Source organism: Schistocerca piceifrons, chromosome 4 (assembly GCF_021461385.2).
Source record: "Schistocerca piceifrons isolate TAMUIC-IGC-003096 chromosome 4, iqSchPice1.1, whole genome shotgun sequence".
Taxonomy (NCBI): domain Eukaryota; kingdom Metazoa; phylum Arthropoda; class Insecta; order Orthoptera; family Acrididae; genus Schistocerca; species Schistocerca piceifrons.
In genome coordinates, this window is record NC_060141.1 from 445,392,581 (window position 1) to 445,536,759 (window position 144,179).

Sequence of the window (144,179 nt, forward strand, 5' to 3'; positions counted from 1 at the left end):
CAGTACTCTCATTTAGAAACTGATGAAAGCATTCTCATCAAAATGTACTATTGAACTACTTGTTCGGTTTTTTTTTTTCACTTTGTCTACAGTCTTAAATGCAACATTTAGAGCTGTACATACTTATCTCCAGGTATTCCCTGCGTCATACTGAACTCTGGGTACTTCGGTAGTCTTGTCTCATAACACAGACATGCCCTGTGTCAATGTATCCATTTCTTCTGTGTTGAGTTCTATATCCATTTTCCCGAAAACACCATACACACGGTATAAAACTAAAGTAATAGTGCAGTGGTTTGCGGGACCACTGGCCGCTGTCCGACGTTGGCTGCATTTTACATCTACATTTACATTTACAACATGTACATGATTACTGTATAATTCCCAATAAAGTGTCTGGCAGAAAGTTCATATAATCGCCTTCAACCAATTTTTCTACGGCTATACTCTCGAACAGCGCGCGGATAAAAACGAAACTGAAATCTTTTCATGCGAGGTCCAGCTGCAGGTCGGGGTGGCCGTGCGGTTCTAGGCGCTACAGTCTGGAGCCGAACGACCGCTACGGTCGCAGGTTCGAATCCTGCCTCGGGCATGGATGTGTGTGATGTCCTTAGGTTAGTTAGGTTTAATTAGTTACTTCTAAGTTCTAGGCGACTGATGGCCTCAGAAGTTAAGTCACATAGTGCTCAGAGCCATTTGAACCATTTTTTTGAGGTCCAGTTTCTCTTATTATGATGATCATTTCTCCTAATGCAGGTGGGCACCAAAATAGATTTTCACACTGTGAGGAGAAATTTGGTAACTCAGATTTCATGATAAGATCCTGTCTCAACGAAAATCGCTTTTGCTTTTATGACTGCCACTTCAATTCGCTTGTCATAACCGCGGCATATCCCCCCTCCCCTCCCCCACCAACCCCACAGTATTTTGTGACAGTACAAAACAAGCTACTCTTCTTTGAACTTTTTCGACGTCCTCTGTTAATACCGCCTGCGGCGGATTCCACACCGCACAGGAATACTCCAGAAGAGGGAAGACAAGCGTAGAGTAACCAGTCTCTTTCATAGATCTATTGCATTTTGAGGCATTTTCTGTGTGTTCTGCCAATGAATCGCTCTGTTTGATTTTCTTTCCCCACAATATTATCTAAGTGATCAATCCGATTTAAATTAGTCGTAATTTTACTTCCTAAATATTAGGTTGAATTTACAGCTTTAGATATGTGTGACTTGTCGTGCAATAGAAATTTTTTGGAGTCCTTTAATTGCTCATGTGGATGACTTCAGACTTTTCATTATTTAGAACCAGTTGTCACTTTCTGCAGTGTGCAGCTGTCTTAACTCTATCAGGGTCCCTTAAAAAACTGAAACGTTTTAGGATAGTTTCGCTGTTTGTCCGTGCGACTGTTGAGAACCATTTTTATCAGGAACGGATAGACATATCACGCTCAAAGTCGTGTCACATATTGCGGTCTACAAGCCCTTGGCGGTGTAAAAATTCGAGCAGTACCTAAGAATATGTCGTACGTGGTTTTTGTATGTTGTCTCCTTTATACATGAGCCACATTTTCCCAAAATTCTCGACCGTTCACCTTGCCTTCCACAAGCATCACATTGTCGTTCTGTTTCATATCGTTTTGCAACGTTACGCTCAGGTATTTAATGGAGGCAACAGCATTAAGCGGTACACTACTAATTCTGCATTTGAACATTACGGGTTTGTTTTTCCTACTCGTTCTCATTAAGTTATATCTTTGTACATTTAGACCTATATGCCCTTCATTACAACATGAAATTTTGTGTAAGTCATCTTGTATCGACCTATAGTCGCTCAAATTAAACACCTTCCCCTGTATTACAGCATCATCAGTAAACAATCGCAGATTACTGCTCACACTAATGAAGTATATAGAAAATAATAGAGGTCCTGTCATATTTCCCAGGGGCACTCCCGACGATAGTTTTGTATCTACTGAAAGCTGGGCGACGAGAACAGCGTACTAAGTTCCATTACGTAAGAATTCTTAGAGCCACTCACATATCTGGAAATGTATTCCACAAGCTCACATCTACCTCCAAGTTCTGCACTGGGGCGCCGTGTCGAACTATCTTGGGAATGGCCTAGCGGTTCTAGGCGCTACAGTCTGGAACCGCACTACTGCTACGGTCGCAGGTTCGAATCCTGCCTCGGGTATGGATGTGTGTGATGTCCTTAGGTTAGTTAGGTTCTAAGTTCTAGGGGACTGATGACCTCAGAAGTTAGGTCCCATAGTGCTCAGAGCTATTTGAACCATTCTTTTTATCTTGGGAAATCTATAAATATGGACTCTACGTGTTGGCCGTTATCCATACTTCGCAATGTATCACTTGAGAAAAGGGCAAATTTGCTTTCGCTCAGGCGATAGTTGATAAAATAATCACTCTGAAGGCAGCGAACTTGCATGAGTCAGCGTTATCAGCAGCTGGCATATTTTGAGAGAGGCCTAACTGCGGGTCAACATTCTGTGTTACCCCACACCATTGTTCAAATGGTTCAAATGGCTCTGAGCGCTATGGGACTTAACTTCTGAGGTCATCCGTCCCCTAGAACTTAGAACTACTTAAACCTAACTAACCTAAGGACATCACACACATCCATGCCCGAGGCAGGATTCGAACCTGCGACTGTAGTAGTCGCGTGGTTCCAGACTGTAGCGCTTAGAACCGCTCGGCCACTCTGGTCGGCCCACACCATTGTTCGGGGGCTAGCAGCAGCCGGGCGTTGGTTGTGTAAACACCACAACACCGACGGGTGCGTTTGGGTCGTCGTCGTGATCGGGAGGAGTGGACTACCGATGAGTGACACTGCGTTATATTAAGCGGTACCTCCGGCTTCTGCACTATCATGGAGGACCATCTTCGGCAAGAATGGCGGTCACCTAAGGAGAGATCGCGTTCTTCCAATGATTTGTAGAGGCACAGCGGCGTTACTCCTGACTTCGTGGTGTGGGCAGCCATCGAATATGAGTCCAGGACACAGCTGTTACTGATAGAAGAAACTCTGACTTCACAACGGCATGTCACGAGGAGCCTGTTTCCTCATGTATCGTGGTATCATGGTGCCATTTTTTAACAGGACAATGCACGTCCACGCATTTCATTTGTCTCTATAAACTGTCTGCATGATGTTGAGGTACTTACTTGATCAGCAGGATCCCCATACACAACATGTGTGGGACCAGCTTGCACATCACGGTCTTAGTGCCAATAACCAGGATAGCAGCGCCTAGTTACATCTGTTGTGGGGCAGCTCGTCTCAGGAGATGCTGCAATGGCTTGATGTCACCTTTGCAAAGCGAATCACTGCATGCATCCAAGTCAGAGGTTCTGCAACATCGTTCTGTTAAACAGCAAAAGTTGTTTATAAATTTATGTTCATTTTTCAGGGACTTAAGTTACACCGCCCGTGAAGTTTCGTTTTGTTTCCTCCTCCTCCAACATTTTTGCAAGACAGGGTGATGTCTTCGGTTTTAAACATAAGTAATCAAAGAAAAACAGAGCTAATACTCTAGAAATGGTGCATGAAATACTGCAGTCATATACTCCTTTACAAGGCAATCGGCGTAGAACGTAAAAGAAATATTACTTGTGGTGGGATAGTACTGTGCGATTGTTGCTCGCCCTTGAACTCTATCCTGGCGTTAAGCCCAGTTTCAACTTTATTCTTGTGCCCTCTCTCGGAATAAAGAAAATAACGTAACTACTGCTCAAACTTGAGAACCACACTTGCAGAAATGTTTTATAGTGGAAGCAACGATTTCAAACATGTGTGAACTACTTTGAGACGATGACGTAGATCACCACTACATTATCGTGACTGTTAAGAGCACAAATATGTAGCATTAGCCCCATCAACTATGTGCTGTGACTCTTTCATGAATGTTTTCGGTCGATTACAAGAATACCACGTTAGTAAAATTTTCATCCACTGATACTGAGTCTATTGATTTAGATGCAAGCTGTCCCACAGAAAAGACATAGTTGTAGGTACAAAACCAGTCACGCTGTAAAACCATACGACAAATCTGTAGTAATGAGAGCGGTAATTTTGTATCGGGTGGAACGGTAAGTCAGTGTATACGTTAAACATAGAGTAAAACAATCAGCTTTTAATTAATACATGACACTCGTAGTGTTAAAATTACAAAATTATAAATAATGTAGCAACCAGTCGAGGAAACAAATCTTGTTGCAACAAGATAAATAAATTATGTTTCCGCGACTGGTTGCTACATTATTTATTATTTTATATTCCACGGTCGCTGCACAGAAAGGGAACCTTATGGAGCCCAACATTCAAAATGTTAAAATTACCTTGCATTTTCACATTCTCAATAGTAAAGGTATACAAGCATGCCTGTGCCATAGGGAACAAATTATGTCACGCAACCCAAATAGAGAACGTAACCAGTAGAAAATTGATTTGTTTTCTCTGCTGTACAAATGGTCGAAGTATGTTGACTACAGCAATGTGTAGCACCACAGAGATGTCAAAGTACTCTTTCCGAGCGTTGAGAGCGGTAGTTTACGGTGTTTTCGTTAAGATACAAACAGATGGAGCAGTTCACGTGATAAAGGGTAACGCTAATAAAAATTGTATTTGCGTATTATCTTCTCTCCAACGATGAGTAAAGAAGAAATACGTCTCGTCCATTCTGTAATTCAGATTGTTCCAAAATGCACCATTTTCTGTCTGTACATTTGTCTGTTTACCCGGCAAGCCACCGCTGAGTGCATAGCGCAGGTTATTATGCATTAATATTAGCCCCTGCCCGTACTTTTCATTCACACGTTGGGCTTGAGACTAGTTACAGTGTGTATGCTTCCGTAGGCGTTCCAATTTCTCTCATACAGGAGACATCCGTTGAAGGCAGAAGAGTTTTGCTTTACACCCTTCCACAAATGCAAGGCATCTTAATTGTAGTAGCTTCCGTTAGAAAGACGTAGTTATCCTATCAAGGACTCCAGTTTAAGTTATCCGGTAATCCATGTTATTCTTCGTATGAATTTTACCCATCACGTTCTTAAATTCTTCAGATGTCTGTTTTCAAGTCTACTGCAACAGTACTCTAAAACTTCTCGCACCGACGTCTTAGGACGGGATTACCTTACAGCGTGTATTTCGCTTCCCCCGATTCGTTCCAACAAATTCAGATTTTCCACTTGCCCTCCTTACTACTAATTTCAAGTTTGTTCGATTTCAAATCGCTCTGTGTAAATGTTTAAATGAGGTCACACGATTCTACAATTAGGCACAAATCGTCAAATAATTATCGTGATGTTGTAGTTATACTCGTTTAAAAAGAGATACCACTCAGTAGACAATACGGTGATACTATCTTACATGTTTTCCATTTCCCTGCGATCATTCAGTCGCCATGTCGTCCTGTAAATGAAGGACATGATTAGCAAACTATTTGAGAGTTCTGTTATTGCTAAGAAAATTAATCTTTCATGTGATGTGAGGCTATAACGTACTGCGTTCTATGGAAAATCCTTAAAACGTATCGTGTATCTGAGAAGGTAATCCCGGATTATTGTTTATTGGGTACCAGGGTATGGTGAAGTACAGCGTCGAACGCCTTTTGTGAGTCTATGAAACTAGAAATCTGCTAGATCACCATAGTCTGTCAATGATATCTTCTGCAAAGATAGTGATCTGTGATTCAAACTTGAAGAAAACATAGTCTAACAATGCCAAGATAAAGTACCTTGTCTCTAAAAGCGATCTGTGTTTCAAACGCGTGGTGTTTCCTGAAGCCAAGCAGAATCCTTTCGTGCTCATTTTGTTGATTAACGATGTATTTGGGCTTAAAGTGTTCTCTAGCATCCTGCAACAGACTGATGTCTCTGATATTGGCATTCATTTATTTGCGTTCGTTATTCTATTCCTTTATAATGAGAAGTGACGTGCGCTCTTTTCCAGACCCTCGACAATATTCGTTTCGCGGTAGTTTCTCAATAAATATACTTAAGAAACGGCCATTTTTGCTGCAGATTTAATATAAAAGATGTCAGAAATTACGCGAGGGCCTATCGATTTTGCATAGGAGCTCTATGATCCACTCCTATGTTTACATTGTTCTCAATATTAATAGAATGCATCAACAGGAAATATTTTGAAACACCAACAGCACCTTAAGGATGACCAACAAAATCAAGTTTACGACCTTCCAGTGAAATTCAACACTAACTGATGCTGGACCCACAAAGCAACACCACCACTTGTGGACATATTTTCATTATTTTACGTATACCTAAACAGCGTTCGAATAACGCGAGTGCTACCCTAATAAGAGCCAGAGCACGAAGATATCAACTAGGTACTAGGCGTACGTTTTAATATGAACTACTTAAGAATGTAGTAATGAACAACAGCAATTTACATAGCCTTGTACCCACCCGGATAGGGGTGCGTGTTAATGCGACCTCTTCCTGGCTATGCTGGCAGATTAGCGACAATGGGTCGGGGTGCCGGGCAGCATGGAAGTGGTTTTTAGGCGTTCCACACATCCCACTCTGTGAAAGTCGGGCTGGTTCGCAGATACACGCTACATTTGGAACACTTTTTCATACTTGCACACAGAATTTACTCTATAATCAAACTAAGGGTACACTGATTATGTCCTGTTCTGGTGTGTGTGTGTTTGTGTGTGTGTGGGGGGGGGGGGGGGGGTCGGGGTGTAAGGGGAAGGGAGGCGCAGTGAGCGATGTGAATAGGTGACTGATGCCGTTCGCTGTCTGGTCTCATTAAACACTGTCAGGATCAGTTAGCCTTCTCCGATGCTAAGTAGTGGAATTTGAAATCTCCTTCACTGGCAGAGAAATCAGTAGGCAATTCGGAAGGACAATCGCCAGGTTGAAATTCAACACAGCTGCTACAGTCGAAAAGTGTGTAGAATCTACGCCACGCTATTAGCATAATGCAGAATTAGGGAGATCCAGGACGTCAACCAGATTATTTTGACTGCCCTCGACACAGAGGAGAAAGAGGGTGCCTGCTTAAGGAGCTGATCCACTTGAATGAATCGGTTCCCTCCTACGTGTAAACATTCATGACAGCGTCGAATATATTCTCCGATGCAAGGAGTTCGTAGCCAGAGACGTTTACAATGAGATGATGTCATGGGAACCTCCTAATATTTTGTCGGACCTCCTCTGGCCCGGCATAGTGCAGAAGCTGCACGTTGCCTGGACTCAACAACCCTACAACCACCTCCTACCAGCAGAAAACGGGACTCATCTCACCAGAACAACTTTGTCCAGTTTTCTAGGGTCCCACCACTATGGTCAAGAGCCGAGGAGATATCGTTCTGGTAGCAAAGGTACTGGCATAGGTAGTTTGCTGAGATAACCCATTAAAGCCAAATTTCGCCGCACTGTCCTGATGGATACGTATGTCCCATACTTATGTCACGCAGTGTTGCTTGTTTGTTAGCGCTGACAACTATACGAAACGCCACTGCTCTCGGTCGTTAAACTGAGGCCGTAAGCCATGATGAGAGGCACAATGAGAGGCAATGCCACAAATTTTATATTCCCGACACACTGTTGACGCTGTGAATCACGAAATACTGAATTCCCTAACGATTCCCAAAATGGAATGTACCATATGTCTAGCTCCAACTACCATTCCACGTCCGACGTCTGTTAATTCCTGTCAGGCTCGCATTAGCACGATAATCACGTCGGAAACTTTTCCACGTGGATCAGCTGAGGGACAATGCTTGAAACCAAGTTACCCGCGCCTTCACGTGGAAGAGACCTCCAGATGCGTTGGATATGTGTTGGCAGCTGTTTCAGAGTGAAGATATTTTTTCCTGGCAATTTCTTTCTGATGTCACGAACCGAGTCGTATGCAGTGGGGCTAAAATTAACTGTATTCCGTGTCTTCGTAGCAGTGACATGTCAGACGACAACTGGAACTCCAAGGGACAGTTAATTCTGGCCCCACTGCATACAACTCTTTTCGTTGCACATGCTGGCGGACATGCTTAATATCTGTTCCCATTTGAAGATTCTGTTGGTCTTTGCTATGCGGTTGTGACTAGCAGGTTACGCATGTGGTCTGAAGATGACACTATTTGGCGTCGACACTGGTAGCATATGTCGAATAAATGACGTTGGATTCCAATACAGCTGCTGATTTTGGTATCACAATTCAAGTACTTCATGACCGGCTGGTATCCCACTTTCTTTGATGGATTACCAGAGACTTAACTTCCTTTTATTTTGGATGAAACGACGTTTGGTACTCGGCATCAAAAGTCAAGAATTCAAAGTTAACTAATGCTTTATGGACATTGCATGAAGGATTGTAACCATTCAGTGTGTGTGTGTGTGTGTTTGTGTGTGTGTGTGTGTGTGTGTGTGTGTGTGTGTGTGTGTGTGTGTGTGTATGAAGAATTTTTTTTTCGATTTACTAGGAACCACTCACTTAATCGATGAGGCCACTGTATTAAATTTTGTTTTATTAATCACGTCAATGAAATTTATATTATAATTTCTTTAGAAATCGCGGAGAAGATAGATTGGTACCCGTAAAAGAATAGGCAACCCTGCAGACTTTCACACCTACTGTTCAATCTCTACATGGAAGAAGCAATGACAGATATAAAAAAAGGGTTCAAGAGTAGAATATCAGTGATAAGACTGGCTGATGACTCTGATGTTCTCAGTGAAAGCAAAGAGGAATTACAGGATTTGATGAACTGAATGAACAGTCTAATCAGTATAACATATGAATTGAGACTAAATCGAAGAAAGACAACAGTAATAGTAACTAGCAGTAATAAGAACTGCCGATTGCGAAGTACATGAATTAAGAAATTTTGCTACCTATGTTGTTGTTGTTGTTGTTGTTGTGGTATTCAGTCCTGAGACTGGTTTGATGCAGCTCTCCATGCTACTCTATCCTGTGCAAGCTTCTTCATCTCCCAGTACCTACTGCAACCTACATCCTTCTGAATCTGTTTAGTGTATTCATCTCTTGGTCTCCCTCTACGATTTTTACCCTCCACGCTGCCCTCCAATGCTAAATTTGTGATCCCTTGATGCCTCAAAACATGTCCTACCAACCGATCCCTTCTTCTAGTCAAGTTGTGCCACAAACTTCTCTTCTTCCCAATACTATTCAATACCTCCTCATTAGTTACGTGATCTACCCACCTTATCTTCAGCATTCTTCTGTAGCACCACATTTCGAAAGCTTCTATTCTCTTCTATACAGAAAAATAACCAATGATGGATGGAGCAAGGAAAAGATAAATAACAGACTGGCACTGTCAAGACGGGCATTCCTGACCAAGAAAAGTCTTCTGGTATCGAACGTAGGCATTAATTCGAGGAAGAAATTTCTGAGAATGTACGCCTGGAGCACAGCACTGTATGGAAATGAAACATAGACTGTGGAAATGTAGGAGAGAAGAGAATCGAAGCATTTGAGGTGTGGTGCTACAGAAGAATGTTGAAAATTAGATGTTAAAGAATAAGGAAATGAACGTACACGGTGTTGCGAAATTCCCATTACAAACTTCTAATACTTGTAGTGGGGAGTGAGTACGTAATATTTTGAATAGGGACCCATGTCCGGAATAATCATCCAACGACGCTAAGTAGCGTCAAAGTTTTAGGCGGAGGCGGCTGTGAATGTATGTATATAAAGGGTGATTCCGTAGTGATGTTACTTTTCAAGGATGATAACTGTATCAATTTGAGGGAAATGCCCTGGTTCAGAAAAGCGTTAGTCGAAAGCTGCAAGCGGAAACCGTTCTGATACTTCTGACAATGGAATACATGTATGGTACTGTTGTTGCTAGGATTGTAGGGTAGGCAATTTTCAGAGGTTGTCGTATGGACCAAGCAAGAAAAAATGTCCAGGAAACATGAACTCTAAAGTGCATAGCTCAGGAGCTGTGAGCACTTGTTCATCTTCCCTAGTGTGAAACGTCTCCGCTCTATTGAACAAGAGATCATAACTCTTACATATGCACTTTTACTTGACTTTTTTTCTTGTTGTGATCCATACTACCACCCCTGAATGTTGCCTACCCTACAATCTTAGCGACAACTACACCGGTACATTTATTCCACTGGTAGACGTATCAAAACGGTTTTCGTTTACTACTTTTGAGCTGTACAGGAACCCTTACCACAAACTGATACATTTATCCTTCTCCTTCATCCCTAAAAGTTTGTAACATTATTTGTATACATGCACTAACAGTAGCCGGCGCTTATAACTACGACGCTCTGTAGCGTCGTTGGATGATGTTTCCGGACATTTGTTCCCCTTCAAAATATTTTGTACTCACTCCACGTTACAAGTCCTAGAAGTTTGTAAGGGGAAGCTGCGAACCTGTATGGAATATACCGACAGGAATAAGGGACAGAATGGTATGACATCTGTCAAGACATCAAGGAATAACTTCTATTATACTAGAGGGAGCTGTAGAGGATAAAAACTGTAGAAGAAGACAGATATTGGAATACTCGAGCAAATAACAGGACGTAGGTTGCAGTAGCTATTCTGAGATGAAGAAGTTCGCACATGAGAAGAATTCGTGGAGGGCCGCGTAAAACCAGCAAGAACATTGATGACTCAAAAAGACTGTACGTATTAGAGTCTAACCGTACGACTAATCTGAGAACGTGATATTTTCGTGCTATGCGAGTTTGGTTGTCGTAGAATAATTACGAATGATATGAACCTGGATGTTCACCAGAACCAACTTACGATTAATTACCTTACGTATGCTGTTCATACAATATCGATTTCGCTTTTTAACTCGCTAAACGTAATTTTGGTGGTTATTGCATGAAATCGTCTTTTAGAGAGAGAGGTAAGATTTTTAAAACATAGTCAGGCACCTTAAGAGTAGTTAAAATCGAAATTTAAAATAGTCTTCATCGCAATCTTGTTAAAATATAATTTTTTGGAGTGAGTGACCGGTTTCGATTCTATGAAAGAATCAACTTCAGACTCCGGAGCGGTGGATGGGACTGCTAGATGAGTTCCGTCTACCCTCGACGCTCGTGTAACTGCTGAGCATGGGATTTACCGTTATTCTTTCTATGACAGACATTAGTGGAAAGCGTATTATGAAGATAGAGAAATTAAGGTTTAATGCTCCGTTGACAGCGACGTTGTAACACGCTGGTCGTAAGCTCAATTAGAAGGAAGAATAGTTGCGGAATTTGGCCATTCCTGCATAGAACCTAGCCGGATTTGGATTTAAAGTGCAGGACTCTCTAACTCGAGTTCATTTTGTGATAAGCATTTTGTCACCTCGCTGCTTTTAGGCAGAAACGTACAGCGGTAAGGACGGTGGAGCCACAGTGTAACAATAGTGGGCAGGCCGGTGGCTTCGAGTATCGGCGGTCGTGGCCAAAGCAAATGTCAACCGCATTAGCGGAATGGTGACCCGTGGCGAGTGCGGGGGAGGGAAGGGCCACATAGGCCACGCGAGGCGTGACACCAGCTGACGGCGGGATCGCGTGACCACTGTGCGATGTGGGGAGGGGCTGCCTCGCCTTAAAGTGGCCGTGCTCCACCGTGTGTGGTCGTCTGTCGCGAGCGACCGTCACGGAGGGGTTCCCAGAAGCCCTGTCCCTCTCCTCTTTCAACGTGATCACGCTCGCGTTATTGTGTTATTGTGTGTGTGTGTGTGTGTGTGTGTGTGCTCCCGAGAGACGCTGACGTTAGCAACAATGCCCTATGCAAATGAACCTGCTGGCCATGAATCGTACATTTCATTCCGCTCCGGTGCCGTCTCGTGTGGTCAGCTCTTCCAAGAACTGCTCAAGGCAGAGATTTCTGTATTGAGTGAGGAAGATGAAGCGAACGGAATAACACCAAGGTGACTAAGTTGTTACAGGTGTACCAACTTCGACAGACATCCGAACAATCTCAAAGCAAGAAAAGAAGGTAACGCCGGGTTTCGGGAGTTACTGTTTCTTATTACCTGATCCCATATCTTCACGCGATCAGCATTGTGTTCCGCATTTGGCACCGCTGCCGGACGAAATTCGTGTACGCCATCAGATCAGTCTGTCGAAAACTGTGAGAGACGTTTTCGAAACGTTTACGAATCGTGAAACTAAAGGCGGCATGGGTCGCGGATACCAAACCGGATGTCGGAAACAACCGAAAAGCCACATATACGCTAGCCGGCACAACGATTGTTGGAACACTGGGTTGCAGAAATAGGACGAAGCTTCAAGCCGACAGATGAATATCAGCGACATTTTGCAATCTCTGAGGTTTCAATGACGACACTTCTAAGACGTTGCCGAATTACCTGAGCAGGATTTCACATAGGAGGTGAAATTCTTGCAGTGAACAAACTTATAACGCGGTCCTTCTATCGAACACCAGACCTCCCTCCAAATTTAGCTGAAAACATTAGAGAATTTTTAACTCGCTAGTATTCATATTCTCCAAGTTTCTAGGATTAGTGGAGGAGAGTAACTGCTCAACAATAGTTTGAAATATATAGGCCACTACAGTTTTATAAGTGATCTGTGCAACATGGGATTCTGCGGAATAATGTGAAGTGTTTTCTATGAAAAAGAAAGTGGAGCAAGCTGTTCGGAGGCCCACTCGTTATAGAAACATGTTAGATCTAATAGCAATAAATAGATTTCACCTCTTGAGGATGTCCATTTATAACTGGTGCCGGTGACCACGAGAGAACAGTGAAAATGAGGACGAAGGGCAGCTAAAACCAGCTGTAAGATTTACGTGTTCAGTAAGCCACATAAGAAGACTATAGTGTCATTTCTCGAAGTGAATACTCGAAACATTTGTCCTTCGGCGGAACATGTAGGGAAACCAGGCGAATTTTAAACGAATAATCGACCATTCACTTGATAGCTATCTAACTAGTATTTAAGTTCATTCCATCAAGAACATCACTCATCTTACGGAGCGGAATTATCGAATAATTTCTCACAAAACCCAAATAAATTCTTGTCACATGTAAATGCTCTCAGTAGCCTCCAAGTTCGTGTCCAGACACTCATGGATGACGCATGAACAGAAATTGAAGGTAGGAAAGCAAAAATTCTGAACTTAGTTTTCAAGTGTTCCGTGACTAAGTAAGATACGAAAATATTTCCCGAACTTAATTTGTCGCACTTCTGCAAATACGGGAATTGTAGCCAGTGATGTTAAGGAACAGCTAATGCCGTTGAAACGTAAAACGGTACTATGATCCGATGTATTCCGTGTCAGATTCTATACAGAATTTTCAATAGAGTTAGTTCTCGTTTTAACCACAAGAACCGAAGATTCCTTGACGAAAAACTGTGATCAGTTATTGTAAGAAGGTGTACAGCACACCCTACTACGAGAAGGGTAGCAAAAATGACCCGACGAACTATCGTTATATCTTAATGATATCCGCCTGTTACAGAATTTTAGAACATATTCTGAGCTCAAACACAACGTACCTCGGAAAGAACGTTTCCATTATGCCAATCAACATGGCTTTGAAAAAGATCTTCATGTAAAACAAAGCTTGCTCCTGGCCTACACACTGTAATCCACTGACCGACATAATCATGTGGAAACAGTAAAGTGTTTAATGTACTGAAAACCCACAAAATCAAACATTGTTATAAAGTAATGAATAGATTTTTCCCAAAGTTGTTTGTTTTTCTTACAATCAATGAACACACTTTTTTCAATATATGGAAGGGTCTCTCAATATTTTAATAGTATAGACGCTGACATGCTTTTATTTTTATTGCTTCCTTTCGATCCAGAGTTGTTTAATGACGGGATCGTCAGAGACATAGCAAGTGAACAGACAGGACAAGGATACTGCAGGAACTCGACCATTGTCAAAGTTTCTTTCTGGTAACTGTGTTAAGCGATGAGGGACACTACAGGAACAGGCGGATGGCGAGAAAGAGGATTGTTTGGTATTTGTCAGGCATCTAAAGTTCTAAGTATTGAAGCATTTTCAATTCTGAGTGGTCAGCCACTTACCTTGCCAGTTAGTTAACCCTTTATTATTGCAGATACTAAACCTTCAACAACTTACAAATGCTGATTTACTTTTGCTACGGGTGGTTAGCTGTATGTAAACAATGACTTACAGACATTCTTTGAAGTTGCAAATACACTACTCTATATATATAAGTAACAAATGCTGATTTACTTTCGCTACGGGTGGTTAGCTGTATGTAAACAATGACCTACAGACATTCTTTTAAGCTGCAAATACACTACTCTATATATATAAGTAACGTTTAAGATTAATAAGCAGTCTACTATAAACATTAAAGTTGTCAAAGCTATTGCACTTATTTCATACATCATACATGAATTTCGCTAGTTATATTTAATTCACGAACCGTGTTTAGGACTTTGTACACGTTTCTTAACTAGTCATCCACTGTATCAAAAGTATACAACGATGACAAGTTTTCCTTTCTCGTATAGTTAATTCGGACCCTCCGTTTTAGCTATTGACTAGGAACTGTTTTTCCATTTACTCCGCTTATTGCTTATCCCCTCTTGATGAATCTCGCATACTGTTTGCACTGCCGAATTTTCTGCTTCCATGGTTTTGACATCTCTACACCAGTTCATCGATGTTTTCTACAACTTACAGTACCATAAAAATTGTATAAAAGCTGCGATATACAATTTTTTTTTTTTTGCGACCTGTAAATAGGCCTGTACTAGTTGTTTCACAATAATATAATTGTACCCACGCTACTTTTCCTCTGTAGTCACTTTCCTATACTTAATATTAGCTAATCATTGAGAATAGTCCCTCCACGTACTCCAGTTACTGATTCTAGCCCCATGATGCGTTTCGCACATCGTTTTTGTTGACGTGTTACCTACTAGCATACTACTGACCTCACTACAGCGGTTTGAAGATCATTTCCGAAATTTCCTACCCATAGTTCTACTTGTCGTTGATATTAACTTATTTTATTCATCATTAGGTTTTTATATTATGAATTACTCTGCTTATCTTTAATTTTTTAAATATTTAAACTTTTCGTTATTATCTAACTTTTGTTTATTTGTGGTATATTTCCTGTACAACCTTCTCAAGGAGAACATTAAATGCATGAAGCGGGTAAAGAAATAATTTTTTTTCTGCGGCTAGTTGCTGGTCATTTTGAAATACGATAAGATCTCTATTCCACTACCCACTAGTGCAAGTGCGTTCCTAATGTGGCATTGAAATATGCTGCTTGCAGTTAAAACTCCAACGCTATGAACATGACATTCAGCATACGTCCAATTAGCATAAAGTGTACTACATAAGATGAAAAAGTACGCAGCCGATTTATCATTCACGTGATAGTTGATTGTTTTTGGTGAAATCGTGTTACGCCTCTCGTAAGAAGGAGAAACATTTACCAACATGTGTCGAATTCAGCGGCAGCAGTATGATAGTCTGCCGAGACCGCAGTTCATTGCCCTGTGGTATTACAGCTCGCTTCCGTCGGGCTTCCACAACTATCATCTCACGACTTTCATGCCAATATGGAATCGATGGGTTCAGGAGCGCAATACTCAGTGTCATGGAACGTCAATTGCCCCACCAAACTAGCGCCCAAGAGGACAAACGCTCGAAGGTTTCGTCTGTAAATTGGTTTTTTGACCACTAGATTTGTATCCACTATGACGACGTGACACTTGTGGAACAGTGAAACTGTTGCCACGGCGACCATTGTTGAGGTTTCTCTTGACACAGTAGTAGAGCGAGGCGCACCAACAGCTTTCTACCAAGCGACAATACTGGACACAAGAGTGGCACCAGTTCGTCCCTTCTGTATACAGCGCCACGATGAACGTCCCCATGTGTCACAGTTTCGAGGAGAATGAACATTCCCGTTTGCTTTCGTCACTATCATATGGGCACAGCATCTGGCGTGATAGTATTCAGTGCCATTTGGTACACATCACAATCACTCCTGGTCCACTAGTTTGCTATTAATTTTGGCATATACTCTTGCGCTTCAGATGTAGTAATGGTGGTGAGTTTGCCTGTGCTGACCTCACCCACCTCGATACAGGGAGAATTCGGCTGTTGACCTGGCGGGCATGTTCCCCAGATCTCTCGTCCATTGAAAATATTTCGTCATTGGTTGTTGCGAGGCCGGTACGCTTCCACGGCAGCTGAACTCTGGCGTAGAGTTAAGCCAAGATGTAATGCTGTATCCGTCCATGCCACCCGAGCTCTGTTCCACTCTGTTAAGTACAATTTCGTATGTGGCACTTAGGAGAGGTGGGCTACGGAGCGTTGCGGCAACTGTCGTCGAAGTCCACCTCTCACAGTGCCAAACAGGATGGGACTCAGTGCACAAGGCACGATCGACGGTGTAATCACGAAGTGGCTCTGAGCGCAAGTGGACTGAGACGGCACCGCCAGCCGTCCTATAATGTTCCAGTAAGGGGGATAGTGGGTACCGAGGCGCTAAAGGCGTGTCCGCGTGGGCGTGGTGTTGGGCCCGCGAGATCTCGCACGACCGCTGTAGGCGTCTTACGGAAACTTGTAATTCCGTTGCTGTGATGCCCGTGGAGTGGTAACGACAATTGACCGAACACTGTATGTCCACCCTGGTTTGTGACATTTTTGCTGCAACATCTACGCAGACGATCTTGTAATACAGGTATCTGACAACTATAGGACCAAATTATTGAAAAATAGTAGAGTAGTTCTTCAAAGACTAAATACAAGCGTCTAGAAAACAAATTAGCGATAGTAGCACACTCAGAATAAATGACCATCCCCCCCCCCCCCCAAAGAGAGGAAGTATATAGGTACTTTGGTATAGCAGGGAAGCAAAATAAAACGTTCATTAACATGCTCAAATAGTCTGCCAGAGAGGCATTAAAATCCTGAACAAAACAGAAACAACTGGCCAAAAATATTTTCAGCTGCCAGTAAGTGCAGTAAGAACGTAACACAACGCAATTTTACTCGCTGTAGTGGGAGGCAGGTGGAGATTTTGGGTGCTTAGAGCCAGAAAGGTAAGGGCAACACAGGCTCTACCGCGAGCATAGAGAGGTGTACAATTGTGCATAAGAGGCAATTATAGAACAACACTAAGACGCTGGTGGTGGTACTTTGCTTGCTACCTCTAGACCTACACTATGTCATCAAAAGTATCTGGACGCCCCAGAAACATACGTTTTCATATTAAGTGCAATGTGCTGCCACCTATCGCCAGCGACCTCAGCGGTCATTAGACATCTTGAGAGAGCAGAATGGGGCGCTTCGCCGAACTCATGGAATTCGAACGTGGTCAGGTCATTGGGCGTCACTTATGTCATACGCCTGTGCGCGAGATTTCCACACTCCTAAACATCCCTGGGTCCACTGTTTCCGATGTGATAGTGAAGTGGAAAGGTGACGGGACACGCACAGGACAAAATCGTACAGGCCGACTTCGTCTGTTGAGTTCATAGGGTTGGTAATGTGTAATAGGCAGACATCTATCGAGACCATCACACAGGAATTCCAGACAGCAACAGGATCCACTGCAAGTACTATGAAAGTTAGGTGGGAGATGAGAAAACTTGGCTTTCAAGGTCGAGCGGCTGCTCATAAGCCACACATCACGCCGGTAAATGACAAACGACGCCTCGCTTGGTGTAAGGACCGTAAACATTGGACTATTGAACAGTGGAAAAACGTTGTGTGGAGTACGATTCACGGTTAACAACGTGGCCATCCGATGGCAGGGTGTGGGTATGGCGAATGCCCGGTGAACGTCATCTGCCAGTGTGTGCAGAGCCAACAGTAAAAGTCGGAGGCGGTGGTGTCATGGTGTGGTAGTGTTTTTCATGTAGCGTTTTTACGTGGCACTATCACAGCACAGGCCTAAACCGATGTTATAGGCTCCTTCTAGCTTCTCACTGTTGAAGAGCTATTCTGAGATGGCGACTGCATCTTTCAAGACGATCGAGCACGTGTTCATAATGCACGGCTTGTGGCGGAGTGGTTACACGACAGTAACATCCCTGTATTGGACTGGCCTGCACAGAGTCCTGACCTGAATCCTATAGGTCACCTTTGGAACGCCGACTTCGTGCCAGGCCTCACCGATCGACATCGATACCTCTCCTCAGTGCAGCACTCAGTGAAGAATGGGCTGCCATTCCCAAAGAAACCTTCCAGCACCTGATTGAAAGTATGCTCGCGAGAGTGGAAGCTGTCATCAAGATTAAGGGTGGGCCACCACCATACTGAATTCCAGCATTACCGATGGAGGGCGCCATGAACTTTTAAGTCATATTGAGCCAGATGCCCGGATACTATTGATCTGATAGTGTAGCGGTAAGAAAGAGAAGTGCGTAATATTGGCTTAAAACTGGCCAATATGTTAAGATATGCTGGGGAAAACGAGCGAATATGTTAAGATATGCTGGGCACAAGTGCCACATAGAATAAACAAGTAAAAACTTATCTTGATAGAGAACTGCTAGAAATCTAGGACTGGGCAGAAATATGGAGAACTTAATTGTTCCTTCCTAACATAAAGGGGAGATCAAGAACGTCACAGCCTCCTCTGACCAAGGGAGCTATATACGGCCTCTTGGGGCATGGTCCATATCCTATTGGTTATTGAAAATAGAACAACGTATCACAGACACTTGTGAATGTTGAGCAACCAGCACCCCGACCTAAAGCATTAGACAACCTGTTACAGACTATCACAGGAACATCTTCGCTAATATAACATAATGAATGAAAAACTGTGCCATAGGCAGAACTCGTTGACAGGTGAAATATCCTCATATGAACTGCAAGCCTACATGGCTGATAGACCAGGACAGAACATCCACCTGCAACAACCTTCCGGAAGCAGTAAGGAGAAGAGCCTCGGGGAGGACAGGAAAGGATTTTCAGAGATTCTGACAGCTATCACCCGATCTCTACACCTCAGTTGACGGAGCTCCACAGCCCCTGTGAATCCTGAGCGCGTCAGGGGCTAACCATCTAGACAAAGGAGGAAAACAGTCTAGTACTAATACCAAGTACCATAGTGCAGTGCAGTGCTGTGTAGTGTACTGATATGTAACATTGTAGTTCAGGATTATAAACATACAAATTTGTGATCTAGAAACGCAGCATAATGTAGCAGACCAGCAGCATGTGCGTCGTGCATGCCAAGATGTGCACCACATGGCAAAACTTCTTTTCTTTTTTTTCTTTCTTGTAGATATTGAAACGTCCCCTTTCAACAATTCTTACACGACTGTGCTTAAACTGACATAAAATATTTTTAGCGCAACGCAATCTGACTTTCAAAATTCCCTACAAAAGAATGGCCCTGACTAACATTAAACTATACCTTTCACAAATCACTTACCTCACAAAAATCTTCGCTGCTCAAGCTACTGCAATACAGCGAGCGCCACTACTGCCAGCTAAATAAAAGATTCAAACTATGGAAGGCACTAACTACTGATAGGGATAGTTAGCAAATGAAAGGTATTAATAGAGAACGAACAATGTATTTACCTTGATATCATCACAAGTCATAATATATATATCAGTTCATGACAAATTACAAACCTCCGCCATCTCTCTCCCCACATCCACCACTGCTGGCGGCTCACCTCCAACTGCGCAACGCTACGCGCTGTTCACAGCCAGCTGCCTAACACTACAATGGCGAGTATTACAACAATGCAAAGCAGCCACAGACTGCACACAGCACAGCCAGTGATTGTCATACAGAGGTGGCGTTACCAATAAAAAACCTAAACAGCCTACTTACATAGACAAAACTTAAACAGCCTACTTACATAGCCCCCATGCTCCCCACAAAAATTTTTACAAATGGTGTTGGGCACTGGCCAATACAGATTTGTCAAAAATTTTTCACAATTACAGTAACAAAGATATAAAATGCACACACTTATTAATATTATGTTGGTCAAAAGATCAAAATTTCTCACAGTCCATAAAGACAGTCCACATTGTTCATCACATTAGAATAGCAGTGTTTTTTCTCAAAGTCTGAGCAGTAAAAGAAAATGCACACGGAAGTTGTGGATTTCCATGCAGTCTTGAAGAAGTAGTGTTGTCCTTCCAATGGAAAGACAGTGCTGACTCTTGATATGCATACAGGTAATGGGCCACAACAGAGCAAACCCACAGCAGAGTCATTCGAAGTTCTGACGAATATTGGTAGGTAGGTCATCACAGAGCAGACCCACTGGAGTCCTGGTAGAGATTGTGGTATTGGTGGGCCACCAGAGGTGCAGACTCACTGCAGTCCTTGTAGATATAATGGCATGGTGGGTCATCAAAGATGTAGACCCACTGTAGTCCTTGTAGAGATGGCCAGCAGCCATCTGTTGCGATTGTGCAGGTGCACAATCACCATCAAAGAGTCTTGCAGACAATATAGCAAGTCCATAACCACCACTTGTGCGCTCACAAAGTTTTTGGAATTGTCCTTAGAACCAGCAATGCTGTTATCCAGTCCCTTGCTGAATCATTAACACACGTGCAAACACTATCAGTCCCTACTTCTCACATATTGTCCACATACTATGACCAACAGAAACGTGTGCAGTGAAATGTAACTAACAAGTTAATAATGTCATGAACTGGTGACAATTACAATTTTATAACATAAGAATACAATAACAAAGTACAAAATACATCATTAAAACATAATAATACAGATAACATTTGTAGTACAGGCTTTACAAAAGAATAGAAATAAACATATACATCAGTGTTACAAAAATAGTGACATAAGTACATACATAAAATAATGAGAATAGTTTTCTAAACATTAATTTCACACATGAACATTGAAACAGAACAGAATTGTAAACAACTTTACAAAGAAAATAACATATTATTAATGCAACTTATATTTGAGGACAACAGTATTCCTCCTCATAGTGAATATAGCTTAGTATTAGAAGAGAAAAAAATTCTATGAAACAGTACACAGAGACAGGAAGAAAACAAATACACAAGGGTACACAAACACATAGTGGGATAACACCAATAGGAAAGGACAGGGTTCGTTTTCAGTGTAACATTTGGTACTGCAGTCCAACCCAAAACTTCATATATCTTTCCTCTTATTTCATCCTTTGTTTCCATCAAAAAAATTCTATCTAAGCATGCTTTCTGTATTTATATGTTCACACATTTCTTACCTCAACATTTATTTCCAAGAAAATTCTACCTAAACCTGTTTTCTCAATGCATTTCTTCCAATTCATCGCAACTCATTCTCTTAGAGGCTACCCCCTCTTAAGCTAACTTAAATCTACTGAGCTCAGATGCTAAACTAAGGGACGAGGCAATGCAGCATCACATAACAAATCAACACAAACAGCAATGCAAAAAAAAAATGCAAATTGGCAAAGCTAGCAGCATAAATGAGCAAAAGTCAAATTCAATAACACTATGCCTGGCAAACAGCAGCAACTTATACCTAAACATGACATAGCGCAAGCAGAAAAAATATTACAGTAAAAACAACAATGCAGATAAGGGAAATGTATATTCACATCTTAATGTCTATGTAATTAAAGTGGTGCACCACAACAACTTATTGTAAAAAAAATATTACCATCTAATTGAAAAGAAAATTATGTTTTACTGTTACTAGTTCCTTCTTATTGTTCTTTCCTTTCCAAGTGCTCCTTTTTTAAAGAATGTGGATCATAAAATAATTATTTAATAGATCTGTTGACAGAAAGTGTTCACATTAGCAAATGCATTTTATTTTATAAAAGCAATGCTGCAACACAGCTGGAAAACAGATGTCAAATGAAATAAGCAACTATGAAAAGCAAAGCATAAAAATATCATTCAGTAGTCATGTGACATTTCATAAGTTAGTAGAAATTCTCTCAACTCTCATAGAAAGACGCTTGTCGTTATCAGGGTTGCAGATGTAAGAATATTTCTTGTCATTTTATTAGGCATTTCAGTAAATATCGTAAATTAAGAGCTAGTGTAATCATATGTTTTCAAGTTCGACCGTGTCGTTTTTGCGATGCTTTCTCTAAAGGAATGACAATGGCCAGGATAATGGCCTTCCCTTTCCTTTTTTTTTTTTCTTCCTTTGCTCTGAAAGGCACGCGCTAATGACTTTTTCTCCAGGCGTCTGACACAGCTGGGTGCCCGCGACGCATTATGTGCAGGTGGTCACTTAACTTTCGTACGGAAATATTTACGACAGCAATTTTCGCTAAAGTGACAGTCTCACATAAAAATACTTCACAGGTCAAGAATTAGCGTTGCAAATCTGTAGAAACAAAATCCTATGAATATAACAGTGTCCAAAAAATGTTCAGTGGCATTGTGATACATTCACACATGATTCACACATGTCATAACTCTTAATGTACGATTCTTGGTTTCCAACATCCTTTTTCACAAGTCAAGAGTCCCTACCCACTATTCATTACTCCTTACCTTATTACACATATACGTATCCATCGACACTCGTCAATATTTCGTCATTATAAATATGAAGCATAATCAAATAACTCATATAGTAGCCTCAGCCTATTAATCGTAAACATACCTCAGCAGCATAATACACATCGTCGTCGTAAAAATAACATCATAACACCTCGGTCAAATCTCAAAATCGTCGTAGCTTCCTCCAATAATTAAAAAAATTCTCTGCTCATGTCAAAAGTGTCATCTGCCTCAAAAGTACTTTAAAAATCATGAATCCATACCAAATACATCATTCAAAGCTCTCATAGTATCACAATGGTTCCGAAAAAATATGAACAGATCACACAGTACAGACAAAATACAGTTTCATAAGTGTGAAGTTACCCAACTGTGTATTGCGTAAACATGTGTCACTGATGTAGAAAAAAAAATGTTTATCTCTCAGTTAAATGATCAGATAGCTGTGTAATTTGTGTGTTAGAGAAATATGGTACCGATGTGTAAAGTTGTATAAGCAAATACCATATTAGCTAGGGTTCCTTGTGGTTGCCACACACATGGTACACAAAGTAAGCGTGTACCCCCCTGAGGATAAGTGTAATTATACCCTCAGGTGTTACAGATTACAGCAATGGAATGTAATGTATCACGGAAAACTTTCTTTGTAATTAAAAAAACCTTTAAAAATAAATGTTTTAAGTACAAAATCTCTCAAATGCGTGTCCTGTAGCGCCAAATGTGCGTCTTGCTGTAAGATAATTCTGTGGAAGTGTCGTAATTATCGTCCTCCGAAAGCTAAGTTCTGCAGAAGTCAATGTACTTACCCCATCAGAAACAAAAGTAAAATGCTTTGCGTATAGATATCTTAGTTATTACGCTTATTGTTGTGATGATGAAAGTACTGTGCTGTAACGTATTGTTGTGCTATGGAAAAGGCTGTCTCCTTGTAGCTATACCACAAAAGTTACTAATAAAACATGTTTTGATTTCCAGAAGAATTCAGAAAACTGTGCAGATATAAAACAGATACACTGCAAAAGCAACATTGTAAATTGTCACTCATTAGTAGCGTCGTGATAAAATCGTGTAGCTGTCACATAAACTAACTATTGTCTCATCTGGTATCTCACAGAAAGTACTTTAAATCCGGAATGTATTTTCAAGTAAACCAAAATGTTGCATTAAAATCTCATTAGCAGTACTGGTAAATGTTCTAATCGTGCAACTAACAAGCAAGAATGTACACACACAATTACACTGTGTCGTCTGTTCGCAATAACAATGCATTCGTAATTTCTGTTTAAATAATTTCTCTTGGTTCTTGGCTGGATATTTAACTTCAAACATTGTTGCATGGTAACAGTTTCTAAGTCTGACAAAGCATATTAGTAATGTGAAGCGAAAAATTTTATGACAAAGACTAAGTTAAAAAGCAGATTATCTTTCAATAAACGGTTTTACATGTGAAATGTGGTGTAAACCTTTACTCTTCCTAGTACGCAGAGTTTCAACTTCAACGCAATTATCATGTGGTATACGTCAGATTCTGTAAGGTCCATTGTAAACTAGAAAGAATTTGTGACTCAAGTGTTTCTTCTTATGTGACAATGAATGAGCTTTAATGAGAACTTTCTGACCAATATACAACTTCTTTGCATTTGCTTTACCGTTTAGTTTTCTCCGTTTGTCTGCTGCAGATTTTATATTTTTAAGAGCCAAATCAATTATGTCTTTGTGTCGAAGTTTACGTGTATTTGGGAAAGGTACAAGCTCTCTGATTCTGTTCGGTGGTTCTTCATTCTTTAGTACAAGAGTGGGTGGTAAAGCAGTGGAATCATGAGGCATTTCATTCAGGACATTTTGAAATAAGTGTAAATATCTGTCCCAATGCTGATGCTTTCTGTGACAATAAAGTCTGCAAAGCTTATTGATTTCTTTCATAATCCGTTCAGACGGGTTACAATGTGGTGAGTACAATGAAATAAAAACAGGTTTGATTTTATGGTTGCGAAGCATGCGTGACCAAACAGCAGATCTGAATTGCGGTCCGTTATCTGAAATGACTTTACTAACGTGTCCAACTTCACGTAAGAAATTTTTAACAAAGGCGTTGGATACAGACCGTCCAGTGGCTTTACGTAACGGAGTGAAAGAAACAAATTTTGAAGTAAGTTCAACAGCGACTAGAACGTACGAAAATCCATTGGATGTTCTGACAAGCGGTCCCAAGAGATCAACAGCCGCAAATTCTTTTAATTTAGAAGGAATAATAGGAAACAACGGAGCACGATGTGAGACAGTAGATGGTTTCGCCTTTTGACAAAGTTTACAAATAGACAAGACTCTTCGAATTCTTTTTTCCATATTGTTAAAATAACAAGTCGTTCGAAGAATATGATAACATTTTCGTGGGCCAAAATGTGCGTAGCTGAAATGAATGTACCAAATGAGCTTATTAACAAAATCGTCTGGAATGCAAAGTACCCATAGCTTGTCATCAACAGTGCAGCGTTTGAAGAGTATGTTGTTTCTAACCAGGTAATAATGCCGAATCTGTGTGTGTGTCTTTTCATGCCATTTGCTCTTGATGTCTTTCCTAATCGGGTCTTTATCTTGTTCATGAGCAATATCCTTTAAAGATGTGGTGATGAAGTTTTCAAAGGCGACTTTCTGAATGTAAAGAATACTGAAATTTTTCTGGAGGTTGCCTTCTGTGGTACTTTTCTCAAGCCCAGCTGGTGCGCGTGACAGTGCGTCCGCAACAATGTTCTCCTTGCCGGGAATGTAGACTATTGTAAAGCGGAATTCTTGCAGAAACAATGCCCAACGTTTTAACCTGTCATGATTTAATTTTGAAGACATAAGAAATTGTAATGCACGATGATCACTGTATACTTTTACGTGCTTACCAGAAAGAAAGAAACGGAATTTGTTAAATGCCCAAACGATAGCTAAAGCTTCTAATTCAGTAACGGAATAATTTTTTTCAGATTTTGTTAGCACTCGGCTAGCAAAAGCAATGGTTTTCTGAACAGTAGTGTCATTTTCTGTGGCTTCTTGAAATAAATGAGCACCAAGACCGACTTTAGAAGAATCCGTGCTAAGGCAGAAATCTTGTGACAGATCTGGATGAGCTAAGATTGGCGCGTGAAGTAACGCTTCTTTCAAAGAATTGAATTCCAACTGTGCTTGTTCGTCCCAGTTCCAAATAGTATTTTTTCCAGTGAGAGAACAAAGTTTTGGTGTAGCTAGAATTTGCATATTCAGAAAACGACGGTAAAAATTTACGAGACCTAGAAAACTGCGGACTTGTCTTTTTGTGGATGGAACTGGAATGGCTCTGATTGCTTCTAACTTTTCAGGATCCGGCTGAATGCCTTCAGAAGAAATAATATGTCCCAAAAACTTCACCTTTGTCCTACCGAATTCAGACTTTTCCAAGTTAACTGTAATTCCAGATTCTGCAAAAATATGTAACACGCTGTTGAGGATGCGATTGTGTTGTTCCCATGAGGCTTCTGCTATCAGAATATCGTCTACATATAAGGTGATGTGACGTTTTAAGAACTCAGGTAATATGGAATTTAGCCCGCGAATGAATGCTGCCGAAGAAATGTTCAAACCAAAGGGAAGTTTCCGAAACTGATAACAAACGCCGAAACAAAGGAAAGCTGTGTATTTTCTACATTCTGGATGAAGTTCGATCTGATAAAAGCTGGATCTGAGATCAATGGAAGACAACACTTTTACACCATTAAAATTTTGAAGAAGTTCTTCTAACGTTTGCGGCCTGTCTGTTTCAGGAATAATGATCGTATTGATTTGTCTCGAATCTAAGACAAGCCTGATCGATCCATTTTTCTTCTCAACAACATGTAATGGATTGTTGTATGAGCTTACTGCAGGCTCAATAATGCCCTCATTAAGCATAGATTGTATTTCTGTTCTAACACGGTCCCTATAATGTGCTGGAATTACGTATGGTCTAACACAAAATTTAGTATGCTCACGAACACGAAATTGGTATTGAAATCCCTTGATTGTTCCTGTTTTGTGAGTAAAAACTGTGGAATGTGCTTGTAAAATCTCAAAAAGGTCCTGCCTATCAGTGTCATTACAATTCTCAATTGTTTGAATTTTATTCTGAATTAACTCATTAATTTCAAATATGCCGTCGATGTCATCCCTGTCAGTACTTGCAGAGTGATTGTTAGTGTCTAGTTCCGTAGAAAAGTCCGAACTGTTGTCTAACAGAAGGTAAAGCCGATTAATTTCCTCATCATGGTTTGAGAGCCAGTCTTCAAATTTTAAAGCTATTGACTTACCTTCTTTCTCTAAACTTATTTCAGCATCGTGAAAGCTTAAGACTGCTTTGTATTCATTCAAAAAGTCTACTCCCAGTATAATTTCCGTCGACAATAGTGGAACAATAAGAAAGTTCATAGAGAAGCTGTGGCTTTGACAAAAGAATTCTAAATTGGTTTGTTGGCGTACATCTACACTTTTTCCAAAGATTGCACCTTGTAATTTAATCTTACGTAACGGAAGTGTGGGGCAATCGTTCGATTTGTTGCATTTGCTAAAGGCTGTTTCACTGATTACTGAAATGGGACTGCCAGAGTCAAGTACTGCCGTAAATTTTACGTCATTTACTGTAATGTGAATCACAGGATATGCAATGTTGTTATGTTTTACGTCGTGTTCTTGGAGTAAAATGTCCCTAATGTCTTCCATTTTTACGTAATTACTAGCTACGGCAGCTGCGTCGTTAGTTTCATACGTGCGTTTTGTGGCTGCCTGCGGTATGAGTCATTGCCTATTGTCTCTTTGTTGGCGCGCGTCGTTATTGGGATTTGGAGACCTAACTTCTACAAATTCACCGTGACGAGAGGGCCCTGCTCTGTTTGAATCCCTCCAGTTCTGATGCAGTTCAGGTCTGTCGTTACGATCATATCGTCTGTCGTCATGTCGGTAGATTCCATAGTTTCTTTCCTGTCGGTCACATGGTGGAGAATTTCTCCCTGAATCGTAACTGCGCGCTGGTCCGTTGCGTCTAAAGTTATTCTGTCTCCCTTGATAGTATTTATTTTGGTTCCCATATTGTCTGTTTCTCTTATTGTCTCTGTGATAGTCATTACCACGGAGAGGTGATCTTTCCCTGTAGTTATTACTACTCTGCCAACGGTTGTCATACGGGTGGTGTCTGTTTTGGTCACGATTTGTGTTGTGAGAATAGCCTTGTCGTGTAAAGTTATTACTTCTTTCATCGCGGAATTGCGACGGATGTGACCTGTAATTGCTGTGTTCCTGGTTTCGCGTTCCGCGATTGTCAGTGTCAATTTCTAATTCTTGTAAGAGTCCCTGAAATGCTTCAATGTCGTCTTTGCAACGTCCTGCCAAAATAATATGTCGTAAATGTTCAGGCAGTTTGATTAAGCAAATGCGGATGAGTTCTGAGGGGCTGTATGGGTTTGAAAGATACTGATTCTTATGCAACATGTCTTCAAAATATTTCATAAGACTGGAAAATTCAGATTGTTCGAAACGTTTCATCATTATGATGCTATGTTTTACACGGTCTTGTGTGGCTTGAGACCAATATGCTGAGAGGAAGGCATGGTAAAACTCTCCTTCACTGTGGCAATCGTGAATTACCGATCGCATTCTTACAGCTGGTTCATTCTCTAAGTAGCCACACATAAATTCTAATCTGTGTTCCAACGACCAGTTGGGAGGAAAACAATGAGAGAATTGATGGAGCCATGCTTGTGGATGAATGTCGTTGCCAGAATTCTTAAATGTTTTGAATTTACGTGTAGTAATGGAACAGCTTATAGTCAAAATCATCATGTCGGCGAGTCGCATATCGGTCATTGTTAGGTCGTGTCGGCCGTTCCCTCTCAAAATTCGCTGCACATTCCCAATTTCTTTCATTACTTCCGAAATGCCCTGTGTTATTTTGTGTCTGTTCCGTATTTGTATGTCCCTCTTCCCGTATTGGGGCGCGAGTGTCCTCTGAAATACGTAATTCTTGTACTACTTGTGCCAACTGATCTTGCACTTCCCGGATTTCTCTTTTGTACTGTGTATTGATTTGATTTTGATTTTGTTTGAATTTTCTAATTTGTTCATACTCTTCTGTGTCAGTGAAGGCTACAGGTGTTGTGTCATTCAGATCATCATCTACCTTTGTAGATAAGTCAGTGAACTGATCTGATAGTTCGGCTACTTTATCCGATAGTGAAATCATTTCCTCTGTATGTTTTTCTGAACCAAGTTTCAGAGTGTCCATTTGTGTTGCAATCGTGTCTACTGTGTCTTTTAAGTTTTCTTGACTTTTTGCAAGTTGCGTAACCGAATCGGTAGATGCAACTGCGTCAATTTTAGCTTGCAAGGTGTTGTGATTTTCATGAACAATAGTTTGCAGTTCTTTTATGGCTGCTTCGTGATTCTGTAATGCATTTTCATGACGCGAAAAAATAGGTTGGAAATGCTCACAAATTTGTGTTTTTACGTCGTTACAGACTTTTTGACATTTCGATTCAACGTGATGTAACTCAGCAGTTAAACCCTCACGTGTTCGTTCAAGAGTTTGCTCCAATGAGTCTAACTTTTTAAGATTTTGTTCCATTGTGTCTAACTTTTGAAGCTTTTGCTGTGTTTGTCTCTGATTTTGTTCCATTGTGTCTAACTTTTCAAGCTTTTGCTGTGTTTGTCTCTGATTTTGTTCCATTTGTTGCATTAATTGCAATAATAATGTATTAGTGTCTGGAATCTGTTTCTCTACGCTTTTCGGCAGTGCATTTGCACCGACAACATTCACATTTTGACAAGCAGAAAATGTGTCTTGACTTATTTGAGAAAACGGTGATGACCCAAAACCTGAATCTACAGTATTTGCGAAATTGTGTCCTGTCATTTCGGATTCCTGAGGCGAGCTGTTGCCGACCGATCGATCGATAATGCTTCCCTCTTCACTAATTGTTTCACTGTCCGTGCCATTGTTTGCCGCCCGCTCCATTTCCCTATGCACGATTACCAAATTACTACTTTGAACATCAGTTAATTCATTACTCTGCGGCGCTAACACACTGCCTTCGTCTTCACTGTCATTTCTCAGTTTACTTTGGAGCCTAGTATTACGTTTTTCACACGCCATTATTGTCACAGTATTTCACACGACAACACAGAAAAACACAATTTGAAGAGCAAAATAAAATAACGTAGCAATGGAAATAATGTCTAGTTAATTGCAGCTGCGAAATACTTGGTGCAAATCTACATGCATGCCACAACTGTTTTACTCTACAACAATGAAAACTACAACTACAAAGGAGATTCTCTCTACAATTACGCGCTAGCAATAAACAAAAGCTACACTAAATACACAAACTACAAGAAAAAATCAGAAGATTCCAGTGAGGTATCCTAGGCTAAGGGTCGACATATGAAACGTCCCCTTTCAACAATTCTTACACGACTGTGCTTAAACTGACATAAAATATTTTTAGCGCAACGCAATCTGACTTTCAAAATTCCCTACAAAAGAATGGCCCTGACTAACATTAAACTATACCTTTCACAAATCACTTACCTCACAAAAATCTTCGCTGCTCAAGCTACTGCAATACAGCGAGCGCCACTACTGCCAGCTAAATAAAAGATTCAAACTATGGAAGGCACTAACTACTGATAGGGATAGTTAGCAAATGAAAGATATTAATAGAGAACGAACAATGTATTTACCTTGATATCATCACAAGTCATAATATATATATATCAGTTCATGACAAATTACAAACCTCCGCCATCTCTCTCCCCACATCCACCACTGCTGGCGGCTCACCTCCAACTGCGCAACGCTACGCGCTGTTCACAGCCAGCTGCCTAACACTACAACGGCGAGTATTACAACAATGCAAAGCAGCCACAGACTGCACACAGCACAGCCAGTGATTGTCATACAGAGGTGGCGTTACCAATAAAAAACCTAAACAGCCTACTTACATAGAGAAAACATAAACAGCCTACTTACAATATTTTATGTAGCTTTTTTCTATTGGACATCAAAATGGTTGCACACAAGGCTGACAAATGTCATGGGATAGCAATATGCACTTATACAGGTGCCGGTAGTTCGCATACATCAGGTACAATAGGACAGTACATTGGCGGAGTTGTCATTTGTAATCAGTTGATTCATGTGAGAAGGTTTCCGAAGTGATTATGGCCGCAAGATGCGAAGTAACAGACTTTGACTACGGAGTGGAAGTTGGAGTTAGACTCACGCGACATTCCATTTCGAAAATCGTTAGGGAATTCAATATTCGGAAATCTACAGTTGTCATGAATGTGCCGAGAACGACAAGCTTTAGTCGCTAACTCTCACAACGCTCAACGCACTGGCGGACGCTCTTCGCTTAACGACGAGGAGCAGCGGCCTTTATGTAGAGTTGCTAGTGCTGATAGACAAGGCACACTCCTTAAAATAATCAGAGAAATCACTGTGGCAGTACGACGAACTTACGTTAGGTTGTTTGGTGAAATTCGACGTTAATGAGCCATGGCAACAGACGACGGACGCGAGTGCCCTTGCCAGCAGCGGTGCCCTTTCCTGGGGTCGTGACCATATTCGTTGGACCCTACACGAATGGAAACCCATGGCCGGATCAGATGGTAAGAGTTGGTGGCAGGGCTCGAGTGTGACACAGTCACCTTGAAGGCATGGACCCAAGTTGCCAACAAGGCTCCGAACAAGTTGGTGGTGGCTCCGTAATTGTGTGGTCTGGGTCTTCCGGTCAAACTGAACCGATTATTGACTGGAAATGCTTGTATCCGGCTACTTATTCCCAAAAAACGATGGAATTTTTATGCATGGCAGTACGTCGCGTCACCAGGCCACAGTTATTGGCGATTGGTTTGAAGAACGTGAAAGACGTGCACTTCACTCACCATTCAGTGCTCGTATTTCATATTTCTAACCCCAGCATTCTGATACTCAATAAATAATAATTCAGATTCTATTAATAATTTCTATTGGTTGCCTGATTTATTTGACGATTTTTACAGTTTGTTTCACAATGATCTGTGAGGGGAGCTTGGCGCCAGGAATTTTCTTTATTTATGGGCGAGGGCACCAGTCTTCCTAGCAGCCATAATGGCTTCCCGTTTCCCATCCCTTTTCCGATCGCCAGGGTAGCACGTGGTGTCGTTTGAACATTCTGTAGTGACCAAAGTTTCTCCTGTTCTCAGTTCCTCAACCTGCCTTTCCATCCTTGTAACCGCTATTTCTGCTCAATTTTAACGTCGCGAGGTCGCCTCCGTGTAAAATTCCGGCCCTGTGATTGCCCAGTTCAGGTGCGCGCCCGTTTTTCGCTGGCGGGCGCCAACCGCCCTCCGCGGATGAGATAGTGGACAAAAGGGGCAGTAGCTCAGTTCTAGTGTGACCGTGCCGGAGACCGGAGGTGCCGCTTCCAGGAGATGAAAGTTCGGTAAGCATGAGCGCCGACGTGCACTGTAGATCCGCGCCCTGCGGCCCAGAGGGAACCTTATAGGTCATTGTGAATAGTTTCGCGTCTTGCGGGTTTTATTCCTTCAGTACGGGAGGCTACCTAGCGATTCACACACAGTAGCATCTTCTTGGTCTTTGGCTGATTCATGGTGCTGGTCGTTGCATGCCTGCAACCCCTTCCTTTACTAAATGGGATTCTATTTGATAATACGGTGATCGTTCCAAAAATTCCTTTTCTCCTGCTATCGTGGCTTGTTATGAACGTACGTTGGGGCAGGCTGCTGAACTCGAATCTCTCCTCCCCCCACCGACATTTGGTTGAATTATTGTTCGATTCTCAACTGTTTAATAAATGAGTCCGTTAATCTTACATTCTCTCTCTTTCATTACGTGAAATCTCCCCTAGTGTCACAGAATAATGCAGAACTATAACGGTTGCTATAAGGTCGTGCAAGTCTCGCACCATTAACGACTGGATAAAGATTTAATATCGCGCACCTGCCACGACCATTGTAAGCATGGCACCGATAACAGTAGTAATCTTGTCCAATTATTCCCCATAGGTAAACTGGGAAGTGTTCACGTCTCAGTGTGAGTACGTGAGCACTAAAACCACCTGATGTGGTGGAAGTAGTGGCCTCTGTTTTACGTTGCTGGTTTAGACAAAAATATCAAAAAATCACAGCCCCTACAGCAAGGAATAGTAACCTGTAAAATAAAAACGAGCCACCGCTTTCAAACGTTCTGGACAGTTCGGGCGAATGATTAGGCTACCCAGATCACCAGACATGAAGCCGTCGAACATTTATCGGTCATAACTAAGAGGTCAGTTCGTGCACAACCATCTTCACCGGCAACGGACGGCTATAGAGGCGGCATGGCTCAGTATTACTGCAAGAGACTTCCAACGACTTCTTGAGTTCATCCCACGTACAGTTTTTGCACTACGACCGGTAAAAGGAAGTCCGACACGACGTTAGGAGCTATCCCACGATATTTTGTCACCACAGTGTATTAACACATTTGAAATCATAGTAAAAAATTTTTGCTATGTCCATGCCAATTCATGTCACATTTGGTCTGCTCTCGTATCTAGATTACAGATTAAAGAAAATAACAAATAAAAAAATTAGTAAACTTACGTTGCTGCTAGAGGTGGCAACACTTTGCACTTCATATCGTACGTTGTGTACCCCAATGTTACCTACAAAATTAAGCTCTATTCCTCTTACCATAAAAAATATGCAGAATATGTAAAACATCAACACATGCCATCCTTCTTTGTGTGACAGCAGTATACAATTGTATTTTGTGTTAACGTTTTCATGTAAGAAATAAACGTCAAATAACGGGTGAAATGACCTATAATGGGACCATCCCGTATTCAAATGTTTCATGAGGCGGACCTTTCGTTGGTTAAAGCATTCCTTCTCCTTTCACATAAATCCGTTTGCTGTATGACGATTTCTCTGAGAAATAAAACTGTCTTCAGTCGCTCGAGTTTTTCACCTCTGCCGGTATTAGCTCGTAAATACATCTCATTGACAAAATACAGGTACCCATAGCAGAGTTGTGTCGCATTGTGGTACGATATTTGTCTGTCTACTGCCGAAGTTAAGCTAAAATTACAGGAAAAAAAATGAATAAATCGCCGAGAATTTAGTTGATACATGTTCATTTCTTTTGGTGCCGAAAAATACAAATTACGTGATGCATATAAGCTTAAAGTATGTGCATAAATATGGTGAATCAGCTAATGGAGCTGACACAAAAGAAACTATACTTCCTCTTTGTATATATAAATGCTCATGAATTAAGCATTCTGTGAAAATATCATTAAAGCTACCACCATCAAAGCAATCGCTGCGAATAACTGTCTGTAGAGCAAGCCTGTTTTCTCGGGCCGCTGCACTCCCTTCTAAACAGACTTGTTATTTCTGGAAAGAACAATAGCCCCCTTTAGTGAACTGCTTTGTGAACAAACAATGACGCGGAGCAGACGCAAGTGAGGGAGACATTCATTGTTCCCGGATATGAGTGATTTCCTGTCAAACATCGTGGAGCGAATCCACAACATTAAAAAAAATGTAGTTCTACATTATTACTACATCTACAATTTGCTATGTATTGTAAAAAACGTACCAAAGTATAAGTTTTCTTAAGAATGCTGAAAAGACATCAACGTTGTTAACTCCAGTACTTTCGAAGCGGTAAGAGAGATCCTTTTCCCTGTTCGTATAGAGCTCAGTTGCTAGACAGTTCTCACTGTATAACTTGGAAACTCGTCTCATAGCTTTGCTACAGAGACAGCGATATCAAGTTCCATTGTCTAAAATGAAATATTGTAATTTCTCCTGCTAATATGATCAATCTGAACGATCTTCAGTCAGTTGTATGTGGTGCAAATTAGCTGTTACTACCCATCTGGACTCTTTTCTTAATTAAAAAATTATTATGTACTGATAATACTGAAATATCGCATCCTAAGAACCTCATAAATAATGAGAGCGGGCTCTAAATATAAAAAAGTATTGTTAAGTGCGTGATAAGGTCTGTGATCAGTAACAAGATTCAAATAATTAGGAATATCCGCTCGCACCGATTTATCCAAAGAAAAGTGCACTTCTTCTTTGAAACCTTTCTATCTCTTCCGTTAGTTTAACTTCCAGCGGTCTCAGAACAACGTGAATACTGGACAACTGGTTGAACAAGGGTATCTGGAAGTGAACTGTTTTGTGCGTGAATTACGATTCCATAGAATTCTTCCAATAAATCTAGCATCTGCTTTCCGCTTCGTTATATTTATGTGGCCTAGTGTGTGGTTACGGGAGATTGTCGGGAAAATAAGTTCCTTTACGCTAACACAATTTGGGTTTGTTTCTCTATGACTGTAAGTTTGTGACGCATACACATCGATATTGTGTCGCTGTTTCCCCACGCGAAACTATCACTATCCACTTGTCCATTAATACCGCATGCTGATGTGAGGCGGAGACGAAATACGTTTGTTACCTAGTTATAGTAATTTTGTCGTTAACAGTGAGGCACTACTCCTATCTTACGAATGACGATAGATTTTGATAGTAGAGGTGTATATAGATGATATTCCTTGTCAACAATGGCCACTTCGGTTCGAACCGATTCATTCAAAAATCCCTTTCCTTTTTTATTTGTGTCATCAGTCTTTTGACATATTTCATGCGGCCCGCCACGAATTCCTCGCCTGTGTCAACCTCTTCGTCTCAGAGTAACATTTGCATTCTATCTCATAAGTTATTTGCTGGATGTATACTAATCTCTGTCTTCTTCTGCAGTTTTTTCCCTCTACAGTACCATGGAAATTATTCCCTGATGTCTTAACAGGTGTCCTCTCATCCTGCCCCTTCTTCTTGTCAGCGTTTCCCACATATTCCTTTCCTCTCTTATTCTCGCGCACACCCTCCTCATTTCTTACCTTACCAGGTCGTCTGATTTTCAACATTCGTCTGTAGCAACACATCTCAAATGCTTCGATGCTCTTACGTCTCAGTTTTCCGACAGTCCATAATTCATTATCATACGATGCTCCTCAAATTAAGGCCTATGTCTGATACTAGTCGACTTCTCTTGGTCGGGAATGCCCTTTTTTGTGCCGATGCTGGTCTACTTTCTTTGTCGCCTACGCAACTTAACTTCATCTACTTTGTGAGCATCAGTCATGATGTCAAATTTCTCGCTATTTTCAATTCTGGTACTTTTCATTACTTCCGTCTTTCTTCGATTTCCTCTCGACCCATATTCCATACCCGTTAGACAGCTCATTCCGTTCACCGGATCATGTTATTCTTCTTCACTTTCACTGAAGACGGCATTGTCAAAGAATCGTATCAATCTTCTCACCTTGAATTTTAGTTCCACTCCTGGACCTCTGTTTTATTTCCATTTTTGCTTCTTCGATACTTAGCGTTAACAGTAAAGGCGAAAGGCTAAACCGCTGTCTTACACCGTCTCTAATCCGAGCCTTTACTTTGCCTAAAGCCAAACTGATTGTTATCTAATACTCTTCAGTTTTCTTTTCAGTTCTTCTGTATATTAATACTTGTTTTGCTAATAAAACAGCCTTTTCCTGCAGCCACTTCATTTATTTATACCAGACGCGTTTCGCCATTTTTGTGTGACATCATGGGTGGGATCTATAACGATACAGTTTTGTTATTTTTAGATTAATAAGTGGCAGCAGGAAGAAATTTATCTATTCATTCTGCCTTACATGATTTTAAGTCTTCCAAAGCTTATCCTAATACTGGATTCTCTATCTCTTCTCCTGTTTCTTCTTCTATCACATCAGACAAATGTCCTTCAGTGTACACCTTCCACCTATCTACTTTCTCATCTGAATTTAACAGCGGAATTCCCGTTGCATTGTTAACGTTACGGCATTTGCTTTAATTTTACCAAAGGTTATTTTGACTTTCCCATAAGTTGAGTCAGTCCTTCCTACAATCATTTCTTTTCCGATTTCTTCACATTTTTCACGCAGCCACTTCGTCTTAGCTTCCCTGCACTTCCTGTTTATTTCATTCCTCAGCGACTTGTCTTTCTTTGTTCCCGAGTTTTCCTGAACAATTTTGTACTTACATTTTTCATCGATTAATTGAAGTGTTTCTTCTGTTAGCCATGGTTTCTTCTTTGTACTTACGTGTTACCTTCTTTGTACTTACGTTTTTCTTACTAACTTCCGTGATTACACTTTTTAGAGATGTCCATTCGTCTTCAACTGTGCTACCTACTGAGCTATTTCTTATTACTGTATCTTAGTGATCTTCAAGCGTGTCTCGTCATTCCTTAGTACTTCCGTATCACACTTCTTTGCGTAATGATCCTCTCTGACTAGTCTCGCAAACTTTAGCCTACTCTTTATCTCAGCTACATTGTGATCTGCCACTATATCCGCTCCTGAGAACGCCTGACAATACAATATCTGATTTCTGAATCTCTATCTGACCACGATGTAAACTAACTGAAATCATTCCGTAGCTCTCGGCCCTTTCGAAGTATATCTGCTCCTCTTGTGATTCTTGAATAGAGTATTCGCTATTACCAGTTGAAATTATTCCAGTACTCAATTAGTTCTTCTCTTCCCTCGTTCCTAGTAGCAAGCCCATATTGTCCAATAGCCGCATCTACTATTCCTTCCTTTACAATCACATTCGAGTCCCCCATGACCCTCTCCCTTTTCGTACTGTATTACTCATTCATTGTCCTCACATACCTTCTCGATACCTCTGCCTTAGCTTGCGACGTTGTCGAGGTTAGTTTGCTGTCGATTCTGATAAGAACAACCTTGTAACTGAACTGTTCACACACTCTCTGCCCTACCTTCCAATTCATAACGAAACGTACTCCATTTACACTGTTTTCTTCTGCTGTAGGTACCACAATATACTCATCTGACAATAAATCCTTGCCTTCTTTCCAATTTAGTTCATTGACTCCCACTTTATCTGGATTGAGTCGCAGCATTTCCATTTTCAGATTTTCTAGCTTCCCTACCACTTTCAAGCTTCTTACATCCCACGCCACGACTCGTAGAACGTTATTTTTTCGTTGGTTATTCAGTCTCTTTTTTTCTTCTCAGGGTCACCTCGTCCTGGGTAGTCATGTCCCGAAGGTCTGTGTTGGAGCTACTTCGGAATATTTTGTCAAAGGACAGAGGAATTGGTATAGTTTAGAACTGTTTAAGTTTCAGGTTGTATGTGACATATTCTACGTAGCAGAAATGGAAGTAGTACAGCCTGGTATGGCAGTAAATTGGAGGTATCGGCCCTCAGTAGCGGTAATGGATTTGCTTGGTCGTCGTTCACAAATGAGACGGGATGCGTAGCGGGGAACCTTAACGACATCTGAGAACGCATGATCCGAAACAAGCTTCCTCCAATATGCAAGGGACACATAAGTCTATTAACATTTGAAAATCCACAAATTCCACGAATAACGTAGGTAGAGAGGTAAAAACTGATACATTTACTTGACATGACATGAGGTTTCAGTGAAACTAAAAATGAATCCAAAAACTGACCAACAGATGATGCTGGAGCTGCAGAGAAGGAGTCAGATGCGCCAGTAATCGCAGCATGTTGACTTCACCAGAAAAGGCACTGTTAGTGAAGCTTTACTATCGGAATGGAGGATACACTACTTCAGCTTTACTATCCCACTCCGTAAGAAGGGTGTGTGAACTGGTAAATTTCCTGTGACAAGTGTCTTTGAGAAGAAGGTGATGACGAAGTTCGAAGACACGGGTTGTTCAGGCGATCAGATAACTACTAATGTTGCTGTGACAGTCTAACGGGTTCATCTCCGTATGGTGAAGTCAGCGCTCATGAAGTTGAATGTCACACCTGTATTCCTCGCGCTACTGTTTGGACAGCAATGTTTTCCGTACAAAATCAAGTGACATCATGTATTGCTAGTCAGCGTTTTTGTAACGCGGACAGCATTTTCGATGCCGGTTCTTCCAAATCGATGACGGTTGTTTGATGACTTGTTGTTGACCGACGAAGATCTTTTCACACTCGAGGATCTGTCAACACCCACACCTGCTCAAACGGAGCTAACGAACTGCCGTGGAAACCTCATTGCGTGACGAGAAAGCCACGGTTTGGTTTTAATTTACCACATCAGTCGTGATCTGATAATGTTTCTGGAAATAAATAAGAGTTTCAACTTTTCAGATTGTCAGCGTTATGAGTGCGATATACCTTGATATGACTCGCATTATCCCCAGCCCGGGTAATAAACGCCTGGTGGGAGGTAAGACTTTTATGTAGGTTGGCGCTCCACCCAATATTGCTTCATGTGTAAATGATCTCATTTGCACTTCGTTTGGAGAGGATCGCGTGCTCAACCGCAACTTTCGCTATGCTTGGGCTTCCAAATCTCAAGACCTCAAACCGTCTGGTTACTGGTTGTGGGGTTTCCTGAAGTCGCACGTCTTCGCGATCATTCGACATCATAAGGGATGCTAAAAGAACATCCGACGGCAATTTGTCACCGCACCTCTAATATGCTGTACAGCGTTGTTTACAACAGTGCCCTTCGACTACATGTATTGTCGCTGAATGACGGCCGACATGTTAAGCACTTGTTATGAAGAACATCATATGAAGCGCCATCTGTTGGTCATTTTACGCACGTTCTTGTTTCAATTAAACATTATGTCATTTCAAGCATGTGTATCACTTTTTACCTCTCTAACTACTGTTCCGTGAAGTATTGGATTTTCAAATGTTAACAGTTCGCCGATGACATTGTAATTCGGTCAGAGACAGCAAAGGACTTGGGAGAGCTGTTGAACGGAATCGACAGTGTCTAGAAAGGAGGATATAAGATGAACATCAACAAAAGCAAAACGAGGATACTGGAAAGTAGTCGAATAAGGTCGGGTGATGCTACGGGGATTAGATTAGGAAATGAGACGCTTAAAGTAGTAATGGAGTTTTGCTATTTGGGTAGCAAAATAACTAATGATGGTCGAAGTAGAGAGGATCTAAAATGTAGACTGACAATGGCAAGGAAAGCGTTTCAGAAGAAAAGAAATTTGTTAACACAGAGTATAGATTTAAGTGTCAGGAAGCCGTTTCTGAAAGTATTTATGTGGAGTGTAGCCATGTATGGAAGTTAAACATGGACGAAAAATAGTTTGGACAAGAAGAGAATAGAAGCTTATGAAATGAGGTGCTGCAGAAGAATGCTGAAGATTAGATGGGTAGATCATGTAACTAATGAGGAGGTATTGAATAGAGTTGGGGAGAAGAGAAATTTGTGGCACAACTTGACTAGAAGAAGGGATCGGTTGGTAGGAAATGTTCTGAGACATCAAGGGATCACCAATTTAGTATTGGAGAGCAGCGTGGAGGGTAAAAATCGTAGAGGGAGACCAAGAGATGAATACACTAAGCTGATCTAGAAGGATGTAGGTTGCAGTAGGTACTGGGAGATGAAGAAGCTTGCACAGGATAGAGTAGCAGGGGGAGCTGTATCAAACCAGTGTCTGGACTGAAGACCACAACCACAGAAACAACAGTCTTTTGCGTCACCCTGTCCGTCTTGGAGTAGTAACTTCAGACTGGTACCGAGAGTCTTTTCTTCACACGTGCGACTAGCATATGAAACAGAAAAATGTGAATTTGAGGGTTTGGAGGAGGAAGGTCATACTATTTTACTGAGAGTACGTAACGTGTAACAAGCACGTGTAAATTACAGATGTAGATGCAGATGTGGATAAGGTATATTGCAATACAGCGACAGATGCCCACAGTTGTTTTACTGAATTAAGTGCTACTTGTGTTCTATGCGTATTAGTACATTAAGACTGCATTGCGTATAGCACCCACCGTAGTGTTACCTCTGAAGTACAGACGTAGATGCAGACGTAGATAAAGTATATTACAGCCCAGTGGCGTACGAACACAATTGTTTACTGAATTAGCTGCTACGCTTGTTCCAAGCGTTTAGCAGCCTCACGGTACACAAGACAAAAAGACTGAATAAAAAAAGTACCAACATACATTGAAGAGGTAGCGTCTTAATAACGTCACGTAACTGTGAAATGGAAGCGCATTTGGCTCGCTGACTTGGGAAAGGACGGAGTGGAGAATACTGTGAGCACTCTCGAGATAGTTGAGATCTCTGTTTCTAGCCCTTTCCGACATGATGATGGGCCATTTGTGAAGGAGTTAGTTTCCTGGCTCTCGAAATCGCGATCGACTGCGCGACCACGAAAGACTTTTACAGAGGAACTTCACCAAAATAAGTTAAATATCTTTTGCAATGGTACAGAATCATACGAAGACTCCGAACGAGAAAAACGATATCTCTCGTGATTCCTTAAACAGCTCTGTGCTGCAAGAAAGCAGCAAACTATCAGCAATAAAACACAGTTTTCGTGAAAAAGTTACATGGTATCCACTTTTCACCCGGATAGTTGTGGATTTTGCTATGATCTGTTTTCTCAGCAGCAATGAATCTCATGATAAAAGGTGTGTTTGGGTAGTAGCAAGAAGGACGCACCGAAGACCATTTGCATATGGTTTTAACATAGATAACGAGATGAATTAATTTAGTGATGTAAATGACACTGGAAGAGAACTGGGTAGATGTTAGACAATTTCTTGTCTTACTCTGCCCTCGGTCTCAAAACTTAGTCATATTTTCAAATCCAGCATAATCTTCAAAATTAATTTTATTCGGAACTTGACTAGCAGTTTAGTGGTATGGGGCCAACTATCACGCAGAATATTCCTACTAAGCCAGTCGTGTTCCATTTCGCTTATTTATGGTGTGATATTACAAGAACAATAACAACAGACATAAAATAAAACGTTTAACTTCATATGGATGACCCGACAAGGACTCCACATTCGATATTGACTCTGGAAACTATTTATTTTCGCTATTGGAATGTCGCCCTCCCCCCCCCCGCCCCCCCACACCCCCCATGAACAATGGACCTTACAGTTGGTGGGGAGGCTTGTGTACCTCAGCGATACAGGTAGCCGTGCCATAGATGCAACCACAGCGGAGGGATATCCGTTGAGAGACAAGACGAACTGTGCTTCCTGAAGAGGGCCAGCAGCCTTTTCAGGAGTCAATAGTTCAAATGTCGGCGTTAAGACCATTTTCAGCCCTACAAAATCAAAAAGTTAAAGAACAGAGTGTGTACATAGACTGGCACTAACGTTTTATGGATACGGTGGTCGCACATGAAATGCCAGAAATAAGACATCACTTACACTGAGCTTTAGCATTTATCAAACTTTAAAAATCCTGTGACATGTACACACTTCATCGTCGTATTTGAGCCCTTTAACCGCGGTAATACAGCAACATTAATCCAGTGCGAGGCTAATTGCACTGTGAAATAGGTAAAAATTACAGAACCTGGTATCAGTGTTGCTGTCTATAACATAAATTCTAATAAACCACCGGTCTTGCGCACTGTTTACATGACTGCTGAGGCAGTTGGCGTGAAAGTGGTGACAGGTTCTGTCCTAAGACAGATTTATGCTAGAATGCGATCGAATTACTCGCTATCAACATCAGTACAAATTTTCAGCTCCTTATAGAAGAACAACTGAACGTCTGAAGAGTTTCCGTTTATCTCATTGAATATACTGCGATAATGTTTGTGATAATCAACTTTATCAGACGTATTGTGGACGTTACCTTCAGGCATAAATTACCCAAAACGTGCACTCATAAACAGGCAGTGTTTCTGTTAATTGGCCGCGCGGGATAGCCTTGACGTCCACGGGTGTCTAGCCACGGTTCGCGCGGCTCCCCCCGTCGGAGGTTGGAGTCCTCCCTTGGGCATGGGTGTGTATGTGTTGTCCTTGGCGTAAGTTACTTTCAGTTAGATTACGTAGTATGTAAGCCTATGGACCGATGACCTCAGCAGTTTGGTCCCATAGAACTTACCACAAATTTCCGTTTCCATTTTTGTTTACTAGACCGCACTCAATCCAGAGGTAGTATGAACTTCAGTCTATTCCCTGAATAAAAGATTTTGTACGGAATCTTGTAACGTAATTTTAATTGCCACTGAATTTAGGCACCTGATTTATAAAGTGCGCGTGGAAAAAGTTTCCAGTTAGGGTAAGAGAAAAGCCAATCGGAATCAGAATTTCATATGCTTTTAGTTATTATTTCGTCTGATTACGAATGACCGCTCTATCGTTCAATATCACTGACTTCGATCCGGCGTAGAATCTTAGAACATGGACTACGCTCGAACGTAATGAGGTACTTGGGACAGAATGATCTTTATACCAACGAGCATGGATTCCAGTATCATCGACCTCAACCACTCGCTATCCCGAAAGTGTGGGTCAAGACGATCAGCAAGATGCTATTTTTATTCATTCCCGCAAACCATTTTACTCTATACCAACCAAGGCATTAGATATAGTTCCTCAAATGAAACGAGCTGACCTAGTATTCTACTAGGTTTGTGGCTTGAATCTTGACTTCCTAGTAGACAGAAGTCAATTCGTTGGTCTTAACGCAACGAAATAAACAGATGTACAGGTAATTTTTAACTCAATGAAACCGACAAATGTACAGGTAATTTCCCCAAGTTGTTGATGGCCAGTACTGTTTACAACACCGAAGCTGTGAGAAAGGAAGACAGGCGCTCCAAGGCGCGGAAGCAGAGACGATGCTGAGGGCAGACGAAACTAGGAGAGATATTGTTAGATGAAGTACCCCGTAAGGAGAGAGCCTTGCAAAAATGCAGGCGCCCCCAGACGCGGTCCCAGGGCGCTAGTAACTCCTCAAGGAATTAACATGTACCTTCATATGTCGTCTAGACGCTGAGGTAGGTTGCCGCCATAGAACTTTGTAACCAACAGGCACGTATTAACGTATAAAGCCAGCTTGATACCAGCTCTGATAACAGCAACGCAAGTAGGCTCACAAGGGTTAGAAAGAGAGCCAAAACCCCAAAAAACTGTTGATTTAGCGGTCCCTACTCCGAGGAGCTCAAGGGGCGGGACTAAACAACGTATAACAATAATGTTGCAAGCCTTATTTGGCAGAGCAGTTACGTTTAGCTTTCAGCTGAACAATGTTGATACCAAGTACTAACGTAGTTAGTGCAACTGCTTTTACATCCCCGACTTAGGAGCAGTGGAGGGGACCTAACTAAACCGTGATTAGCAGGCGCGTGCAAGAAACCTACGGGATTGGCTGGGTGGCTTTAAGTGGGAAAAACAGTGCCCCCACGCGACTCTTTAAGACCGCTAGATTCCGCATTTTGACGTAGTTCTCGGTCAGACGACCTGGGGGCCGAATCTGCGTCCGTCGACTCCAGAGTCGGTCCAGCTCCACGTAAGTCTGCTTTCTCACTTGGAGCGCCTCAGTGAACAGTGTCACATTCGGTATGTTTTGTTTTGCAACTAAGTCGTGGCCTTAAGATGTTGCTAGTGTTTACTTCTGTGGTTAGAATCCACTCCTGGGACTGCTGCACTGGCTTCTGTTATAACAGTGTTATTCGTTACTAAAATGTAAACTTTCACGGCCGGAAATATCATGTCCATTATAATTATCCGGGCTGTTATGCCGTGGTCAGTTGATGAATTCTGTGGTGATTCCCAACGTTTCGTCTCCGACTGCGGGAGACATCTTCAAGGGGGTTCGTAGCTTGATGGAAGGTCCAACACACACACTGGCTCGCTACTCAGTAGCGAGCCAGTCTGTGTGTTGGACCTTCCATCAAGCTACGGACCCCCTTGAAGATGTCTCCCGCAGTTGGAGACGAAACGTTGGGAATCACCACAGAATTCATCAACCGACCACGGCATAACAGCCCGGATAATTATAATGGACAGTGTTATTCGTGCTTTTTGTAACCCTAGAAATAGCCTCCAGGGTATTAGTTACTCCTGTCTGGAATAAACAACTATTTCAAAACCCTGTGTGTCCAAAAGTCTCCACAATGAGTTCCCTACCAAATCTCACCACCTGCATTTCTACTAAATGCCTGTACCAGTGTTGGCTCAGATAGAAGAAAACAATCAAATGCCTTCACTGTGAATTGTCCTTCTGCCTTCTGCTCGTAGCGCTCGGGAGTGCAGACTGACCAGTAACCCCTTTTCTCCCTCCCCAACCTACGTCAGGACACGACAAAATATTCTAGTTTGCAGCATGTAGCCGAAACAAATACTGCTCGTCGCGTCCTTCATACGACGGCCAGTGTTCCCGGGAAGCGTCTGTGATTCCCCGTTAAGGACAAACTGATTTTTTAAAGCGGAATTTTGCGTGCGCATTTGGTAGAGTGGTTCCAGATTATTCTAGTGCGATATTCGTTCTATCAGTATGTATTAAAGGCAACAATAAAACGCGAATAATAAGTAGTACAGTAGAGGCGACCGAGCAATACCCTGGCCTCCAGTGTCTGTTTGGGCGCTGCTGAAGTAGTGTTTACGCTTCCTATTTCAATATCCAAAAAATGCTTCAAATGGCTCTGAGCACTATGGGACTTAACTGCTGAGGTCATCAGTCCCCTAGAACTTAGAACTACTTAAACCTAAGTAACCTAACGACATCACACACATCCATGCCCAAGGCAGGATTCGAACCTGCGACCGTAGCGGTTGCGCGGTTCCAGACTGTAGCGCCTAGAACCGCTCGGCCACTCCGGCCGACCAATATCCACTAAACTAATATCGCAGTAGGCTAATTTGGGGAGGCTATAGTGAATGGGAGTGTAAAATTTCACTTTAAAAATAGCTGTGCTTTTAACAGAAAACAAACCGATGCTTCCCGTCGACAATGGGCGTCACATGAAGGACTTGATGAGCAGCATTTGTTTGGCCTGGATTCAGTTACATGTCGCAAAAACGAAACTGCAAATATCTGTCGAAACCCTAGAATAAAATGTAGCTGACGAACCTTAGGAAGAACACACTGATTAACATCGGAACCACCAAGAAGCTTTATTCACAAGCGTTGTTGCCGGAGTCTGCAGTGCTATAAAACTGTTCCGAAATGCATAAGACTTGTGGATGATCGATAACTGGACAGAGACTAGCAATTTACTCTCGACGTAAATAAATATAACGTATTGCGCATGACTTGACAGTAAAATGAACTAGTGTTCTACTACAGTACAGCCAATAAAACTGTAAACAGCGATAACAGTAAAATACTTGAGAGGAGTTGTTCAGGGTGACCTAAGGTGCAATGACCATTTAAAATAAAACGTAGCAGAATCAGATGTCGGACTGAGAGAAAGTGGTAAAACCTCAAGGAAATTTAACTCATCCACATAGATAACACTTGGAAGAGTAATTCTTCAATACTTTTCATCAATCTGGTTCTCTTACGCCACTGGATAGTAACAATTTCGTATTGTTCAATGGTCTGGTGCTAGCCTTTTAATTGGATGCCCCTTCGGCGACTTGCGTGTCCCTAACCTATCCCCGTTCTCCATCTGGGGAAAGGGGACCCGTAGTTTAAGGTATAACACGGACAGGCTGTCATTTTTGGCGACTCCTTCCCATCGCTGAGAGGTGAGTGCTAAGTTATGAGACCGAAAGTTAAATCCATGGTCTAAACGGAACTCGATCCCCCGATCTCTCGATTTCCTGGCAAACACTTTGCCGAAAGACCACCGGGCCCGAGTACCAGTTTGGTTTAGGAGAACAGATTGGGAAGGTACAACGAAACCAAGCGCGTTTCATTGCAGGGTGATTTAGCAAGCGCGAGAGCGTTATAGAGATGCTCAACAACAAGAAACAGTGACAGTACATTGGTGTACCACGGGGAGGTAAGCTATTGATACCCTGACAGCGTACGCCTCAAGGACGTTCATGTAACGTATAAACTCTTCCAGGTATGTCTCACGAAGTGACCTCGACGAGAAAATCAGAAAATGTAGAGGCTGTACGGAGGTTTATTGAGAGCCGTTTTTGCACGTAAAATTTGCGAATGGATAAGGGAAGGGAAGAGGTTATAGTGGAAAAGGAAGAACCCTTCGCCACACACCTTAAGGATGCTTGCTAGGTATGGATGTCCCACGCCTTATGTGTCCCACTACAAGGGGATACTGCACAGCTGGAACATCGGGACCCTGACGCGTTAAGACAGGCTCCAGCCCATTCCTCTCACGAAGTGGCGTGTTGTGCGGGATGCCACCATCAGGCAAGAGTAGGGAAAGCCCTCGTCACCGCCACCAACAGCGACACGCGTCCGTCCCACCCTGCCTCGTCTCACCTCCACCGGCCTCATGCATATTCACGGCGCGTAATTTCCCGACAAGCAATGTCGCCTGGGCTTACGACAGATCGCTCTCGCAAGGCGACTGCCGCGGTGCGCTGACGGTCTGTTTAACGAACGACGTCGACCAGAAGTCTCGCCATCTCGGCATTCGACCTGCCTCGGCCTTAAATGTCTGAGGACTAGTGGCAGTGCACTGTAAGGAAATTAGGAATAACACTAAACCTGCCATATTTATTATATATCGAAAGAAGCACTGTTGAGGAATTATTCAGATCAAATATTTGTACACTCCAACACCCTGTTAGCATATTTTAAAAGGGTGTCGGTCCAAATTTCGTTAGTTTAGGTTTGCTATTGCTTCACTAACTGATATAAGAAGGGTATCAACCAGTTAGTGTACATTCTATAGGACTCTGATTCTGCTATTATTGTAGCGGCACTACCGTTTAGGATAGGGAAAGTTAGTATAGTGCGATGTTCTGGGCACAAGCTACAGCCAGGTGCGGTCCGGATTGCAGTAAGTTACGCTGAACAGCAGTTGCGAAGTGGCATCGCGGCCACAGGGGTCATCGAACCGTTGAAAAGCGTAAACGCAGCGGTTCGCATGTCGCAAGATATAGGCAGAAGGTGCCTACTGACACAACCGGGGCGTGAGGCGTACGTGACTCGGGACAATGTGTTAGCGAAACAGTGCCACGAAGCCGAGTATAAATAGGTGTGGCTTTCTAACGAGATTAATTCAAGTGTGGCAACTCTCCTGGATGGCGGGGCCTGTCACACTACCGGCGACACACGGCAACAGATGGGGCGACAGCGTCCCAGTCCACAGCGCGTCGTTAGTTCGACCCTCTGAGGCTGGCGCAGGGTCCGAAGCCAGCCAGGACGAGCCATTCTTCGGGTCGTCTCGGCTCCCGACACACGCTGGAGACCTACAGGGCGAGGGCCGCAGATTCGGAAGCCGGAACGGGAGCGGTCATTGGCGCCGCGTTCCCAGCTACACCTGCTGAGGAAGAAGTAGCAGCGCGGCCGGCCTACGGCTCCTGGCGGAACAGTGCGGAGTCAACCATGAGGATGGTGGCTGCTGAGTTAGCTGTAAGCGCAGCCATCCTGACGTAATTGGAACTCTGCAGCTGGCATACAAGGCTGGCTCGACACAGTGTGTTGCACAGGTCGCTGGGGTGCTACCTCAGCAATGCGGGGCCTGTGATGCAAACCGAGGTCAACAAAGCTCTGTGGTGGAAAAAATAAATCATTTGAAAAGTTTGGACTAGTTTTTATACCGCACCTCCTTGCACCCATCCACTAGATTATTATTATATGATTATATAATTGACTCACGCTGTATTAAAATAAAAGATGCATCAATTGTGACTCATGTGCCTTTGAAAAGAGAGCCTGGCGCAGTGGAACGTGCATTCTATTATAGGCTGACGGTAGTTAGTATTCACAGTGGCTCATGGGATGCATTGCCCGAGTTCACACGTGTCGTCGTGACATGTCACCCTCTTTCACATGTTCTGGCCTCCCTCTGAACAGCGTCACAGGTGTCATGAACACCCTGCAGAAGATTCTGCACATCAGAAACTGGTTCAGCATATGTATCGATGCATCCAGAGGTAAAACTCCGGCGGGTACAAGTCCGGTGATCTAGCAGGCCATGATACAAGGACTCCATTTCCTATCCAGCGTCTGGGAAAGATGTTGTTGAGGTGTCGGCAAACTGTAATGCGAAAGTGGGATGGTGTTCCGTCATGGATAAATCATGTCATATTGCCAAATGCACATTCTCAAGCGGCCCAGGCAGAGTATTGAGCAGGTTGTTCAGGTGCGCTCCTCTGTCGAAGCGTACTGGTATAATAACCAGTCTAAGGTCGCCAAGAATCCGTACCCATACATTGATGCTGAATCGATGCCTTAATCATTCCCCGAGGTTAGTCCGTAGCCCACAGATGACAGTTATACAGACTGACGATGTCAGTTTTGCTAAAGGCTGCTTCGTTCCTTAAGAGGACCGGTGACAGAAATCCCATGACTTGTATGGTCTTGTGCAAAAACTATAGATAAAATTCTTGCTGTAGAGGGAAATCCGCTGCTGATAATTCTTGCACTCGTTTCAGGTGATGGTAGTAGTAGCGGTTGTCATGCAGGATAGGCATAATCATACTCTGACTTATAGACAATGTTGGCGGGCCAATTGCCTGGAGCTTGTACTCGGGTTCGTGTCAATATCCTGTAGAACTCGGCCTTCCAGATCTGGTGTATGCGCAGTCCGCAGCTTCCCTCCAAGTTCGTCTGTCTGAAAGAACCCATGATCACACATACGCTCATAAAGGGCTTGAAATGTTGTGTGATGCGCTTGGTGTCTGTGAGAGTATGTCTGTTAGGGTACTTGTTTTCTTGTAGCCGTGCTGCCTTTCGACTGTTTCCATCTGCTTGGCCGTAGAGAAACACCGTCTCTGCTTGTTCCTGACGAGAATACCAGACCATTACGCCGCTTACTGTACGCTGCGTCAGTCACTCAGCCTGCAACACAAAGGAACACAGGGTACGTGGACAGAGAAGCTTCCATTCGTCAGCGTCATCCACTGAGGCAACGATACATTTCCAGACACATGTTCACATGATCTTTTTCCCTCAATTTCGAGTGAGGAATCTTTCCCTGCAGTTTGCCGGTTTTATTAATGTTCACCCTGTATATTAAGCCGGAACTGGACATTTCGCAGCATTAAAAAAAATTGAGGTGAACTTACTTCCTATAAGCTGCAGTTAATCAGCTGTTTGCTACTGGACCTCCTATTGTAGGCTACTACACAGCAGCAGAAAATGGGTATAAGGTGGAGGAATATTGCTCATCGAATTCAGGGACATTGCTGCGGCAAAAAGAGTATTTGGAACCATCGCCGAACACGGCGTATTGATCCGAGGGCTACATCCCATCAATCATTGCATCTGTGGTTGTTGGCGGCATTAAAATTGTCAGCAGCGCGATTTATTGTCACGCAAAAAAAGGCGGCGACGCCTTATTAATGCAACAGCGGCAGCAGAACAGCGCGCGGCAATAACCGGAGGGGGCGTGGCCGTCCAAATGACAACGGTGCCGAGAGGTAGCAGCATTCAACGAGTTCTGCCACAGATTCAAACGAGCACGCAATGTATTATATGCGAAATCTATTGAAGGTAGACCACACAGAAAGTATTAGATGAAAATCGTGTAAAAACCGAACTACGAATGTCGGATGTAATAAGGGATATGGGAAGGTTGAAATGAAAGTGAAAGGACACAGTAAAGGTAAAAGTAACTACAACAAAATGGTAGAATATGTGTTTATACTCGTATGGCAAACAGTATTGACAATGATGTAGAACACTATAGCCTAAAAATATAAATATCTATTGGCATCTCCTAAATTGCGCATACGCAGTATGTACTTACACAGGTGGCGGTAGCAGCGCGTACACAACTTATAAAAGGGCAGCACATTGACGGAGATGACATTTGTTTTAAAGTGATTCATGTGAAAAGTTCTCCGACGTGATTAGGCTGCTCGAGGAGATTTACAGCCGGCCGGAGTGGCCAAGCGGTTCTAGGCGCTTCAGTTTGGAACCGCGTGACCGCTACGGTGTGCCTCGGGCATGGATGTGTGTGACGTCCTTAGGTTACTTAGGTTTAAGTAGTTCTAAGTTCTAGGGGACTGATGACCTTAGAAGTTAAGTCCCATAGTGCTCAGAGCCATTTGAACGTTTTTTGAAATTTACAGACTTTCAACGCGGATTTGTTGTCGTAGCTAGATGCATGGGACATACCATTTCGGAAATTGTTAGGGAATTCAATATTCCTATATCCACAGTGTCAAGATTGTGCCGAGAATACCAAATTTCGGGCATTACCTCTCACCAATGACAACGCAGTGGCTGACGGTCTGCACTTAACAGCCGAGAGCAGCGGCATTTGCTAGAGTTGTCCCTGCTAACAGACAAGCGCCTTTCCTGGGCTCGTGACCATATCAGTTCGACACCAGGCGACAGGAAAGCAGTGGTCTGGTCAGATGAGTCCAGATTTCAGTTGGTAAGAGCTCATGGTAGGGCTTGAGAACGGCAAAACCCACGAAACTATAAACGCAAGCTGTCAACAGGGCACTGTGCAAGCTGGTGGTGGCACCATAACAGTGTGGCCAGTCTCTGCATGGAATGGACTGAGTCATAAGCATGTTCGGCTACTTGGAGACAATCTAGAGCTGTTCACGGACGTTATGTTCCCAAAAAAAGATGGAATTTTTATGGATGACATTTCCCCATGTCACCGGCAGCAAATGCTCGCGATTGTTTTGAAGGCCGTGCACAAAATCCTGCTCGGGCAACACTTTCGCAGTTACGGGCGGCTACAGAGGCAGCATGCCTCGATACAAGGTGTTTATAAATGAATATCAGGGTTTTAACGCTTTTTAGTATTTATTAAATTAAACTTACAGTTATAAATGATACGTCAAATAAAAGAACAACTCAAACAGTTTTGCCAAGAACCTTATAAATGTTCAATGTGAGCACCATTTGTCACACGGCACACATCAAGTCTATAGCCGAGTTCTTCCCAAACCTTGATAAGTGTGTCTTCAGTGATTGTAGCAAAAACTGCTTCAATCCGATTTCTTAATTCAGGGGGGTCTGCTGTTAGCGGAGGCACGTACACACGATCCTTGATGAAGCCCCAAAGGAAAAAATCGCATGGTGTTAGGTCGGGTGAACGTGGAGGCCATGCAAAGCAAGTCCTGTCAATGTTTGCCATGTGACAGATGGCGCTCTCATTGAACATTTATAAGGTTCTTGTTAAAACTATTTGAGTTTCTCTTTCATTTGACATATCATTTATAACTGTAAGTTTAATGTAATAAATATTACAACGCGTTAAAACCCTGATATTCATTTATAAACACCCTGTATTTCTGCAGGGAACTTCCAAGGACTTGTTGAGTCCTTGCCCAGTCGAGTTGCTGCACTACGCTATGGGTTAAAGCAGTTCCAAAAATGTTTGCTGTTGCCGACGGATAGTGCCTATTGACGCGTCTATTCGGGAGAAGCAAGCCTTCGCCCACAAATTTTTTTTCTTCAGGGTTCCAAAAATATGGAAATTGCATAAGGAGACATTGGAGCTGTATGGAGGATGCGTAAGGGTTTTCTAGCGAAACTTTTGCAGCGTAGTCGACATGGCCTTGGCTACACGTGGGCCCGCCTTAGGCATCCTTCACACAATCTTGATCTCTTACCACGGGATATCCATAATATTGCTGCTCTGAGGAAAGACATTCGTTGCCGTCGGTCACAATTGTGGTTCCGTTGGCAAAGGTAAGATTTTTGGATGAAGATATTGGCCGCCTTGTCTCACAATGGGATAAATGTATTCAAATTTGTGGCGAATAATTTTGTAACAGTGAACAGTTTGCTTACTTCTTCTCCATCTGTCTCGTTTCCATTTGAATTCTACTTATAGGCCTACTTGTTAAGTGCATTCGAAAATCATAATGATACGAAAACCGCGAACATTACCGTAGAATATTTTCCAGAAACATCCGAGAAATGTTTTTAATTAAAGGTGAGGCAGTCGGAAGCGACAAACGGAGAATCACCATTAGATGGGGCTCCCAAGGACCCTTGAAAGGCGCGTCCATCAGGATACGTAAATGTGGGAGGAAAATTACCGTCTTTGAAGGGACACTCTGGACCTTGTAAATACCGCACATGTGTTTGCACTACCTCAATCCCCTCTATGTGCGAAAATTTCCCCGAACAACCACTATTAATGGATAAATGCTCTTTCTGAAAGGTGTTAAACATAAAGGGGCTAGATTTTGAATGCGTTCGGTATAAGCGTCCTGTATCTTATGTGCTTGGACGCCTTGCTACTTATATGCCTGTATAGGCAGCACGCCAACAGAATTGGCACAGATTGTGGCTCCCGCGAGTGCCCAAAACATCGACGCATTTGCATTTGTAGTTGCTTCTCTGCTCTCGCTGTTATACGCTGTAACCGATCAGTACTGAGTTTAAAAAATAAGTGTCCAGAGAAGATATGATTTGCCACTAAAATAATATAACTGAAACTCTAATCGACATTATAATTCATATAGAAGTAAGTAGTCCTGTCCTATTCTCCAGCCCAAGTACACAAGGAATTAGTAATTACATCGTATCTGGTGCTTCCAAACTGGTCAGACCACAATAAGGACGTATATTTATCGTGGACGCCTTCTATTAAGTGCCTTTGTGAGACGTCCGTGAACCAAGATCTTACATGAAAAATCTTGAACTAAGTATTTACCATGCTACGAAAGGTCTACATACACAAAAAACATTTGCTACAGAGGGTATATCTACCTTATCGAGTACTCACGCTATTTTCGAGCACTAGTATCAGCGAAGGCTTGCCACCCTTTTGCACCTTCTCTACTTGATGTTTCGTATGCACCTGCACAACGTCAGTTCCTGTTCTCTTTGCTGTTATTACTATTGAAATTCAATCCAAATACGTGTTTATAAATAAATAATTTCATGAGGAATCCTATGAATGGCATGATTGTTTTGTATTAAATTTAACTGAAGTATTTAATTTAATTAGTTCTCTCTATTGTAGTCGAAATCAATTTAGTTGAACCAGGCTCGTTAAATGTACAAAAGGGGACATTTGTATAATACTACAACCTAGTTGCTACGCTACTCTGTTCGGTTACTTGTTTTGAGTGGTCTCTGTTCGTTAGCGAAATTTATCTCTTGCAACCGACAGTAATTTTTTAACGAAAATTATGGTAACTATATGGCGCCCCGATTCAGAGAGAGTAGAGGGAATCAGTTTTTCACCCATTTTGCTATGTAAAGGTTGGGCTTAGCTCGGCTATTGTTTTTCTGCAATCATCATTCGTACTAGTTTCCTTTGATAATTCTCATGCCACTCTTTACAAATTTGTGATTGCCTTGCGTTCATGTCGCTCCTTGATGTATCTTACTGTATAACTTGCAGTATAAATATAACAAGTACGCAAGTACGTAATAAATATTGGTATACGCACACCACCTGTCTGCCAAGCTCTCAGTGCCTTCAGCTATCCATGAGACATGGTTTCATTTCGTAGTTCTTTCTGATCTTGGGTATGACATGCAAATGAAGTTCAGCACAGGTATGTAAGTAGGACGGGACTGATTTCTGCAAGTATTAATAGTAACTGCAGAAATACACATAAATGTTCCACTGTGAAGTTGTTGGAGACAGGTCTGTCATTAAATACTACCAGAAGATAGTCTAACTGTGAATAATGTGAGTAAATTTATTAACACTATACTTTTATTAGTATAATCAACTGGTGGTAACCATTCTTGAAACTCACAGAAACCGGCAGGATTGCTGCTGAAGGGGTAGTTGTAATAATCAACTGAATAAGCTCCACCTACTATAATAGAGTATGATTACTCTCAGCTATGGTTCTCAGAAATCTGTACTTAAATGGCGCAACGTAATTTATGTTCGATACCTGCATTAATTTAATACTGCCTAATGATTAACATTCCTTATACTGATACCAGATAGAATCTTCTTAACGTCTAGCTTTTTTCTGATCGATAAGATGTGGGTCCTAGTTCGTGCGTTCGCATGTAAAATGATTATTTCTCTCTGTGGTGAGCTTGTAATACCATCTTATCACAAAACAAGTAATCAGAATGTGACGCAGCTGTCCTCTTAACGTTCTAAAGGTGATTTACATCGTGTGACCTGAAAGTAGCTTAATACAAGGAGTGTCTTATTTCTGAACACCTCCTACGAGAAAAAATGGTGCTTAATGAAGTATAAATTAAATTGACAACTAATTTATTTAGTTTGTTACTTCCATTCGAAAGATTGATGCTAGTCCTTATAGTTGCTCGTATATATTATCTGAAAAGAACTTATATCATTTAATTGAATATATGATAGATATGTATTTGAAAGCAAAAGTATAACACTTACGTTAAAGATGATTGTTATTGTGAGTAGTAAATACAAAATCTGCGCAGCCCACATCCATTACGGTGATATGAACACCCATACAATGATCAGTTCTTCAACATGTATTAGAAAATCACATAGACATGGCCTACTTGGTGAATAAAATGTCGACTTGCTATAGCAGATCACAAGCGAAATGCAGTTTAAGAAATAGAATAGAAAATAGCACACTGAATCATATTTGTGAGAGCCACTCTGCAATAACATTTAATACTTTTGAGATAGATTTCGACAAGCGAACAGGGCTCACCCGCATTTAGTAATGCCAAATTGTATATCTATGGTCAGTGTCGTCCAAAGACCTTTTTCAGAAGCATTTTATCCCCACCACACCATTTCATCCCCAACACAGTCACAAACGGAATAAAAAGAAGCCGCAGTTATATATTCCTTCGAAGTTTCCAAAAGCATAGCCAGAGACTGCGCACCAAAGCAAATCTTTGGCTAGGCCATTCAGACTCTAAGGAACGTTGGCAGGTACACTACCGTAGCAGATTCTGTGATGAAACTTAATCAAACTTATCAAACTTAATCAAACTTAATCAAACTTATCAAAAATATGAGTGAAAGTCACTGAAGGATAATCATCTTGGGACAAACATAATGTAACGAAGTTTCCTAGCATTCAAATATAACAGACAACTTTTAAACTATATCATGTAACAAAGAGTTACCGTATTTTAACTGCACAAAACTATCAGAATTAGTGTTTACTGATGTGAGGTTAAATTTTTAACATATCGGTGCTACTTTCGGCTAAACAAGGTTGGAACATTAAAGTAAAATTACGTGTAACTGAGGCATATTTCATTTTGTTTCGTAGTTAATGTTAAATGCTTGAACACTGATGCAAGATTTTCTCATTCGTTTAAATATATTTAGTGAATTTTTACAGAAAACGAAGAAATAAAATAATGTGTGGAGAAGTGTCTAAGATATCCAAATATAACTGGGACAGCCCGATCAGTTTCTGTAATTCTTGATAGTTTACAGGTTTTGTAGATCAAATGCTACTTCAGAATAATTCTTAACACAATGTGGGCATCAAATAATGTTTGTAAAACACGTATTTTGTGTAGGAAGTTAAGAAACAAAATACACGACGATTCAGGTACACTGCACTCGAGAAATGAAAATGTTCACTGTTAACTAACAAACAAGGATAATGGGGATTCTTCATGCTTGTGTAATAAATCTGTACAAAGGACATTGTTCTACTGCGTACTCATTGTCCTTACATTTTGCACAACGAGATGCTTCAGTAAAATTCTTTGCCAAGAACGCAACAACATCAGCTCAAATACAGTATATTTGTGTGTAAATACATTGGAGGAAGGAGGGGAAAAAGACGCCCTATCGACAGTGAGGTCATTGGAGTGGTGTAAATACAAGGTGTTTCAAATACAGTATACGTATCGATCGCAGCTCCACTGCTCGGTTATTCGACACCCGAATACATTGTCTAGTTTATATTTGTTGCCCCTTGATGTCGGTTGTCTTACTTTTGCTAGGTTACTGTCCCATGTTGAAAAATGGCTACTCTTCAACCAGAAATCAACTGGTGTTCTCGAAGTGTAAGTGCATGATTGCAGTGCAAAGACGTTTCAGATTGATGTACCAAACTGATCCTTCGAATGGGTGGGAGATTCGACTCTTCAACCAGAAATCAACTGGTGTTCTCGAAGTGTAAGTGCATGATTGCAGTGGAAAGACGTTTCAGATTGATGTACCAAACTGATCCTTCGAATGGGTGGGAGATTCGCAGATACTATCGACAGATCGCAGACACATGATGTGTATGTACAGGAAAAGCCCTGACCACCCTCGTGTTTAAGACGAAAATATAGCACGAATTCAAACCGCCTTCCTACACAGTCCTACAAAATCAACTTGTCATGCCAGTCGTGAGTTGCAAGTGCTTACAACAACACTTTGAAGTATTTTGAGAAGTCGGTTGGTTATGAAACCGTACAAGTTACAACTGTTACCGGCTTTACGTTATGACGGCAGACGCAAACCTGTGGTATTTTCTGATGAGCATACGAATCCTATTGACAATTATAACACTTTCGCATCGCATCGTGTTCAGTGATGAAGCGACTTTTCACCTTACTGGGAAAGTAAACAAAATAGCTTTCGAATCTGGGGCCTACAGACCCACAATCACACATTGTCCATGTATGCGATTTATCTAAAGTCTATGTGTTTTGTGCGATCTAGCACTCACCTGCTTGCTGCCCTCCCACTAGAGTCACCAAGTGCGTGAATATTAAATGAAACTAACAGGCCGTTGTATTGGTCACCAAACAGCCGGCGACTTAGCACTTCTCAGCTGACCTCCACCGTCGCCGATTTTGACTCTCTGTGACTTCTTGCTACGGGGTCTCATTAAGGACAAGATTTATGCACCGATACTACCACAGAACCTAGTAGAGTTGAAGAACCGGAACCGAACTACCATAACATCAGTGACGATGTACATGATTGCCCGAGTAGGGGAGAAATTCGAATATCAGTGTGATACTTTTCGTGTCGTTGGTGGAGGACACGCTGAAGGTCTGCATTCTAAACTTCAGATGTATATGAATCAGGTTTCATAGTTGTATGTCTTACAGTTTAACAAATATGCGCATTCGAAATATTTATATTCTTTTTTAAACACCCCGTATGATGATTCTGCCTTCGTACTAAATGAGAACTTGCGACAGCATTGCAGTAAAAGGCCTTGCATGATAAAACTTTTAATCTGAACTCGTAAATAAATCTTACTGTCGGAGGAGCATATTTATTGCACTAATATTTTTTTGTTTTTATTAGTTCTTTGAAATTAATAAACGAAAACTGCTCCTGAACGCTACAGCTTCGGTTTTTTCTCCTGCTGCGATTTACGTCACATTGTACTTCCATAAGAGGTAGTCTAAAGCGCAACGGTGAATCGCAAGCATCATGTGGAGCTGTGAAGAGTTTCAGTGGAGGTGAGCAACTGAAATGAGAGTCAGGTGGACAAGACGGAACGGCAAGTTCATGTGGTCGCATGCTAACAAGATCCTAGCAGATATTTGCGGTGGTGTGTGTTCTTAGACGGTGGTGCACAGGAGCGTAGCGCAGGTTGTGTCAGGCGGAAAACTTGGGTTGCGCATACGCATAAGTCTGGCCTCGTTTCAGCTTAGGGTGAGCTAGTTATTATATTGCCATAACGACGGGACTGCTGCAACATCTAATGTTGGTAAATTGGAAAATTGTGGTAAGTCCTATGGGACCAAACCGCTGAAGTCATCGATCCCTGAGCTTACACACTACTTAATCTAACTAACTTACGCTGAAGACAACACACACACCCATGCCCGAGGGAGAACTTCGAACCTCCGACGGGGGCCTAATGTTGGTATCTGAAATAAGTTTCAACAGGAGAAGATTCAGCGCAAATAAAATCCTAAGGATGAACTTTACATTTTTATCAATTATTTACAGTTGTGCCAAGCTGTTTATCTCACTGACTTCGATGTTGCTGGTCTTGGTTGGACTACAGGTCTAATTTATTTGGTCCTGTCGCTAGCATTGTGTAGCCTGATTCGGTGTTCCTTAATTATCTACAAGGCTTTTTTTGGTTTGAACGATCGTTCGTGTCATGTACTTTAGTGCTGGTCATTCCTTCTGGGACACCCGATGTATACTAATCATTTCCTGCGTCCTCTTCCATGTACTTGTTCGATAACATATAGTGAACACACCTTCTCCTACCCTCTCTGTGTGACCTATCTCTTCTTCCGTCTGTTCACCTCATCCCTCGCACCATCTTTGTTCATTTCCTCTGTCCCTTCAGTGTGAACACATATTCTTCCCTCTCCTTCTGACCATGTCCTGAACCCCTCTTCATCCTTGCCTTCCCCTTTCCTCTCCCATTTTGACTTGTCCACTACCCCTCTAAACCTTCCACCTACCACAACCTCTGTGCACCTTCCAATTGTCTCGCACATCTTCTCCTCCTTTCTTCTCCCTGTCCATTTCCTCCTCCCCCTCACTCTGTCCGTCCACTCCTCTATCTGTCTCAACCTGTCAAGAGCCATACTCATCACTCATCGACATACGTGATCCCTTGAATACAGGTCAAAAAACAGGCGAATGTTACTCCCATAACATGCCTGTCATGAGTGTCATGAAGGGTGTGAAAATCAATTATTTGCCCCTGATATGTAGGCCACCAAGGAAACTAGGTCGGTGAAGCAGGCTGATACAGCTGCAAAACAACAAGCCTGTCATGCAGGGCAGTGTAGATGTTGGGGCTAAATATCCATTTCTTGTCTCTGATACGTAGGCTGCCCAGAAAAGCAGGTTGATATGGCAGGCTGATATTGTTCACACACAATATGCCTGTCGTTCAGGCCAGTCTGTATGCTAGAGGCCGTTGACAGACACTTTCCTATCTGGATTTCCACTCCTACTGGGGCCAGGAGGTTACAAACCCCACAGATACTCGTGAAGCCTGCTGTTTCCATGCCAAATGTAGTTTGAAAGGAGATCCCAGACATACACACATACAGTTTACTATGTAGCATATTTTCTTTTTCTCTTGTTCATTAGTTGTATTTGTATTAGTTTTGGGGCTTGGTGTGTTAACTCTAGTTGATTTAATTTTCAATATCGTGGTCAAAGCTGAAACCTTGATATTTTATATTTCTAGTCATTCCTTCCCACTGGGTCCTTGTTAGGTAAAGCTAAAAATTATTATGAAGGGCAGGAATTTCGCCAAATGGCATGTTATGCTAAATTTTGAGTTACTACATATTTGTGGCTTGACTGCTGGTAATTTTCCTTGTGATTTACTTTCACTTGTGGATTCTGGTTTATTCAGTTCTGCTGCTGATAAATATGTTTAAAAATAGTTATGTATTTACATCCATCCACAACACACATCCACTTTTCACTCTCACCATTTCCTACGCCACATGGTTGCCAAAACGATGTTTACCGCTATAATGCTGGCAAACTCTTTCTAATGATGTCGTTGGGGCTTCAAAGTGAGAAGCGGTACGACAACAACTATTTCAGCTCGCTATCATAACAGCAAATGTATAATTCCATCGCTGTCGCTCTTAATAAGCGACAGCAGCTAGAGAACTGGCTTTTGTCAACACAACAAATATCTTTCGACAATATTTGCTTACTTCTTTTTGTTGCTGTGTATTTGAGACGTTCAGATTCAGGCTAGTGCTATAGATCAGAAATACATTACATAATTTAGTTCACTTGTTTAATAGAAACAGTTAAATATGAAGAAACAGCTATTGTATGAGCAACACCATTGGGCAAAAAGGGCTCCTGCGGGAAAATTGACATTACTTGAAGCTTCCTGGTACTTTAAACTATATGTCAGACAGAAAATCGTAGTCGTAACCTTAGCTCCCTTTCAGCAGTGCTAGATACCCAATGTATGCAGTAGAATTTCTGTGAAGCTTATATCTCTTCTACCTTCCAGTGTCGGGAGTACACCCGCGAGCGTCGATCTGCAACTGTGACTGGATCATTCTGTTGGTCAGAGCACCGCCCACAAAAGGCAAAGGTCCGGGTTTGAGTCTCCATCGAGCACACAGTTTTTAATCTTCCAGGAAGTTTCAGTACAGCACACACTCTGCTGCAGATGAAAGATAAATATACAGAACTTTCATTGGACGTGCCGGAAGTGTGCGCCTGGTTATGGGATATCACAACGCCTTTTCACGATCTACCTCAGACTATGGTTGGGTAAGAAATCACGTATCTGTTGTAAATCATTTGATTTTAATAATCCTGTATCGCACGCCACGAACGTATAACGTAAGTATGGTCGAAAAAATGAACCACGAAGATAATCTGCTGTGAGAAAATTTTTACAATTGGTCTTTTAGGTGGCAGCAGCAATTGTATTTTTTCGGACACTGCAATACACAGGTAAATTTGTCTACATGTATCTTCGAGTACTGCACTATAACTACACTGAGGTGACAAAAGTCATGGGTTGCCTATCAACATCATGTCGAATTAAAAGGAACATCAGCGTTGGCCGTAATATTGACGTTTTATTGATAGCAGAATCGATTTTAGATCAAATAGTGATCATCTTCGGTGCTGTACAAATTAAACTCAGACACTGGTACCGAAGCAGACCACTAAGTGATCGAAAATCGATTCTGCTATCAATAAAACATCAATATTACGGCCAATGCTGACCTTCCTTTTAATTTAACATATATGGTCGTTGTGCACACAGCACTCCATGGAGTCGCCAATCAACATCATGTCGGATAACATTTGCACGGCCTAGTACAGCAACTCAACGTGGCAAGGACTCTACAAGTCGTTGCAATTCACCTGAAGAAATACTGAGTCATGCTGTGTCTGTAGCCATATATAATTGTGAAAGTATTCCTGTTACAGGGTTTTATGAACGAAACGACCTCTTGATTATGTCCCATAAATGTTGGCTCGGATTCATGTCGGACGATCTGCGTCCCCAAATCGTTCGCTCGATCTCTTCACAATGCTCTTCAAACCAATCGTGAACAGTTGTGGCCCAGAGACATGGGTATTGTCATCGATAAGAGTTCAATCGTTGTTTAGCGACATGAAGTCCACGAATGGATGAAAATTATCTACAAGTAGCCGAACATAACCATTTCCAGTCAATAATCGGTTCCTTTGGACCTGAGGACCCAGCCTATTCCATGTAAACACCGCCCACACCATTGTGGAGCCACCACCAGCCTGCACAGTGCATTGTTGATAACTTAGGTCCATGGTCGCACCACACTCGAACTCTACAGTCAGCTCTTCCAATTAAAATCGGGGCTCATCTGACCAGGGCACAGATTTCCAGTCGTCTAGGGCCCAACTGATACGGTCGAAAGCCAAGGAGAGACGCTGCCGGCGATGTTGTACTGTCAGCAAAGGTACTCACGTCGTTCGTTTGCTGCCATGGCCCATTAACGCCAAATCTCGCAGCACTGTCCTAACGGATACGTTCGTCGTACGTCCCACATTGACCTCTGCGTTTATTAAACGCAGTGTTGTTTATCTCGTAGCATTGACAGCTCTGCGCACTCGCTGCTGCTCGTCGACCATTTTGTTGTCCGTTGTCGGAGTAATGCCTGCAATTTGGTATTCTCGTTACACTTCCGAGATTGTGGATATCGGAATATTGAATTCCCTAACTATTTCCGAAAGGAAATATTCCATTCGCCTAGCTTCAGCCACCATTCCGTGTTCAAAGTCTGTTAATTCCTCTCATGCGGCCTTAGACACATTGGACACCTTTCCACCTGATTCACCTGATTGCAAATGACAGCTCCGCCAATGCACTGACCTCCTTAAGCCTGTTTACGTGATACTGCCGCTATATGCATATAGGTATCCCATGACTTTTGTCACCTCAATGTATTCCAGATGCCTCTTTTAACTTGAAGATCTGTACTTCCCATTGCTTTCACTTGCATGTCATCACCTTCAAAACAGGCACCCAAGTCTCTTTCAGTAACGACACAGTAGAAAATTTAAGGGTATGGCACAGCTTTAACAATGTTAGAGTGAAATTTTTATTATTCATTCACAATGTATTTCACATTCACTTATCGTCCCTTTTCGAAACGCATAAAGTCTTCAATGATACACTCTTGCAATAATCAACTTGCATACTTTCCAGGGAGAGCATATCACTTTCCTTGCATCGACACAGTTTACCTGATCGGTGCGTCATATATTGACGTGACAAGTCATAGGTTAACGCTATACAGTATACACCCACAGATGGCTGTAGGATTACGTACACAAGCTAGAAAAGGGCAATGCATTGGTCGTGCTGTCATTTGTACTCATGTGTTTCATGTGAAAATGTTTCCACATGATTACGGTTGCATAATGGGAATTAAATACTTTTAACGCGGAACAGTGGTTGAACTAGAAGCATGGGACATAGCATTTTGCAAATTATTAGGAGATTTAATATTCCGAGATGCACAATGTCAAGAAGTGTGCCGAAAATACCATATTTCAGGCATTACCTCTCACCACAGAAAATGAAGTGCCCACGGCCTTCACTTAACGATATTTGTGGAGAGTTGTCTGTACTGACAGGCAAGAAACTCTGAGTGAAATAGCTCCAGAATCAATCTCGGACCTACGACGAACGTATTCGTTACGGCAGTGCGGCGAAATTTGGCGTTAATGGTCTAGCAGAAGACGACCGAGCGAGTGTCTTGGCTACCAGCACATTTACTGCAGTGCCTCTCCTGCGCTCGTTACTATATCAGCTGGACAACTCAGGACTGGAAACCTGTGGCCTGATCTTAGAAATCCTGATTTCCCTTGGTAATAGCTGATGGTAGGTTTCGGGAGTATCGCAGACCACTCGAAGCCATGGACACAAGATTTCAACGGGGTACTGTGCGAGCTGGTAGCGGCTCCGTAATGGTGTGGACCGTATGTACATGGAATGGACTGGTTCCTCTAATCCAAGGGAACCGATCACTCACTGGAAATGGTTATGTTCGGCTAATTGTAGACCATATGCAGCTAATCGTTGACTTAGTGTTCCCAAACAACGACATAATTTTTGTGGATGACATCCCGGCATATCTGAGCATTCTGGAGAGTTCGAGTGAATAATTTGGCCACCCAGATCGTCCGACTTAAATCGCATCGAATATTTATGGGATATGATCGATAGGTCAGTTCTTGCACAACATCCTGCACCGGCAACATTTTCGCAATTATGGACGGCTATAGAGACAGAATGGGGCTTCTAACGCCTTGATGAATCCATGACACATCGCGTTACAGCACATTCGCAAAGCAAAAGGAGGTCCGACGTGAAACACATATCAAAAACGTTTTGCGTCACCCCGGTTCCCTGAACTCCTGAAGATAATATTTGACTGTGGACATCGTATCACAGACAGTCCCTTTGACTGTTCAGAGATGTCGCTAAACGTGCCCAAAGCTGTAAATAACCATTCATGAGCAGCGCCTATTACACGGAGGGGGGTCCGACAGCCCACCGGTTCAAGTCATTCTAACAGGAATAAGGCACACGGCTCGTGTTGTTTATAGTTCAACCTTGCCTAGATGGTAAATACCACGATTCGTTCACGTCCGAATTGTTACTATGTGCCAGGAAAGGCCCTCAACAACGGAAATGTCCAGGCGTATCGGAGTGAACAAAAGCGATGTTGTTCGGATGTGGAGAAGATACAGAGAAACAGGAACTGTCGATGACATGCCTCGCTCAGGCCGCCCAGGAGATACTACTGCAGTGCACCCACAGGACGTCGTGTTAAGACTCAAACTGTGCACAATTGGCTGCATGATGCGCAGCTTCATTCCTGACGTCCATGGCGAGGTCCATCTTTGCAACCAAGACACTACGCAGCGCGGTACATAAGGACCCAACAACTTGCTGAATGGTTGCTCAAGATTGGCATCACGTTATCTTCACCGCTGAGTATCGCATATGCCTTCAACTAGACAATCGTCGGAGACGTGTTTGGAGGCAACCTGGTCAGGCTGAACGCCTTAGACACACTGTCCAGCGAGTGCAGATAGGTGCAGCAAAGTTCCCCGCTGTTTTGAGGTGGCATTATGTGGGGCCGACGTACGGCGATTGTGAATACCATCCTCAGAGCCGGCCGAAGTGGCCAAGCGGTTATAGGCGCTTCAGTCTGGATCCGTGCGATCGCTACGGTCGCAGGTTGGAATCCTGCCTCGGACATGGATGTGTGTGATGTCCTTAGGTTAGGTAGGTTTAAGTAGTTCTAAGTTCTAGGGGACTGATCACCTCAGATGTTAAGTCCCATAGTGCTCAGAGCAATTTGAACCATTTTGAACCATCCTCCGACCAATAGTGCAAACAAATCGGCAGCATATTGGTGAGGCATTCGTCTTCATGGACGACAATTCGCGGCCACATCTTGTGAATGACTTCCTTCAGGATAACGACATCGCTCGACTAGAATGGCCAGCATGTTCTCCAGATGTGAACCCTATCGAATCATGCCTGGGATCGATCGAAAAGAGGTTATTATGGACAACGTGACTCACCAACCACTCTGAGAGAACTACACCGAATCGCCACTGAGGAATGGGAAAATCTGGACCAAGAGTACCTTGATGAACTTGTGGGTAGTATGCCACGATGAGAACAGGAATGCAGCAATGCGAGAGGACGTGCTAGTGGGTATTAGAGGTAACGATGTGGACAGCAATCTGCACCACCACCTCTGAAGGTCACGCTGTGTGGTTGTGCAACATGCACTATGTGGTTTTTGTGAGAAATAAAAAGGTCGGAAATGACGTTTATGTTGATCTCTATTCCAATTTTCTGTACAGGTTCCGGAACCCTCGGAACTGAGGTGATGCAAAACTTTTTTGATATGTATATTCGCATGTATCCCACGACTTTTATCACCTCAGTGTACGATTTAGCATGTGTACTTGACATTGCGCGCCAGTTGCTACATGTGACCAGTGTGTAACATGTGTAGTGATAAATCGCAGATATCGAGTTTTAATGTTATGGAGGTATGCAAGCTTTTTCATAAACATCGATTTTAAATGGTGAAAAATCTCTACTGAAAGTAGCATTCTCAGAAATCCCAGATATCGGAAAGTCACAGCTGAGCCCATCCCTACCTCAGAGGTATACGTGACCTTGAGAGTGTCGGCCGGTATTTACCCACAGCGGTGCGCCGCGTCCCAGTCCCGAGCGCCGTGCCTCGGCTAGCACCGCTCTCCCCCCCCTCCCCCCCCCGCCCCCACAGCGGCGTCCTTGCCCGTTCTCCCCCAAACGCGACCACTCACCACCGGCTCGGATAAACAGAAACACGTCGCCAGTCCTTTGTACTGGCATGCCGGCTAAGACAGAGGGTAAACAACCGCCTCTTCTGCCCCCCTGCTCCCGCCGGCCTGTGACGCCGGCTCGCCCGGGGGAAAATAAACCTGCCTTTGCGAGGGAAACGGGAGTGGCGGAGGCGCGTGAAGGCACGCACCTGAACGCGGCTGCGGGGACGACGACGACGACGACGCCGAGTCTCGGTTAACGCCACGCCCACTGTGAGGAGGCCGCCGACTTAATGCAGTTATTCTCACGTCACTCCAGTGACAAAATGCAATTCCAGACTGGAAAATTACTCTCTGTCAAGTTTCTTTCGGTATGAGAACACAGTGACATCAACGTAATCAGTGTGTTGTTCTAAATCTAGTTCTAAATGAGAGCATCTTCTTTAGGAATCATGTTTTGCCTGTTACGGCTACCTTCAGAGTTTAGACTCATTCCATATACTTTTGGGTCTTCCAGGTATTATTTATTCTGTTTATTACATATGCTTCTGTATTCATGTAATTTTTCATTTCGAGATATTACTCCTGATTTTGTTAATTCTGCTCCAAGTTCAGAAATCCACTTTCAGTCTTGTGTATCCCGCTACATATCTAAAAATCTCATAACTACACTTACGAGTCTAAGTATTTTTTTCTACACAGTTTTACTTTCCATACAGTAACTAGCAGTGACAGTGTGTTACAAATTTCGAAGTGTCGTTTACTTTACTCTCCTTTGTAAGGTTCGTCTAGTAGTACCATTTATTATATTTTATTTCTCTGTCTTATTATGAAGATCAATAATATGTCCATGTATTTATTTCATTCTACTTAAAAAATGTCGCCTTCTCTCTTATCTACATCTACGTGATTACTCTGCTATTCACAATGAAGTGCCTGGCAGATGGTTCAATGAACCACCTTCAAGCTGTCTCTCTACCTTTCCACTCTCGAAGGGCGCGCGGGATAAAAGATCACTAAAATTTTTCTGTTCGATGCCAAATTTCTTTTATTTTACCTTGACCATCATTTCTCCCTATGTAGATGGATGCCTACAGAATGTTTTCGCAATCGGAGGAGAAAACTGGTGATTGAAATTTCATGAGAAGATCCTGTCGCAAGGAAAAAGTTTTTGATTTAGTGATTACCACTCCAATTCACGTATCTCCCCTATTTCGCGATAATACAGAATGAGCTGCCCTTCTTTGTACTTATTCGATGTCATCCGTCAGTCCCACCTGAAGCGGATCCCACACCGCACAGCAATACTCCAGAACAGAGCGGACAAGCGTGGTGTAAGCAGTCTGTTTAGTAGACATGTTGTACCTAAGCGTTCTGCCAATGAATCACAGTCTTTGGTTGCCTCTACCCACAACATTACCTATGTGTCAGTTACAATTTAGGTTATTTGTAATTGTAATCCCTAAGAGTTTAGTTGAATTTACAGCCTTCATATTTGTATGACTTATCGCATAATCGAAATTTAGCGAATTTATTTTAGTACTCATGTGAATAACTTCACACTTTTCTTATTCAGGGTCAATTGGCGCTTGTCACATCTTACAGATGCCTTATATAAATGATTTTGCAATTCGTTTTGGTCATCCGATCATTACAAGCCATTAAATAAGAGCGTCATCTGCAAACAGTCTAAGACGGCTACTCAGATTGTCTCCTATCTCGTTAATATAGATCAGGAACAATAGAGGGTTTATAAAACTCCTTGGGAACGCCGTATGTTACTTCTGTTTTACTTGATGACTCTCCGTCTATTATGACGAACAGAGACCTTTCTGACAGGAAATCATGAATCCAGTGGCACAACTGAGGTGATATTCCATAGGCACGCAGTTTGGTTAGAAGACGCTTGTGAGGAACGGTGGCGAAAGCCTTCTGGAAATCTAAAAATATGGAATCAATTTGTCATCCCCTGTCGATAGCACTCATTACTTCATGAGTATAAAGAGCCATTAGTGTTTCACAAGAACGATGTTTCCTGAATCCGTGCAATGTGTCAATAAATAGTTTTCTTCGACATACTTCATAATGTTGCAATACAGTATATGTTCCAAAACTCTGCTGCAAATCGACGTTAGTGATATGGGCCTGTAATTCAGCGGATTACTCCTCCTTCCCTTTTTGGGTACTGGTGTGACTTGAGCAATTTTCCAGTCTTTAGGTATGGATCTTTCTGTGAGCGAGCGGTTGTATATAATGGCTAAATATGGAGCTATTACATCAGCATATTCTGAGAGGAACTTGAGTGCTGTGTAATCTGGACCGGAGGCCTTGGCTTTTTTAAGTGATTTAAGCTGCTTTGCTGCACCGAGGATAAGTACTTCTATATTTCTCACCTTGGAAGTTCTTCTTGATCGGAAATCAGGAATATTTACTTCGTCTTCTTTGATGAAGGAGTTTCGAAAACCGTGTTTAATAACTCTGCTTTAGTGGCACTGTCATCAGTGATTTCCAGTGACTTCACCGTTGTCATCGCGCAGTAAAGGTATTGATTGCGCTGTGCCACTGGTGTGCTTTATATATGACCAGAATCTCTTTGGGTTTTCTGCTTGATTTCGAGACAGAATTTCGTTGTGAAACTTATTAAAAGAATCTCGCATTGAAATACGCGCCATATTTAGAACTTCTGTAAAACTTTGCCAATCTTGGGGATTTTACGTTCTTTTAAATTTGGCATGCTTTTTTCGCTGCTTCTGCAACAGCGATATGACCCGTTTTGTGTAGTGTGCTCCTGACCTATTAAGCGGAACCCGATGGCGCAAGTCAAGGAATCTGCAGCCTACAAGGTCACGGAACTGCCTGAGCCTGATACAAACACTCCAATCGGCTCTATCGACGATGCTGCAGATGGTGAGCTCCGCCTCAATCTTGGAAGCAAGACTGGCAGTCTTTACCATACCCGCTAGCCGCCCGAAACCAGAGAGAATCTCCTCCGATCCAAAGTGACGCACGTCATTGGTACCGACATGAGTCACCACCTGCAGTTGGCTGCACCCTGTACTCTTCATGGTGTCCGGAAGCACCCTTTCCACATCCGGAATGACTCTCCCTGGTATGCACACGGAGTGCACACTGGCTTCCTTACCCTCCTTGACAGCCATTTTCTGAAGGGGCACCATTACGCGCCTAACGTTGGAGCTCCCAACTACCAGCAAACCCACCCTCTGTGAATGCCCAGACCTTGCGGACCGAGAAGCTTCCTCTGGAACAGGGTGGACGACTGCATCCGGCTTGAATACATCGTCAGCGACAGGTAACGCCCGAAAACTGTTCGTTAAACGAACCGGGGATGCCCTACGATGGGCCCCTCGGAAAATGTTTCGCTGCCTGCCGGACTTTGGAATGATCTCCCACTCGACCACAGGTGAGAGGTCAACCTAAGTGCAGGCAGTACCTGGAGCAGCCACAGCAATGGACCGATCGGGGGACACATGGGACATATCTCACATCTCCGCATGTGACCCCCCCACAGTGATGACCATTGGCAGCAGCCTCAAGCTGTATGACGGAAGCCAACGCAGCCTGGAGCTGTGAGCGAAGGGTCACCAACTCAGCTCACATCTGTATGCAGCAGTCACAGTTCCTATCTATTAGTGCAGTTGCTCCTGTTTGAAGCTCGTAAAAGTATGTAGCAAACGAACAGTGTACTCAGCTGATTAGTAGCAGGAGTTCGAAGTGCTCTCTCAGTGACGGTCTAACGGACACTGAGCTACACAAACCAAAACAAACAAAAGCCTACACGATACGAGGGTTGATAACAATGGTGGTACTGTATGCTACCCTGTTTTTAAAATTAAAATAATTATATTGCTATTTATGGCTACGAGGGGCCAAATTTTGATATTCCCATGAAGTGAAATCGGCTTTGTTTTGTCATCATATGTCTGCAACTAGTATGAAGCACAAATTACTTGAAGTTGATATATTACTGTTTGTAGATTATCCTCCTTGTTAGCACTAATTACTTGGTTATATAGAAGTAGTGTCGTGAATACAGAGTGAACATTAATAAAACCGACAAACTGCAGGAACGAATTCCTGACTTGAAATGAAGGAAAAAAGGTCCTATGACCATGTGTCCGTAAGTGCCTCGTTGCCCGGTAGATGGCGCTGACGACTGACGGTTCCTCCGCCCACGTGCCTTGTGTGCCTTGTACGTTGCATGCAATGTGATTGACGCAGCGTACTGTAATCAGCAGAACGGTTCAGTATTCATGTCGGAAACAAGCCGGGGTGGTGTTTGTATACTGCTACGCAGATGGAAACCGTCGTGAGGCAGCACGGCTATACCAAAACAGGTACCCTCACCAACACCTGCCACAACACACAACGGTTCAAAACCTTTTTGGGCGTTTAAGTGATCATGGGCAGCTTCAGATGACAGACAAACGCGCAGGGAGGAGACGGACTGTGTCTACGCCAGATGTGGAGGATCGGGTTCTACAGGATGTGCTGCTTCCCTACGGTTCCCATCTGCTTGGCCGTACACAAACACCATCTCCGCTTGCTCCCGACATGAATATCGGATCGTCACGCTGTGTCAATCACACAGCCTGCAACACACAAGGAACGCGCGGCACCGACGCATTTCCGGATACATGTCCAGAGAACCTTTTCTCCTTCATTTCTAGTAAGGAATCCATTCCTGCAGTTCGACGGTTTTATTAATGCTCAGCCTGCATACATTGTAGAGGTTCCTGATAAAAATAGTAGTAGTTCATTTCTCTATTCCAAATTAAGTTCTTGTCTTAAGACGCTTCTTCTTTCATCAACCATCACATCATTATCGTTCGTTATAGCTTCGATTCCCTATCCACTGAATCCGTGTCTTATTTCATCCACTCATAAATGATGGAAAGGCTACATAATTTTACATAATGGTTGTACATATGCTGTAATCTGAAATATTTATCCGAGTCTTTAAGATATTGTAATTGTGCTTCCAGACAAATGAATTCTGCTAAGGTCTTTACTTTATTACAAGTCGTATCGGTGTTGTAATAATAAGTACAGTGATGTAGATCCTAACATCAGTTCTTATTTGAAATTTAACTATTGCATTGTCAGGTGCTAGTATTTTAGACTTGGAAAAGACTCACATGTTACAAATTTCAAAATCACACGAGTAGACTGCCCTCATTAAGATAGCAACACCACAAAAACACATGCAACGAACGTCCAATTGACGTTAAGTGCATCACAAGCTTCGATATGACCATCAACACTGCCCGCTCCGAGACTGGTTTTATTCCTGGGGTATAAAGAACGTCAGTGCGATAACTACGGTGGCAGATTCAACTGACAACTGTAAAGAGCAAATATGTATTCGACCAGTGACTTGCGAGTGGGCGTTAGTGTGTCAACTTTATTGTGTCACAAATCACTATGGATTAAGACTTAAAAAGTCAGTATTCAAGACATTTACCAAGACGTTTTGAAGAAGGAAAAGCATGTACAGTCTGTCCAGTACCCCTCGAGTGCAGGGGAAAAAAATACAGGTGGACGCCTGCCACCAACTGACTATTTTCCCATAGAAAAATTATGAGTGGTGATGTGAATTGCTGTTCTCAATACGACCTTACTGCCAAACGACAAAGTGCAGAAATTCTTGTGGAGGGCCAACGCTTTGACGATGTAGTCGACGTTCAAGCAAATGTTAGGCGTGAGTTGAACAACACCCCAAAGAAGGGCATTGATGACTGTTTCACACGGCTGTATTAACGCTTTGTGCATTGTACTCAAGTGAAGGGAGATTATGTAAAACACCTGAAGTATAACAACCACTGCCTTAACTTTCCTGTGGTTTTTAATAACCGAGGTAGCAAAAATTTAGGAACGGACAAGGAACAATCTGTATGTACGGAAGGATTTCTCATTCGTCAGTCAGCACATATCTAAGTTCTGCAATCTCTCGAAACGAGTTTTGTCGTTCCACTATATTGTTGCTGGCGTTGGTCGGCATCCCACAACTGCAAACGACAATGAATTTAATAAGTTTAGGGGAGCAGTACTCAACTCCAAGAAGGATCTCAACGAACCACGCAGCTAACGCCCGAGAGAAAAGACGTATTGTTCGCGTGGCTGTTCATGATTGTACAGCCGCGCCGCTGCTTTGCAGCCAGGAAAGTACCCACACGACTGCGCGACGATGTCTTGTGCCCCACAAATCATTGTTGCGGCTTCGCTTGACACAGCAGCATGGACACCTACAGTTGTTCCTCCAACGACAGCTCTGAACACAGGAGTTGCAGCACGTTGTCTTTACAAACGCGTCCTGCTTATCGTACAGCCCCATGATAGATATATACTATGTGATCAAAAGTATCCGGACACCCCCAAAACGTACCTTCTTAATATTAGGTGCATTGTGTTGCCACCTACTGCCAGGTACTCCATACGGACAAACTCAGTAGTCACTAGATATAGTGAGAGAGCAGAATGGGGCGTTGCGCGGAACTCACAGACTTCGAACGTGGTCAGGTGACTGGATGTTACTTATGTCATACGTTTGTACGCGAGATTCCCACAGTCCCACATCCCTAGGTCCACTGATGTAATAGAGAAGTGGAAAATTAAAGGGACACATACAGCACCAAAGGTTTCAGGCCGACCTCGTCTGTTGACCGACAGAGACCACCGACAGTTGAGGAGGGTCGTAATGTGTAATAGGCAGACATCTAACCGGAGTATCACACAGAAATTATAGCTCCATCAGGATCCACTGCAAGGACTATGATATTTAGGCGGGAGGTGAGAAAACTTGGATTTAATGGTCGAGCGGCTGCTCATAAGACACTCATCACGCCGGTAAATGCCAAACTACGCGTCGTTTGGTGTAAGGAGCGTAAACACTGGACGACCGCACAGTGGAAAAATGTTGTGAGGAGTGACGAATCACGGTACACAGTGTGGCGATCCGATGACGGGGTGTGGATATAGCGAATGTCAAGTGAACGTCATCTGAAAGCGTGTCAACAGTAAAATTTGGAGGCGGTGGTGTTATGGTGCGGTTGTGTTCTTCATGTAGCCGGCTCGAACCCCTTGTTGTTTTGCTTGGAACTATCACAGCACTGGCCTAAATTGACCTTTTAAGCACCTTCTTGCTTCCCACTGTTGAAGAGCAATTTGGGGATGGCGATTGCATCTAACAACACGATCGAGCCTGTAGCGGAGTGGTTACACGACAGTAACATCCCTGTAATGGATTGGCCTGCAAGGGGTCCTGACCTCAATTCGGTAGAACACCTTGGGGATGTTTTGGAACGCCGACTGTGTGCCAGGCCTCACCGACCGACATCGATACCTCTCCTCACTGCAGCACTCAGTGAAGAATCGGGTGCCATTCCTCAAGAAACCTTCCAGCACCTGATTGAACGTGAGAGTGGAAGCTGTCACCAAGGCTAAGGGGGGGGGGGGGGGGAGCCAACAGCATATTGAATTCCATTATCAATGGAGAGAGGGCGCCATGAAGTTGTAAGTCATTTTCAGCCAGGTGTCCGTATACTTTTGATAGTGTATTCGTACTCATGCCCGGAGGCTCAGTGGAAAACGAAGTTTGTCACACTGCCTTTGCCAGCTTCTCTTAGGTTCATCACCTGGCGTGATTTTATCGTGTACCTCTGTGTACACATCATTATCACCTGTTATTCGCATTTCGGCAGCAGCCGTTATATTTCTGACATGTTAAGCTTGCACTACAAGTAACGTTTTCTCGTCTGTCTTGCATGATCATGCCAGATTTGTCAAATAAAACGTTATGTGCGGGCGTTTGACAGTTTTGCGTGAACTCAATGAAATTCGGCAAAGAATGATGGGCTTGAGCTTTATGTACATGTAAGACCGGCGGCAAGACTGTACAAATAGAGGCACGTACTTTTAATCTTTCGAGCTTAGCTCTGCTGCCAGTCTACCCTTAGTGACAGTAGACGGCCCAACTGTTATAGTTGCGGCACTGGACTAACGAATTTTTCACGGAGTTCATAGGGCTCTGCCAAAGTTTTCCTTCCCTCTGGCAAGTAAAATCTAAGGAATACAGAAATAGGGTCGAGATAAACCAGACGCGACGGTTTGGTTAATAAGTACAAAGAAGTGCGTCGAGAAGCAATAAAAGAGATCGTCACCAAAAAGATCAAATCATTTCAAATAGTTTACCGCAAAGAGAAGGCTAAAGTAAACGGGTCCCTGCCATATGGAGCTGCCACAGAAGACACTTATAAAGTTTCTTTATGTTACTTTGATTACATTCCTTCTTGAATGTCGAAGACCAACACCCGAGGATATCAGGGTCGAACGTAGAAGATTCTGAAAAGAATCAATAAAAATCAGTTTTAATATTCGAAGTCAACAGCCATTATTTGTTGCGTCCTTCTTACAAAATTAGGGAAACTGGGTTTCTATGACTACTATTGCGAGTATTGTATATTCTGTTCAAAATGGTTCAAATGGCTACTATGGGACTTAACTACTGTGGTCATGAGTCCCCTAGAACTTAGAACTACTAGAACCTAACTAACCTAAGGACATCACACACATCCATGCCCGAGGCAGGATTCGAACCTGCGACCGTAGCGGTCATGCGGTTCCAGACTGAAGCGCCTAGAGCCGCATGGCCACCACGGCCGGCATTATATATACTGTAATTTTTTGCGTGTTATTATGAGGTTTACTTATTTTTAACAAAAGAAAAAATGTTCAAAGTAGTTAGTAAATAACACAATGGAGACGAAATAATGTCAGCAGCGTCTTTTTTTCTAATTAGTGTGAACAGTTCTTCCTCCATAATGAGTGACCGGAAGTCTCAATAATGTAACGACGCGATTTGCGTCAGTCTTGTAGTCGCTCGTGCATGAACATGCACGACTGACGACGAAGCATTACGTGTAGGCCAGGCTTTAAGGCCAATGTCTGTGCCCTGTCATCCACGCCTTCTTGATGGTACCTTTAAGTAAGAATACGCAAGACCCCTTGTTTGTGATGTTTGTGTCTGACAGGTTCCATGGACAGCACTTTCTCGAAACCTGTCATCAACTGACAATACCTGCCTATGGACTGCTGAGGGGCTGGTTCACCACTTATCCGCACTAACTAGCATTGATGAACTCTGCCGTAGAATTGAAGTAGCGGGTATGACGTAAACCTCATCTGTCATCTACGCTCAGTTCGACTCAGTGCCCAACCAGGTAAGAGCCGTTGCTGCTGCCACAGATGGCATTTCTGTGTACTGCATTTCGCACACTGTATACCCGCAAACCATTTACAATTTTAACCAAGTGTACTTCCTCTCGTACTACAAAGCTTTGTGGACGCTGATACGTAAAATACCTTTATTTGGTATATTTCCTTGCGTTGCAAATTTGGTGACCAGCAGCGCGGTTTTGGAGAAGTTAAGAGATGAAGAACATTAATTTTCTTTACTTTTAATATTAAACGCACTGCTGTCTGGTAGGAAAGAGTGTCATTTGAAAGCCGGCCGTTGTGGCCGAGCGGTTCTAGGCACTTCAGTCCGGAACCGAGCGCCTGCTACGGTGGCAGGTTCGAATCCTGGCTCGGGCATGGATGTGTGTGATGTCCTTTGGTTAGTTAGGTTTAAGTAGTTTCTAAGTCTAGGGGACTGATGACCTCAGATGTTAATTCCTATAGTGCTTAGAGCCATTGCAACCAATTTTTTGTAATTTGAAACCTAAATAACGAGAATAGTCGCTTTGGGTACCGTCACAGCTAGAAAGCCTTACCTTCATTACGTTTGATTCCATTGGAATGATTGTACTACATGACCGTGATGTAACCCAGGACATAAAGAAGGATAGCATCCGTCGTAATATCATCTGTATTTTATTACAGGCATAAATTTCAGCTAATAGTTCAGCTATGATCAGTGCGTTGTAGGTAGTCATGTAGAATCAACATAGTGATAATGACGCATATTACAAGTTAGGCATGCACAAGCATCAATTGATGCTCTTCTTGTACTATGTGACGTTATAACTGTGCTTAAGCTGCATGACTACCTACAACGGACTGATTTTATCTTCGCTGTTAGCTGAAACGTAGCTCTGCTATAAAATACAGATGATATTACGACCAATGCTGAACATTCTGTCCTAGAGTATTTTCAGATGTGAAATCGATCGTAAATGAATATTTCACATGATAGAAAGCCTTCTACGAGTAGGGCATACGGAACGAGTGTATTTGTATTACTTATGCTACAAAACCAACAACTGTCAGTCACATCCAAGGTGCTGGCGCTACCTAGAAAAACAGAACGTTATGTGCCCACGGTGTTATTTACCACTGTTTTCTGCTGAGACTGTACTGGGTAGCAGGAAGAAATGATAGGACCGACAGAAGGTGTTGGGTTACGAATGTGAGAGCCGTTGCATCCATTTAACAGGAAATTTAAACTACACAACCTGCTACTACAAGTCTACAGATCGCTCCTTACAGCTTCTCAGCAGAACGTGTAACTTGAGCTCAAGTCAGTAACAAGCTAAACAGGAGCAAACAAACAGCGGTAAACCCAGGCTCACAAAGAATGTTACTCAATCTCTGAAGGATATAATGCAACTTAATAAGAGTTTATACATCAAGCTTAAAACTAGAGCTATTTTAAAATACAGCATAATAGCTTTAAAAGAACGTAATTTCAAAATCATGAATGGAGCTCTGAATTATGCGCCGCTTAGTCATCAAGGATTTTAGAAACGTAGCTTCCCTTTCAGAAAAATTTTCGTTGGTTCCTGGTTTCGGTATCAGAAAATGTTCCTCAAACTTAGCTGCGGTTAAACGCCCACCTTGGTTCTACACTCCTGGAAATTGAAATAAGAACACCGTGAATTCATTGTCCCAGAAAGGGGAAACTTTATTGACACATTCCTGGGGTCAGATGCATCACATGATCACACTGACAGAACCACAGGCACATAGACACAGGCAACAGAGCATGCACAATGTTGGCACTAGTACAGTGTATATCCACCTTTCGCAGCAATGCAGGCTGCTATTCTCCCATGGAGACGATCGTAGAGATGCTGGATGTAGTCCTGTGGAACGGCTTGCCATGCCATTTCCACCTGGCGCCTCAGTTGGACCAGCGTTCGTGCTGGACGTGCAGACCGCGTGAGACGACGCTTCATCCAGTCCCAAACATGCTCAATGGGGGACAGATCCGGAGATCTTGCTGGCCAGGGTAGTTGACTTACACCTTCTAGAGCACGTTGGGTGGCACGGGATACATGCGGACGTGCATTGTCCTGTTGGAACAGCAAGTTCCCTTGCCGGTATAGGAATGGTAGCACGATGGGTTCGATGACGGTTTGGATGTACCGTGCACTATTCAGTGTCCCCTCGACGATCACCAGTGGTGTACGGCCAGTGTAGGAGATCGCTCCCCACACCATGATGCCGGGTGTTGGCCCTGTGTGCCTCGGTCGTATGCAGTCCTGATTGTGGCGCTCACCTGCACGGCGCCAAACACGCATACGACCATCATTGGCACCAAGGCAGAAGCGACTCTCATCGCTGAAGACGACACGTCTCCATTCGTCCCTCCATTCACGCCTGTCGCGACACCACTGGAGGCGGGCTGCACGATGTTGGGGCGTGAGCGGAAGACGGCCTAACGGTGTGCGGGACCGTAGCCCAGCTTCATGGAGACGGTTTCGAATGGTCCTCGCCGATACCCCAGGAGCAACAGAGTCCCTAATTTGCTGGGAAGTGGCGGTGCGGTCCCCTACGGCACTGCGTAGGATCCTACGGTCTTGGCGTGCCTCCGTGCGTCGCTGCGGTCCGGTCCCAGGTCGACGGGCCCGTGCACCTTCCGCCGACCACTGGCGACAACATCGATGTACTGTGGAGACCTCACGCCCCACGTGTTGAGCAATTAGGCGGTACGTCCACCCGGCCTCCCGCATGCCCACTATACGCCCTCGCTCAAAGTCCGTCAACTGCACATACGGTTCACGTCCACGCTGTCGCGGCATGCTACCAGTGTTAAAGACTGCGATGGAGCTCCCTATGCCACGGCAAACTGGCTGACACTGACGGCGGCGGTGCATAAATGCTGCGCAGCTAGCGCCATTCGACGGCCAACACCGCGGTTCCTGGTGTGTCCGCTGTGCCGTGCGTGTGATCATTGCTTGTACAGCCCTCTCGCAATGTCCGGAGCAAGTATGGTGGGTCTGACACACCAGTGTCAATGTGTTCTTTTTTCCATTTCCAAGAGTGTATTATACATACGCACTGGTAACACAATTCTTGGCTAAAAAAAAATCCATCATCATCCAAGCATATAGCGTATATCAAACGTTAACCCCCGCGAAAAGCTTTACCTGAAACGGTTTACTATTAAATGAAAGACACAACAACATCCTGACAACATCAATGAACTACGGCATGTAACCTGACTACCAACAGTCAGTTTCTTAAACACGTTATAACCGTTTCCAGCGATACAGAACGGTGACTAAGCGAGAACATAATTAGCTAACCATCTGCGTACAGTTTCCGATAGAAGCACTATTGCTCTAGGCACGTGCTTATCACCTTTAATTGCGAATCAAGCAGTAATGTGCCGTATTCAACGTGACAGAAATCACAGCCTCAGCGGCACATTCAACTCCAGAGAGGTACACGTCCCAAAACGCCAAGTGTGTCCCCTGTCGCCTCCAGCACACCGTTAGTCAACAGGTCAGAAACTCTGTTCGCAGCGAATTCCCTGCCGCGGCTCCGGCCCGCCTGATATCACTGTCACCATCAGAGGCAGCACACACAATGTCTACGCAGAGCTTATCGAACCAGAGTGGTGTCGACCTTGTTACCTAAGCCAAAGCGATGCCACCCTTGCACGCTATTGATATTTGATCGTTAAGAATGTATCATTATTCCTGTAAGTTAGTATGGGCGGAGGTCATGCTTGGCAACTGGAATAAAATAATAAATGTATCCTTTTACCGGCCTCCTAATTCAGATGATACAATTGCTGAAAGGTTCATAGAAAACTTGAGTTTAATTTCAAAGATGTGCCGGAATCTTACAGTTATATTTGGTGGTAACTTTAATTTACCCTCAATATATTGGCGAAAATAAGTGTTGGATTCCGGATATAGGCTCTACGCATTAAAAATCATCCGAAATAGTGCCATACGCATTCTCTGAAAATTTTTTCGTGCAGTTAGTTCATGAGCCCCCCGCGAATAGTAAACGTTTGTGAAAACACACTTCACTTCTTAGCAACAATTAAACTTGAGTTAGGAGAGACCATCGAAAGGGATACAGGGATTAGTGAAAACAGGGTTGTCGTAGCGATATTCAATATTATAATCCCCAAATTCTCCAGAAATAAACGAAAAATATACCTATACAAAAAAAGCAGATAAAACATCCACTTGACGCCTTCCTGAAAGGCAATTTCCACTCCTTCCAAATTCACAATGTAAGTGTAGACCAGATGTGGCTTGAATTCAAAGAAATAGTATCAGCGGAAATTAAGAGATTTATACCAAATAAATAAACAAACAACGGAGCTGATCCTCCTTGGAGCACAAAACGTATCAAAACACTGTTGCAGAAGCAACGAAATAAGAATGCCAAATTTAAACAGACGCAAAATCTCCAAGATTGGCAATCTTTAACAGAAGCTCGAAATTTAGCGCTGGCTTCAATGTGAAATGCCTATAATAGTTTCCACAACGAAACTTTCTCTCGGACCTTACAGAAAATCCAAAGAGATTCTGGTCGTATGTGAAATATAGCAGTGATAGCAGTGGATATATTATCGTAGACAGTGCTGCCAAAGCAGAGTTACTAAACATAATCTTCCGAAATTCCTTCACCGAAGAAGAGAATGTAAATATTCCTGATTTCGAATCAAGAACAGCCGCCAACATGAGTAGAGTAGAACTAGGTATCTTCCGAGTAGTGAAGAAATTTAAATCACTTAACAAAAGCAAGTCTTCCGGTCCAGATTGTAAACCAGTTAGGTTCCTTTCGAAGTATGCTGATACTAATCATATACAACCGTTCACTCGACGAGAGGTCCGTACCCTTAGACTGAGAAGTTGTATAGGTCACCAGTATTTAAGAAAGGTATTATGTGTAATCCACTAAATTACAGGCTCATATCATTAGAAGCCGACCTTGGGGAAGATCAGTTTGGATTCCGTAGAAATGTTGGAACACGTGAGGCAATATGGACCCTACGACTTATCTTAGAAGATAGATTAAGGTAAGGCAAACCTACGTTTCGAGCATTTGTAGATTAGAGAAATGCTTTTGACAATGTTGCCTGGAATACTCTCTTTCAAATTCTGAAGGTGCCAGGGTGAAATATAGGGAGCGAAAGGCTATTTACAATTTGTACACAGACCAGATGGCAGTTATAAGAGTCGAGGGGCTCGAAAGGAAAGCAGTGGTTGGAAAGGGAGTGAGACAGGGTTGTAGCCTATCACCAATGTTATTCAATCTATATTTTGAGCAAGCAGTAAAGGAAACAAAAGAAAAATTTGGAGTCGGAATTAAAATCCATAGAGAAGAAATAAATACTCTGAGGATCGCCGATGACATTGTAATTCTGTCAGAGAAAGCAAAGGACTTGGAAGAGCAGTTGAACGGAATGGATAGTGTCTTGAAAGGAGGATATAAGATGAACATCAACAAAAGCAAAACGAGGATAATGGAATGTAGTCGAATTAAGGCGGGTGATCCTGAGGGAATTAGATTAGGAAATGAGTCACTTAAAGTAGTAAAGGAGGTTTGCTATTTGGGGAGCAAAACAAGTGATGATGGTCGAGGTAAGGAGGATATAAAATGTAGACGGGCAATGGCAAGAAAAGCGTTTGTGAAGAGAGATTTGTTAACATCGAGTATTGATTTAAGTGTCAGGAAGTCTTTTCTCGAAGTATTTGTATGGAGAGTAGCCATGTATGTACGTGAAACGTGGACGATAAATAGTTTAGACAAGAAGAGAATAGAAGCTTTTGAAATGTGGTGCTATAGAAGAATGTTGAAGATTAGATTGTTAGATCACGTAATTAATGAGGACGTACTGAAAGGAACTGGGGAGAAGAGGAATATGCAGCACAACCTGTCTAGAAAAATGGGTCGGTTGGTAGGACATATTCTGATGCATCAAGGCATCACCAGTTTATTATTGGAGGGCAGCGTGGAGGGTAAAAATCGTAGAGGGAGATGGCTCTGAGCACTATGGGACCTAACATCTATGGTCATCAGTCCCCTAGAACTTAGAACTACTTAAACCTAACTAACGTAAGGACAGCACACAACACCCAGTCATCACGAGGCATAGAAAAGCCTCGACCCCGCCGGGAATCGAACCCGGGAACCCGGGCGCGGGAAGCGAGAACGCTACCGCACGACCACGAGCTGCGGACTCGTAGAGGGAGACCAACAGGTAAATGCACTAAGCAGATTCAGAAGGATGTAGGCTGCAGTAGTTAGCTGGAAATGAAGAAGCTTGTAGAGGATAGAGTAGCATGGAGAGCTGCATCAAATCAGTCTCTGAACTGAAGACCACAACAACAACAACAACATTAACGTCCATATGCATCAGGATTATGGAACATATATTGTGTTCGAGCATTACGAATTACCTCGAAGAATACCGTCTATTGACACACTGTCAACACGGATTTAGAAAAACGATCGCTCAATCTTGGCCACGCAACGCGCTATCAGACCCCATTTCACTGTTGCGCCCTGTGGTCGTGTTCCTGAAAGACAGTCGATTTTTTCGTTGGCAAATAACTTCGCAGAAACCGGTGATGTAAACGAAGGGATAACTGGGCTTCCAGGTACACCAAGGACACCGTGAAACATAGCTATGGTAAGCCTTTCTGCTTTCCAAATCCCTTAGCGCTCTGCTGCAACACTTGCAACTGCCGGATTGTCTGCTTGTTCTGTGAGGCGACCCTTCATGAAGAACAAAAATTTCATCCCTACAATTTGGCTGTGGTACACGAACTTCCTTGCACTGGCCAGCACGTTGGCGTGATTAAGCCTCCTGCGAGTATATTTTGCGGAGCTATGTAAAATCAGTTATTTACAACGATCATTCAGTACCCTGGCACACCTGAACATTCAAGAACTGTAGCCAACATACCCATCAATAAGCAGAAATGTGTTGAAAGTAACTTCCGAGCTCGATTAATGCAGTATCTTCAGAATAATGGACGCCATATGCCAGATCATCTTTAAAACTGTATAAACATAAAATTTAAATGTTGTTTGACGCTGTTCAGTGAATAAAATATGAGGGTTGCCCAGAAAGTAATGCACCGCATTTTTTTCTCAGCCACAAACTATGCTACGAAAGCGAATTGTTACGTATGTACTTACATTATTTGAAGTCTCCTGAATGAGAGCGCCAAGTTTCCGTCACTTTCGACAGAGAGCGTAGCTGGAGAACTGCAGGGTAGTTTCAAAATGGCGTCTATAGGTGACGCACGTCACAAGCAACGTGCCGTCATTGAATTTCTCACTGCAGAGAAAGGAACTGAGGTGAATATTGACAAACACTTGTGCAAAGTCAACGGAGCATCTGCTGTCGACAGAAGTACAGTAAGTCGCTGTCACGGAGGCTGAGGTCATCAGAAGGCGGTTCGGCGTAGATCCGCGATTTGTAGAGGTCGGGGAGACCAACCATGGCTATCACCCTTGACACACCTGACCTAGCCCCCTCGGACTTCCACTTGTCTGGCCCATTAAGGGATGCCTTTCGTGGAAGATATTTTGAGGATGATGAGGTGATACACAAAGCACTGGCTCCATCACCGGGACAGGGATTGATACCAGCAGGCCTATACGCCCATGTTTCGCGGTGGAGGAAGGTTGCAGAACTGGATGGAGTGTGTAGATAAAACACCATTCTTTCATGTTTGTAATTCTCATTATGTTGAATAAAGAACTGTTAAAGAAAAACAAGCGGGGTGCATTACTTTCAGGGCAACCCTCGTATATATCTGTACTACATAACCGGCCCCTGATTCGCTCGCGTAGGCTGTATTGCTTGCAGAGGTCGAATTTTTATGTTGTTCACAAATAATAACACTTTCTAAACTTTATGCTGATTAAGACGATAGAAGTATGGTCTTTTCCGAATGTACTTCTGATCAAGAAGTGATTCTGGTAGCTGGAATCAAAATATTTTGTTAATCAGGCCTTTTGCGTTCTTGTGATGGTATTTCCGTAGAAACATTCATCCCAAACAAATGTATCTTTATATCCAACCGAGAGATGAAATACTAATTTTCATAGATCTAGCTTTACATTTTTTAAAATAACGATTTTGTTTTCTTAAAACTTTCACCTCCATTTCACCAGCTTACGGGCTGGATTTCCAAAAACAGTGAACTGCGGATTTTTAATTTCTAACAGAGAAGCTAGATACAGATTTTTATAGATTTAGCTTAAAGATGCTTGCGTAATGAAATATGTCCAAAAGATTGTTCCTTCTCTATTTCACTCCCTTTATGGGTTGAACTTCCAAAAACAATGAACACGTGTTTTCTTTACTTGTAACCTAAAAGTCAAATACCAGTTGTCATAGATGTAGTTTTAAATGTACTTTAGTAGTTCTTTAAAGATTTATCTAAAATTAATTCAGTCACTATATAAATATCATAGAGGTTTAATTTAATGCTGAATCATATATTTCTGATAGAGAAGCCAAATACCATTATCCGTAGGTCTACGTTCAAAATTGCCTTAATAACAACATACTCGTATTTTCAAAATACCTTTCTTCCCCTACTTCACTCCCTCTGATATGAAGTTTTGAGAAAATCCCTTCTTAAACCACGCCTAGAGTATAAGATGAACAGCCTCTCCAACTCTCAAGTTTTTATCCGTAGTGGTAATGACTGAACGATGAAGAATTAGCCAGGGCACTGCCTTTTATGTATATACATTACTTTTATTCAACTGAATTTCTAAATCAGCAAGTTTCTCTGCCCCATCCTGTACAAATCTTTGTAAAGAATCTCCCAAAAGCATGTCAAAAAAGGAAACAACCTATTTTTCCACTAAAAATCACGCTGGCTCACTATTTTCCAGATGCAAATAATGTGGAAACCAGGGAAAGCGCGTACCGTTTCATCTCCTTCAGATCAGTCGTAGACAGATACAACTGTACTAGCACAGGCATCATTATCTGGATGGGTGCTACTTCATGTTGCATGCTACACTTAGGAAACTTCGTCTCCTACTATTGTTGTTATAACTGTACCACTTTCTTTTCCGCGTGACCATAAGGTGCTCTTAAAATCACTACAGATCACAAAAATTACCTCAGATGCTCCATTTTGTTCCATAGTTGGAAGTGTATGGTCTGAGTGCTTTATCTGGTATTGTTATCAGTTCTGTAGACTACCACGCACGGAAGATTTCGCATACTGGCAACTATTATTAATATACAGGCAATAAAGCGGCTTCCATCAATTTTATTCTATTTCGAGTTTTTTGTAGTTGTGACACAGCACCACGCAGTACTATATGTTCCAAATACATACTGGCAGAAAATTAAAATTTATTAAATTTGTGCTACAAGAGGAAAACTCAAAAGATTATGCGACTGCGATACGAAGACTTCTTTTCCCATAATGGCTTCTTACTCTTCGCGCTGATTTGAAACTTCTTGGCAGATTGAAAGAGTCTGCTTTATTTCAGTACATTTTTCTGTTAGTATCATCTCCACATAACCAACTTTTCACAACGTGTTTTGATCTGTTTCTTCAAAATATTTCTAAAATCTGTTTTTTAATAATCTTCCATGGAGGAAGTCACCGTAGGCACTGCATTTACATCTCTAGAATTTAGAAATGAAGTCAAATTCTCTGTCATGTGAGTTCAAACAATTGCTTGGATACAACAATATTAGTTGGTTGGCCTTGATGCCAGCATTGAGGGATTTTTCAGCCTTATGGACCACTCAAATCATATTTTTTGGATAAAGAAAAATGCCACACAACAGTAAACACAATTTTTGAAAACCCATGTTACTCAGTTCTCCTTACGTTGTTACATAAGCAGCATCAACTTCTCGTGAAGAAGTAGTGAAGGTAGAAGGACAGCATTTGATGATAAGGCTGGAAAAGCACCTCGTGATTTAAGAATGAATGTGACAAGAAAACGGAAAACCGAATTCATGCCACACGTTATAAGAAGTGCTTGAAGTAAACTTGAATCTTAATGGTGTATAAATATTATTAAGATCACTGTAACAATGTGTGAAGTTTGTGATTACAGTACACAATACAGTGAGCAGTGAAAGGATCGTTTTAATGCCTTTTCACACAGCAGATGCGGTGTTTTGAACTGTGTACCTACATGGTATGAGGTAAAAAATGCTACGAATCTCTTACAAATGTGCTAGCAAGCTGCAAAATTAATGATAATGGCTTACTCCAAGAGTACATTGACATACAGCAGTTTGTCATACCTCAGTAAAGACTGAAAGGGAGCATAGAAAAAAAACTGTCGTTGATGTGCGTCGGGTACATATGTTCCAGCACTACACATCCAAACATATATTTTACGAAAATATTCCTAAGGAAGTGGAATTTGTGCTGTATCAGGCGTGTCTTTTCTTTGACGAATAAGATATGAACATCCGAGAAAACTCAAGTGCCAGCAGAGACGTTGAAGATAATACTAATGATGAAAGTTAATTTGTTACACAGTTGCTTGGATTTCAGTGAGTTCTTAAACTTAAAGGGAAGCAAACATCTGCTGAGTCAAATTCATTCATCGCAGAAGTAAGGGAACACGAACAACTGAGTGTTAAAACATGTGTGTAATTACTTAGGCATGTGTTTTGTCCCGTTTACTAACTTTTAAGATTCTTATCGTTGTAAGCTTTAATAATGCACAACTATTGCAAAGCATTATTACATTCCAGAGCATTGATCCCAGCTTCGACTACCAGAAACATGGTCACCAAAGGCAGATTAACACCATTTAAGCATCTGGAATTTCTGTGAGTAATTTCACAGCCAATTCGTTTCAATAACACTGGCCCAAGGCTATTTGGTGGCAAGTTTAGTAGTAGCTCCTATACTGTAATGCTTAGAATGTAGTCCAGCGGTCAGAGCATTCATTTCGTTTTAAGGGCCCATTGTCCTCCGTCAGCCTAAAAAGCAAACAATTTTTTCGTGCTGGAAACACCAATGAAGCAATCAACGTAATCTTTTTTCACTCTGTTTATTGTTCTTAGACAACATCTTCTGATTTTTTTAAAGAAATTCAGTTATCGTTAAGCACCCCTCCCTCAAAGGAGCTAAAATTGATCTGTGCAAAATGAAGTATGTCCATAACGGAAGTCATGCAGTCTGCAAATCTTATCTGAAATAAAAAACCAAAAGTTTACTTATAGGATATTGCGCACAGAGTAATAGCGCAGGTTTTTTTAAATCTGAAAACTAATAAAATGACGGAAGTTTGAAACAAAGATGTAATTTTGTCTTGTGATTTTGGTCATTCTTTCTTGCAATAAACAGTGAATAACTTAAAATAAAAAATTTGTCTATTGCTCCTTGTGGACATTCCCACTGAGTAACTCAGACAAATTATAGAAAGATATCTTTATTAGCGTGCCTACAAAACATTTAGTCGGTCTGACGCATAATGTATTTCAAGCTGACGGAATGGACTGCAGACGCACTAATAAAATATCTTTCTGAACTTTGGCTCAGTCCGCCAGGAGTAATAAGCGAATTTTTATAGGCTGATTTTTCCATAGGTTAATTTTTAAAATTTAAATTTAATTACTTGTAATTGCAAAACTCGCGACCAAAAACACAAGGCAAAATACGTCTTTGTTTCAAATGTTGGCCACTTTATTTTTTTTTCAAATTTTACAAACCTATTCTATTACTCGGAGCGCAATATCCCACATGTTAGGAAAATTGCTTATTTTTTTATTTCAGATAAGATTTGCAGACTGCTGGACTCCCGTCGTGGAAACACCTCATTTTGGACGGAGTAATTTGAACTCCTCACGTATGGGGGGGGGGGGGGATGGGGTTGGAGAGGGAGCTCATAAATGATTGGATTTCCTTTACAAATCAAAAAATATTGTCCAAGAATCAATAAATAATCTGCGAAAAGACTTACATTGATTGCTTCATTAGTTGTTCCCAAAAAACAGTAAACATCGCTTATATTATAAGCTAACTGAGGAGAATACATCCTTTATCTAGCCTTCACATCTGAACTAGGTGAGAAATCCCCGGTAACCACACATGGCTCGGATACCACGTTAAACTGTATGTCTCCATTCCCTGGTTGAGTAACTGGTGTGGGTTAAGGTCACGCTAGTCGCCGAAGCGGCGTCCAGTCGAAGGACTTACACCAGACCATTCAGCAGCACGGAATTATGGGTTTTACGTATCTCTCTGCTTGCTGCAATTCAAACACAACAACACAGTGCCTAATTATTTTCTGCTCATATCCATGATGTAACTGTGTAACCATAATGTAAATGTGATGTCATTAGATGAACTAATAAGGAATAAACTACGGCCTATCACGTGGTTGTAATTGGGCGCAGTGCATTTTCATGAAGAGAGATTAATATTCAAGAAGGGTACTCTGGGCTCGAACCCGATACATGGAACGACGAAAAAGAGAACCTGTGGCCATACATTGTTGACGAATAATACCTCACATCACACCTTTATCAGCTCATAAAAGTAAGATCCGACCGGTTTCATCTTTAGATTGTGCAAGGCTAGCCAGCGTAGTAGTTGTTCTTAATTGACTAACAGAATGTTTAACACAGCAAGTGTTAATACTGTAAATGAACTTTTCCCCAATAACACTGTTCTACAAAAAAAAACTTTTTTTCTATTTCTGATAAAAATAGTGTGATCCTAGTTGTATTTTGAGTGCTGAATTGAAAACTGTTTTTGGTTTTTTCTGTCAGGGATAGTTTATGAGTAATCGCAATTTTATTTCTCTTTTCAGTTTCTGATATAGCGCAGCAAACGTGAGGTGAAATTCGACAAACAAATGCACATCTTTATGATGTTATAAGTTCATCACATTAATGGAGTGTGGGATCTAACATATAACACAGTAACCTTTGTGTATACAATTTGAAGCATTTATTTGACATGAGAATTTACAGAAAATTGACAAACAATGAGCCACTGCCTTGTAATGCACATCACTTTTTTCTCTTGTATTGTGAATCTTTCTCCTCTCGAATGATATTCCAGCAATAATCTGCTAACATAGAAGGTACCCACTTCCTTTCATAGCGCCTTTCTATGGTAGAAATGTCTTTATGGAATCTTTCCCCATGTTCATCCGATACGTCACTACAACTCTCTGTGAAGTAGTCCAGATGAGAGTCCATCATATGTACCTTCAAAGACATATTGCACCCCAAATCCTGATATGCTTTGATCATATCCTTCACCATTGCTTTGTAGTTAGTAGCTCTTCTTCTTCCGAGGAAGCTCCCTGATTTGTGGGCCCACAAAAACATCTTCCTTTATTTTTGCAGCTGAAAGACGGGGGAATTTGGTAGCTAGATATGCAAACCCACAGCCTGTTGGATCCATGGCGTTCACGAATTGTTTCATCAGGCCAAGTTTGATGTGAAGCGGTGGAAATAGTATATATTCAGGAGCTACCAGACTTTCACGTTGTACATTCTTTTCGCCAACTTCCCATCTTCGCCTAGGCCATTTCTTTTTCACGTAGTGAGAATTTCGGTCTCGACTATCCCACACGCAAAGGAAACAGGCATACTTTGTGTAGCCTTATTGCATTCCCAGTACCATAGCAATTACCTTGAAATCTGCACATATTTTCCATTTGTGTTCATTGTATTTTAATGAATTTAGCATCCTTTGTATGAATTCGTAATTCTCTTTTGTCAAACTAGCGTAGGCTACTGGAACAGAGGGTATTTTGTTTCCGTTATGGAGCAAAACACCCTTCAGACTTGTTTTCGATGCATCTATGAAAAGTCTCCACTCCTGTGAAATATAAGGGAAGTTCAGCACTTTCATCAGGCCAGCAACAACATTGCAAACTGTCAATGCTTCGTCAGTTGAAAAATAAGAAATAAAGGCATGTTCTCTGGGCCTGAACACACTGATTTTAGTACTTCGGTGCAGTAGATTACACTCTTATAATCTTGAACCAAGCAGCTGCGCCATTTGTTTACTTAGTCCTAGATCACGTACTAAATCATTCAAATCTGCCTGTGTTAACAAATGTGGGGGGGGGGGGGGGGGACGTTGGTCAGATGAACTACCAAGCACCAAGCAACGAATTGCTTCCCGGTACTGCGCTTGAAATTCAGGAAGGCGTACAGCTATTTAGTGACAGCATCAAGCTTCAAGTGACTGCGTTTTAAACTGAATTCTGATCCGTAATCAAATTGCGTTGTGAAATCTCTTGTTCAAATTGGATTCACTCGCCCAAGATGTGGCTTGCAGATGGTCCGAATTTACAATAAAAGCTCCTTACGGTAAGCGATAAATTTTGTAATTAAAAACCAATCTTGCTTGTGGATTTCACTTTACGTGATCTCCTTATACACTGAAAGTGCTTCTGCGAACTTATTATCAGAATATGTGATGGCAAAAAAAATAATTACAGTAGATTACACTCTTATAATCTTGAACCAAGCAGCTGCGCCATTTGTTTACTTAGTCCTAGATCACGTACTAAATCATTCAAATCTGCCTGTGTTAACAAATGTGGCGATGACTCACTTGTGCGGTGATATAAAGAATCATCATCTGTGATTTCTTCAGTACTGCTTATTTCGCTGTCACTCGGAATTTGACCTCGAGCTCTTGAGAAGGTGCTGGAAGGTTGTCAGAATGCTGCACTGGCATTCTCGCTGAAGGCAGATCTGGGTAAACAATGTGCCTCTTCGACTCTTTGTTTGTAAAACCCTGAATTTTTGGTAGACAGAAATAACAATCAGTAACATGGTCCTTAGGCTCTCTCACACCATGGGAACAGCAAACAACGCCACATTCTCATTCTCTTTATTTTTCCACCACTGAATTAGTCTGCAGTAACATGTAGCACAACAGAAATGTGGTGCCTATTCTTTATCTTGGTCCCCTACCTCTACTCCAAAGTAATGTTTGATTGCTTTCTTTATGACTGAAGAAATTTTCTTCTTATTTCTGGCAAAAGTGAACTTCCCACAGATGTAGCAGAAGTTGTCCGGCTTATATAGACATCCACGACGACGTGGCATTTCTGCAAATTTAAAAATACCACTTTGGTAATACACCTGTATTAAATTAATAGTAGGGAACTAGAGGAACACTGATGTGTAAAAATAAGTAGTCGTTTTACCTTCAGCACCAGGCTCAATTAGTTTACACACAGGAACTAAAAAAGTCAACCGTGCTCGGAAATATAACAGACAGTTACTTGTCAGCCAAAACACCCACTCGTTAATACTGACACAATTGCGGCTAACACCACTGTTGTAAACTCGATGCACCTGCCCCTAGGAGGCGTGGAGCTTTACTGCCGAAGCAGCGACCGGCTGTCGCCGTTCGAGTTAATGAGATGTTTCAGGTGGTCTTAATGACATAGGTGTGGCGGGGGATAACCTAATGATGTCTGATTCTTCCCACCTGCTGTTGCACAAGAAATTATCACATTATATCACTACTGGATGTGGCAACATACCCGTATTTCTCTATAACGTCTCTGTGTTTGCCATGAATTGTGAATATACATATATATACATTTATATACATATTACATAAAAAGTATCCCTAACAACGATATTTTGTTTACATATTTGAATTTCCCACGGTAAAATGGACTAGAAGCACATACTTTAATATCAGAAATAGAACCCATGTCGAACAGTGTAATTTACCTAATAGGGTCGTATCCTATCACCATTATTGATTCCAAGAATACCACCAGAGAAAGGATAGTAAAATATTGAGAGCTTATGTAGTTTCGGTATCTGAGATAAAGAAGTGTAATCTAAAAGGCAGAACTATCAAAAACTTTCGTTTAACAGCAGTGAACTTTGTTGCTTGGTAGAATAACTAGTTAAAGAATAGTGTCTACCAGTTAAAGTGTTAATCATAATTTAAATAACTGTTGACAAAATATTACTTCATAATGATACTGCAATTCTCCCCAAGTGTTAGCGGATTTCGTGAATGTGTGTTTTCTCGTAGTAACGCTGAGACCATTTCATCGCTGCTTGATAGACACTACGATTACAATAAAACCTCTCTGTAAATTCATTATCTATCTAATTTCAAATGAACAGGACCGGCAACCTTTTGTTCGCTCTCTTCCTGTTCAACCATTGTACGGTACGGTCGCAATAATCTGTCTTACGTAGAGATTCCGTTTTTTGTGCTCATTTTGCGTAATAATTATTATTTAATTTCATTGTGTTTATCATTACGACTAATCATGCCTTTTTTCCTCAGCTTTTTTAATGAATTTGATAAGTAAATATGTGTGGGGCTATCTGTTGGTGAATGACCGCATATTAACGTCACCACTCAGTGTAATACGTTTGGTTTGCTTTCAAAATAGAACCCGCAACTGAAATTTCTCTTTTTGCAAAATGAAGTCCGATAGCTTCTAGGCGTAAATCGAGCCCCAAAATCATACTCGCAAACAGAGAATCCTGGTAGAGAAGCCTAGAAAAAAAATCAAACATTACCTATGATGATAATAATTGCGTTCCAATTTCAATGTTTAAAAAAATATTTTTACATGATTTTTCAAGCACGTAATTTTTCTTGATTTAATTGACGACACATTTAGCCAAAGTTAATTTTAATTTGATTCAGATTTGCATTTCAGTTCAAACTTTTTAAAAGCCAAAATACTATAAAAACAAATAATAAGTTCAAAACAAAATAACAATAACAGTTTAAAACCACCACTAAAATACATTTTACCTGTTTTTTGTGAATTGCAATCTGCTCACATTTGCAAATTACGTAACAGTGTAGTGTAAAGTTATTTATTATTCCCTAAATAACACTTTATGAACTTTCCATACAAAATACTATGATAGAAAACAGTTACTTGTGAAAATTAGTATTTCTAAAATCAATAATAGCAATACGGAGAGTAAAGCAAAGCTATTCATTACACGAACCGTTTTGCAAACAATTAACTTCTAAGTCCACATGTTCAGTGCCAATTATTGCACTAGTTATGTAACTAAGTTTAGTTCACTGTGTTAACTGTATTTTTATATCTGAGTTCAAGTCAGTGCCTTTGGTTCCATTCTCGCCTGATTACAATTAAATGATTACTTCGTAATTGCAGTTTATGAACAATTAACCTCTTAATGCTGAGATTCGAGAATTCGTCACATACCAAAGCGACGTTAGTAAATGAGATTGACGCTGGTTGTAGATTCTATACGAAGCTACCAAAGCCTCTGATTTGTATTTCCGTCTCCTGTTTCGGGCACTTCCAGAGCAACTTCGGGCATTTGGGCATTTGTTAACGACACACACACGATAAGTTATAGACGTTGTTTGGACCACTACAGCTACACTCAAAGGGAAATGCAGTTCTGAAAATTATTTGTTTCTTCTATAGTAAACGAGACGTGATGCAGATCACGTTTCGATGTAATAAACTGGTTGTACGTTCAGTTGAATTCGAATATACTGTTTGTGTAAAATACGTGCCATTAAGCGTGTGCGTACCTATGTGGGCGCACGCAAGAGATGAAATCAACTGAAGTGGAAGCAAATATTTCAGTTGATATGTGGCACGAGAATACTTCAATTACCAATTGTGTTAATTATTTACGTACGTAAAATGTACTGCAAGTATTCAATAATTACGTGGACATCCCGCTTCATTTCATTTTTATTAATACGTATAAATTGTTATGACCTTCTAATACGTTGAAGCTTTTATTCTATTAACGAGGTTTTATGCTCCACGAAATGCATAAGGAGATTCCAAAGCACGTGTACCACCTGCGGCGAGATACTGCGACAGTTTCGAAATTCTCGTAATAAACAAAGCGATCTACTCGAATTCACATCCAGAACAGAAGAGACACTCTGCGAGCAGGGAGAAGACATAACAAATAAACAGTGGGATAGGTCTTCAGCTCGTAAAGCAGCAAAACAGTTATGCAAGAGGCATCACGCCTCAACAAAAGAGGTTCCAGCAAAGTCTCCTTTAGCTGATATAGCAGGTCATTGGTCTCATGTTATAGACACAAGGCAAAGATCAAAAATACCAAATTATAAGGGACAGATAGTATTCAGGTTTACTGAATGTAACGATCGTGTGTGTCTAAAGGAAAGAGTAAACTGTTTCCGAGAGTTTCACGAGTAAGGCTATGTTGTGTTATATATAATTATTTAAAATATATACCACCTCATATTTTTCGTTGGTAAGCATAGAGATCCTACCAATACATCGCCAAAATTATAAAAAAGAACTTTTAGTAAATGGAGTGTTACAAGTGTTCATTTCCTCATATGGCTCTGAGCACTATGGGACTTGACTTCTGAGGTCAGCAGTCCCCTAGAACTTAAAACTACTTAAACCTAACTAACCTAAGGACGTCACATACATCCATGCCCTAGGCAGGATTCGAACCTGCGACCGTAGCGGTCGCGCGGTTCCAGACTGTAGCGCCTAGAACCGCTCGGCCGTCCCGGCCGGCTTCATTTTCTCAAATGCCTGTTGTCGGAAATATGCTACCTACCCAGTTATAACTGACAGATATAATATAGCTCAGATTTGACCTTACGAACTGCATAAAACTTAATTACTGGTTACAAATTACGAATTTTGATTTTTTAAGTAGAAATATATTCTGGTATTAAAGGTTTAGTTGCCGGCCGGTGTGGCCGAGCGGTTCTATGCGCTTCATTCTGGAACCGCGCGACCACTGCGGTAGCAGGTTCGAATCGTGCCTCGGGCATGGATGTGTGTGATATCCTTAGGTTAGTTAGGTTTAAGTAGTTCTAAGTTCTAGGGGACTGATGACCTCAGATGTTAAGTCCCATAGTGCTCAGAGCCATTTGAACCATTGAAGGCTTAGTTATCATACAGTAATTTTTGCTCTCACTGTGAGCTGCCGACAGTTCTTAAGTAATTTGCTGTCTAAAATTATAACAGATTGGGTTTATTTTTTCAAAACTATTCTAACTATTTCTTATTTTTTAACTTTTTTGTTAAATTTTCTTTCGAAAGTAGTCGTTCGGTAATTATTCGGTTATAACTGTAAATGCTCTTATCCGGATTTTCATTGTTCTTCAAAACAGACGCCTTTCAAAAAGAACAGCGAATATTAGGTGCACGTGTCATTTAAAAATCTTGATTAAACGGATGTGTAGGTCTATTAGACATTGATACCAAATTATGTGGAAGTGTAGGTCCGGTATGCACTTATAGCAGGGATTCAGTCATTCAAAAAGATGGCGCCACCTCCGCATTTCAACAGTTGTGTACAGGATTATGTGCACGAGACTATTCCGCATTGCTAGATAGGCCGTGTTGCGACCGCTGATTGAACACTACTCGAGTGGCCACCTCGGTCCTCGTCTTAAAGACTTGCAATCATATTTTTCCCTTGTGGGGTTACGTCAAGGATAGCTTTTATTTTGCACCTTTAACGCAGAACCTTGAAGACTTGGAACACTTCATTGCAGCAGCTGCTGTTACTGTTCTTCATGATATGCTAGGTAGGTATGGGCATAATTCTAACATTCATAAACATCGGAAAAAACTTTGACCGTTTGTCCCACCCATACTGTATGATTTTGTACGCTGATCTCGCTATTTATTTTTTTTACCGTCGCTCGTGATAGTCTTGGCTAGTATGATTAGAAATTTACAACCAATCACATGTGTGCCTTGTGACGAAGGGTGGACACACAGGACATTTATTAATATCATATAAAACTGAGATTGTATCTTACACGTACTGTCTCATTTGTTATCTGTACCGATTATTTTGAAACGTATCACGGACTTTGTAATTAGTATCACCGACAACCTTGCCACAGTGGTAACACCGGTTTCCTTCACATGACTAGCACTTGGATGGGTGACCGTTCGGACGGGTGACCGTTCGGATCTAGCGAGCACTGTTGGCAAAGCAGCGTGCACTCAGCGCTTGTGAGGCATATTGAGGAAGTTGCGACCTCACTCTCGTAAACTGAGAACAGCGTGCTGACCACATTCCCTCCCATATCCGCTACCGATGACGCCTATGGGCTTAGGATGACACGGCGGTCGGTCGGTGCTTTTAAGCCTCCAAACATGTTTGCATTGAGTTTATTATTTCTTACATAAATCAGTATCACTTAATAGACGAGGATTGGGGATGCCCCCGAGACGTCTGTTCCGACTCATTACTTCACTGTTTCCAAACCTCAGCCGGGCCTTACGTCCGGCTGTGCGTGCAGACGTGTCAGATGGCGCGGCCGCCATAAAAAGCGGAGTGCGCTCCTGGCGAACCGCGGCCAAGTGTCAGGCTCCTTCGCGAGGTGGGCGCTCGTAAAACCCATTACCACGTGCGCGCTCCCGAAAATTATTGCACTTTTTATGTCTGATACGTCTCCGTCCTTTTAACGTTTATGTGCGAGACCCTAATCTCAAAGAGGGGTTGTAAACTGATAACGGAGTACTCGTCATACCACGAGTTCATTGAACTTCTTTTTTCCCTTTGTGAGGGAACAGGAACTTGGGGGCATAAACGCGGGACTGTGACGAGCTCCCGCGAGTTATGTGCTGTTCCTTCTTGATGGTTTTGTGTTGAGGCTGTGATTTTGAGACTCAGACGAACGCGGCAATCAAACAGGGATTGGCGTTTTCGGAAATCACATGTAAACTTGCGAATATTTTCGGCAGCTGCAAGGAGAAAGTGAATAATACTAAGGACTATTTGGCATCGGTTTAAAACCACCTACGGGGATGAAAATCAGTTCTCCAAAAAGGGCTTCATTTCAACCGGAACGCGGCGAAACGGCATTCCGATACTTGCCAGGGAATGTTTTTTGAATTCACTGGAATAGGTCGGCACAGGAAATTTAAAATAGTACACTTATATTAAATCGCAACGTATGTATAAACTTTGCGCTTCCGTCCTTAGTTATAATCGGTACATTGGGTAAACTTCGTGGCGACCGCCTTTTGTTTATGTCTGCCAGGAATTTCACGGTTGTACTCTTTTGATTACAAGAAATTATTTTTTAAGAACCTAGATTTCCGAATGGTATTTTCTACAAAATAATATCTCATTGTAAGTTTCACCATAAATTTAAAAAGTAAATCTAAACTTTCAACTTTTATGGCTGAGAGGGAGGCGGGGGAGGTGGGGATGGAGGGGAGAGGGGGGTTTTAATGTTTGAACAGGTGCGCTCTTGCACCTAAAATATTATACATTAAACACTGCTTGCAATGTGTCTGATGCACAACCTAAACATGTCACTTAACATATCTACTTCCATTCTGCGTATTATAATCATGATTCTCGAGAGACGCAGTTGAAATTCGGGGAAATGTGATTTAGGGGGAAATACAATTTCACAAGCTGCGGCATAGCCGTGGATTAACAGCTATACAAGTATTGTAGAGCAAAGTTCTTTTGCTTCCGCCAATGGTCACAACGGTTTTGCTCCTTAGACAACCGGTGTCGGTCTATAATGACCATCTTCAAATCTGAAGCAAAACATGGGAAATGAAATAAATACAACCAGTGGACAGATTACGTCTTAAAACAATAAAATAAATCATAACTAGACCTTTTAGCTTCATGGATATAGAAACATGCGCTTAAAATATGACGGGGCATACCTGTACTATAACTTGTCCTAGTATAATAAAGCCATACTGGTATCTTCACGAAATATGCGCAAAACCAGCTTTGAAGAGTTGCACATATTTGTGATATAGTTACAGAAGGTAGTGTAGGGAATTACTGGATTGAATAAATTATACTGAACTTGTCTGTAGGAGGGGTGGGGGGAGGGGGGAGGGGGGGAGGGGGGGGGGGAACGTTGGTCAGATGAACTACCAAGCACCAAGCAACGAATTGCTTCCCGGTACTGCGCTTGAAATTCAGGAAGGCGTACAAATATTTAGTGACAGCATCAAGCTTCAAGTGACAGCGTTTTAAACTGAATTCTGATCCGTAATCAAATTGCGTTGTGAAATCTCTTGTTCAAATTGGATTCACTCGCCCAAGCTGTGGCTTGCAGATGGTCCGAATGTACAATAAAAGCTCCTTACGGTCAGCGATAAATTTTGTAATTAAAAACCAATCTTGCTTGTGGATTTCACTTTACGTGATTTCCTTATACACTGAAAGTGCTTCTGCGAACTCATTATCAGAATATGTGATGGCAGAAAAAATAATTACAGTGTCAATACGATTACTAAATATACAAGAAATAAAACAAGAAATGCAGGGTACCGCTTCCGGAATAGCACCTTAAATCGTCATCAATAAATGCAACTGACTATTATCTGTAATTATCAGTGTAAAGAAAACAAAGTTCCCTATCACATGGCGATGGAAGCACCATGATATACATCTCCTAGAATTAAAATAAATAGCAAGGAAACTGCTCTGAACCTCATAACTCCATAAGAAAATTGAGTTTTTTATTTTACGCCATTAAAGATCTATTTGTTATTTTTATCATTTCTATGCTTTATATAAATTTTGAATTACAACGTCGTACTTGAGACGTAAGAGGAGGCATAATCTCAATTTCGGCATCTTCGATTGGAAACGAAAATTGTAATACCCAACAACTACTTTATGTGTGGCGGATGGGCAGCCGTCTTGCAAGAGCCCAAGTACAACTTAGGCAGCGTTAAAAGGGCACATATAAGTAAGCCCTGCAGAAATCTACCAGGGGTTGGGGCAGGACTGCCACACTGCTGCCACATATGAACCATTGTGTCGGTATCACAAATATTGTATTCAATCGAAGCCGCGGAAATCTAACTTATGCCTCTCTAACTCTCAGACTGGGATTAAAAAATTTGATAATAGTAAGCAAATTTAACTACAACGAAGTAGGAAGATACGTGACTAAAGTACGTTATGGAGTGGAAAACTGATATGTCCGCAAGATAAAAATTATTATTTAAAACAAAACTGGGGACTCAATTGCCGAGGCTGTTAGTTCGTCATAAGCAGCAAGATCACTATTTACATACTGTACCATAACAAAGGGAGACATTGAATGTAGTATTAACAGATGGAAAGTCGTAATAATAAAATAAACAAAACTTTTATGGGACGTCAAAGTAATAATGCCGACATGTTCCAACGTGTGAATGCATGTGGATACATATTATGTGATTTTAATCTAGTGGTTAAATTGCATTGTAATGGTGTTGATCACTACTGATTCTTCCGTCTTTTAGCAGCAATTTTCCACCCGAACGCCATGAGAGTGCCTTGAACCTCTGTCCGCTCCTCCGCACTGTTTTGGAAATTCGTTGGCGGAACGGGGGAATCTGTGTATCGAGAGTCTTCGGCCATCATTGCTGATGATTTTTATTCAAGATTTAAGCAGTGGATAGGTTTGAACCTGGGATCAAGGACGATTTGTTTACTAGTCAAGGATGCTCTATATGAATTGTAAACTTTACGATTAAGCACCCATCTAATTGGTTTAAAATTTCATGTGTGGCCCACGTTTATAAGATATACATTACTGCTTTAGCACGTTCGATATAATATACTCGAGCTGGTAAAGATATTGCGAGGTGCCGGGGCTAGCAGTGTTTTTTAACACTCAATTCTTAGAGAAATTACATATTTACATGATGCTCTAAGCCCCCCCTATTCTAACTCCAACTTTTCCTGTTGCACTGAGGAGCAAGGTAGTGAGTCAATCGCCCAAGAACAATCTCGCAAACTGGCTGCACATGCCGCACTCTATAAAGAAAATAACTGCAACTGAAAAATGCAGCTCTTAGAGGGAGGATTATTTATGATGTAGCCAACTTCACCTTCTTAATATGGAACACTAACACTCACATCACACATCCATACCCAGGGAGCCCCTTCCAAACACCGATTCACACAGACATTCACTCTCTAAATATGGCCCGGGCATGTGAGCCAAATATGGAGCAATTTATTCTTTACAATCAGAGTTGGAGTGCTCCGCAATTAAATGCCCAAGATGTTACAACAATTTTAATCATTAAACTAACCTGAACTCACTCACACATGATACTATTTAAGTTAACAATCTCTTTGTGAGCTTTCAGAATCTAATTACAACCTCCGATTCATTCTGTCTCCCTGCAGCAAGAATAATCTTTACAAAATGTTCCCTGACCTGATGGTCCATTCACAATGACAGTGGTGGTATCTGCTTCAGTTTATGGGGACTTCAGGCACACTGTTTCCATACACTCAACAATAAATACAAGATACAAAAAAAAACATGGTGTGGAGAACAATACAGTAATTTGTAATAAGAATTACAGTGTAAAACAAACACATACAAGGTATCACATACATTACAAAAACAACACTAGAGAAAGAAATTTAAAAAAACAAGGTTCATGGGACATTAAGTTGTGTGTGCACATTGCACACTGTTCACGACTGTGCTGAGAATGAGGCACTAAATCACATTGTTAGAAATGTTCGAAGCACTTCACAAATTCATTAGTTTCTCTGAGGGGGTTGGCATGTTGAGTCATATGCATTGATGCACGTGGTTCCATGTCTTGAGCATTGGAGGGGGGCTTTTGGGATGGGGCCACAGTACTGACATCACATAGGGCTAAACGTCGGGTGTTGTTGCTACGTTGTTGCAACAGCAATAGGGAGTGCTGGAGCGTCTGCAGTACGCTGTTGAGATTGTAGTCAGACCCACGCATATGATCACGGCAGTACGGTAGGAAAACACAGTGATATGCTCTCCTCATGTCGATTAATTGTCTCTGAGGTCTACGTGTTGGGATACATCACTAGTCTAGGTCTCTTCTCTCGCTGGACAGTACTTTACGTTTCCCAATATTGCAGTTCGACGAGGGATGATGGCACGTGGAGTGACTCCACAAGTGTGTGAGGTCATCCATACAGGATCGAACTAGGAGCGACGATTGCTAAAACTGCTCTCTAATAGAGAGGAGAAGTTAGTAATGAGACCATACATTTGTTAGTGTGGCACGATACTGCTTTGTGTATGCAGATCGGCCAATGCTAGTGAGTTGTAAAAGCCCAAACAGGTGAGTATATAGCGTCCCTTTCTGTCCTGAGGCACATGAGGCGCAGGTTCTGACACGATATGTGATCTTCTTCGTGTACTCACGACAACGTGGCCTGCCGCAGGGAATCCCTCCAAACGGCCGCCGCGACCGGAGAGCTAGCGGGCTGTCGCGCGTGGGTCGCGTGTCAGTGTCAACGGCCAGCCTCACTTTCGCTTGTGGCCCGGCGAGGATCCCGCCTAATCCCTCAGGTACACGGCCCGGTGACTGTCAGCTTGTAGGACCGGACGCCCTCGCGCCCCTCACGTCAGGTAGCGCGCCATCCTCCTGCAGGTAGCCGATGACCTCCGGCTGGCCTCTGGATTGCCACGATCCTCGTCATCTGCACAATTCTTACAAAAATCCTATGCCTAACTTCCCCCCCATGAACCATGGACCTTGCCGTTGGTGGGGAGGCTTGCGTGCCTCAGCGATACAGATAGCCGTACCGCAGGTGCAACCACAACGGAGGGGTATCTGTTGAGAGGCCAGACAAACGTGTGGTTCCTGAAGAGGGGCAGCAGCCTTTTCAGTAGTTGCAAGGGCAACAGTCTGGATGATTGACTGATCTGGCCTTGTAACGATAACCAAAACGGCCATGCTGTGCTGGTACTGCGAACGGCTGAAAGCAAGGGGAAACTACAGCCGTAATTTTTCCCGAGGGCATGCAGCTTTACTGTATGATTACATGATGATGGCGTCCTCTTCGGTAAAATATTCCGGAGGTAAAATAGTCCCCCATTCGGATCTCCGGGCGGGGACTACTCAAGAGGATGTCGTTATCAGGAGAAAGAAAACTGGCGTTCTACGGATCGGAGTGTGGAATGTCAGATCCCTTAATCGGGCAGGTAGGTTAGAAAATTTAAAAAGGGAAATGGATAGGTTGATGTTAGATATAGTGGGAATTAGTGAAGTTCGGTGGCAGGAGGAACAAGACTTCTGGTCAGGCGACTACAGGGTTATAAACACAAAATCAAATAGGGGTAATGCAGGAGTAGGTTTAGTAATGAATAGGAAAATAGGAATGCGGGTAAGCTACTACAAACAGCATAGTGAACGCATTATTGTGGCCAAGATAGATACGAAGCCCACGCCTACTACAGTAGTACAAGTTTATATGCCAACTAGCTCTGCAGATGACGAAGAAATTGAAGAAATGTATGATGAAATAAAAGAAATTATTCAGATTGTGAAGGGAGACGAAAATTTAATAGTCATGGGTGACTGGAATTCGAGTGTAGGAAAAGGGAGAGAAGGAAACATAGTAGGTGAATATGGATTGGGGGACAGAAATGAAAGAGGAAGCCGCCTGGTCGAATTTTGCACAGAGCACAACATAATCATAACTAACACTTGGTTTAAGAATCATGAAAGAAGGTTGTATACATGGAAGAACCCTGGAGATACTAAAAGGTATCAGATAGATTATTTAATGGTAAGACAGAGATTTAGGAACCAGGTTTTAAATTGTAAGACATTTCCAGGGGCAGATGTGGACTCTGACCACAATCTATTGGTTATGACCTGTAGATTAAAACTGAAGAAACTGCAAAAAGGTGGGAATTTAAGGAGATGGGACCTGGATAAACTAAAAGAACCAGAGGTTGTACAGAGATTCAGGGAGAGCATAAGGGAGCGATTGACAGGAATGGGGGAAATAAATACAGTAGAAGAAGAATGGGTAGCTTTGAGGGATGAAGTAGTGAAGGCAGCAGAGGATCAAGTAGGTAAAAAGACGAGGGCTAGTAGAAATCCTTGGGTAACAGAAGAAATATTGAATTTAATTGATGAAAGGAGAAAATATAAAAATGCAGTAAGTGAAACAGGCAAAAAGGAATACAAACGTCTCAAAAATGAGATCGACAGGAAGTGCAAAATGGCTAAGCAGGGATGGCTAGAGGACAAATGTAAGGATGTAGAGGCCTATCTCACTAGGGGTAAGATAGATACCGCCTACAGGAAAATTAAAGAGACCTTTGGAGATAAGAGAACGACTTGTATGAATATCAAGAGCTCAGATGGAAACCCAGTTCTAAGCAAAGAAGGGAAAGCAGAAAGGTGGAAGGAGTATATAGAGGGTCTATACAAGGGCGATGTACTTGAGGACAATATTATGGAAATGGAAGAGGATATAGATGAAGATGAAATGGGAGATATGATACTGCGTGAAGAGTTTGACAGAGCACTGAAAGACCTGAGTCGAAACAAGGCCCCCGGAGTAGACAATATTCCATTGGAACTACTGACGGCCGTGGGAGAGCCAGTCCTGACAAAACTCTACCATCTGGTGAGCAAGATGTATGAAACAGGCGAAATACCCTCAGACTTCAAGAAGAATATAATAATTCCAATCCCAAAGAAAGCAGGTGTTGACAGATGTGAAAATTACCGAACTATCAGCTTAATAAGTCACAGCTGCAAAATACTAACACGAATTCTTTACAGACGAATGGAAAAACTAGTAGAAGCCGACCTCGGGGAAGATCAGTTTGGATTCCGTAGAAACACTGGAACACGTGAGGCAATACTGACCTTACGACTTATCTTAGAAGAAAGATTAAGGAAAGGCAAACCTACGTTTCTAGCATTTGTAGACTTAGAGAAAGCTTTTGACAATGTTGACTGGAATACTCTCTTTCAAATTCTAAAGGTGGCAGGGGTAAAATACAGGGAGCGAAAGGCTATTTACAATTTGTACAGAAACCAGATGGCAGTTATAAGAGTCGAGGGACATGAAAGGGAAGCAGTGGTTGGGAAGGGAGTAAGACAGGGTTGTAGCCTCTCCCCGATGTTGTTCAATCTGTATATTGAGCAAGCAGTAAAGGAAACAAAAGAAAAATTCGGAGTAGGTATTAAAATTCATGGAGAAGAAATAAAAACTTTGAGGTTCGCCGATGACATTGTAATTCTGTCAGAGACAGCAAAGGACTTGCAAGAGCAGTTGAACGGAATGGATGGTGTCTTGAAGGGAGGATATAAGATGAACATCAACAAAAGCAAAACGAGGATAATGGAATGTAGTCGAGTTACGTCGGGTGATGCTGAGGGCATTAGATTAGGAAATGAGACACTTAAAGTAGTAAAGGAGTTTTGCTATTTGGTGAGCAAAATAACTGATGATGGACGCAGTAGAGAGGATATAAAATGTAGACTGGCAATGGCAAGGAAAGCGTTTCTGAAGAAGAGAAATTTGTTAACATCGAGTATAGATTTAAGTGTCAGGAAGTTATTTCTGAAAGTATTTGTGTGGAGTGTAGCCATGTATGGAAGTGAAACATGGACGGTAAATATTTTGGACAAGAAGAGAATAGAAGCTTTTGAAATGTGGTGCTACAGAAGAATGCTGAAGATTAGATGGGTAGATCACATAACTAATGAGGAAGTATTGAATAGGATTGGGGAGAAGAGAAGTTTGTGGCACGACTTGACCAGAAGAAGGGATCGGTTGGTAGGACATGTTCTGAGGCATCAAGGGATCACCAATTTAGTATTGGAGGGCAGTGTGGAGGGTAAAAATCATAGGGGGAGACCAAGAGATGAATACACTAAGCAGATTCAGAAGGATGTAGGTTGCAGTAGGTACTGGGAGATGAAAACGCTTGCACAGGTTAGAGTAGCATGGAGAGCTGCATCAAACCAGTCTCAGGACTGAAGACCACAACAACAACAACAACATGCCTAACTTTTCCCCATGACCTTCTATTTTATAATAAATTTACATAAGGATACATTGATGGTCTGTCATTTCAGACACTGTAATTTTAATTTTATAGTTACTTATCTGTAGCTATCATAACAAAAAATGGAAATAATTTATCTTGATATTTGTGTAGAGACCGATCTCAGTATTGTACATGGTGTGTGATAACTGATGCTATGTAATGGATGAACAACTAAATGTGCGGGCCCGCACTAATATTACTATTAATTATATAGATCGACAGTAGACATGCTCAAGAATTAACTACCATTTGCCAACGATCTACATTCAATGTCTTTTAATTAAATTATGTTGTTACGCAGGTCTAACTTTTACTGAGCTATAAAGAACATGCAACTATGCTACTTTCGCTCGCCAGTCTTCCCTCCATCTCGGGTGTGTGGTTTGATGACCTGAAAAACAGCATCCCAACAGGCGCGCGCCACACTTGTGGTAGAAAACCCCCACAATATTAATCTAGTTATTGTTAAATCCTACAGTTTAACTTATCCTAGTATAACAAACTTTCCCTTTTATTTATTTATTCATTTATTTTATTTATTTATATTTTTTTTGTTTACCTTATACAATACTCTTACATAATTCCTGTTACGTTGAGATGTCTCGCTACTCTCCGCTATTGACGACAGTGATGTGCGCGCCGTACGACATGACATCCAAGTTTTCATTACGCCTCACTGAAACTCCGGAGACTGGGTTAGCCATGGCTATACAAGACAATAAATTTATAGTTGAACTTAATTTTGTATGTGATGCAGTCTTAGCAATGAAAGCGCACCTTTCCAGAGGCAATGTAATTTGACCCAGCCAAGTCTGGTTCCTGTTGAGGATTCAGTCGCCCACCACACGCCAGCTACACAGTATGTCACGAATATCCTAGTATGAGTCACTGGTTATTCATCTGTGACAGTCGCAAGCAGCATGCTAAATCCCCAACCAGCACATTGGCATGGTAGGCTTTATGCCCGCATTTCTACCGTCTAGGGCACCATTGGAGTCAAACGCTCACAGGTTCGCCCCGACTTGCAAGACAACGATGCTGGCGCAGCTCTGCAAAAACTATACTGCCAATAATCATCCTCGAAATCACACAATATACCACAATCTTGCAGTGCACTGACGCGTGCCTGCAAGCATTGGTATGAACGTCTCACGAACTGGCTGTGGCCGCTATGGAGCGTATCACGACTTCTCAGAACGCTTCTAAGAGCACGTTCTTGTATGCGCCCGTTTGTGCGACGTCTCGTCACTCATCTTTATCCCTTAACATGGACACCAGATAGGAAAGGACAAAAACATTGCTCATGGAAAGGTAGTGCCTCTTATCGCAACGACAGAGGAGATCCCGAACATAGACAAAAATTAACAGCAGTACAATCTTATGCGAGAAAACGCAGCGTGTTATTACTTTAATTAACAATCTTAATCTATTAATGCGACGAGTATTGTTCCCCGAAGAAAAGTTCATATCTTTGCCTATTCTACTATGTACACCACTTACACTACTACTATAGCAAGGTTCATGTATTTGCCCATTCTACTATGTACACCACTTACACTACTACTATTCCACGAACTCCTTTATGTGAGAGATGTGGTGGAGTCCTATAGACTTCTTTCCTTTCAGCGTCTCCAATTCATAAGCATTGTGATGAGCTGCTCTCCTTATACGGTACGGGCCGTTGTAAACAGAATAGAATTTTTGGCATTTCATTTTTTGTTTGTTCGAAAGTCGGAAAGACTTAACGAGCACCTTTTGTCCAATTTGGAAGTGTCGTAGACGAGCTCCCCTGTCGGCACGTCTCTTCCTGACCTCTGCTGCAGCCCGTATCCTCTTGAGAGCCAAATCCACTATGGCTTGGTGCTGCGTTCGCGATCTTGGTGGGAAGTTTACGACCTTGGTTATCAAGTCCTTAGGAATCCGGTTTTTCAGTACTGTAATGGGTGCCAATTTTGTTATCCCATGGGGTGCCTCATTGATCACCTCCTGGAAGTCTTTAAGGAAAACGTCCCATGTCGTGTGCTGTTTGTTACAGTACAACGGGCACAAGTTTCCGAGTTCTTTAATAACCCGTTCTGCAGCATTCGAGCTCGGATGGTGCGAAGATATAAAAATGGGATCAATTTTACATCGACGCAACGTCTCCTTCCAAGTTTTTGACTTAAACTGTGGCCCGTTATCAGAAATAATTTTACTCACATGACCAACCTGTTGTAGGAAATCCCGGATTAGGGCTCGTGATACAGTTCGTCCTGTCGCCCTCTTCAGTGGCGTAAAGGTAACGTATTTGGACGTTAGTTCAACAAACACTAATACGTAAGTATATCCTCTTCTTGTTCTTGGCAAAGGTCCCATCAAATCTGTTGCTGCTAATTGTCTTAATTTTGTCGGTACGATTGGGTATAATGGTGCCTGCATGCTCACAGTGGTGTGCTTAGCCTTTTGGCAGTCTTTACACACCGACAGTACCCTCCGTATTCGACGCTCCATGTTTCGAAAGTAACACATGGTCCTTAGCTTGAGATTGCACTTGCGTGGTCCGAAGTGTCCATAGCTGAGGTGAGTATGCCATATAACCTTGTTTATTAGGTGTTCAGGGATGCATACCCCCCATTCAGTGTCATTGGCATAATTTCGGTGGAAAATTATGCCTTTCCGCAAGAGGTAGAACTGCCTGATGCTTCCACTTTTTCTCCTATTTTATCCTTTATTTCTCCCATTATTCCGACTTCATTCTCATCCGTGTCCTCTCCCCTACCCGCAACGTCGACCTGTTCTTCCTTTCTGTCTTTCAGACACGCATAGTTTATCCGTACACAGTTAGACGGTAGTTGAGCTGGGATCAGCTGGTCGTCGAACTTAATGTGGACGGGATTCCCTTTCTTCAAAACCACTTCACCTCGTCCTAGATCAACTATCGCTTCATGTTCATTTAGGAAGTCCGTTCCTATTATCATGTCGATCGCCAGATTTGGCACGATCCAGAAGTTAGACTCTATTTTGTGTCCTTGGCAGGAGAATTCCAGTCTTGTTTGTTGGGTGACCTCCGTACATTTACCCGCTAATGCCCCTTTTATTTTGGTTTTCTTAACCGATAGGACAGGCCAGTCCATCTCCTGAGAGCACCTCTTGTATGCTGCCTCAGATATTGCTGTTATGTAGCTTCCACTATCTATTATCGAATTCATACTCTTTTCAGCTATTGCTACTGTGATAAGAGGCTGCCGATCTTGTCGAGGAGTTGCTTTATGTTCCTCGAGCAGGATTTCTGATAAATCTTCGTAATGTATCATCCGTAGTTGGCCAGGTCCGAGATTACGTGCGAAATTCCGGCGGCCTGTGTTCGCACTAGTCTGGCGTCAATCCCTTATTAAGCTCCCCCTCCTCTGACGTGCATTAGGATTTGCGGGTCTAGTTTCAATCTCCTGGTTCCACTGTTGTCCTTGGTTTCGCTCTCTCCAATTACGGTCGCTTTGCCGTTCGTTATTCCTCCTATCCCAGATTCCTTGACTAGATTGACCCCGCTCCCTGACGTTCTGGTTTCCGTGTCTTTGGTTTCCATAACCTTGAATAGCGTAACCTTGACTTCCGTAACCCTGGTTTCCTAACTGACCAGTGCGATTATGCGATCTGTTGTCGTCCTCCCTTCCTGGCCCGTGGTATTTGTTACTTTGCCCCTTCTTCCTGTCCTTTGCGTCTTGTTTATCAAAGACTACTTCGAGTTCGCGCAATAGACTCTTGAATGCTTCTATGTCAGATCCACACTTGCCGACAAGTGTCTGTTGGTACCTAACTGGCAATTTGGAAAAGCAAAATTTAATGATTTCTCCGTTGCTATATGGACTATCTAAAAATTGATTCTTCTTGAGTAACTCATCAAGAAATTTGGTTGCGCTCCTATACCCGGACGCTTCCAGTTCAGGACAAAATATTATTTCCTCTTTAATCCTGTCCTGCGTTTCCTTTGACCAGTAGGTCCGCAGGAATGCACCAACAAATTCCTGATGTTCGACACGTCACTGCTACACCCCGCATCTTTTCCGCGGCTTGGCCTTCGATGTGTCCACACATGAATTCTAATTTTGCCTGGGTTGGCCATGATGCCGGTAATGAATTTGTAAACTGCATCACCCAGCTCTTCGGATGCATCGACCCTCCATTTTCTTTAAACTTCTGGAATTTAAGTATCGACAGGAAATGATTCTGATCAAAATCCTGTCTGATCCTCGCACTGGTGTTGTCACTCGTTTCCGATACTTGCACGTCTGCTGAGTGTCCTGTTCTATCTTGGTGATAACTGTGATGTGCTACCTCTGTATCACAGTGGAAGTGGCACTCAGAATTCACAAGTGGGCTACAATTATTGGAGCTATTACTCGCTGTTCCTGCGTGTGCATTGTTAGTTCCGCACTCGGTCATTGGGCTAGAGCACGGCGGGCTTTTCCTCGGAGACACAATTCTGTGTACTCCATCGTTGGTATCCGAACGCGCAGTGCTCGTGTGCCCGTTTTGCTCTAGTTTTGCTATCCGACTCTCTACTTCTTCCATTCGTGTCGTGTTGTTCGCAACCGCGATATTACCCTGAGTTTTTAAGAACGCTAGGGATTTTGAGTGGGATTGTGTTGTACGTCGCAAGCGCCCTGCGGGTTTAGAAGTTGCTTCCGCGACTTTCATTGCCCCTATTGCTGCCGTTTTGGCCAGGCCTGCTACTTTTTGTGCAGCCATTGACATTTGTTTTACTTCTCCACATTCTTTCTTTATTGTTAGTAATTCCCCACGAATTTCCCCTATATGCGAAATTATTGCCTCAGTGTCCTTCTTACGCTGTTCGTCAGCTTCTTCCTTCTCCCTCTTACGTTGTTTCTCATCTTCTTCCTTCTCCTTCTTACGTTGTTTCTCCTTCCTTCTCCCCCTTACGCTGTTCGTCAGCTTCTTCCTTCTCCTTCTTACGTTGTTTCTCATCTTCTTCCTTCTCCTTCTTACGTTGTTTCTCCTCTTCTTCCTTCTCCCTCTTACGCTGTTCGTCAGCTTCTTCCTTCTCCTTCTTACGTTGTTTCTCCTCTTCTTCCTTCTCCCTCTTACGCTGTTCGTCAGCTTCTTCCTTCTCCCTCTTACGTTGTTTCTCATCTTCTTCCTTCTCCTTCTTACGTTGTTCGTCAGCTTCTTCTTTCATTGATCGTAGGAAGCTCAGTATAGGGTTAATGTCATCATTTTGATCCTCGTCACACATGGGTGATGTAACTCTGGACACCTGGGCGCTAGAGCTCTGACGTGGCCGAGCTGGCCCCAGTCTGCTCTCGTTCGTTTGATTATAAACTTCTGCTACCGTCTCGACCTGTGTGACTGTCTCTGTTTCATCCTCTACCTCACTATCATAATCACGGCCGCAACGCTGCTCTAAGATCGCGTCCAAATCACCTTCCTCATCAATGACCCTGGCGTCCTGTCCTGCTAAAAATGTGCCCATCTCATCTCCGAACCTATTCCCGTCGGTAAACTGCCCCTTATCCATTATGCTATCCTCTTTTGTTTTAGCGTCGCTCGATAATAGTCGTGCCTTACTTCTCGTTATCATTTATGAAAAACAAATTTATCTAAAATGCACAATAAAAGTAATCTACTCCATATATTTTTACACATAGACATAAAGTTTCAACAACGTCGCTCCAACGCTGTAATTATACGCACGATTTGTTGTGGTACAGAAACCGCACACAAACCCAACAGTGTGATGTGATACGGACACACCATCAAAGGAACACAAAAACAATGACCAAAAAAAATATATACACTGAAAACAAAAACAGTAATCATGCGCCGCTACTTAAAACTAAACGCGGAACTACCAGAAAAAAACGTGGGTATCAATCAATAAAAAAAATTAAGCAAAAAAAATTCTGAGTGTCCCTACTACTAATAATACTTGCTTATCAGAAGATTCACAGGGAAATTCCGAGGCTAAGGGTCGCCATTTTATGCGAGGTGCCGGGGCTAGCAGTGTTTTTTAACACTCAATTCTTAGAGAAATTACATATGTACATGATGCTCTAAGACCCCCCTATTCTAACTCCAACTTTTCCTGTTGCACAAGGATAAAAAAAATACGCGAACTGACTCTAATTAATCCTGCCAGTGGAGTAGAAGAGAGTTTGGCACCTGCAATAATTTAATTTGCTAAATAAGTTAATTAAACGAAGGTTTCATTAACATAGTGAGGAATGATGGGGTTGCTCTACCTATTAACAGAATGAAAGTTCTGTCTAAAATAACAATATGATTTATTAAGACTAAACACAAAATAATAAACAACAACACATGAAACATTAATAATACATCAAATTGGCTCTAATTGGATACTTAAACTAACGCTGTGAATGTGAAGTTGTCCCTAAACTAGATTGTGAGGATTATGACGAAGTGGTATGTGCAGCCAATTCCTAGCAACTCAATTCTTAGAGAAAACACATAGCCAACCCAACATTAATTGCTGCTACCCAAGACAGAACAAAGTTAGAAAAAAGACGAACAGGCGCGCTCTGCTGAGCTCTGATTGTCACCTAGGAAAATCCCTATCAGCCGGTGCTGCGGACATACATTACCAAACCGACTTCTTGACTCCCAGGACACGATCTGCCGTACCGGAGCCGTTGGCTGGTTGCTTCGACGTCCTCGACCGAAAGGCGAGAGCCAACTACTCACAAGAGCACCCGTACCAAAAACCGAACACAGAACATTCCCGCCCCCACGACAGTGGCCGTGGTTAAACGTTCCAATCAGCAACTCGAAAACCGGCGGAAAATTCCACTCCATTGCCGGAACGCTACCATTCCACCAATGGAGATCCTTGGCGCCAATTTCTGCGCCGATCTTGCTACGTCACGGAGCTATGCCCTGAGCAAGCCAATCACAGTTACTATTTTGCAGAAAGTGCGGGAATTTTCCCGCCACAGCTGCCTGGGTACACAAGTCATTCCCACGCCTCACTGGTAGCCCGCCAGAAAGTGTTTTCGCTAAGTTTCTGCAAAGTAACGGAACCTCTAGCCCAGCCGCTACTTCAAGCTCTGCGGGCGTGCCTCTTGACAATGTCGGTGTCTGCAAAGCATTCACTCGACTTCCTCACACCCGTCGGCTTAAAGCTTTCCAGATCAGCAGAGCCCGCCTGTCACCGGACCACCCGGGTGACGAGAGACGCTGCGTGGGAAGTCCGCGTGTGAAGGAATAGCAACTTTCCACCGCATGCAATTAGAGAGGAGAATCGTAAGATTGAAATATGAGAGGGGGCTCATGCCACCTCTCAACATGATTTACGGTTCATTCTTGTATTTGGATGCAATACTGCACACTTCTTTGAAGTGAGTTACGAATTCTTTTAAACACTCCAGGGCATCTTGTAGATCTAGATAAGACTGTGCAGTTCGCTGTTCAAGGTCTTTAAGCGTATCAATAGGATTGCTGTACATTTTATTTCTGAGATGATGTCACACCGAAAAATTCGAGTGACTGAGATCAGATGATCCATGTTGCACCATATTGTCGCATTACACACAGGTGACAGAACTCATGGGATACCTCCTAGTATCGTGTCGGACCTCCTTTTTCCCAGTATAGTGCAGCAGCACGACGTGGCAGGGACTCAACAACTCCCGGAAGTCCCCTGCAGAAATACTGAGCCATGCTGCCTCTGTAGCCGTCCACAGTGGCGAAAGTGTTCCCGGAACAAGATTTTGTGCAGGAACTGGCCTCTCAGTTAAGTCTCATAACTGTCCGACAGCGTTCATGTTGTGCGATCTGGGTGCCAAAATCATTCACTCGAATCATCCAGAATGTTCTTCAAACCAATCGCGAACAGTTGTGGCGTGGTGACGTGGGGCATTATTATCAATAAGATTACCACAGTTGTTTGGCAAAATGAAATCCATGAATGGCTGCCGATGGTCTCCAAGTAACCGTCGATAACCATTAGCAGTCAATGATGGATTCGGCTGGATCAGAGGACCCAGTCCATTCCAAGTAAACACAGCCCACATTATTAGGGATCCACCACTAGCTTGCACAGTGCCTTGAGTCCATAGATTCGTGGGGTCTACGTCACTACCATCAGTTCTTACCAACTGAAATAAAGACTCATATGACGAGGCCACGGTTTTCCAGATGTCTGGGATCCAGGCGATACGGTCTTGAGCCCAGGTGGGGTTCTCTAGACGATGTCGTGCTGGTAGCAAAGGCACTTGCGTCCGTTGTCTGTTACCATAGCCCAGTAACCCCGAATTCGGCCGCTTTGTCTTAAGGGATACCTTCGTCGTAGTTCAACATTGATTTCTGTGGTTATTTCACTCAGTGTTGCTTGTCTGTTAGCACTGACAAATCTACGCAAGCGCCTCTGCTTTCGATCGTTAAGTTATGACCGTCGGCCACTGTGTTGTCCGTAGTGAGAGGTAATTGGTTCAAATGGCTCTGAGCACTATGGGACTCAACTGCTGAGGTCATTAGTCCCCTAGAACTTAGAACTAGTTAAACCTAACTAACCTAAGGACATCACAATCATCCATGCCCGAGGCAGGATTCGAACCTGCGACCGTAGCGGTCTTGCAGTTCCAGACTGCAGCGCCTTTAACCGCACGGCCACTTGGGCCGGCGTAACATCTTAGGTCACAGTCGCCTAGAACTTAGAACTACTTAAACCTAACTAACCTAAGGACATCACACACATCCATGTCCGAGGCAGGATTCGAACTTGTGACCGTAGCAGTCACGCGGTTCCGGACTGAAGTGCCTAGAACCGCTCTGCCACCGCGGCCGGCATGCATATGTAGTAACTAGGTTAACATCTCCACTAAAGTCAGTGGCGGCCTGTAACTACTCATTCGCTGTTATCTCGCAAAGGAATGAGAACTATAGATTTAGCTTTAACATTACCATATATGTTTTCCTATCTCTTAATTTCATACATACTGCCAACGGCCAGCATACCGGACATTCAGCTGACTGGGAACAAGAATCCAGCAATTCTCTGAGACTGGTGACTGGCATTACTTTGTCGGAACGGCGGCTAGGGAGAAGGGCTAAACGGTGAAGGGGGTTGAAAGAAAGAAGAAATATTTGACAGAGGGTAGTGAGGCGTACGCACAGTCCCGCTGCCCGGCCAGCGTCTGAGTTAAGCGGCGCTGACTGGCGGTGCGGAATGTCCAGGGCGCGTAATAGCGGAACGGTGTGCTTAACTGGATGGAAATAAGAAATTCTGCAGGGGGCTCGCCCGGTGGGCACAGGCCGTTTGCTGCCGGCGCGATGGCCGCAAGAGGCAGGCGGCCGTGGACGAAGACGCCCGCGGAGAACAGAAGGGAGCGGCTGGGAAGGAGAAAAAGGCGGAATGCGAGGAAGATGAGGAGGGGAGAAGGTTAAAAAAAATTGCAATATCGGGGGCAGCGGGCGAGTGTGGCATCGGAGGCTGTTGCAACGGGCCTTTCAATTTGTCCAACTGCGCAGCTCCGAGGCAATAAAGGCTGATGAAAACATCGGCCGAGATGACCGCGAGATGGTAGGAAGCGGAATGCTGCCGTGAAAGCAGTTACTCGCTACCTGCGACGTCCGAAGAAGGCGTTATCCGCTCACGTTCAAGACTTGTAGCCCGTTGATACGTCAACGTTTCATATCTTGTTGATGGACTGACAGTGTCCTACTAGAGACAGTAAAAAATCAAGAAATTTGGCATGTACAAGGGACTCGCTTTCATCATACCTACCTTACAGGGCATAGAAAGTACGTCCTGCGGATAACGAGGTCTTTAAAGATTAAGCACAAGCTCGGATTGAAGAGACATCAGAAAGGTGACTGTCAACATTCTTTTCAAAGGAACCAACCCAGCATTAGCATTTAGCGATTAGAACAGCACAGAAAGCGTAAATATCACTTTGAATGTGAGTCCAATGTCTTAACCATTGACTTCTCACTTCGTGTGTATGCAGAGTGACGCCCGCTAAACCCGCTGGGCAGAACAAGTAATAGGAGTGTGGAAAGGGCCAAGGGTTGACGTCAGTTTCTGCTTCTGATTGTCATTTATTGTAATTTAATAACCTTTACAACCTAAGCAGCACAGAGCCGAATCTTTACCGAATGCAACTCTTTCACGGCTGATTGCCTCCAACAAGAAATCTCAACAAGATAAAAATCCAATTAAGATAGCAATAAAATTATTCAAAAAACAACATACGCCAAATGCAATACAAATGGCTGAGGACCACAATTAAATTCCAAAATTTTGGAATTTATCACCATAGGCCTTTGAAGGCAGAATGCCACCAAAAAATCTTAATAAATCAAAAATGGAGTTAAGATAGCAATAAAATAATTTAAAACCCAAAAAGCAACATATGCAAGGTGCAACACAAATGCCTGAGGGCCACAATTAAATTTCAAAACTTCAGAATATATTGCCATAGACCTTTAAAGGCAGAAGGCCAGCATGTTTAACAACAAGAAATCTTAAAAATCAACAAGATAAAAATCCAATTAAAATAGCAATAAGATAATATAAAGAAGCAGTATATGCAAGGCGCAAACCAGTGGCTGACGGCCACATTTAAACTTCAAAATTTTAAAATATATTACCATAATCTTTAAAGGCAGAAGGCCGCAGTGTTTAATCTTGAAATATAAATTTAAAATTAATTTTGCAAAATTTTAAGAAAACCAAACAAATAACCATAAGCTTAAAATTAAAATAGCTGACAATGGATAATTAAACACCGGTGGCACTCAGAAGGCCTCCAGGGAGGTCAGTCTGCCCTCGTTCACTTAGGTGATACAGGTGGGAGACAGGTGGTGAGCCCAACTATATTTGATCCGTCGAATCCAAGCAGGGAACAACCACGGACCGACCGACACAACGACTTGCTCTCCATCAATCAGTACATGATAACTCAAACCGGCAATGTTACAAACGTGATAATCCATAATGGAGTATGTATTAGCTGTCAAAATTACACAACATGTTGGACAGCGACAACTGGTAAGGAAAGGACGCTGCCAGAAATTACGTTAGTGGCCAGGGCAGGTAACCGGAACTCTAACGGCCACTAGGCCTAAAATTCCGCTGGTACACTTGAATTTGAAACACGGTAACAGTTAACTTCACCCAAAAGAACACTGTCTGAATTTACATCAGTGCCCAGGGCAGGTAACCAGAACACTAACAACCACAAGACAGAAAATTCCACTGGTGCACTCAAATCGTAGTCGGCCAAAATAGTAAACTGCACCGCAAGGCGGCTAAATCTCAGCAGTAATACCATTCGGTGTTGCTTTACGTGGCTTGGGTAGTTGAAACCACTACTCCACTTGGACGTCCTGGGTCTGTGAACCACGAAGCTCGTAGCGATCGGAGAGCTCCACACACGCTCCGACACTGCGCAGGGGCTGCCAGCGGCCCCAGCCGACAGCACCGCGCGGAGATAACTTGCCTTGTCCGCAACTTACTCCAGACCCCCTTGCCGGAAACTATATGCACCAAACCAAAGATGGTACACGGCGCAAATATCGATACACATCACTGCTGCCACATGTAGAAGGAAGAAAAACAACAAGGGCGGGAAACCAAACACAGATGGACAGCGAAATTCACGAAAACGCATAGTTGGGGGAGAGCAAGGCTCCACTAATGGGCAGTGGAGAATGAATCAGCCTCTTACGTGTAGGAGGGGGTAACTAATGATGCCCCACAAGTGTTAATAATGACCCAACATTACTTTATTCTTCTTGCAGTTTGGTCATAACTAAGGTAGACACTCCTAACAATCGTCTCCTCCTTTCCTTCTTCTCCTTTTTTCATCGTTATCTTCTCCTTCATTTTACATTCAAGAAGCAGGTTAGGAGAAAGAATCTTGCGTTGAACATCTCTTTCTCAGTTTTCGTAAAACCCTTTTTTCCGTTTGGGGCATAGTTCATGGCTGCAGGTGGTAATCTGTGTCTACGCATTCTGTGCTTATCTTTATACGACCGTCTGTTATTTGTTTTTATTTTAGCCAAAAGTAATTCCACTTCCAGTTACTGTCTTACACCATTGTTTATCTCTGTTTCTGAGGGACATTTAATAATTTTATTCCAGCCAACTAGATTTATTCGCTTCCGTATACAACAAACGGGACTGCAACTGTGTTGAAAACTTACATACATTTGTCCTACTCGACTTGTTTTTGATACATTCTCAAGTACATTCAGGTTTGTTCAATTTATCACCTAGGTCTATTTAATTCTCAACTGAAATATAAAATTACATGTTTTATTTGTTTTGTAAATTTATCTCCCGTTACTACCGTTGTTCTCAACGCGCTCTTTCCATGAAATGACATTATCTTCGATCCCTCGATAAGAAATTTTGTAACCATATACTGCTGCTACATTGCTTAAAATAAAAATTTCGCCCTGTTTTTTATCTTCTATATCCTCTGTAATGTACTACCACATACGTAAAGCACTGAACTTAAAATAATTTTCCATTTTGAAAGGTCTACAAAAACCTTCGATATTAATGTTTTAAATATGTTAGTAAAAAGCCATAACCTCGTCCGACTTCCCTATTTGTACAAATTATGCTCTTAATCGTTCATTTACATGTATACAGACTGTCATTTCGTCATAGACAGTTCTTATAGATCATATTAAGGGACTCTGATATCCTCGTTCCTGTTAAAACTTCCATTACATCTCGAGATACCATACGGACCATGCTGGAGAGTAACCTGTCCTACTGTCAGCCGTCTTCTGTCCTGTTCCATTTGCAAATGGAGGGAGGTGAAAACGTCTGTCTATATGGCTCCGTACGAGCCCTGATTTCTCTTATTTTGTCTTACGTGAGATGAACTTTTTGGCATTAGGTTCGTTCTACAGTATGTTCCAGATGAGAGGTCTCTAAACTTTCTAAAAATAATTTCGGGAAGGAATGTCTCCTTACATTCACTGACTGAAATTTTAATTCTCAGAGCATCCCGTGATGTTCGTTTGTTCAACGAACCTACGGGTAACAAATCCAGCAACACGCCTCTGAATTGTGTCGATGTCTTCCTTTCACCCGATCCAGTAGGGATCTCGTACACTCGAGTAGTACTCAAGAATGGGTGATACAAGTATTCTACACGCGGTCTCACCTGGAAATTAACCACGTTTTCCCAGAATTCGGCCAATAAAGTGAAATCGGCCACTCACCTTCTCTACTACCAGCCTTAAGTATTCAATTCATTTCAGGACACTTTCTAACGTGACGTTACGTAAAATATATAGGTTTATACGAGATGGTTTACGATCATTCTAGTTCTTCTGGTAGTTATTGTAATGTAAAGTTGTCAAATTAAGAAGGATCTTCCTTTTCAAGTTTGATTCCTTCTTCAACAAAGCATAATTTAAAGTTCTATTTATTGACTGACGACATAGAATAGTTTTCATTTTCAGAGTTTCCAATACTTTATACATCTATATTCGCTTACCATATACTAAGCTGTGACGTGCATGTCCTAAAAATCGCCCACATTAATCTTCATGTTCTTTTCTTACCCTGGATTTTGTTTCTTTTCGTGTGTTTTTGAATTTCCCCATACTGTAATTTGATTTCCGCAGTATGCATTTCATCTTTCTCTTGTCTCAATGCGTTTTCACTGCTGACTGCACTCTGAGCCGTTACCGTCTCCTGTCTCTGTTCTTCAGTTGCAATTACTTGTCTTTCTAGTATTCCACTTGTACCTTAAGTAAAAAGTTCTGTTTGTTTCTCCTCTCTTAATACTTACGCAAATTCGGGAAAGATATCGCGTACTTGGATTTTGGAGAAGGAGCGATTAAAGACCTTGTAACTATTTTGTGAAATTCAGTCATTTTTATCTTTCCTGCTAAAATACTGATTAGGGTGTCTCCTAAATGAAGTATCATTCTTCGTATTCTCCTTCTACTGTTGTATCTGTTGGCTATCCAAAGATTTTCATTTTTTTTCATTACATATTCATTTATCTGTATTCTCTCCCGCCACAAGCGGACTACTTAATACCTCTATTCTTAAAATTTTTCTGAACATTGATTGGATTACATCTAATTTCCTTAACTTTTCTTAATTACATGCACTCCATGAGATGGAATCATCTAAAGTATTCCCAAACTAGCCACTCTTGCAGTCATATCCACTATAGGTATCACCTTATAATTGTTATTATTTTCATCCAAAATATTTGACTCTGTCATAAAATATGACTGTTTCTTCGTCAGGAACGTAGGTACCAGTTATACTCGCATAGTTTTAAATTGTAATTGGTTTTTTAATGTATGTTTATGTTCTGTAACCCACAGTTCCTATTTATTGACGACATAAAATGCAGTCCCTTTTGCTGGTCTTGACGTTTGGTTAACCACTCGGAAGAACCTAGGTTAGTTTCCAACATATTTGGACCTCTCCTTATTTTCTGTCACTACAGTTATGTTTATCTTCTTTCTCCAAGCAGTTTTGCTACTTCCAGTTTCTTATTCACATTCAAACTAACCACGTTAAGATAGTCCATAGTCAATTTTATTTTACTTTTTCTTTCTTTTCATTGGATATTATACTGGGTGTTCCCTCAACTTTTGAGTATTTCTTGTATTTAAAGGGTGAGTGTTTTTGTAGATGGACTGGTAGTCCTTCCCACACAGTACTCCTGGGGGATATGTTTGGTTTCTGATAAAGGTTTGCTCACTTACAGTGGATCCCTTCCAGCACTTAGGAAACAAGTTTCCTTCAAAGGATTTCCTTTCCTTGAGGTTCTTCCATAGACCTTTGTCCGCCTTGAAGTATTCGCAAAGTGCTATCACCAGGGTCAGCTGACACTGTGTTGTTAAAGAAGTTGTCATTCCTCCTGCTGCTCCTTCCTCATGACGCCCTGAGCTTCCGACCGATACTGGGGTCCTAGTATTTCTAAAAAGGTTCACGTTAAACCACTTCACTTTTTCGGAGGGTGTAGGTATTTCACTGTTTTATTTGTGGAGTAATTAACATAAATTTTTGTCTGTGTAGATAATGTTCCTTTTTTCCCGAGCATAAACTGCCGCTTAAACTGTTCGTGAATGGTTGGAAACGGGTCTGAAGAATTCTCTCACACTGCAAGTCATTGGATACACATGTCTGTTTGTATAATTTGTAGCGTAGTTTTCTCGTCAGTGTGAATAAATTCGATTTCTTTTTCCATTGTTTTACCTCGCTGACAGTACGAAGAACGTCGAACACCTTAATGAACGTCGAAAATGTTACTTTATCTAAATTTGCGTAGTAAATTTTGCTTCGCTTCCTCTAACATTGTTCTTTTACCTAAATACGTTTCAGCAGTAGATGAAAGTTGAGATTCAACGTAATGAATTTCTTGGGAAGGAACCTGTAAACGTAAGGACTGGAATAGAAGTGTAAGGCAGACAGCGAATGGCTTTTTTATCTGCCACCTACTGCCAGGTAATCCATATCAGCGTCCTGAGTAGTCATTAGACAACGTGAGAGAGCAGAGTGTGGTGCTCTGCGGAACTCACGACTTCGAACGTGGTCAGGTGACTGGGTGTCCCTTGTGCCATACGTCTGTACGCAAGATTTCCACACTCATAAACATCCCGAGGTCCACTGTTCCCACTGTAATAGTGAAGTGGAAATGTGAAGGGACACGTACAGCACAAAAGCGTGCTGGCCGACCTCTTCTGTTGACTGACAGAGATTGCCGACATTTGAAGAGGGTTATAATACGTAAGAACAGATACCAAAATGCTCCATGATATAAATAGACAATTTGATAAACTGTCCAACAACTAAAACGCTTTAGAAATATTCTAAATGCAATACTGGCAGTCTAGTCCGTCAGTCAGTGGTCTGAATAAACGTTTGTGAATCACATGTGCTCTGACTTTGTTCACTACTTTTATGACTGTTCTAATTACGTTGCTCATACTTAAAAACTTTCCATGCAGTGATTGCTTGTATACCACACAGTGGTAAGACAGAAATTTCGGAAAGCTGTTTTCTTTAGAACACTAGGCTATAAATCTTTTCTGTCCGCCTATCTCACCAGAAATTCCATCAGTTTCTAGAACCACCAGCTTCTTTTCAGGAATATTTTCGGAGTTGATACATCCCTAACTGCTAAAAATATGTCCTGTCTTGTAGTGCGTCCAGTTAGTGATACAATCCTTACCAGCTCTTATTTCGAAATTATCAAAAGCCGTTCTTGTAAAAACGGACTGAGTTGTATCATCTGTGTCAGTCTATTCGCCAAGCTGTAGAGACAATTAGCTGCGGCTCTCAAAAGTCTGTTTTAAGTTGTTAATGACGTCAGAAGTTATAACATCAGGCATCCTCATTACCAAATTAACATTATTATGTATACAAATAATAGCACTTATTATCTCTGTTTTATATTTTAAACTACCAAACAATGAAGGTGAAGCCAGTAAAATTACTGTTCTGATTATTTCATATTCTTGGAAGGGTTTGTTATTCTGGCTAATAGTTTTTGATATTCGTAATGATGAATCAGTTGCTGCTTTATTGTTGCCTAATGGTTTTAAAAACAAGTTATTTGCTAGGCATTAATTTTGTGTTTTAGCTGCCTTTATTTTTCTATCCTTACAGCAGAATCCAGTGGTAAATCTTTTTCAATCCCTGAGTGAACAGTTTTGAGGTGACATTAGACGTTCCCATTTCTTTCCAACCGATGAACATGCATAGCGCAGTAGACAAAGGCGTCTGTTCGTTACTTCCGTAAAGAAGTAATCTGTTTCCCATTAATGGATGAAAGTGACACGTTTTTAGATTTTTGCATGAACACATCATCATTAGATCAAACCTAGCCTAGCATCAATGCGTAAATCGAGCCATCCACGTTAACCAAAAAGAAAAAAAAAAAAATGAAATTTTCACTCTGCAGCCGAGTGTGCGCTGATATGAAACTTCCTGGCAGATTAAAACTGTGTGCCGGACCGAGACTCTAAATCGCGACCTTTCCATTTCGCAAAGGTCCCGAGTTCGAGTCTCGGTCAGGCACATAGTTTTAATCTGCCAGGAAGTTTCACGCTAACTAATGTCTGATATACACACGAAAAACGTGACGTGCGAATATAGTAAACTATGAAGCTGATATTGCAGTATTCTTGACTGAGAGCGGCAGTTGCACGGAAGAAAAAAAAAAAACAGTTGTCGTGACGGCGGTCTGAGCTCAGGAGAAAATGTCCCCAAGTGCTATGAGTTAATCGCGACCGGCGGTTTGGCAGTCGCTAATCTAATTTAAACCGACTTACAGGGATGCTTTGTCCAATACTTACTGCTTATCTATTCATGCAAATAGCCTCCTCATTGCTTCATTAACAGTAGTCCAACTTAAAACAACCTTCTGTAACGCCACATTTCGAATCATTCTTGTCTTCTGCACACATGTGAATTCTTCCATAATGCTATGTCAGTATACAATATCGGTAATTTAGTTGGTCTCCTCGCATCCTACAATGTCCTGCTGACGAACGGGAACGTGGTGGTCTTATGTAAACTAATTTCTATAGCCGAGACAGCGTAAGTTCCCTGACAGCTCACAACGCAGTTGCCAGCTTCCAACAGCTAAGCGTCTGCCCCCGGTAGCGCGACAGAACGTCAATCCTACGGGTCCGGGTTCGATTCCCGGCTGGATCGGAGATTTTCTCCGCTCAGGGACTGGGTGTTGTGTTGTCCTAATCATCATCATTTCATCCCCATCGCCGAAGTTGCGTCAAATCGAAAGACTTGCACCCGGCGAACGGTCTGCCCGACAGGAGGCCCTAGTCACATGACATTAAATTAAAACAGCTAAGCGCTAACGGCTGTAGGCGGAAACAGTAGCCGCCTACAGAGCTGTGACGACACTGAGACGTTGCCATAGAGACGTTTGCGAAGTTGCGTTGCTTCTTTGGTTGAAGTAGGACCGCAAGTGTGCCGAGTCCAACCCACTACCGCAATGAAAGGGATCAACTTACGCCGACTCAGTTACGCGATGGAATACTTTTTACTCTTTTTTCACGGCTATCAGTTTGCATCTTTCCATTCTATTACTCTCCTTTCCTCTTCTATTTCCTTTTGTTTTAAATGTAATCCCCTTTTACACAAACTGTCTATTATACTCAACAAATATGTCTGTGTTCTCCATATATGCAGATAAAAAGCTGTTTGTTTTGGGGGTATTCGGATACTTTTGATCTAACGATTTCCTCTTGGATAATTTTTTCGTGGTGCATCGTATCTTTTATTTTGTTTTAATGTGAATTTCAAGAATTCGTAATCGCTGTTCATTAGTGTGAAGTTGCTGTAAAATTTAATCGCCAGCTTACACTCGGAATCTAGTAGGCGCTGTCGTTAATTCTGCAGTAGAGACCTCTTCCCTGACCATGGCTACGGACGTCTCTCGCCACGGCGAATTACCGGCGGCCGACCGCGTGAAACGGGCAGGGAGGGTCACGGGGTGCCGGCGGCGCCCTGGCCAGCGGCGGCCGAGGACTCGGTATCCGGGGAAGCGGAGATGTTGCGGGCGATTCCTCGGCACAAAGGGCAGCGGCGGCTGCAGGGCGGCTCCCGGGGCAGTGCGCGCAGAGACGGAACACGGCGGAGGCAGAGGCAAGGGCGAGGGCGAAGGGCAGCGGGAGCAGGCACGCCGGGCCTCGCTGTGCAGCCCTTCTTTGGCGGCCGGTGGGCCGGAAAATTCCCGTCCGGCCTTCGGCGTCGCACTCGGACCGGCGGTGTCTGTGCGCTGCCGCTGACCCCCGGGCCTCGCTCGGCCTGTGACGGCCGCTCGCTGCCGCCCCCTTACGAGCTCCACGGCACCGTCGCCCACCCTGCCGTCTGCCCTGTCCTTCCTCTCACATCCCCCAGCCCCTTTATTCTGAGGATCGTTGTTTCACTTCGTGAGTCCTTTGCCGTGCTCAGAAAAATAATGAAAAAGAAACGGCTATTGCATATCGCGCAACTCGACCGTGAGATTTCATGCGTACAATTTCTTTCCATATTTTTCTCTTGAGTTTCAGTTACATTGGGACCTTTAAATAGAAAGCTGACGTGTCACAGGAAGTAACAATAATCCTGTTAAAATTTTTGTGAACAAAACGCAGATTACATGAATTTATTTAAATTCTGAGTACCAGAACTGCGAGACGAGTTTGACAGAAGACTGAAAGATCTAAGTCAAAATAAGGCCTCGGCAATAGACGGTATTCCGTCAGAACTACTGATAGCCTTGGGAGAGCCGGCCATGACAAAACACTGGTGTGCAAGATATACGAGACAGGCTTTTTTTTTTCTTTATTGTATTTCAATTCCCCATCGGGGCAAACTGGCAGCAGCATAAGCACTGCTCTTCAGCCGAAAGACATAGAACAAACAATAGAAGACATTTAAAAATAACATAAAGGAGAAAACATGGTGTACATAGTTATAAAAAAGGGGGAACATCGTGGAAGACAATAGACAAAAAAGGGGCGACTGTAAAACGGGGATAAAAACCGTAAAAAAGTAGCGCACGCAAAAAACCACACACTGGGACAGTTAAAAGAACCCAAGGCGCAGTATGACCAGAGCATAAAAGTATCGACGGATGGCGTAGAACATATCAATCACTGACACTAAGTACAAGGCCAGCACATAATTAAAATCACACCTCTCGGTGCACAGTAGAACAGCACAAAATACAATACTGACGTGGCACACTGACGATAATCAAAACGGAGGCTCTGCCAGGCGCAAGGAGATGAGGGAAAAGGGAAGAAGGGAGGGAGGGGAAGAGGGGGGGATGGGATGAGACAGGCGAGACAGACGAAATATCTTCAGATTTCAAGAAGAAAGAAATAATTCCAGTTCTGAAGAAAGCAGGTGCTGACAGATGAATATTACCGGAATCTCAGTTTCATAACTCTCGGTTGCAAAACACCGGGTGGTTATAATTTAACTTTTCGAATCCAACACGTTATAACATGGAAACTATTACAGTACTAGTACCAAACTTAGTAGCATTGGTATCCAGAGAATTGTGTACATGATTTCCATGCGTCACATGGCCACCGTCCAGTTCCCACTATGGCCACCAGGTGCCACGATCAGTCATAGTGATTCATAGTATCATCGTATCACACACCTGATCAGTCGCTGTGAACTTGTTGACGTGTCAGAACGAGCTTGGACAAAGGGAGCAAGGCATTATTGGTGGAGCACTATTATCAAAACAACAGTAATTCTGCAGCTGCACTTCGGGAATATCGCCGGCTGAAAGGATTACGGACGGTTCCTCTACCTCCACCTACTGTGCTGAGCGTCATGAAGAAGTTTGAAGCAACTGGTGAACTGGGCGTCGCTCAGGGAAGAAGCCAACAAGTCTTGCCCCACAGGTGGTTGATGAAGTTGCTGTTGCTATGGCAGACAACGCTTCGCGCAATTCCCGCTCGTCAGGCACTGCGCTTGCTGTATCACGACGGTTGAACATCCCGTGGTCCACTGTACGGAAACTACTTCGAACTGTTCTGAAGGGGTATCCGTACAAGATCCATATCGTGCAACAGCTTGCACCACAGGACGCACAACGACGTTTTGACTTCGCTCTGCACTTTCTCGCAAAGGCTTAAGCAGACAAGGGCTGACCCTGGACCATCCTATGGACAGGCATAGCTAATTTTTTGCTGACAGGTGAGATGAACACACAGAATTGCCGAGTGCGTGGATCTTCACCTCGAATCACTGTGCATGAAGTTCCTCTGTGTGGTGAACGTGTCACCGTGTCGTGTGCTTCATGGCTACCTTCATCACTGGTCCATTCTTTTTGAACAGGTTGGCACCCAAGGACCAAATACGTTCAGTGTGACTGGCCAGCGTTACTGCGATATGCTTCGCCAGCTTGTCATACCCGCCCTACAGGAGAGAGATGAACTGAACTGCCGGCCGGAGTGGCTGTGCGGTTCTAGGCGGTACAGTCTGGATCCGAGCGACCGCTACGGTCGCAGGTTCGAATCCTGCCTCGGGCATGGATGTGTGTGATGTCCTTACGTTAGTTCGGTTCAATTAGTTCTAAGTTTTAGGCGACTGATGACCTCAGAAGTTAAGTCGCATAGTGCTCAGAGCCATTTGAACCATTTGAACTGAAGTTTTCATGCAAGATGGGGCCTCACCGCCCATCGCTCGTGAAGTTCATCTGCTTCTCCGATACACCTTTTGAAACGATCGAATTATCAGCCGATTGTTTCCAAAGGCTTGGCTGGCACGATCACCTGACCTCACTCCCTGTGATTTCTGGTTGTGTGGCTACCTGAAGGATAGTGTTTACCAGGGGAACATTCACACATGTGTTGATCTGAAGCGCAGCATATCAAGAGAAGTAACCAGCATTCTTCACATAAGAATGGAAAAACTGGTGAAAGCCAATCTAGGTGAAGATCAGTTTTGACACGCGAGGCAAAGCTGACCCTACCAATCATCTTACAGGAGAGATCGAAAAGTGACGTTTATAGTATTTTTAGACTTACAGAAAGCTTTTTAGAGTATTGACTGGGATAACCTCTTCGAATTTATGTCTATAGCAGGTGTAAAGTACAGGGAGCGAGATGCTATTTACAACTTGTACAGAAACCAGTCGGCCGTTGTAAGAGTCGTGGGGCATGAAAGAGAAGCACTGGTTTAGACTGGACTGAGACTTGGTTGTAGCTATGGCTGACGTTATTCAGTTTTTACTTTCAGGAAACAGTAAAGGAAACAAAGGAAAAATTTGGAGTAGGTATTAAAGTTCTTGAAGAAGAAATAAAAGATTTGAAGAATGCCATTCTCAGTATAAATATGTTAGAGACGACAAACGGCTTGGAGGACCAGTTGAACGTAATGAACAGTTTATTCAAAGGAGTATATAATAACCCTCAACAAAAGCAAAATAAGGATAATGGAATGCAGCCGAATTAAATCAGGTGATGATGAGGGCGTTAGATTAGGAAACGAGACATCTAAAGCAATAGATGACGTTTGCTATTTGGGAAAAATAGAGAGGATATTAGATGTGGACTCGAGATGGCAAGAAAGCGCTTCAGAACAACCGACACTTGTTAAGATCAAATGTAGGCTTCAGTGTAAGGAAGTCTTTTCTAAACGTATTTGTCTGGAGTGTAAGTACGTATATAAGTGAAATAAGGACGGTAAACGGTTTAGGGAAGAACCGAAGCTTTTGAAATGCGGTGCTACAGAATAATACTGAAGGTTAGATGGGTAGATCACGTAACTAATAAGGAGATACTGAAGAGAACTGGGGAGATAAGAAATCTGTAGCATAACTTGACCAAAGGAAGGGATCGGATGATAGTAAACATTCTGAGGCATCAAGGGATCACAAATTTAGCATTGGATGGTAGTGTGGAGTGTAAAAAGAGTAGAGGGGGACCAAGAGATAAATACTGCAAGCAGATTCAGAAGGATGTAGGTTGCAGTATTTATTCGGGATGAAGAGGCTTGCACAGCACAGAGCAGAGTGGGGAGCTTCATCACACCAATCTTCGAAATGACCAGGATAACAAGTACTGGTTTTCGCCAAAATCCTCAGATGTAAAATGTATTAGAGGACAGAATTTACCACAGCCCTCAGATTACTCTGTCCTACGATCTTGATCTTGACGATCATCATCCCAACTTGCAAGTGATTCGAATCAACTGGAATAAAAAAAAATAAAAAAAAGAAAGTAAAACAAACCCTAAAAAATAGCGGCTACTACACAACCAATGCGACAATACAATGATTCCACGTTGAACATCATCTCTTCTGTGGTTTCATATACATTGCTGTTGTTGTTGTCTTCAGTGCTGAGACTGGTTTGATGCACCTCTCCATGCTACTCTATCCTGTGCAAGCTTCTTCATCTCCCAGTCTGAATCTTTCTGAATCTGCTTAGTGTATTCATCTCTTGGTCTCCCTCTACGATTTTAACCCTCCACGCTGCCCTCCAATGCTAAATTTGTGATCCCTTGATGCCTCAGAACATGTCCTACCAACCGGTCCCTTCTTCTTGTCAAGTTGTGCCACAAACTCCTCTTCTCCCCAATTCTATTATATACCTTCTCATTAGTTATGTGATCTACCCATCTAATCTTCAGCATTCTTCTGTAGCACCACATTTCGAAAGCTTCTATTCTCTTCTTGTGTAAACTATTTACCGTCCATGTTTCACTTCCATAAATGGCTACACTCCATACAAATACTTTCAGAAACGACTTCCTGACACTTAAATCTATACTCGATGTTAACAAATTTCTCTTCTTCAGAAACGCTTTCCTTGCAATTGCCAGTCTACATTTTATATCCTCTCTACTTCGACCATCATCAGTTATTTTGCTCCCCAAATAGCAAAACTACTTTACTACTTTAAGTGTCTCATTTCCTAATCTAATTCCCTCAGCATCACCCGACTTAATTCGACTACATTCCATTATCCTCGTTTTTCCTTTCAAGACACTGTCCATTCCGTTCAACTGCTCTTCCAAGTCCTTTGCTGTCGCTGACAGAATTGCAATGTCATCGGCGAACCTCAACGTTTTTATTTCTTCTTCATGGACTTTAATACCTACTCCGAATTTTTCTTTTGTTTTCTTTACTGCTTGCTCAGTATACAGATTGAATAACATCGGGGACAGGCTACAACCATGTCTCACTCCCTTCCCAACCCCTGCTTCCCGTTCATGTCCCTCGACTCTTATAACTGCCATCTGGTTTATGTACAAATTGTAAATAGCCTTTCGCTCCCTGTATTTTACCCCTGCCACCTTTAGAGTTTGAAAGAGAGTATTCTAGTGAACATTGTCAAAAGTTTTCTGTAAGTCTACAAATGCTAGAAATGTAGGTTTGCTTTCTTTAATCTATTTTCTGAGATAAGTCGTAAGGTCAGTATTGCCTCTGCGGAATCCAAACTGATATTCGCCGAGGTCGGCTTCTACCAGTTTTTCCATTCGTCTGTAAAGAATTCGCGTTAGTATTTTGTAGCTGTGACTTATTAAACTGATAGTTCTGTAATTTTCACATCTGTCAACACCTGCTTTCTTTGGGATTGGAATTATTATATTCTTCTTGAAGTCTGAGGGTATTTCGCCTGTCTCATACATCTTGCTCACCATATGGCAGAGTTTAGTCAGGACTGGCTCTCCCAAGGCCGTCAGTAGTTCCTATCGAATGTTGTCTACTCCCGTGGCCTTGTTTCGACTCAGGTCTTTCAGTGCTCCTGCAAACTCTTCACGCAGTATCGTATCTCCCATTTCATCTTCATCTACATCCTCTTCCATTTCCATAATATTCTCTTCAAGTACATCACCCTTGTATAGACCCTCTATATACTCCTTCCACCTTTCTGCTTTCCCTTCTTTGCTTAGAACTGGGTTTCCATCAAACCTCTTGATATTCATACTAGTGGCTCTCTTTTCTCCAAAGGTCTCTTTAATTTTCCTGTAGGCAGTATCTATCTTACCCCTAGTAAGACAAGCCTCTACATCCTTACATTTGTCCTCTAGCCATGCCTGCTTAGCCATTTTGCACTTCCTGACGATCTCATTTTTGAGACGTTTGTATTCCTTTTCGTCTGCTTCATTTACTGCATTTTTATGTTTTCTTCTTTCATCAATTAAATTCAATATTTCTTCTGTTACCCAAGGATTTCTACTCGCCCTCGTCTTTTTACCTACTTGATCCTCTGCTGCCTTCACTACTTCATCCCTCAGAGCCACCCATTCTTCTTCTAATGTATTTGTTTCCCCCATTCCTGTGAGTTGTTCCCTTATGCTCTCCCTGAAACTCTGTACAACCTCTGGTTCTTCCAGCTTATCCAGGTCCCATCTCCTTAAATTCCCACCTTTTTGCAGTTTCTTCAGTTTTAATCTGCAGTTCATAACCAATAAATTGTAATCAGAGTTCATATATATTAAGAGCCTTAAATAAGTGAGAGCTGACATCGTGTTGTAATTAAGAATAAGAATATATAATAAGAGAACAAAAGAATTTCTTTACCTTTATTACTAAACGGCTAACGCAGTTCATGGTGCACAAACGCAGTAGAGAGTTGCCTGCCTAACGCTTACAGGACAACAAAAATTTGAATTTCAATATTTAACGTAATTACAATGTTGTTTGACGCTGTCAAATCGGGAGACAATCTCAAAGTCCCCTCATTCTCAACTTCTAGGTTAATATGCTGTGGGTAATTTGCATCCTGTTACTTATGCTGCTTCACGATATGCAGACATTCCTAAATAACATTTATCTAACTTAAATCCTTAACTTAAGTTTTTATTGCTTAATTAGGGAGTCATGACAGCATTATAAATTTTTAAACCTCGGAAAGAATTACGTTATAATTGTGTGGATAAAAATCCTTGGTGGTGATCGCTAAACTTCCTTTATTGATCATTGGTTTCAGCTCTTTGACGAGTCATCTTCAGATCAATGAAAAATTTCAGTTAATTCAGTGGGTATCAGCCTAGAGGCGTTACACAACCACATAATCTTTTAAGCTGAATCGCTCTTGTTGTCATGTACACACTACATAATTAACGGGGTTTAAAAAGGATAACTTTGTAAATTACGTAGTCATGACGACACGACGAGAAGAGCAATTCAGCTTAACAGATTAGGACGTTGTGAAACGCCTCGTGGCTGATACACTCTGAATTAAGTAATAATTTTTATTGTTCTGAAGGTGGCTTGACAGTAAGCTGAAACTAGTCATCAATAACGGAATTTTAGCAATCCTAACATAGAAATTTTATCCACACAATTTAACGTAATTGTTTCAGAAATTTAAAAATTTTTAATGCTTACGTAACATGCTCATTTGGAAGTATAATCTTATGTTAAAGGTTTAACTAAGGCGAGTATTGCGATCAGGACGTTTCTGCATGTAGTGAGACAGCATAACTAACGGCATGCAGTTTACGCACACTATACTCATCTAGTACTTGTGAATGTGTGCGTTTCGCGACTTACAATAATCTTTCACAAAATATCAAACTTTTATGAAACTCTTCCTCGCTCTCACCCACCACGAAATTACGAAAGGAAAATAGTTTATCACTTCCTACATTCTCGCCTGTCTTACAGTATATTCACATATATCACTGAACTTACCCGCAAAATAATATCGTTGTACATGACACATTTCTGGTGATATGACGTCTTAAACAAAAAGTACCTTTTCCTTAAAATGGAGTTTACAAGCTTAACGTTGAAGATTTATTTCATTAACATCCCTGAAAAGTAAAACGTTTGAAGCTGCTTTATAAAAGGGATTTCGATTCCTTAAAATCTTCATGTGTGCGTGAATTCCGAAGCGACCAAATTTCTGAGGTCATCAGTCCCTAGACTGACATGCTACTTATAAACTCATTGATTCTAAAAACAACACACACACCCATGTCCAAGGGAGGACTCGAACCTCCTCGGGAGGGGCCGCGCAGTCCGTGACATGGCGCCTCAAACCTCGCGTCTACTCCTCGCGGCTGTTACTTTAAAGAATCGGGGCTGGGACAGCTACTAGTTCCCACTTATTTACACTTTCTTAATGCCGGTACTGTACCAGGGTATGGGATAAAACGACAATCTGCACATTTTGTAGGAACCATCACTCTATTCCCAATTTTATCTTTAAGTTTTTCAGGACGAACAACGTTGTATCTGCGCATTTATTATGTTGTACTGCTGAAACACTCTTTTTTCTGTGTTAGTTAATGGAGAGATGGAAAGCTTCTTCTGAGAACATACAGCAACATATGCCAAAACACGTTATGTTGTTGTGACATATTGAGATGTTGTAAAATTTAACACTATTCCCATTGCAATTACGCTAAACCAGTACATTCAGCATTATATTTTCAGTCCTCAATTAATGGGTTATGTCAGACATGCGTGTAAATACGCTTTACAGTTCGTGGTTGTAAATTCCAATTATCAACCGGGTTGTACTGATACATGACAAGTAACCCTTTATTCTTGACGCTTTTTATTGCCAAAAGTTTATCACACAATATACGACAAGCTGAAACGTCTGCTGGCAGCTGATATCTTTTCCCATGACCTCCCAGTTTCCTTTGTATTGGTTTGACAATCCCACGGTTATAAGATGTTATGACATTTTCTTTCCTTTAGTGTAGTAGGGTCGTGTCATGAAATTTGTAGTCACTCATATCCAGTTATTCTGAATGAGCCTGTAGGTAATCCTTGATCTAGTACGTGAAGTTCCCTGAAATCATCTGGTTCCATATTACAGACGAGGAATCCGTTGTGTTTGCCGTTGGCAATGATAAGCATGTAGTAATGTGAATTCGTGTGAATGATATGCATGAAATGATGTTTTGTTCCTCTTTATAAGGGCAAAATTTCTATCACGTGGCAGGAAATTGTGCCACGCAACGAACTCCTGCTCTATAGCAGTCAAATATTTAACAATGATCAAGTACTGGGAAAAGGGAAATCGTACGCCTGTCATTGTTCTGTTTAATGCAACAATCATACTAAATTATGAGATTCCGAACCTCACCATCGTCACTGAAATGTGTACAACGTACTTCAGAATTCATTAAGATATCTCTGCTGAGCCACTCCTGGCATTGTTTTCATGTCAGAAGAGCAGGAAAGCGATATTATTACCAGTATTACGTATTTCCGTATTGTCAAAAGAGTTCTGCCGTTTATTAAATAGAGATGAATGATTCGAATACGGGCAGAAGACAACCTGCCGGAGATCATCACTCAGGGTCACAGCATTACCAGTTGTTTTCCTTTTCCGGTATCAGCAGCAACTGTTTATATGCTGCTTCAGTCCTTGCATGGTGAATTGTGTCTTATGGTCTAACCTTTTAAATTCCTTTAAAAAATCTGCTCTAATTACCTGCATGAAATGACTCTAATGCATCGAGAGAAGTGGCTTTACTTTGGAAATGATTCAGCGTTTTTCATCACTGTCTGTCATATTCCGGATTTCTGTGAAGCCTTTTATCTACGAGGGGTGAACTGTTCTTTAATTGTTCGATGAAAATTTGCACTCTGCGAGGTTTAATACGCAAAACAGTTCATAATGTGTTTTGACAAACCCACACTTTCTAAAGGCAATGAACAATGGTGACACAGAATCTTCTGTTGCTTATCTCTTCACATCATCCATCCCAGTGCACTGGAAAGCTAAAAATTGACTGCTCGTCATAATGAAGTGCATAAAATCCCCGAAAGAATTGCATCTTATCATTTGCCGATGAATCTCGTATGAAAAATGATAGTAACAAATTCTTTTCCGAAAAGGAAAGAAATTCCATTCCTAATATTCTGAATCTTTCTGCCAAAAACTGCCATACTTAGGCTTACATTCGAATGAAAATTATATGAGAAACAAGAATTATGTTCAAAATATTCCAGTTTAGTCTAAGTGTTACACTACTATACAAGCACGCTGCAAATATTTTACGTACATTACTTACTAGCTACGCTAATTACGAGAAACATAATTTGTTTACGAGCAGCAGATACAAAGTTGTATCATTCAGGCTGTCAGGAGGCAATTTTCTAGGAACAAAACCATATCTCTTCTGTGTATGAGGGCACCAGTATCGCTTTAGTGCCTTGCGATTTATGCTCTTTCCACTCACAAATGTAAATTTTACGTTCCCTTCCTTTTCTCAAGCACTTTTCGCTTCGTTCGTTAGCACAATATTCGGTGCGTCACTCATGATGCCTTCACGTACAATGTTGTTCGCCGCTACAAACAGTTTTATGTTTCGACAGTGGCACTAAACCTGCCGTCAGGCTGAAACAGTTCATTTTTTATGAGTAAAACACAGTCTAAATCGCCTCTTTTTTTTAAATTGTAATTACTGGTTTCTGCCAAATTACGACCTTTTCAGGTACAAAATACAGAAATCCTTAACCCTTTATGATATTGTAGGCTTTCACGGCCGGGATCCATTTAAATAAATTTGATGCATCAAATGCGTTTCGGCTGCGACTGCAGACAGCCATCATTAGTCTTTGTTACATATGACTCCTCCATCAAGTATCTAGAATTATTGTATTTATATTTTCTTAAAAAATTGCTTGCAATGAAAAAGTCGTAGAGTTTCATCAAAACAATACTTCCCAAAAAAATCATTGAACTTCACGAAGCTGAAGATGATTTATGGGTATGTCAAACATGGAATGTACCTTAATAGCTCCTCAGCAAGTGTTCTTTTTGTCATACGAATATAGAAACTAGTTATGTCCTAAATAAATCGTATAACAAAGGGTGCTTGAAAAAATTCCTCCGCGTTTGCAAGACTATATCTTCTACATGAATGAAGTTTGAAATTATACTTAGGACCACGGCGGCGTCTTTATTTTGATAAGAACCATCCGATTTGCCAAGAGTACACCTTTTACATGTATGCACTTATAATCTAGCAGTATTTATTGCAATTTTTTCTGACCGATGTTCTCATTTATTGTTCACTAACGTGAACTACCAGACGCACGGCAATATCCAGACGATAGTCAGGTAAGTCCTACACTTTTATGAACATTTTTATAGGCGCCTCTCATACCGTTGTTGCTTTGTAACGTCGCACGTTACCCAATAAGTTGGTCGGAAGGACAGCACATAGACGGAGTCTTTCACTAACGCTAAACAAACCATATACTGTGAGGCAAGGGGATCTTGGAGTCCAGTGGTGCAATACGAGATTGGACGCCCTCTTAGGTCCAATACATCACCGTGAAAGCTCATTGGTGTAAGAGGTGCATTGCCACACTCTCGACGAAAATCACGCTCCGGTTGAATCTACATCTTCATGTACATCTATTCCAAGAAAACCAGTGTGAAGAGCGTGGATACCTACCGTTGTAGGTTTTATTCTTGTTCCACTCATGTATGGAGCTAGGAAAGAGTTATTGTTTAAATTCCCCTGTGGAACTGGAGAATGTAAACGCCAATTTTTTATTGTGATATCGGCAAATCGCCAAGACGTAAACTGGGTAGACAGTAAGCGAAAATGCTGTAGGATCAGGAAGACCCTGTTAGCAATAGGCAACGAGACGAGCCTGGTGGGAAGGTAAACTTATAGTTTTGATCTTTAAATTAAAATTCACACCACAATTCTGTTATTATTGTTTGTTGTAGAAGCTGAAATCGAATGAATCTTTTTGAAACTTCCAGTATTGTCTACAGGATGATTTGTAGCGTTTCCACAGTATGCTTTCCGACTTGTACAGTAAACTGTATTTAATTCACGGTTGAGTTTCGTAGGTGATCAGTTGGATATAGTCTGGGGCGCTCTGAAACTGGGGAGCGGAAAGCAGCGGGGGTAATACGGGCAAACTTTGCAACTTGCAAAGGGAGGCTTGATACCGGAAAGGTGTTCTTGAATTATACGAACTTTACTGTGCAAGTTCGAGTATAAATATTTTTGAAATCTGATACATTGCTGCAGATGACTATGATGGATTTAGTTGAAATAAATCCAACTTTTTAAGAAATGCTTGCAGCGAAAGTGGAACCGTAGTTCAAAACCTTAACTGATTCATAACGACACTGGAAACGCAGCTAAAGAAGTTGATTTTTGGGTAATTGCTAATCGCTGATAAAATCTATTCTCACGGTACGCTGGAGACGATATTTTCTCGTGTGATGGTACCATTACAGCGTGTAAATTGCGATGCACCAACGATATTCCACACCTAAAACATCCTTCCACTTAATTCGAAACCATCAGGCAGTCGGAGTCATTACAGATCAGTACTTGTAACTGTCTGATGAGAAACGCATTAATGCTGCTTATCATCACGTACAAATATTTTAACTGCAGAAAAGTGACTAAAAAGCTGATAGTAGATGGTGGTAAGGGATTAAGTAGTCGTGTAGTGTTCAAACAAGATGAAAGGAAAAATGTTCGTAGGGCTCAGACAATGAAGTCCATCGAATAAAAAAAAGAAAGAAATCACTCCATACGGAACAAGTACTCATTCACGAAAACGTGGAAGAAACCAGTAAAACGATGTAAAGCATGCTAGATTGAAAATTATATCTCAATAACCTGCAGTAACTGGTTTTGAAGTGCAATAAGTGATACGTACAATCTTACAAGAAAAAATAGCACATTCCTCTTTCTTAGTGATGAAAATGGCGTTAAAGTAGATGGTTGGTCTCAAAATAATAGCTACATGATGTTTCTGAACCAGCTTATAATTCATTACGCATTTGACAGTCTGTCAATCTTCAGATGACCTGGTGACAAAATGTTATCAGCAAATTTTTAATTTTACAGTCTTGCAAATTTACACAAGTGTCTTCAAAGGGGACCTATGTTAAAACACCACTGAACTGGAAAGACATTTAGAACGAAGTACATACCAGTTAGTACAGACAGAAAAAAAGAACTTTGACAAGACTGTCATTTAAGTAGAAAGAAACATAAGGTTTACTAGTCAACTCAGCGAGTAACTTCATGACGTAACAAGTGTGCTGCTTACAGCCGAGTAATGTGACTGGCAGATATTCCCACATAAGAGTGCTTATTGAGGCTGGAAGGCATAAGTGCTATTACTCTACCATATATGCCACACACGTAATTAGAAATGGTAATTTCAAAATATATTACAGTATTTGACAATAATTTAGGATTTTCTAATCACAAGAACGATTTCAAAAGTAAACAGCGGTGTTTCCTGTAAACCCAATGCTTCAGACATAATCGTTTCGTCTGACTCTTGTCATACGACCGGAAATTCATGCGCTATCAATAGATCCACATACTGCACATTAGATTCCTGTGCATCTTTATCATAATTTTAAAGGAAATTTTGATTATACTGGAGGACAGCGATTTGTTGTTCTAACTCTCAATGAATTTGATAATTTTCTGAATTTGAACAAACTTGTTTGTGGTCAGTATCCATACTGTGTACTGTTACCAGACACTGGTTACAGTTGTGGATGCCAGGCCTCGGACACAGGAATACGTATATTCGTCTTACAGTATCAAAAATATCTCAATTGCGCTTGAAAAGAAGTTCAGTCACTGTTGTATTTGTTGCAATACATATTTTAAGGGAACTAGATTTCTGTTTACAGCCCATGGAAACACAGTTTATCGTTTACCTCACCAACAAGATGTAGGATATTACAATTTATACTACTAAACCGCTATCCAGGAACGCAGTATCAGTTGAAGATAACTATCTAACGGTTTCCAAGGGCAATGAAATCTGATATTCAGATTTTCACGTAATTATTGACCGAGTTTAAAAATTTAAAAAGCTGTAATAATCTACTCTTTGAGAGATATAACATTACAATAAGGGGGGTCTTTGGATTGGGGTCTTTGGGGAAGGAGACCAGACAGCGAGGCCATCGGTCTCATCGAATTAGGTAAGGACGGGGAAGGAAGTCGGCCGTGCCCTTTCAAAGGAACCATCCATTACAATAACAGTTTAATACAATAAGACAATTATTACAGTCAATAAATGTGTGTAATTGACGGCGTATATATGGCCAAGCTTTACTCATGCACTGATATTGAGACTTCCCACAAACTTTAAATATAATTTCAGACTCTTACCAACCTTTTTCTCCCTGACGCACCCACAAAACGACAAAAGGAAAAAAGTTTATCGCATACTACATTTTCGCTGATCATGCTGTCACAGTTCAGTATCAGGCATGATGTTTTAATTTATTACTTCTTTACTGGCTACTGTATTCGCAAAAAATTTTGCGGACAATATCTACAAATGTTAGAGAAGGTATGCGAAAAATTATATCACTGTACGACACATAGTTCAGGAGGTATGACATCATAGTCATTGAGGTGTGGGAAAAAGTAGCTCTTGCTCAAAATGCAGCACAGAGCACCCACACTGGGTTCCATAATGAAAGCACTTAGAGACTCTTTGGATGTTTCACGTGTAATTTCAAACTTTTCCTAAACCTTTTCTTATTTACATGTTTAGTGTCATATTTTTAACACATTAACTCAGTTGTAAAGTAAGCCAACTTTTGAAGCTGTTTTACAAAAGGGAGTTCGGTTCTTTAAAGAATCGGGAGTTTACTGGTTTTAATGCTAAGATAATAAGAGACAATACGGTATGGTGATAACATTTAATTTGGAACAGTGCAATCTCAACAGAATGACGCATTTTTTCTGCTATACGCTTTTCGCCTTTATTCTCTGTGAGGCATGTTCAGTGGACTGGAATTTGTACATAATTGTGTTTGTACTACTTAGTTCATATTTGAAACGTTGCACATACAGATTATAAACATATCTGGAATTTTTTCTTCTATGACGTAGTAATAATTTAAACTTCTACTCAAAGATTTCGAGACTGTTGATCTGCTTACTGTGGTTCAGTTCCTTTGTTACCTCTGTACTTCCCCTTATAACTGCCATCTGCCATCTGAAACTTTGTTTGTAGACTTCATAGCACTAGGAAATGAACGCTTGTTTTGATGTTTTGTTTTAGCTGGTGTTGCCAACTGTCTAATGTTGTTGCCAACTTTCGAATGTTACTGTGAAATGTTGAATGTGATTTAGTGATTACTGTGATTTTTTCATGTGTTCGTGTGCGCTTATGTGAGAGAGAGGCTATTTGGAAGCCATATTGCTATATATATTTCCCACTCTATACGTTAATTTATCTGTATAAGAGCGAATCATCTACTTCTATTCAGTGTGCAAATCCTCTTATCAAGCTTAAGCCAACGAACACTCAAGAGAGGCAAATTCCAGTGATCAAAAATGCACAGACTTGAATTTAAAAGTTGTGTTGCAGTATACATAGACACAACGTGAGCAGGAATTTTGAAACACAGTACCAAGAACACATTAGGTGTTGGAAGGATGAAACAGACAATCCACATTTACAGAGAACTTAAAACACTACTCAAAACACCACAACCATCATCCTACAAACGTGGAACAAGATATGAAAAATAATTACAATAAACAACAGTGGTACATACTTTATACAAATGCAGAAGAAACTTTACATCTAGAAAGCCACTGCTGAAAACAAATATCTGATATTAAATGAAATAACAAGTTTACTGTTACCAGTCACCGTTTTATTTTTTCCACGACGCGTTTCGAAGGTTTAAACCTCCATCATCGGGTGGATTTACATTAGTTAGTATTACATATGTGTGTATGTTGTGTTACGACATTTGGAGGAACTTGTGGCACTGCCTAGTGGAGAAACAAGACACTATTTCAGAATATGGTTTTGGATAACTTTTGACAAAAAATTAAACTGATATTTAATGGTAAACTTTAATAAGTAAACTAGAGTACCTCCAGTGGTCACAGGTTCCTTTTTCTGTCGTAACACTTCACATGTATACTGCCACATTTGTAAACAAATATGGCGTCTGGAATCAGCTGGGTGCAAGGTTCGTACAGCAGAAGAGAAGACATAATCGCAAAGTGCAAAGAATATACATTGTAACAACATTATTACAGAATAATCGTTTAAACACAACAACTGCGAAGAAAACACTGGATATCGCACGAAAACTCTGGGTGAAAAATGAACTGAAAGAACTTTATATTAAAATCAAATGGTTTAAACGATTATTCTGTAATAATGTTGTTCGGGTCACGCCTTTTCTGATATGGCGCGCGAAGTGTTTCGGGCTGTTCGTCTCTCTGGATTAGACATTCGAGAAGAACAGACATGTTGTCTGTCGTAGTATGTGCTTCCAATTTTTATTTAAGTTCCTGTTCGTCACTCTGGATTAGGCAGTCGAGATGTACAGTCTGTTGTCTGTGGCAGGATGTGTTTGCCAGTATTCAGTATTGAAAGATTCACTCCGGCAGTCATGAGGCACAGACACGTGCCACAAACAGGGTAAAGATACATTTTCGTACACATTGTGTTGTATCAGAAAGTGTTGTATTAAGATCATGTAGTCTTCTCGTGTGGCTATATTAAAATACGCGAGTGACTTCCCAAAGAAGTGATACATTATTTCGGAGCAGAACCTCGCTAAAAGTCATTTTCAGCCTCAAGATACAGAACTTAATGACCTGCGTGCTGTTTTCTGCGCTGGGGACATCAACTTGAAGACAGCAGGTTAGTGAACTATAACAGAACCTTCGTATTCCACACAGTGCAATGGAAACAACTAGGCGCCTCACGTGTACTGCATGCACAGAAAAAATGTGCTCAGTGACACGTCATCTGCAGTAATGCAGAGGAGGTAAAGGAGGATGATTGTTATTAACACTAACAATCAATTCATTCTTCCTTTCTTGCCGTATGCTGTGACATCAGAAACCAAAATTTCAAACGGTAGTTTTAAAAAGAATAGCTGTTAAGAAAGGAACAAAAACAAAACATGTAGATCAGGGGCGGGCAAACGTTGCACGCGGCTCATGAGCGCACAGCGCTGCACGTGTGCTGCCCGCGTGCAGTCGACGACAGTGGTGACAGCCGGCAGGTTGCGGCAGTGTAGTACCAGGCTAAGCTGCGGACGTTGATGCAAAGCGACCACTGCGTAGTGAACATTGTATTTGAGGTACCGGAAAATGCAGAGTGAAGCAAGGAAACGGAGAAGTGGAGATTTGCTGTCTTTTAAAAAGGAACGGGAGAATCAATTTTTCTTTGTACAAAAACGTGAAAATTCGAAATGTTTAATATGTGGCATATTTTCGCTGGTCAGCGGAAGTTTAGTATTGAACGCCATTATAATAAATTTCACAAGGACGAGTACAATGTATTGTCGGATTCTGAGCGGATAGGGAAATTGACTGAACTTAAGAAGAGCGATCTGACGATACGAGATGAATCTGACGTAAGTTGCTGTTGTCACGAGAGATCTGCGACTTTCTTTCGTCGTGTCTCTCATCTAACTGATTTTACATTTTATGGAGCATTGTATTCAATTTTTCAGGACGACAGCAATGATAGCCCAGCGGTACGTGCCAAGTTATAAGATTGCGCTTAATATACCGAGATCTGGAAAACCATGAAGGTGAGTTTATAAAGGAGTGCATCAATGACGCTGCTGATTTACTTTGCCCACTGAATGCAAGTCAGTTTCGAGCTATCACTCTTTCTCGGCGGACTGTAAGTCGTCGTATAAGTGCCATGGCAGGTGACGTTTAGCGTCAATTAAGGAGTGCAGTGCAGAAGCTTATTGCATTTTCTATCGCACTTGATGAATCCACAGATATTTCAGACACCGCGCAATTAGTGATTTATGTCCGCGGCGTGGACACTGCTCTGCACATAACAGAGGATTTTTTAGATATGATATCTTTTGTGGCGGTGTTCGTAGCGACAAACAATTCGCGGTAGAAACGGCTTACGAAGTCACCGCCACACTTTTAATAGCGGGCCGACCGGTCCGCTGGAACAGTGAAAATAAAGATGAAAAACCAAACACTCTGATTAAATCAAAGTCGGTACTTATCTTTATTAACGAAGACACAGAAACACAGTGGTGAACTCCGTGTCTACAGAAATCTGTCTAGTTCGAGTCGGAGCGGCTAGGTCAGCGTCGGCTGACGTCAAACAACAACTCTGCTGCGATGAACACACAACTGACTAGCAAGTACACAATTCGGTGGCGAGTATACAACTGAGCGGCGAATACAGAACTGTCCTAGCGCTCGCGACTCCGGCGCTTAAGAAGCCAGAAGCCAGCGGTGGCGCGCGCAGACTTGCGGCGAGTTCCTGTCTCGCTGGCGCTGCTTATGCGGACGGCATCCGGACTTTGATGCTGCCAACCTTTTGGCAGCGGGCTCGGTTGGCATTACTGGCTAGGATATAACAATATCTTTAAAAAGCATGACCACCGGCGCGGACATCCTAAAATCCGTTGAAGAAGCTGGCTTAAACTGGGAACGTTTGGTGTCAGTGACAACAGACGGAGCACCTGCAATGAAAGGGGAACAAATGGGATTTGTTGGATTACTCAGAAGAAAGCCACAGCGTACAGAAGAATCATTGTACAGCATCCACTGTATTTTGCACCAAGAAGTACTCTGTGCAAAAGCAGCAAAACTGGGGGACGTCATGCAAATGGTTATTCGGGCAGTTAATTATTTGAAATGCCACGGGCTTACGCATAGACAGTTTCACACATACTTAGCTGAAATTGGGGAAGAGTACGGTGACATACCTTACCACAGTGAAGTCCGCTGGCTTAGACGCGGTAATGTACTCAAAAGATTTTTGAGCTGAGAATACCAATAAATCAGTTCTTAAAGGACAAAGGAAGGTACGACCCCAAGTTAGAAGATCCAGAGTGGGTTGCCGCCCTTCCATTTTTAGTGGACATTACCGGACACATGAATGCACTGAACACAAGTTTACAAGGAGAAAATCAGCTAATTTGTGAAATGGCTGAAAAGGTGCAAGCTTTCACTAGCAAGCTTGATCTGTGGGAAAGACAGCACTCATCAGGGAACACAGTCCATTTCCCTACTCTGTCTACTGTGCGAGAACAGAATTGCAAAGAATATGTTTCCATACTTAGTGCAATAAAAGAGGAATTCCTCAAGCGATTTTGGGATGTATCATATTTATCCCAAGCATTTGAATGGTTCTCGAGACCATTTGCTGTTTCTGTAGATGATATTCATCCCAATTTGCAAATGGAATTAATAGATCTACAGTGTAATTCACGGCTGAGAGACAAGTTCCTTTTGGCAAGACGTGTAACAGACTTTTATCACGACTTTCCACAGCAAGAGTTTCCTCGTCTCCATCGTGAAGCCGCGAAGATAATGTCAGTGTTTGGCTCGACATACGTTTGTGAGAGTTTTTTTCTGTTATGAAAATTAATGTCTCGGTTAAGAGCAAACATCAGCGATGGAAATTTACGTAACTGTTTGCGTTTGTCTGTATGTAGAAATTTTGTTCCAGACATCAAACGTATTGTAAACTCCACCTGTGATAATTAAATAAAATGTATCGTAGGTAAAAGGCACTCTTTCAAACCATGATTTCTTTCAAGCACTCCTACTAACCTTATTCCTTTATTCAGTAAAGCAAGCTAGGAAACAAACCGCATTACAGAGGAAGGAGTGGTGAGACGGAATGGTGGGGAGGGGAGAGAAGCGGGTGGCCAGCTTGCCCCTGCGTGCACGCGGAACACCTGTTAACTGCACGCGTGCAAGTGCACCGCACACGTGAAGGATTCCTGCCCGCCCCTGATGTAGATGAACATCCACGACGAAATCTGTAAGCAGAACCTTAAATTATTACTGCATCACAGAGAAGCAGGAACTGCCAGAACTCTTAATAACCTGTATACGAAATGTCCTAAATCTAAACGAAACAGTATAAACAAAAATATTTCACTCACTTGCGATTCGACGGCCCCAAAGCAAAAATTACACACATCAAAAAATTGTTTTGCATCACCTCGATTCCGAGGGTTCCGGAGCCTGTACAGAAAATAGAAAGAGATCAACATAAACATCATTTCCGCACTTTTTATTGCTCATGAAAACCACACATTGCATGTTGTATCCCCTTACAGCGAGACATTCAGAGGTGGTGGTCCAGACTGCTGTACAAGCCGGTACCTCTAATACCCAGTAGTACGTCATCTTGCATTGATGCATGGCTGTATTTGCGCTGGGGTACTATCCACAGGTTCATCTAGGCACTGTTAGTCCAGATTGTCCCACTCCTCATCGGCGATTTGGCATGGATCCCTCAGAGTGAGTGATGGGTCACGTCGTCCATAAACAGCCCTTTTCAATCCATCCCAGGCATTTTCGATAGGGTTCATGTCTGGGGAATAGTAGGCCTTCGGCGGCGTGACCGAGGCGTGTCATCGATAGTTCATGTCTCTCTGTATCTCCTCTATGTCCGAACAACATTGCTTTGCTTCACTCTGAGACGCCTGGACAATTCCATTGTTGAGAGCCCTCCGTGGCACAAAGTAACAATGCGGCCCTTCTAGTCAAGCGATGTCATTATGCTGAAGGAAGTCGTTTACAAGATGTACAAGATGGGGCCGCGAATTGTCGTCCATGAAGACGAATACCTCACCAAAATGCTGGCGATATCGTTGCACTATCGGTCGGAGGATGGCATTCACGTATCGTACAGCCGTGACGGCGCCTTCCATGACCACTAGCGGCATACGTCGGCCTCACATAATGCCAACCGAAACAGCAGGGAACCTCCACCTTGCTGCACTCGCTGGACAGTGTGTCTAAGGTGTTCAGCCTGACTGGGTTGCCTCCAAACACGTCTCCGACGATAGTCTGGTTGAAGGCATATGCGACACTCATCGGCAAAGAGAATGTGATGCCAATCATGAGCGCTCCATCAGCATGTTGTTGGGCTCATCTGTGCCGCGCTGCACGGTGTCGTGGTTACAAAGATTTACCTCGCCATGGACGTCGGGAGTGAAGTTGCGCATCACGCAGTCTATTGGACACAGCTTCAGTCGTAACACGACGTCCTGTGGCTGCACGAAAAGCATTATTCAACATGGTGGCGTTGCTGTCAGGGTTCCTCCGAGCCATTATCAATAGGTAGCGGTCATCCACTGCAGTAGTAGCCCTTGGGTGGCGTGAGCGAGCCGTGTCATCAACACTTCTTGTCTCTCTCTATCTTCTCCACGTCCGAACAACATTGCTTTGCTTCACTCTGAGACGCCTGGACAATTTGGACAAATCCCTTGTTGAGAGCCATTCCTGGTACAAAGTAACAGCGCGGACGCGATCGAACCGTGGTATTGACCGTCTAGGCATAGCTGAACTACAGACAACATGAGCCGTGTACCTCCTTCCTGGTGGAATGACTGGAACTGATCGGCTGTCGGATACCCTCCGTCTAATAGGCGCTGTTCATATATCGTTGTTTACATCTTCGGGTGGGTTTAGTGACATCTCTGAACAGTCAAAGGGAATGTATCTGTGATGCAATATCAACAGTCAACTTCTGTATTCAGGATATCTGGGGACTGGGGTGATGCAAAACTTTTTTTATGTGTGTATTAACGTACCCTAAATTGATATGCAATTGAAAAGAACAGAAATACAAAAGTTCGATATTTCAATAAGAGAAAAGTTTCCACCGCGAACTATTCTATAAATGGTGCCTAACGAATGCGTCTGCCAGGCGGTATCTTGATTAACTCGTTCCAAGGGTGCAAAAGAATAATTAGGGTTATTACGAGACCTATATTAATAGCATTAGTCTAGGAAGTATAATCGAGTTCTCAACACGAATGAAGTGCTAAACAAACAGGAACCAAACTAATAGGAACACGTCGGGAAAGAAAATCACTAATTTCCGTTCGAGAAGTGGCTGAGCGTGTCCAAAAGCTCGCGGAAGACACGGAATAAGTTCGTGACTGCGGTAGCGGGCGCCTGCGCCGAGCGCAGCGGCTGTCAAACGGCCTGATTTCTTCAAGTTGCCAGGAATCCCCGGCTTATGGCGGAAGTAGGACTGCCTCGCTTTTGTTGCGAAGAATGGCCCCGCCCGCGAGGGACGCCGGCAGCCGGCAGCCGGCGGCGATATCTCCCCCCTTGCGTTTCATTGCGAGGTATCGCCCGTTCGCTGACTCGCCCGCCGAAGGCCGCTTTGCGGA